Source organism: Semicossyphus pulcher, unplaced genomic scaffold, assembly GCF_022749685.1.
Source record: "Semicossyphus pulcher isolate SPU_LCO1_2020_fin unplaced genomic scaffold, fSemPul1.0.p SCAF_8, whole genome shotgun sequence".
Classification (NCBI taxonomy): domain Eukaryota; kingdom Metazoa; phylum Chordata; class Actinopteri; order Labriformes; family Labridae; genus Semicossyphus; species Semicossyphus pulcher.
The window spans coordinates 21,113,272-21,257,450 of NW_027211759.1; the positions used below are offsets into that span (position 1 = coordinate 21,113,272).

At 43.4% G+C, this 144,179-nt stretch overlaps 1 protein-coding gene across 1 annotated transcript; it reads left to right on the top strand.

The window, feature by feature from the left end:
* The first annotated feature begins 20,897 nt into the window (after positions 1-20,897).
* ldlrad3 (low density lipoprotein receptor class A domain containing 3) lies at positions 20,898-117,155 on the top strand. Its single transcript, XM_069686644.1, has 6 exons — positions 20,898-21,177; positions 59,924-60,070; positions 75,263-75,388; positions 76,632-76,766; positions 114,640-115,045; positions 116,912-117,155. Exons 1-6 carry the CDS (start codon positions 21,123-21,125, stop codon positions 117,114-117,116), a joined length of 1,074 nt encoding a protein of 357 aa, XP_069542745.1. The 5' UTR covers positions 20,898-21,122; the 3' UTR covers positions 117,117-117,155.
* Positions 117,156-144,179: the final 27,024 nt, after the last annotated feature.

Sequence of the window (144,179 nt, forward strand, 5' to 3'; positions counted from 1 at the left end):
GGATACCTCTAGAGGGCACACCAGAGAGCTCAGGCTGCATGCAACTACCGTATGTGCAGGATGTAAACAACAGACGTGGCGACACACAAGGAGGTTACTGTGATGTTAATTCTGAGATCACTGCAGAACAAGCGATCAGTGGACAGAACACACCGTCGACACCGCCCCAACTCCGCTTCCCCAACATTTTACTCCGTGCACGGACGTAACGGTCCCAGACTTGTTTCCACTTAGTCTTGCAGGATTCCCCACGACGTCTTAAATGGAACTTATCTGTCACCAGCTATTTTGTGTGTTGACCCTGTCACATCCCCTCTTCCTCTACACTGCCCCTACCGTTCATGTGCATACTGCATCTCGCGTACGTGTTAATTTTTGAGGACGTGCAAAGCCGGCGCTCCAAACAGACATAGTGGAAATCATGCACTTGCAAACATGTAGTTAAAAGCATATAAGCATAAAAGTATATCTCTGGCTTTATACTGGTTTACTTTAGTTTTAACCCCCACTAACATTTCCACATTTCATTTTACAATGACGAATTAATATGGATAATTATTATTATTATTATATGCTGTATCATGGACCAACACTCCTGCTTCCTCCCACTGTTTAAAGACATGCTTGTCAGGTTCATTGGCGACTCTAAATTCAATCAAGTACTAACTTAAATTGCACGTAGGTGTGAGTGTGAGCAGTGACAGCTGGGATAGGCTGCAGCCCCCACGCGACCCTGCACAGGATAAGTGGCATAGATAATGGATGGATGGATGGATCAGGGACCAACACAAAATTGAAGTTGGCATGAAATATTTGTTATTTACAACTAACATTTTAAATGTCAATATGTTTTGCTGTGAAACCCTGTGCTGAAATTTGGTGCAACAAACTGCCTTTAGGTAAGTACTTGTGCATCGGACTTTTGTCTGCTTTTTGGACTGCTTTTTGTTTTTTAATCCACTTTAAAAAGCTCAAATAATTCTATTCAAATTCCTCATGCAAGGCTGTATTTCTTGTTTGTAACACAACAGCTTGTTCCATTCCATTTAATCTGCTCAACAAAGGGTTAAAGCACTTCTGAGAAATGCTAAGAGAGAATAAATCAATCTCTTCCAAGTGGTCGATTTTTTGGCTCATATGAGATCCAGCCAGCGAGAAGTTGATACAGATTGTGGACCGTCCCAGACTGACTGACAGCAGGCATCTGTCAAAGGTGGCAGGTACAGACAGCTGTCTGGCAGCCTCGGCTCATGAACAATGAATGGGTGGAGACAAGACGGCCGGGGAATCCATCTCTCCTCTCGACAGCTTCCATCACTCTTACATCCCAGAGTCAGCAGAGACAACCTGAGGGCTCCTGTCTGTAACCTCTGTGCTATATGATCATCCGACTCGGACAAGTAAAGTCATTCTAGAGTAGGAAAGGAGATGGAAAAGTAGGAGGGTTAGACTGAGAGTTAGAGTTTGAAATTAAGTGTACCATAGGGAGACATTAAACGGGTCACATGCGAGGGAGCAGAGATGGGGATCCTGATGGCGTGGATGCCGTGGAAAGCAGCCGGGATGCTCCGTTTCCTCCAGCTGATAATGGAACGTGCCGGTGAATAAAATGAACATCCCGCCCAGATAACACCTACTGCTGTTCCTTCTGGGAGCTGTAACACATTATACCCTCTCTGTCACAGCTGTGATGAATCATCCTCGCAACGCGGAGGAATGTAGAATGTGGAGAAGTGGGAGGAAAAATACAGCATTTGCAGCCTCCCTTGCTAAAATCTCAGCCCGAAAGTACATGTAAGTGTAATAAATATGTGCGCTGTATCAAAACAGAATCGGAAGCTTTCGGCTGACACAAATATGTCTGCATATGTGTGACATCTGGAAAATGATGTGTTGCATTAAAATCCTCGAGATGTAAGAAATGTAAGTTTCCTTTTGCAGACTTTGACATCCGCCTACTCTCATTTTTCACAAATCCTGGCAACCAGGCGCGTGTTATCCTTCTCCATCTCCTCCTCGCTCCTCATGCCTCTCATCATTCATGCTGTGTACACAGTCTGTCCCTTTCTGGTTGCCCAGGCTCCTCCCGAGCTTGTTAATTGCGTCAGTGACACAGGTCTGTGTGTGAAGCAGCGGCAGTAATTGCTCTGGCCCGGCCTGAGGAGAGGGAGGTTGCAGCCGTTTGGCCTCCAGGTCTGCCCCAAGGCTACGAGATTAGATGCATGCTTCCGTGTTTGATGGGATGGATAGCATTAGCAGTTTTATCAGGGACAGAGTCCACCATCAAACTTGTACCCCTGTCCTCATAAGGTTTGATGGAAAACCCTTTTTAATATGGTGATGGCAAAGGTTTTTTTTTTTTTCACAGATTATTTTTTTGGCTGTTGCCTTTATTTGATAGGACAGCTGAAGAGAGACAGGAAATGTGGGGGATGACATGCACCAAATGTTCACAGGCCGGGAGTCGAAGCTGCTGCCAGTGCATCGAGTGTAGCCTCTGTACATGGGGCGCCTGCTCTACCAACTGAGCTAAACCAGAACCCTGGCTATTTTATTTATATAGCACATTTTAAGACTTAACAAAAAATGAAGCCATTTGCATGAGAACATAGGCAACATAAATGTAAGACTATAAGCATTAGTAAAGAAAATGAATCAATCACTACTGTAACAAGAAAATAGCAAACACACTCACAAAACTGTACAAAAGCAGGTGCTACCATACAAGTACATCCGCAGAGAGATCAAAGCCTTGGAGAAAGTTTGGAGGTTAGTTTTGTCAGCAGGCAGAGAGCAGGACAACTGTAACTAGGACTACATAATAATTCTTCATCATAATATGAACAAGCCAATTAACTCATTACCACCAAGGCAATCTCGGATCCCATCTACGGAAGCCCTTAGCGGACATTGATCCATACATTTTATTTACTCCATTTTCCTGTAATTACAAGTTATTTCTGGTCGTTTTCTTGAGATCTCGACTTATTTCTCATGAGATTTTGACACAGCACCACCATAACCAACGTTATAATGGGAAATTGTGAATGTATGGATGCATGTCCGCTAAGGACTTCCGTACCCATCGGCTATAGTCTGACAATGATTAGGCAAACGGTGAACATGCTGGGCGTGTAGCCAGTGGTTAGCGAAATGACTTCCAGTCGAGACTCCAAGAAACCGTTTTTCTTGTAATTTACTTTAATTAACGGGTCTTACCTTTGCCGACATTTCATCAGGTCTGTCCTCAAGAGGAGAAGAAATTAACCTTTAAAATGCTTGTTTGTTAAACTGATCTGATGCATTCGAGGAAGTTGGGAAATCTGAACACTGATTAGCTTTTGTGATTCCGCGTCAAGGGAATTTGTCTTAAGTTGAATTTTAGCTCTAGAACATGTTGTTAGCTGTTAGCATGCAGATGTCTGTTTATAGAGATTAATGAGAAGCTAAATCATCGTCAGATAGCCGCTGATGGGAGCCGGGATGTCATTACGGCGCATCAAGTTCGTCCTGCTTTTGCTCTCCACACGGACCTTTTCCTGCATACGCCGCAGCCTGCTGATACGTGATTGGTCAATATTACTCAGACTACAAGCGTACTACAAACGGAAACCAGAACACTTGCCATCCCTGAAATCCACGATCCACCATCTACAGATTCTGTATTTCCATGTAGAATCTGTAAATAGAGAGAGCGGAAAGGTTACGTTCTGTGACTAAGTTAGCCTCTTTGATGTCTAGCAGACAGCTAGCGGCACCCACCTGCCTTAATATATGTTTATTTATAGCGTGTTATATCCTCATTCCAGTAATGAAAACTGTTATCGCATATTGCAGAGTTTTCTCATATCATGCAGTCCTTACACTGAATCTAATTGTGGGTGCAGCGAGAAGACGCCGCCTGACGACCTGAGGGGCCCGATCTGTTTATAATAAGTGAGCAATTCATAAACGTGCTGTTCTCAGTGATGACCTTTAGAGTACAGCGGGGCCACTGTGTTATCCATTCACAAAATTTGTTTCCCTTCACTATCATGCAAGGAGCTCAAATGCCATCGCTTAGCATAATTTGTAGACCCGCATGCTCGAGAGTGGCGGACTTAAACGCCTGCTGTTGTACAAATAGCTTTCTCTCGGTTTGTAGCGTAGTGTCAGTGGCCCCAATTCATCAAGCTGGTCTGGTCAAGACTGCAGATTCTAGCATGGAAATAATCGAGAATAAGTGTAATGCATGATTATTAAAAGGAAAGCGTAGCACACCTTGCACAAGTTCATGTTTTTTGTGTCAGGGGTTGTTGTTGAGCGAGAACTTCCCTCGCTTGCAAAGTAAATGCAGAAAGGAGACAACTCTATGGAAGAGATTAATGAAACACTTGTCGTATTGAAAATGGTCACAGTCAAAGGAATTTAATATGATTAAGGCGAGGTCTTGAGTTTAATCAATGGTTAGCACAGTCACAGGTGGTGGGCCAGGGTCAAACCCCACCTGCTGTCAGAGGTGGAAGGCATCTGTACATTTGGCATCATATCTGTACTTTACTTAAGTATGACAATGTTTTACCATTACTCCCTACTCTTTAACAACAAATATCTCTTAGAAATCTTTATGAATTGTTTTATTTTGCATCATTTTTGCCTTGCCTTCCCAACCTCAAGACCAATTTTAACCTTAAATGATCAGACAGTAAGGGCATGTGCCAGTTACGGAGTTGTTTGCGCCAAATAAATACAGTGCAGCGCTTTCAGTGCTCAGCTTCCTCAGTGCATAAACGCCCTCGGTGTCACTGTCATCTGTCGTTGCGCTCACAGCGCTATCAGTTGAAAATAGTTAAACTTTTGTAATATCGCTGCGCTTGTCAATGTCACTTCTCCCTCACTGACTAATCAAAATCAAGAAGGGGCAGGACTTAGGATATGTCGGAGCAGGAGCTAATCCTTTGGTTTTTTCAAGGGTACAATTTCCATGACTAGAGCTGCTACTAATGCGAGGACATGATTCCTTTCCATTGTTTTTATGTTTTCTTTGTAAAATTTCCTTGAATCAAAGCAAATATTAAGCCTACTGAGCAATTTAAATCAGATTTGCCAAGGGAAGCAGCCGCCAGACAACTTTCATAACCTAGCAACAGTAAGCGCTCTGAAATTGAGGTCGTGGGCACTGCCAGCGCAAACAAACCGCATAAATTGAAATACGATTTCTTGGCGAATCCATCAATGTAAAAGCCTGTCCTGCACAACAGGAGTGACATGAGTTCATGACCAACAGGGAGGACTTGTAGCTACATGGATGAAAGTTTATCAGACAACATGGCTGACAACATCAGAGCACAGCGAAAACAGCAAAACATCCCCCATCCAACTGATTCACATATCGGGCCCGAGAATATGATCTAAGTTCACAGGTCTCCTGATATTAGCTTAGCAAAGAAACAGCCAGTAGAAATGTCCTTTTTTAATACTTTATTCTATGAGTAAGTTTCAGAACCTACACTTATTCTCTTTACTTTAGTAAAGAAGTACCTCTACTTTTACTAAAGTCTTCTTTTACACCAGTATCTGTGCCTCTACTTGGGTAAAGAATATGTGTACTTTCGCCCTCTCTGCCTGTCGTACACGTGAGGAATTGAAAGTGCACCTCACATTACCCTTGACTAACACCGGCCTGAGACCTGATTTGTTCCTCCAGGCTGTAACACAGCTGCCCACTGCAGCTAACAGGTCATATACGGAGGACACATTTCATCACAGTGATTGATGAAGTATAACATAACAGGTGTTATTTGAGTTTTCAACTTCAAGGTTGTATGAGTTTCTGCCAAGAGTAGTGTTTTCTGGCAGTCTAAGGAGAGGGCTCACAGGACTTCATAGAAATCTTTTTTGGACAGCAATGCAGGAAGCTGTTGTGTTATCTCTCAGCTAAACCACAGTTTCATTTGCCATCCTAACTATGCTCACTTCAGAAGGAAACCATCTGTTGTGTTTTACAATCTGCTGCTCATTTTCGCCACCCTTTGGTGTGGAACCGCACGTTGATTTGCATGTACTCGTTCAGCCAATCAGGATAAACCCAACAACTATCCACTATGTAATATGGGGCACTTAAATCCTTCCTGCTCACAGTCTTATACAGTATGTTAACTTGTTATAGAGTTCTATGAAACTTTTAAATCCTTCTCATTTAAGTTTGAGTAGTACAACACTGTTAAAAAACATACAGCGCTAGTGTGTACATCATAAAAACACAAAAGGGTCTTTTCCAAGGAGTGCCATACCAATGAATGGAATAGCTCTGATTAGCCAAACTGATGTACGCACTCTCTAAAGTACAGGTTAGGGTTAGGGTTGGACTTGAAATACATTTTAGTACATTCTGTTGCAGGGTCTTGCATGATTGCATGTTCGCAGTTGGTCCTCACTGGGTTCTCCGGCTTCCTCCCACAGTCCAAAGTGTTAGGTTCACTGGTGACTCTAAAGTTGCCCGTAGGTTTGCATGAGTCGGAAAGTTTGTCTGTCTCTATATGTCATCCCTGTGATTGGCTCCAGCCCCCCCAGCAACCCTGAGCAGGATAATCGATATAGATAACGGATTGAAGGATGGATGTTGCAGGCTAGCGGTGGTGCGGTGGTTAGCGCTTTTGCCTCAGAGCTAGACAGTTCCTAATTCAAATCCCGGTTTGGGGCGTAGGAGGTTTGTGGAGTTCCGGGTCTCCGGGTACTCTGGCTTCCTCTCACAGTCTAAAGACATACACGTTAAGTGCCGAAAGTGAGAGCGTGAATGGTCTGGTCTGTGTGTTGACCGGCGATAAGTCCATGGTGTACCCCGCCTCTCACCCACTGACACCTGGGATAGGCTTTCTTTGTGAGGAGCAATGGAATTCTAACGTAATCCAAGGTTTAGACAGTTAAATAGAGGAAAACTCTATGGGAAATATAGACAAGGGAATGTCAATATTTGGAATAATTTGTACAGTAAACATGATTTTATGCATTGAATCCTTCACTGACATATTGCATCACTGTCTTTCCTTGTGTTTCCCGCCTACACATACTGCATTTCTTGAGCAGACTCTCTGTTGCGACTGCTTAATCAAGATGACAAGCAACCTAAAAATCAAAACCCTAATTGAATGCAGTACTGATAAGACACCTGCTAAACATGCACTTTTTTTTAAACTATCTTTTAATTCCCTAACCAAAAACCTCTTCTCAATTTGAAGTTTGGCAGAACTGCAAATAAAAGAATTTTGTTTGAGACAGTTAATCCTCCACTCTCATAGCACCACTCACTTTGCTGTTTTCTCTTGCCGTGTCTGTCTCGTCTCTGCTGCTGCTACACTTGTACTCCCAGGCACCTACACATATAGCAGCAACACCTGCAGGTATAGCAGATGTGCTAATGACCTCTGTTCTGACAGGAGGAAGACTGAACCTTCTATATCTGCAGCATCACAAACACTTCAGCACTGCCTCTGCATAGAAATCCAGACATTGCTCATGATACTGCCGCTAAGAGACTCCGATCAATACATTACAATGTTACACAGTGTTTTGGATGGCTTGTACTGTAGCCTGCAAACTCCCAATAGACATCTGTTCAGTGCATTTGAAAAAGTATGAGCCACAAGAGGAGAAATCAAAAGTGATGAAATAGAAATAGTGATTTGTTTTCTTTTTTACCTGGGGAGTCTTGCAATTTTTGATGGATTTCTCCCAAACTGGAGCGGCAAATTGGCAGAATAGATATTTTAGTTTGTTATGTTTGTGATCTTGATTCTCGCTTTTTGAGGGAGAGAACAAAGGTGTGGTCTCGGAGGGTGATATTTTACTGCGGGAAAAGACAGAACTACAATAAAAGGCAGAGACAAACACAATAAATAGTGTGTGAAGTGTGACGCAGTCTGAAGGACATGAAGAGAAAAGGAATTTAATAGAGGGCATGAGGCAGTTTCTGCACCTGGATCGTAATTCTAATTCAGCTAGAAAATGCTTTACGATGTGTAGATAACACTCAAAGCATAAATGCAGGCGTTATTGCATTCAAAGAGCTTCTTTTTTTTTTTCAATATACCTTTCCAGTCAGGCAGATATGTTTCTGTCGGTCGCCCAGGAGTCTGTATTCAATCATCCTTTGGAATTATTGATGCATCTTTTATTTGTGGTAGAGGAAATGAGACATGGGACTTTTAACAAAGGGCAGACAATGCGGGGATGGAGCTGAATGAATCCTATTCTCTAAATTGATAGCAGTAAACTGATACATCAGGGCTTCTGTGAAACAACGGTAGAAGTGAGCTTTGCTTTCAAGGCTGAGACGAGGCTGTAGCTGAATTCAAATGTTCATGTTTAGTACACACGGTAGCACAGAGGGATTAAAGGTGTTTGCGTTTTGCACTCGTGTCCGCATACGCCACATGAGCCTGGAATCCTGTCTTTCTTCGATTTCATTGTCTCTCCGAAACAGGCTAACATCCATTAGCGCTGGCAGGCGGGGGATTGAGATGAATGTGTTCCAATTTTAACCACACCTCCGAGTGCCCTGCAAGGTCTCGCATGGATACAGGAAGACTGTGAAGTGAGAGCTGGAGCTGTCCCAAGGTAGCTTGGACTGTTTCAGAGTGATCTTTGTGATCTCTACATGTGGGTGGAATACCAAAAACACATCTATGAATGTGCTTGTACGATTTCATATGAATAGTTGCACAGACAACTTTTCCTTTTTTTCCCCAATCTGTTTTGTGCTTTAGCTGCATTTTGCACACATATAATATCCCTTAAGGAGACCACAGCTTCAAAGGTAAGTCTCTGAAAAAGTATGTATTCACTTCAAATATGGCCACTCTATCTCTGTTACCTGCAATGGCAGATAATGGGCAAAAAAGGTGGTAACAATGTGCTTGCAAACACACTTGCTGAGAATCCTCCGTATAACTCAAAGGGGGAAAGAAATTACCAGCTCATTTCTCAGAGCTGGTAACTGTTTACGCTTTCAGTGTTTACATTCTGCTTGAGTGATAGTTGCACTGTTTACAGAATCTCTCCTCATGAAAGCTTTCTGTCTGACTTGGTAAAGTAATGAGTTTAGGCAATAAGACTTTATTTGCACCCTCATATTTACACGTTCAAATTAAAGTACTCAGTAGAAACATAAAGGTTTCTTTTTTGTTCCTGGTACAATCTTTTTGGCGAGGTTCAACCTGGAAACCTTTCAGAGGTTTCTACCTAGAGGCTAACAAAAAGGTATTATCAAGAATCTTCTGTGAAAAGTTACATCCAGAACCTACAATGAAAGGTTCTTCAAAGAACCCTTTGCTGGTGTAATGTAACAACTCAGAATCCTCTCTGGGGGTTCTACCCAGAACCCTTCCACCCTCCAAGGGTGATAATGGGTCCTGGCAACCAAAAAAAAGATGTTTCAGATATAAATGATTTGTGTAGAATCTTTTTGGAGATGTTCTACTTGAATCCACTTTAGGTTTCTACCCATTACCCAACACAACGGGTAGTACCTAGATCTGTTAAAAGTTCCAACCAGAACCCTCTGTGGAAGTTAAAGAAAGAGCCGTCCTGTGGTGTTATGGTTCCACTATAGTCTCTCTGGGGGTTCCAACCAGAAACGTTTCCACCTTCTAAGAGCACTACTAAGAACCCCATCAACTGTCATCAAAAAAGGTTCTTTAGATGCAAATGGTTTAGGGTAGAATCTTTTGGCAGGGGGTTTCACCTGGAATCCTTTCAGAGGTTTTTTTTACCTAGAAGTCAAGACAAAGGGTAATATCTAGAACCGGATGTGAAAGGTTTCAACCTGAACCCCCAATGAGATGTTCTTCTTTGGTCTATTAGTTTCACTCGGAGCCCTCTCAAGGGACTATACCCAGAACCTTCTCCTGTTTCTCCTAAGGGTGCTATCAAGAACCTTCTCAACTATCTTCAAAATAGACACAAAGGGTAACACCTAGAACTGTCCGTAAAAAGTCCTACCCAGAACCCTCTGTTTAACTTCTACAAAGCCCTTCTGTGGGTAATGGTTCCACTATAACTCTCTCTGAGGATTCTACCCAGACACAATTCCACCTTCTAAGGGTGCTTTAAGAACCCTGTCAACTGATTTCGTCAGATGCAAATAGTTCAGGGTAGAACATATGGAGAGGTTCATCCATGGAACACTTTCAGAGGTTGCTAGGTAGAACCAAACACAAAGTGTAATACCAGGAACCATCTGAAAAGTTCCACCAAGAATTTCCCTAAAAGTTCCTACATAAAACCCTTCCATGGTAAGGTGTTTTGGAACCTTTTTTTCTATGAGTGCAACATCTACTTTCTGTCTACTGCGGTTGCATTGAGAAGATGTTTTCTTGCTTTATAGTGGATCAGAGTGCCCGTTTAACCCTGTGCCCACATCACCGCAGTGGAGGCCACCACTTAGGGAACAGGGTTTGACTTTAACCATGATAAATGACTCGCCATTAAGATAATGATAATAAAATGGCCGTCTGATTAAAGGAGCATCCAGTCATGTTAATTGTTCGTATGATGAAAGGTCAGACTCAGCACGTGTCGGAGCCCAGGCGCCACCAGCAATGGTATTTAATGAGACTTTCTCAATTAAATTATCCACAGGGAAACAAAGACGGAGGCCAACGCTTTCCGCTCCCAGCTGACATTTATAGGACACGCTGGGCCCTAAAGGCCCTTTGTACAGAGCCGGCAGTTTGTCGCCCCATCAAATGTTATGGAGGATGGATTATTCTCCACCTTGTTCAAAACATCATCGCTGCCAACACTTCAAACACATAAATAATCATTTCAAGTATGCATTGTTGGCTAATGTACCAGCACTGTGCAACACACAAAAACGCTCGTGCTTTTCTCTACAATCTGGATTTGGCCTTCCCCTGCCGACGTGCTGAGGTGGCCCTCTTCCTCGGAGGATTAGAAACGATCAAAGCAATGCTCATTCCACGCTCACATTTCCTCCCCCCCGCCCCCCAACACCATGCAGGAAACCCCAATCAGCCCACACACACGTCTGTATCAGCCAGTAGGGTAAGCCTTGGGCATGCTTGAGAAAGGAGGGAGATACACAACCGAATACTATTAGAAACTTTGTATTATGGCTTATAAATTGGCAGGATGTTTAAGTGTGTTTTGTGGCAAAGTCCTGTATTTGTAAGAGTAATATTTAATAGATAAATGATGTTACTTACTGAGTAGGTTAAAACATTTTCTCAATGTTTAGATTTGAATTCTCGTCCAATAAGAAGTATTGTACGTTCAGACTCTGAACGAAGTTACTTCACACTTCAAACAATCTCCTAAATTGCATCTATGTTCCACTTTTCTGCTGCCATCGTTAAGATTCCTCTGACGACCTCCTTGGCTTTCAGTCTATATGTGTTGACTGACAGGCTGGAATCACCCTATGTCGCTATGTGTCACAGCCCCATAGCTCCTCAGTGATGACTGAGGGTTCGTCCAAGGCAACAGAACAAACCAATTTATTTTCTTGTGTGTGTCTGTCAATGTGAAGGCTGTGTGTGTGCGTGTATTCCTTACAAGAAAATGAATCCGAGATGTGTGGCGAGAAAGGGGTTGGTATTTGAATATGAACATTTCCCGTGGTGCTTTGGGGTTGGGGCCCAGGAGCAGTGGGCATTGAGCTGGTAATTCTTCACCCTGTGATCAAAGAGCCAGTTCTCAGCTAGCCTCCCTACCAACCCTCTCTCCGTTCCCCTCATTTCCCCCTCCCTTCCCTCTCCTCGCTGCTCCAATCAGAGCCCAAAGCAACCAGGCGTGAGTTATAACCCTGTGGCGCTGTTGCTTATTATCCCTGAGTTTTTGCGGATTCCGCTGGTCCTGCCCGACTGGTAACCTCTCACTGCGCTGACTCTTACCCCTTCAAACCTCACTTCTTCCTCTCGTGGTCAAGCTCAGTGCTCCAGCTGCATCTAGACTCAAACAACAGTTTCAGTCCTGGCCTTTCTGGAAACCTTTCGGCAGATACATTGCTTCCACTTCTTGCTGTCCTCCCTTGTGTTTATACTCTTGAACATTTTGAACTCTAAATCCACTCTGTCACGCCCTTGACGAAACCTCTCTGAACATCCACAACTTTCAGTTTATGCTCCCTTTCCTCCATGCACGCATCTATATTTATACACTTCATTTCTGAATCTTATGTATGAACCAAATCTTTCTTCACTGCTTGTTCTAACTTCCTTTGTTCTCAATGGCTGTCTGATGCTCTTTCTATTTTAATTCTCACTTCAATTGCTCAAATGTGTCACTCATGCGCTGGGACTATGCATATTTGTTCATTCTAGCATCTCATAGTCATAAAGCGCTGCTGTAATACTCTCAAGGTTACTCTCAATGTTACCCTCTTACAAATCTGGGTCTCTTTTATCTAACACAAATATAGCCTGGAGTGCCAAGAAGTCTGATGAAAAATGCAGAATCGGGCCAAGGCATGGCAGGGAGGCCGGGAATGCTTGGCCCACTTTGGCCTGTGAAAAAACACCTGTGACAGTTGGTGGTCGTCTAAACGAAGGCAGCCTGCGGGCGTGAGTGGTGAGGCCAAGCCAAAATGATTGCTATAAAACAGGCCAAGCCTGGTGGGAGCGCTGGTGCCTCTTTTCATCTTGGCCTCACTCCATCACATGACCTTCTGGCCCTGATGCTCTCGTCTGTCCTTCTGTTTTCCTCCTTTCTCTCGCTCACTCTTTGTGATACTCCCGCTCTTCAGTATTCTGTTAGATTTTGTCAGTGCAGATTGTTGAATGTACCTGCGCCCAGACTTATGCACAATTGAATAGGCTTCTGTCATTCTGTTTAATCCCAAACCCATTTTAATGGCGCCTTTGATAACCTGGGTCATTGACTTTAATGTGGGCACCCTTTTTGATGGATGACACCAGCACCACCTGGCAGAGGCTAAGAGAGAGAGATGAAGTTGAAGAGGTCGATATATTAAGCAAAGGAGCCAGACTCCAGCAATATTTAAACAAAAGCTGATTTAAATTGATGGAATGGATGAGACGAATTGTTCTACTTTGTGTGAAGTCATTTTTCTTTTAAATATCTAGTGCTGACTTGAAGTTGTTAGGACCAAGACAGACAAGTGAGCAGAAATGTAAGTTTTTATATCCTGATTTGCCAACTTTATGATTAAGTGGGGCTAAAGACCGACGTATTGTCAGCCTGACTGATTCTTACAACATCGTGGTGCTTCCTCCCTTGCTTCTGGAGAAAGCATTCATTTTTTGCATGATAACAACACTCAGTCACATTTTTTAAGTCTTTGAATACATCAACAATACTATCTTTCTTAAACATTACTGTCAATGGGGCCTTAAGGTTGGCAGTGTTCGACAGTTGATACACCACCAGGTCTAATCTGAAATATCTTGACAAACATTGGATGGACAAGACTCTTTGTTAAGACGTTCCTTGTCGTCATTGGATGAATCCCATGCCGTCTTCACGTATAATCACTGGACAATGTCTGTAGAAGGTGGTCCAGACTTTATACGGACTTGCCCTTTCACACATTAAGTACACAGCAGGAGATTGTGCATGTCAGCCATGTTCTGAACTAATGCAATTAGTCTGTATGTTTAAGGTCAATGGTTGGCATCTGGGAAGAACGTGCAAAGGCGAGGATGTGGACTCGCCCATAATGACTGTTTTTTGAGTTGATATCAATTAAATATGTATTAGGCTGTATCTGCAGTATCAATAAGGTAGATGAAAAGAGACCAAAACAGCTAAATGAGACGTTAACAACATCGAGTGAATGCTCAGGACAACTACTACTCTGGCCCAAACGGACATGAAGCTAACTTTGGACATTTGCATTCTCACTTGCAGCTTCTCCGTGCAATGTTCACGTCAATGTGTAAAGGGGGCACTACACTTCGTTATCCTCTGACTGACATTTCTTGATATTATATATGAAATAATTTGACAATATATGGTTGCCCTTAAATAATGGTTTATAATAACTGAAGTGATCGCCAGCTTTTCATTTGGTGCCATTTTCAGGTTAGCCTTTCAGTTTGTCTGACCTTATACCTGCAGAACTAATGACATTTAGCTCAAAGCACCACTGTGCCTGAAAGGAGCCTCACAGAGGACAGCCCCAGTCTGACACACAGCCCCCGGTGTATCTGCTCTCTAATCAAACCTCATTTAAACTCATTTATAGTGACATAAAGGATAGTACCAGCTACAGTTTAGTTTATTCCTCCCTTAAAGAGAGGGACAAAATCTGAGGGGTGAAACCCTGATGAGTGCTTACAGTTAACCAATGTCCACTAATCAGGTGTAAGTGAGAGAAGATTGCCCGTTGCTAAGCCCCTCTTGACCTTGATTGATGCTGTTGTTTAGAAATGCCACTGCCTGTTGTTTGGAGACCAGATGTGATAATGGACTGATGCGGCCTTAAGAGACAACTCACCACAGAGAGAGTAAATCCAGCCGCTCCCAGCCTTGAGCACATTTGGATGTTTATTGGTTAAAAACCACTGCTGGCTAGTTGCCATTAAAAGGCAATGTGCAGTTATGCTCCCTTTGTTTACAGATAAAGACTTGTTAATGTAAATCACTACATTTAATTGATAAATTATTATGGCTATCATTGTGTTTTAACGAGGGTCCATTATTACTTTTGCAGGGTGACTTTTAATTAACAACAATGTAAACCGCCAGCTATTCACATTTACTGCAATAGCCCAGGGATTGGTCCCTCTCTTTTAACAGTCGAATGCCTCAAAATTCCCATTGCAATAATGTTATGCTAACGCTCTTTAAGTCGTATCTATTATCATCCTTGTTTTTTGCAACCCATTCCAATCTGTTAATCATTTAGTCGGGATTAATTAAGAAAGTGATTGTTGATGCTTCAGGCGTTTCTCCCTCAAATTGTTATTGGGGCCCCTGCCTGTGAAATCCCAAATCAATACCTGTTCTTCATTTGATTCTCAGCTTGGGACTTATAGATTGACACGCACACACACCCACACACACACACACACACACACACACAAACCATTTCTATCCCATGACTCAATTGTTGTTATCTGATGTCCCCGCAGCACCACCAGCACATCAGCTTTGCTTACTAATGTCAATGAAACAAGGCATTGGTCCCAAAATGGAATGATTATTCATTGCACTTGGAGGAGCATGAAAGAGACTCTGGGTGACATTATTTTTGGCCTGCAAGTATGTAAGAATGTCATGCGTGTGTTTTCATAGGATTGGTGACGTAATTCTGCTTGCGGGTGTGTTGTGTAGTTCAGTTATACTCAGTATTAGCCACTTAAATCAACTTCTTAATGATCCAGCAGAAACATTTGCTGAAATCATTAGCGCTTTGTCCCTTGATGTGTCCTCTTCCCTGTTTTCCCTCTCTCCATTACTTTGTGACTCACACAGCCACTCACAAACAAAGATGTCCTTCACATCAGTAGGCTGGTTATTAAATGTAAGATGAATGTCAAGGGACTCACACTAGCAAGTCAAACTGCCATTGCCGGTCATTGAAGGGCCTTGGCATTTCACAGCTACCTCGGAGGCAGTCTGACACGACGAGGACATGTCACCCTGAAACTCTCTTGAGGTTTATTACTGCTCTCTCACCATCATTTCACTCTCTTGTTAGATAAAGTGAAATGTTAGCAAAGCTTTTACTGACACTGGACCTTTCTACTCTTGGCAAAGTTACACTATTTTTACTTTCAGCAATGCCCTACTGCTTGTGTGTTATATAAGGTAAAATCTTAAGTATTGAGAATTTGTTCAATTAAGTGTCTCCTCTCATTTCTTTCTTTTGACTATAATCAAACAGCGCCCATTTTCCAGACAACATGTTAAGGGTGGAAAGCTAAAAGGCTGTAATACGTAGGTTTTAATACCGTATCCGGTTGAAAGGCGTATAAAATTGTTATCATTTCACTGCTTATTGGTTGATCAGCAACTGAGAGAGAATGAACAGTAAAAATCTGGAGGGAAAGCTGGCCATATTTCAAGTCTAAACAACGTATTTAATAACCCATTACATACTGTAAGGCAACAGCTAATGTTAGCATTCAGCCACTCTCGAGATAGTGTTAGCTAGGAAGTGGCTAAAAGCTAATACTACCATTTGGTAATATTACACGACAATACGATAAGAAACTACAATACTTTCCTAGCTAACATAATGCTTATTTTAGGCCTAAAAGGAGAGTTATGGTACGAGCTAACGTAAAGTTAGCTTGTGGAAGTGTTTGAATGCTGCTAGCTGTTGTCTAAACAGCAGCTAACAGGTCATTAAATATGTCGTTTTACCTTGAGAAATGTTCCCATGTAGCTCCTGATTTCTGATTTCTTTCAGTAGCTCAATAAGCGAGATGCGAGGAAGTTATATAAAGTATCACATTCCTTGAATTAATCTTACAGCCTGGAATACAGTAATACAACATGTGTGAAGATGGTGAACTGCATCGTCCCACTGGATTTTTTTCTCTCTTCTTTACTCGCACACCATCTTTCTCACCTTCCTCATCTCTTGCTTCCTTCATCCCCTCTCCTGGTACTTTTCTTGCTGCTGGCTTCATCACTTCCTCTCCTTCCCTTCTCCTCTGTAGTGCTGTTTTGTCTCCCCACACCCACACATACGCACACTCACACAGACTCCTTTTGTGCCACTCCTGTCATACATTCCCTTACCTCTTGCCATATCTCTGTCTGAATCTCTTTCTCTCAATGCCGTCACTCACCCGTAGGCAAAGTCATCCCAAGTTGTTATGTCCCCCCCTCAACCCTCCTCCCTTCACTGATCGCATCATCTCGCTACCTCAGAGTCATTTTCCAAATTTGGCCTCTAATTGGGTTTCTCCTGCGATTAAGTCAATAACAACCTTCATATTAGAGTTTAATGTCCCCTAATGAGTCCATTTGTTGGCCAGCGGCTAATTAGGTCTGATCTGTTTATAGACAGCCTAAACTAATTGATGGACGTTGCTGAAACACTATTTTTCAGTCAGTAATGTTGAATCCATGTCTGCTTTTAGCTAGCAGCCCTCTCGCGCAGAGCCCCCCACAACAGATTATACTGTTCTGGTTCATGGATCAGGCTGTATAATTTGTGAAACAGCTAAGCATTAGCGTTAATGATAACTCCAGGGGAGCAAAATAAAATCCATTAAACATTGACTGACAAATCTTCTTCCACCCCAACAAGCATTTGGTTTTATTAGCGTTGATTGTATTCTTGGCGTAGAGGAGACTTGTGTCTGCTTTTGTTAGCCGTAGAAATTATTGAAGTATTCATATCTGCCAAGTGTAAATTCTTCAAGAGTAGCTACGCAGTGCACAAGCACAACCGTCTAGCATCAGGAACCATCATAACAGTGTGATATAAATGAGGCCCTACATGCAACAATGGGGGAACATGAGGACAGCAGGCTACCACGGAAGTTATCAAGTGAGAATCTTTGACAAAGTTTTAACAGATCTGACTGACATGCCAAGACCCCCACCCCTCCCCCTGGATTTTGAGTCTGCACAAGGCTTGGGCTTGATAAGGCAGTGAGTGTATGAATATAAAGTGAGCTGGAGGAGTCTGATATTGGGACTCATCCCAATCCTATGCCTCCAGGTTAGCATGCTATCAAAAGGAGGGGTTTGTTTGAAGCGAGGTTGTCTGTCTGCACACAGCTGCAGTCCTACGATAAAGAGGAGAGGGGCTTGATAGGTGAATCCTCCTGTCCTTCCATCCCTCTCTCAGTCTCTCGCTGTAATTCAATTCTACTCAAATTGGCATGAAAACACCAAAGCGGCAGGATATTTTCTAGCATCCTGTGTATCAGTGCCTGGACAGTGCTCTGTCTGTTGTTAGATATTAAATTCCTCACTGTCACTAGAAGTTACTAGAGAGTTTATCCTGAAACACAGACAACTGAAAAGAAGAAATCTCTGTTTTTGGGTCTGTAACTCACTTGCTGTGCCAACAAAAAAGATTATTTCGTGTTTTGGTGTGTTTGCCTCTTTAAACCTCCATCAAGGCAGAAAATCTGTTTAAAGATTGCTCCAAAAAGTGTCCCCCTGTGCCATCAGTTGCCTCCAAATGTCTTAACATTTTTTAAACCTGCTCATACACATTATCGAGTAAGCAATATCAGGCTGGTTGCTGATTTTGTTTACGATGCCACATTATGCACAAGTGTCTGAGGCTAAGGTTTGGCAAACAGCTGGCAGGCTGCATCATGGATACGGATAGTATTGGTAAGTTCCAAATAAGATAAAGCACAATTGAGAGATCTAACTAAAATATAATGATTCAAAGGGAAATTGCTGATATGAGACAGAAACGATATAGTTAAAGTAATTTTGGGGGCAGGCAGTTCTCTTTATAGCGTTTTATCTTGGAATGTTCTTTAAACTTTGCATTCCCAGCTCAAGGGTTTGCAGGCAGATTCTGAAGAGGGCGGTCTGTACATTATCTTCTTCATGGTTTTAAAAAGGATTTGTCTCAGAGGATTTAATGGTTCAGCCATTTACATGCCCGAATAGCACACACAGCCAAAAGAGGAAAACTCCACATTGAAGCGAATGACTGAAGAGGATCAGCGGGAACATCCTGGGAGGCTGAACTGAGAGAAACCCCAGCACCTGGTTGTGACTCATCGAACTTCTGCTTGTGCTTGTGTCACCTCACTGCCTCCTGTCATCTAGGCATGATAGATATGATGTTAAAGCTGTGTCCCATTCCAGGGGCTGCAGCCTACGAAGGAGTGGGCCTATGGAGGCATTGCGCCATTCGAAGCCTGCGTAGACAGTTATAGACAATCTGAAACGAGATGGTGTAGTCTACGGAGGATTTCCTGTTAGCGTCACCAGCTGTTCCCGCCCTTACCCATGCATCACCAAACACCGTTCCTGACGCCTAGCAACAGGTAGCTAGCTTGCTACCTAGCTAGCTAACGTAGTAACGTAACCTATTATTAAAAAAAAAAATTGTGTAAAGAGCCCTTTCGTTTATTAAACATATGTAATTCTAGCTATTCGATTGAGTTGAAACCAATAACGTTTACATTTAAAAGTTTATTCCCTGGCTCCGCCATCTTATTTGAATTGACTCGCGATGCATCTCGGGATACGTTGGGCAGCGATGGATGCACCCGATGAATCCTTCATTGCCCCTGGAAAAGGAGGACCCATTTGTCGGCCGCATATGAAGGAGCCTTCAAATTGGGACAGCCTCCGACGCTCCGCTGCAATCATCCTTCTAATGCATCCTTCAAAGGCTGTAGTCCCTGGGTTGGAACACAGCTTATGTATACTCAAACAAAGTCATGACTCTACACGCAACAACCACTCCAACCAAAGGTGTCACAAAGTGGTACGCTGCTAGGTTAGGTAGCTAGTTCCAACATCCAATTCACATGGCTAGCCCAGCACAATACAGGGACATTTGGCATAAAATGTTTTTTTGTTGCCAATTACCAGCTGTAGGTAACGTGAACTACTATCCACGTTTAAGAGCAATCTTGTAAGCCTTCTGGAATTGCCTGACTACAATATAGCCTCTGGAACTAATGCTAACATTTTGGGCATTCCAGTGTAACCAGAGGTTAGTGATAAAAGACTTCTAGCCAAGACTTTGCAGTCAGGGAAATCTAAACGCTGACTGGCTTTTGCGACACAGCGTCAGCGTTGATCTCCCGTTAGCTGAACTTACAAATCAAAGTTCAGAACATCTCCATCTGCAGCAGCCATCTTGGATGCCTCAATGGTGCTGAAACCCATGCCATATTAGATAAACCGTTGTGATTGGCCTGAGTTGAATCAGGTTGGATGAAAAACTGTCCTGATCATGATCATGGCTGTTTTGAGATCTGGATGGTCGGTGTTGCTTCAAATTTAGCCTATAGTGACAAAACCAGTAGCCTATTACAGCAATGAATTCATTTGCAGCCCTAACATAATCTTTTTCATGACCACCATTGTAAATAGACAACTTTAAATGAGTTAACTGAAGAGGGAGGGGGGACAAACACAACTGCCTTAGAAAACAAAACATGAGCTGTCAGAGTCATCTAGTTCTCATAATAAAAGTGCAGTAGGCCTATGTGTAAAGAAATGTAGTCTCCCATAAGCAGATATTTTGTTTGCCTTTTTGTAAAGTGTCTTGAGATAACTTTGGTTATGATTTGGCACTGTACAAATAAAATTTGATTGATTGATTGATATTTCTTAAGAAAAGCATTTGTGTCACTAGCTACAATACCAGGGACCCCTGGTTGACCTGCTTTATGATGTAACAGGCCTACAATAACAGTCATGGGCGGGTATGAATTTCATAATAAGCAATCTTCATAATGGGATTTAATTTCAGACTGTGAATCTCATATTTTACATTATGTTAATGCTGTTATCTGTTGCCTCTTTGGGTTTATCTTTCACTTATTCTGTTAGAGCATTTTAGTCTTTGAAACAATTATATAATGTAATGTTTGATTAGGTTGTATAGTTCTGGGGAAATGGAAATCATCCTCTCTCATATCTTATTCATGAAGAAACCCCATATCAGTTTAGTTTTACCCTCATGCTATAGCTTGTGGTTCTTTTCTTGCTGTCCCTAATTTCATTTTTGTTTCGCCTGTGTCTCTGCTGAGTAGGCACATAGGTTAAATCACAGCACAGCTTAAAGAAAACTTTGCTGTGGACGGAGTAACGGTATCAAACAGTAATAGAGACCGTTAGCGGTCCCTCGCCCGCAGTTTGGGAACCGCTGTCCCGGACTGGCCGACCTCTGCTCTCCGGCTCTCTTCCTCCGACTCCGCCTCTCTCAGAACCAACACACGAGCGACCGACTCCCCAGCCTGCCCGCCGCCACCCCGAAGCCCCTCCAGCTCCAGACTGTGGAGACTTTCCCACTCCCCAAACCGGACTCCGTACTTCTTCCCACCTTTTTCTCACCCCAAATGTTCTCCGAGTTTTTCCGGAAGATAAACAAACTTGAAAAGTACAACCGACTGGAGTAGCTGTATCGGAGAAGTTTTTCTTCTTTGCCCCAGTTTTTTGGCCCCGCGGCGGGGCAGGACAGCACGGGCAGGCCGGGGGGAAAAGGAGACCGTATGATGTGGATCTGGTACCTTCTGCTTGGTTCGGGGTCAGGCTCAAGAACTGTTGGTAAGTTTTTAAAAGCATACGGATACTAATGTTGTTGTCACGGCGCCGACCTGCTTCAGTTCACGGGTGGGTTAGAGGAAGGGGGGAATGTAAAATCTTTTGAAGTGTTCGCTGTGTGGTTCAGCTCAAAACTACAGTTCATGTTTTCTTCTCCGACGAGTTTTAACTTCTCTGAGCAACTTCCACGATACGAACTTAGTCGACGTTTCATTTCCCTCGACTGGATGTTTTTTTCTCCTGAAGTTGGGAGCTGTTACATGTAAAAATATAACAATTTCATTTAGCAGACGCTTTTGTCCAAAGCGACGAGTTGTAGCAGCAGGACAGCAGTTTCAGAGTTTTTCATGCATGACGAATGTGCAACTGGGTGCATGTCCCCTTCACTCAGGAGTGAGAATATTTTTGCTACAGACACCCCCCCATGCCATATCCATCTACCGTGTGTGTTTTACTGAGATGGGGTTATGGTCTCATCCAGGTTAGGTTATATGACTGAGAGGTTGTTGACAGGGCAGTGTTGACAAGTCAATCTGTTCTCCAGCCCCGCCATGGCAGCTGGGGCCCGGTGGAGGACACTACAGGAGTTTATACATAGGACAGGCAGTTGGCACTTAACTTCATTTAACCATGCAGCTGTAGTTTTGAGCTGGTATTTAAATCAGTGGCATCCATCCCCTAGTTATCACATGCAATTTCAGTGATGGCCTGCAGGGAATAAATTGATGTTAAACACACTGTGATAATCAATGAAGAATAATCATGATGATAATGTAAGGAGCTGTTCTCAAAGTTGTGTAGAAAATGTATGTCTTCATCTTCTGCCCCTTAAGATAAATCTTTCACATAGTATATGGCCCTGCACTCTGCAAGTTGTAAATCAAGTTTAAGTGAGTTGTAATTCCCCCTGAAGATACTAATTTAACATTTATGTTCCCTGTAAAAAATGCACAGAAAACCTAAGTTTATAGGCCTATAATCCATCTACATGTAAAGAGTTACTTTATCATGTAGATAACCTGCCTTCATAAATTATGGACCACTTAATAGAGTACAATCAAAGCTATTTTTGTCAACAGGCTTGAGCTTAGTTACCTCTTAAGTATTTCAATGAACCTTAATGTGTGTGTGTGCAGTTGCATTGACAGCTACAATTCTATACAAATCTCCTGGTACAGTAGGTCTTGCTTATGAAGGACGTTTGTCCCTGTAGGAAAAGCACAGGTGTAAACAATAACCTTAACGATGGCTCTGTTCCTGGTATAGTGCATGGTGGCTCACTTTAATGGCTTACAGGAACACTTGAATCCATTAGTAATGTTATTAGTAACACCTGCGCCTTTTCTGCTACGCCAAGTAAATATGAATGTCTTCTGCGAAAAAAAGGCCTATTGCTACAATTTTAGTTTAAAATTCAAAAACACTGTTGACACTATTTATAGTTTGTATTTTTTCCACAAGGCTGAGGTCAAGCCTCTGCTCATGACTATGTTTCTATCAATGTCAGTGAGAGTGAAGTATAAATGTCATTATATTAGATGTGGAACAGAGATTTAGTGGGAGCTGCCAAGCCCACTTTTACTTAGCTCTGTTGGAGCAAAGGAGCGTGTAGACATGATTGATGTCCGATATTTTCTCCAAGAATATTACTGTAGTTTGTTTTCTCCTGTATTACTCATGTGTTGTCAGCTTTGAATAAACAAATTGGGCTTCAGCTTTTTATTAGCTCACAGCCTGACCAGGGTAATAATAATATCAGCTACACCGTGTTTGTGTGTTGTATTGGTTCCCAGGCTATTAAATAAACAAGAATAGAGGATAAAAATCACCAGCCAATGTTGTCCTCAGGACGGTATTGTCGGTAAATATTCCAGCTGACAAATTAACCAGTAATATTATGTCTAAATTGGGTGTCCTGCCACAGTATTTAAAACTTAATCTAAAATTTTGCCCTTACATTAATAAAGGTCTTACATATTTCAAAATCCATGTGGGTCCTGGCTCGGCAATACCTATTAAAATGATAATCACAATATTGACATTTAAAGATGTGTCAATATGGGAAATTACATGGGAAGAATTTCCTATTTCACTTAGAGTCTGTGCAAAAAATAATGAGGCAAATAAAATGTGTAAATGGAGAATGTCTACGTGCTCTGAAAAAACCCCAAATGATTTGCTACATAAACATAATTGCAAATATGCATATTGCACATCTGCAAACACACAGATGAAACGTGAGTGCAATAACATGTTGCATGTTCCTGAGTAGTCAACAAATACTGTGAAAGCCTCATGTGAAATGCATGAATCAAATCACAATATTGTTGTGCATGCTGTCAACAATGGACGTAATACAAATATTAAACCATTAATTCTTTATTTGAATACATTTATAGAACAGCTTCAAATATGAATGCAATTCACAATCATACAACCTCTTGAGACAAATCTTGTAGATGTTTTGTAGCTCTATTTTACACACAGTACTTAGCAGCCAAACAGTGTACAGAATCATGTATCAATTTCAAGACTAGAGAAACATTCACAGTCCACTAAATATTGGAAATTTGCCATAAATATCCGAGTACGCCTCAGTAAATACCCCATTTTTCATCTCAGTGAATGTTGCTTCTAGTTTCCCCTCTTTTCTAAATCAGTTATTTCTTGTTTTGGCTCAAAAAACAAATAAAAAATGCTCAAAACCTGTGTTCTGTGCAGGTACAGCATCAGTCCTGTAGTAATAAAGACATAACAAATGTAGCAAAGTGCACTCATTGTTCTCTCCTTCAGAGGATGCTTATTGCAGATTATTTGGCCTTGCACTGGAGTGGACTCAGGAGCCTTGCAGTCTTGCACTCGCCCTCGGAGCTACATGAGATAAATCAGTGCTATTATGTAATATGAGATGTAGCCACAATATCCACTGACAAAGGAATGCTGCAGCGATGCAGTTACAAACAAGGCAGGTTTATGTTATTGTGTTGTGCAGCCCGAAAACATATTTAAGCTGTTCAGCTGGTCTGCTTGGCCGTGCACCGGGGGGAATATTGATATAAATAAAATGTGGAACAATGTCAGAAAGACAAATGAGCTTCACATCAGTTATTTCCCCCCGCACCCCAGGATGATTACTGTTTGTTAAGGATGAGCATTGTAATAAACATGCCAGCTTTATGAATGTATGATTACATTGCTCGAGGAGGAAGGGCTGCCAGGCTCTTGTATCCTTTAATGTTCTACAGATGATCAAATACTATATGGACATATTTTTTAAACCTCTTATTATGTTTTAAATCTTTGTTCTAATACACTGATACCAAATATTCCCACAGACAAGAATACATGATCTCTCTCTCAGTTTGTTCTTCTATATCAGAATGAGCTTTATTGGCCAGGTATTATTACTACTATTTACATTTGACTACTATTTACAGGTCTACAGAGTATTAGAGTATTAACATATGTATACATTATAGATATACAGCTCCAGGGAAAAATAAGGGATCACTACAAAAATAAGTTTTTCTCAGCTTCAGGTATTTCAGTTACAGTATCAATGCACCTCTCACCTGGTGCATTATCAGATGTTTTAATGTTTACAATAAGAATTAACCCTAAAGAAGTTGCATCATTTACTTTTTATTTAACATGACAAACACACAGCAGTCAACACAATATAAACAATTTATGAATTTGACAGCTTTTGAACTTTTTTATTTACCCTACCTCTGTTTCAAATTTTTAGTGTGTACATCCGGCTCATGGTTTTGATTAAACGAACTGGGGGTCAACTTGTGCGAGATTTGGCCGCGAGATCTCATAGCGCGAAGAACAAAACTACAAAAAGTTATGGGGAAAGGTGTACTGTATAAACATCAGTGTAAAACTAACTTACAAACTCATGGAAGCACACACGATAAAAAGAGTCCGTCGGCGATCACTGATATTTCCACGATATCTGCGTAGTAGCTGCAGTAAACAAGTCTGGGCACGTCTCCCTCACTGCCATGTTTCGGGGAGTAGTGCTGCATTCAGGAGCGCTCAGAAACGTGAGTGATCAGACATGTTTTTACACATATTTTTAAAGATCGATCTCGGGATTTATTAATCGATATTGGGTCATTCAAATAAGAATAGATTTTTTAAACCCAGCCCTAGGTTTATTGTTTACAACATTTCTCACTGCTTCCAAATACAATCTTCTCATTTAGATCTTTTATTTGCAGAAAATGACAACTGGTCAACATAACCAAAATATGCAAAAAATATGTTTTTCAGACCTGGATTAATGCAAAGAAAACAGTATTTGGTGGAATATGCTGCTCTTAGTGCAGCTCGGCTTTGTTCGATGGCTTGTGACCACCTGTCTTCCTCTTGATCTCATTCAGGAGGTTTTCAGTGGGGATCTGGATTGGGCTGGCCATGACATGTAGAGAGAGATGCTGATTTAAGGAACATTTGGAGTGGTCTCTTATTTCTTTCAAGAGCTGTATATGAAAATAACACTCGAGACAATAGTGCAGTGTTGAGGATGGCAAAGGATGCTGAAATGAATATGATAACATAGCTTGTGTTGAGTAGATAATATTAACAGTATGTTACAGCGTGCAAAGATTGCTTTTGATACAGTCAGGATTAGACTGATGAAGAGAGTTCATACATCCTTGGTCAGACTGTATGACAGTGGGTCTGTTTCCCTTTGATTTATATGCAGCAATGAAATGCAGTTTAAGCATGTTCTCATAATTATGCTATAAAATTACCTACATCTGGGCATGGTTATCATCTTGAACAAGTTAGCATCTTGAACAAGTCTGTGTTACTGTTGAAATGTTCAGATCGGTCACATGCTTACCTGACACCTTAGCATTAGCTTACCTTTTCTGTACAACCTGCAAAAAAGATCAAATTTTTTTCCCCATGCATGTGAAGGCAACATACCACACACTCTCTTACATGGCTCAGTTAGCCAACTAAAGTACCCACACTGAAGGATCTCCTTAATCAACATAAATGTATGCTCCATTACCTGCTCTTCATTACCAGGCGTCACACACACAGGCCAGGTGGTGGGATATGTTCATTCATAACCAAAGACCTTCTATTGGGGTCATTTCTCCCTCCGAGCAGGGACACAGAATCACATTGTCCCCGTCTTATTGTGCTTTGTTTTTCTGCACCGTGGCTTCTCAGAGACGGGCTGGTGGGGCCCCAATAAACGGCTCTGTGTGTTTGTGCTTATCTTTGCGTGTCTTTGGAACAGAAAAGAGAAAGAGAAGTTGTGTTTTTTTTTCTTTTGCTCTGGCTGACATGGTTGATATGCTTCCAGCTATAGTCACACTGAGAAGGCCAGAGATTAAGGAGGGCCACTGCAGCTTTAGTTCCCAGAGTTGTTAAACAAAGCCTCATGACCGGAGTCACGTATCACACCTCGGTAGTAGTGCAACATAAACCGCTGAAAGCTCTTACTTTACGTCTTTTTTTATCAGTTTTTATCAGTTAAATATCATGTACGTGTGGACATAGTAGGATTTATGTCCATAAGGTGTAAGTCACGTTGTATTTTTCCCTGCATGTGACTTTGCTTCAGAGTCCATTCTCTTTGAGCTTTTCTGATCTATAAGTCATGATGCTAAAAGTTTCATGAACCCTGGGACGTATTGATCGAAGCAGACAGGGAGAAACAGAGGCGAGTAAAATGTACTGGAAAAAATTTAGAAGACAGCTCATTTCATATTGATTTTGAATTGATCCGAACTAATTTGCCATGCAGTGATGCAGGAGCTTTGTTAATCCCTCATGGTTGCCTTATATCGATCCGTCACGTCCTTGGATGTAGAGATCGAACCGAAGCCTCGGAGGAGTATGCTTATTTACGGTTGATTTTTTTTTATAATACTAGCCAGTAGATAAGTCACTATTGCTTTCCACCAAGTATAATATTTACTTTCACTCATTACATCACATTTATTACCAGCTGAGCTATCCACGAGCAAAGGCTGTGCAACACATTGATTGAAACCGTCTACTGTGCCAGACCTAAAGGCTAACTTGAAGTTTGTTTTTAAATGAAGTCTAAGCAGTAAAAGTGTTTTAGGCCATTTTTAAGCCTGCCGTGTTCTCATAGTGTGCAGATGTGCACATAAACACACTTACACAAACAGCTTGAGCAGCGGAGCAGAGAGAAGGACAGCCAAAGTTTTACAGTAGGCTCTTCTAAAGTAGGAAAATGTTGAACTCTCCACTGCACTTCTCTTATCAATTCAAACAGCCTCCCCCTCCTTAACTGATACCCCATTGTTTTACAGTTTAGAGTAATCCTACAGGGTAAAGACACCCTGTGGACGGCGAGATAGGAGAGCTGCAGAATCCCATTCATTGTCTTTGTAAAGCAGCAAACCACTCACGAGAAACAGCGAGTAATGATCAGGCGGAGAGAGTTCGTTCGTTTAAATTAACTGTGACTGAGAGATAGAAGAATTGCATCGCTGTATTCAATCACATCTGACATTTATTGTCTATTTAATGTAAACGATGTCATTTCACTGCTGAGATAGAATGCGGGCTCTATGCAGGTTCTGCACAGATCCATGTCATTTATATAAAATGCAGCAGCCATGGAAGCAAGCAGTGAAATGCTTGATTGATCTGCCTGTGAGTGAAGGTTTGTGGGATGCATCGGCAGCCAGACAGCCTGGCCACAATTGGCGTGTCTTCCTCATTGTGTATGTCCTCATCATGTTATATGTAGTTTATGTAACTTCCTTCACTTTCAAATACTAAAACCCACCAAACCTTTCAGTAGAAACGGTCAGCCACTTCCTACATTCGTATTTTGGCTAATTTTGTTGTCCTTTCTAGTTGTAACCCTCCAGTCCCTCCAGAATTTTGCAGTTTTTCTGTGATATTGTGGCCAAAAATACCTGATTTTGTGGCAGCTTTAAAAAAAAAAATGCAATGCAAGTTGTGATGTTTTGTCTGTGTAACATAATCACCTTAGATGCTCTGGGACAAACGCCCCAATAAAGCCATTTATTGGCTTAGCGAGCTGTTTGTCTTCTGACATCACTTCTTGTCAAGACGCCAAATTAAATGTGTAAAAGTTGAATGAAGGTAGGGCTGGGTGTTCGATCCGATATCGATTTGGTTAGGGGTATTTCAGTTACAATATCAATACCAGTATCTAACCTGGTGCATTATCAAAATCTTTAATGTTTACAATCACTATTGACCCCAAAGAAGTTTTTTTATTTAACATGACAAACACACAGGAGTCAACACAATATTAACAATTTTAGGAATTAGACAGATAATTAACTTTTTTACAGTTTCAGATTTTTAGTGTGTACATCTGACTCATGGTCTTGATTAAACGAACTGGGACTAGCACGAAGAACAAAATCACATGAGACTAAGAGTTGTGGGGAAAGGCATACTGTATAACAACACGCCGAAAATATACTCGCGACCAAGGCCGATGTTAACAGAGAGTAACATAAACATCAGCTCAAAACTAACTTACATATTCATGGACGCACACACGATAAAAAGAGTCCGTCTGTTATCACTGATGTCTCTGTAGCAGGTGCAGTAAACACGTCCGGGCACGTCTCCCTCACTGACGCGTTTCGGGGGGATGCGCTGAGTCGTGCTGCATTCAGGAGCGCTCAGAAACGTGAGTGATCATACACATTTTTACGCCTACTTTTAAAGATCGATCTCGGGATTTATGAATCGATATTGGGTCATTCAAATGAGAATCAATTAGAATCGGAAAAATCATTTTTTTCAACCCAGTCCAACTAAAATTACCATAAAATACTCATTTCGCACTGCACATGTGCATTGCAGAATCTACGTGTTATGTATTACATTTAACCTTTTCTACTCGTTCGGGTGCTGGGCTTGTGTAAAGGCGTTGAAAACCAACAGGGGGATAACTATCTCAATGTACAAACACTCTTTGAGATCAGTATTGACTCACATTTGTAACAAAGCCTTTGGTTGGTGGAAAGTTAAAGACACTGTTTCTGATTGGTCAATAGACTTAACACAAAGGCATCCAGAAGTGGCTAAGTGGACGGCTAGCAGTTTTCAGCATAGACACATGGATAAATGATCACAAAAAGACGTTGAATGTTGGATTTATTATTATGGGTTTACTGTGTAGTGCGTGGGAAATAGACTGATGGGTCAAATTTGCAGAGAGAGGCCAAAATTGCATAGTCACAAAAAAATGTGCGAGGATTGATTGAATTTGTGTGAATTTCGCTCAATAGGAACATCGTGACTTTTCTGGAAACAACAACCTAAGCTAAAAGGCTGTCTGCGTCAGTAAAGCAATGTCAATAAAATTGTGTCAGCTGCTAAAATAATGAATGCTCAATTGTAGACCAATTTAAAAAAGGATTATGCAAACAACAATATGCTAGAGCCATTCTAAAGTTGCCTGTAGGAGCTTTTTTGCCTACAATAAATAGAAGGACAAATGTATCAGTGAGTGCTGAAGTTCTGTTTGTTTGCTGTGATCTCTGCTCCTGTTCACCTGATACAGCTTTAAAGATCTGCAGCTGTTTGAGCCACTACTTTATGAATACCTTCAAAGTGTAATTAACCAGACAGACCTGACAAGTCACAGGATGTTCTGCTACTAACCTGTTACTTCTGTCACTATGGATGAAAGCTTTATTTGTGCGCAGCGACAGCACTTATTTAATATTTAATTGTTCATCTTGATTTAGCAGGAAACCTATCCAAGCTCGTTTTGCAGGTCATAGCCAAAGAGTCCCACAGGCGACTGTTATGAAAAAGAGTCTTGAGTAGGGCTGCAACTAACAAATATATTGATAATCGATTAATCTGTCAGATAAAAAGAAAAAAAGCTATATTTTAGTATCAGCATTATATTCAAAATACAAAAAATATTAAATCTTGTTTTCCTGTACATTGCAATTTTAATATATCAGTTATGTAACTCAATTTATATCTTGTTGATTTACTTAATAATTACACATGAAAAAGGAAAGTACACTACAGTGTCTGTCTGACTGAATTTTAGCGAATTAGCGTTCATAAATCTGCTGTCTCCGGGAGATTAGTGTCCATTGTGACGGACAAACGCAAGATTACATGTTAATTTAAACACAAGGTGACGGACGGAAATACGTTCCGTCAGTTTTCTCTCCGTGTTGTGAAGGTTTAATGGAGCCATGCAATAGCTTTATCAATAATTAGCGTTAAATTAGCTTTACCAGTGGTGTTGGCTTATTATAAGCTTTACTATACAGTATACTGTCCTCAGCTGCTTTATCAGCGGCCCGGCTGTGGGCCCATCGCAAAACGGAGAGGAGAGAAAATAGACGGTATTTCAGTCCGTTCAGTTGTTTTTAAATGAACGTTAGAAACTGTTTGTGTGTTTGTCTGTGTAAGCCGACACTAATCTACCGGAGGCGGACACATCATCAGCACTGCACAACAAATGGATTCTCCCCATTGAAAAATAATTCATGTTTATCCCAAAGTAGACGGGAGACGTTTTAACTTCCTGTAATTCATCACATGAGCTACACAAGCCGCGGCATCGGCTGGCTGCCCCATGTGACGTTTTCACAGAGCATGCCGTGCATCATAACAAAGACCCAACTAACCAATGATGAAATTCATTGCCAACTATTTTAATCATCGATTTTAATCGATTAGTTGTTGCAGCCCTAGTCTTGACATCTGACGTTGTTGGATTGAATATATTTAATTCTCCAGCTGTCTGTTTTATCTCACTGAGGTCAAGCTGTCAGTTGTTGAGTCTTGTCCAAAGTTCTGAGCCTTTAGAAATGTTTGACCTTGAAGATATTGATGTCTTGTGATGTAGTCAGTCTAGAAATACAGGCGTTGGTTGATTTGAACACTGCATTGAGGGACAGCTTTCGATTTATGGTTTATTTCGTTGAGCTTACACAGCACAGTTGCTCATTTCTACCCTGGCGAGTCACCTTGCTTTCCCCACTTTTATCTTCATCCCTGGCGCCCCCTCTGAGAGGAGGCTGACCCTCTGTATGCGTCCCCTGTGCAGCTCTGCCTGCTGTCACACAGGGAACGGACCTTGGCAGGCTGACAGCTGGCTCCCCTGCTGTCCCCCGTGATCAGCAGTCATTTGCTGTCCTGTGTCTCACAGCCACCGTGGCGGCCAGTGTGGACACTGACAGGCTATTTTGGACCGAAATTCCTGCTTCCCTCTGTCAAACCAAACAAACACTACCTTAAAGGTCAACAAAAACCCAGAGAGAAACACGGATAACATCAGGGCAGCTCAATCTGTGTTTGTTTGTCGACCTCTGTGAGAATACACGTGGTGGGACTGTGGGTTTATATATTTGGATCTTCATGACTTTGATTTGTCCCTTGGGATACTGAGGTAACTTTGACTCAATATTTTCTACTAAATTAAAAGAATTGCTTGGACACAGAAGATAACACACTTTGCCTTTGGGTGCTGAGGTGAATTCAAGCCATGAAAATTATTTCTCATTGATTGTCTTCAGGCGATATCAGCCACGACGGACAAGGCAACCAAGCAAGCAAGTCGGCCCAAATAATTTCTACATAAAATTACTTGTACTTTGTTTATTTTCATTACTGCCCATCACTGATTCTTCGCCCACATTTGCATATTGTAGATATCAGCTGTCAAAATCCTGTGGTGATGATTATGCTGCACTGAGCTAGTGTGAACATAACCTTTGGCCTCACAGATAATTGCTTTGTAATTGTGATACAGCTCTGGCAGCTTCATCACTCCACTGAATGACTCAACTCCATCCAGCCGCTCTCGATGCTGCAATTAGGCGCAATTTTCCAAACATCTAATCAGAAGTAAACGGGGTTATTCAGACTGGACGCTATCTTTTGATTGCAATCACACCACCATTTGTTTCTCTCTTTTGCAAGTGTGATTACGAAGCATTCAGCGTCCCGCGTGTAAATCATGCAACTTGTCATAGTAGCAATTTCGGTGAAAGCTGTTTTAGCTTTAGTGCTAATTTATTTATCTGCAGGATTCATCTTTAGGATTACAGAGACCTTTACTTAAACTGTTTCCTCCTTCTATTACACAACACAGTGATTTAGGTTTGCTTAATAGGTCAGGGGTAAACTCTGAATCCAAAACTCATGCAAGAAATGCTGGCTCATGAAACAAGCCATTAGCTGAGTGAGACTCACATTTATAATTGAGTTGCCGGAGAGTGTGAAATTCCTCTTATTATTAGACCGCACTGAATTTTCTTTCACCCTCTGGAGACAGCCGATGTATGTCTCATTAGCAGTAATCTGACAGATTCTTTACCAGGTTTAAGTGTGACGACTGGGTGCTGTGTTTGTGTGGTGGAATAACCCTTTCCCACTGATTGTCTCTTTTCCCATTGCCAGTGAAGTACACTCCTGTCGGTCTGTTTTCTGCTGCGTCACCGTCGACATCACAAACGCGCCCAAAACAGGGTTGGTAAACAGTGAAGATGTTACAGTGTTTATTAAACTCGGCGCCGTCAAATTTGGAACGATGTTTCGAGCGCTGCTCGGACGGAGACGGGCGGAATTTGTAGCTGAGATAACAAGGAGTGGCAGAAATTAGCGCCGGAGCATAGCATCGCGCCGGAAAGGGGGGTTAGAGTGTCGACCTGGGTTTTGTGTTCCCATCAATGCCGATTGGAGCCGAGGCGATACTTCCAGGGTCTACTGCAGAGTCATTTCACCCGGGTCTGAATGCCGATTTTAGCCTCTTCCATGAAGCAAAAAAAGACGGGTGTTAGCAGGTTTTTTGACCAGTGGGAAAGCGGCTTTAAAGTGTTTGTTGTGTCTCTTATTTCAGTTATTCTGATTGCTCAAGTATGTGGCAAGGCCCGGTTGGCGAGAGTAAAAAGCAGCCAAAGCCTCCCTTACTCTGATATCCACCACAATCCACGGGGAGAAGAACAATGGAGAGACGTGACCCACCAATCTCTCTGCAGCAGATTGACAGATAGTTGGCAGCACCCGTGGAATTCTCTCCACCAATTATTGCCTGCTCACCCACAGGGAGGCACGATGGTCTCTGCGAACCTCTCAGGTGAAATTCCAATCCAGGGATGTAAAAAAGCTATTATGCACTCGAGGCTACTCCTCCACGCGAGTGCATAAATGAACAAATAAGATCAATCTCAATTTGGCTGACTTGAAATAATTGCCCATTTGTCACAATTAATTTCAGGGCTTTGACTCAAGACCTCTTGATATTGATATTGAATTTCCCATTATTACATACCTGAAAACTCACTCATTAAATGCAGCTGGATCCAAAGAATTAGTCCGTGTGTTAAATGGATGATAAAAGGGTCAAGGCAGGTGGTGGGCATAATTTCCCAGCGTGTTTGAGGGAGGAGAGGTGAAGCGATGCAGAAGCTGGAAGTTAATGTGTGGAGGAGACACGACTCCACCTCTGTCTTGTCACAAACATGGCCTAGCCCCTGCAGCTGTCGAACCCTTCAAAAGTGTGCACGCTCTTTGATTCCCCTGTGCTGCTTTACTTTCTTCTCTAGTAGACATTTAACTCTCGGCGTGTGTGCTCCTAAGGTGCAGTGTGTACGTGCAATATGTATAAAGGGTAATCCCCTCTTGGACAGGGTACAGGGGAGGCGAGGCGTCATCTTCACAGGAACTAATCACCTGATCCCGCCTGCTGTTGACAGGGGAAGTCTCGGCAGCCAGAATCAAATGCAAAGCTCATGTTAATTGCCTTAATGCTGCTTCCCTGTCAACCATGGCTTGCCAGCAGCCGCAAGCGCTAGGCCACAAAATGAATTCTTTTCACATCTTCAATAAATACCAAAGACGAAAGGGGGTTCCCGCTCCTCAGGATTTAAATCCATTCTTACCGTCTGATATCCTGAGACTGGCAGAGGAGAGGTATGAGAGGGCAAGTCAAAGTGGAGGTAGGTTAGTAGTGGAGCCGGAGAGAGGGCAGGAAGTTCAGGCCTGTGTTGGGTCATTATAGGGCCAGCACCATTAGTCTTTGCAGGGTATAGTGTGTCACAGACACTAATTGAGTCCGTCTCAGTGCAGCTCGCTCTAATGAGAAGCTGCAGACACAGGATTTGACTAATTTCTTCTTTGCCCAGGATGATATGTCAGGCCGGCCATCCTGTGCCTAATGACTGCAGATACTGAATGACAGATTGGTGGGATATGCAAAGACTCGGATGGAGCTTTATATCCGTCCACTCTGGAGACTTGTGTAATGACGATCCATTGCCTTGGATGTCCAGACAGAGCACTGTGCCTCTGATTAAGAGTGGAGGGTTGTTTTTATTTGTGTTTACCAATGATTTTATAGAAGGACGACGTGTCTCTTTCTAATCTCATTGTACAAAATTGAAGACAAAATAGCCCCCGTGATGGGCGCTGACATCTTGTGACGGTGACGTCATTTGGAGCCAGAGTTGCGCAGTGGAGATCCAGCCGCCTTAGCCAATCACACATTTAAGGGTGCTTTCACACCTGAAGTCTGTTTGTTTGAACCGAATCAAAGACCAAGTTGTTACAATGTGGCATTTTGCCTAAAGTCTGGTTTGTGTTCACACGGCAGCTTTTACCAGTGGAACAAATGTTTTGATACGTGAGGAACTGCGCTCTGATTGGTCAGAATTCCCACATGGGAAAACTCCCTTTAGTAAACAAAGAGAGGGAGCAAACTCCTCAACCACATTCAACACGATTGCGGACTTTTTGTTTTTTTACTTTTAACCGACTTTGTTCCACAGCTCGATCAATTCCGTCCTCCTTTAGTTTTTCACTGAACAGTTGGAATTCCTCCGTCTTCTTGTGTGTTTCTACAAGCATTTGCACAATTGTTTGTTCAGCCCATATTTCCTTTTCCTCATCACTCCCCCACGTCTGTTCTCTACTCATCTCGCTGCCTGGCTGTGTGGCTGTCTGTGTAAGCACCCGTTAACCCGGTTTTTTGGTTTGCTTCCTGTATTTGGTCCTACTTTAAGTCCGTTTATGTCCTCGCCTGAATCGAACCGGACCGTGGTTCATTTGGAAACGGACTGAGACTCGTCTTTTTTGGCGCTCCATGATCTGATGGTTAGGTCCACAACAGAGTTCGAATGCGTGTTCTCACCTGTCCAAATGAACCGGCCTTTTAGAGTAAAGTCTGAAATACCAGACCAAAGCTGCCAGGTGTGAAAGCACCCTAACTTACAGAAAAAAACCTGGCAAAGATCCGTCATGTCGGCGTATCTAACAGCAGAACAGCTTCTTGTGTTGGTCTGAAGCAGACGTCCACAGATATGTAAACTTCAGTGACTGTGGTGATTGTTTTAGTTACGTCTCCTCTCGCCGATCCTCCTCTACTCTGCTAATCCAGAACAGATCGGCTGCAGGAGCCGTATTTGTCAACAGAGCTGTCAATCATCCTTTTTACAGCATCAAATAACTAATTAAAACTAAACTTGTCAGAAAAATTAACACTTATAATAACTAGATATAATGACAGAAACCATGTTTGAGAAAATTTTATTTGGCGTGTATTTTGATTTTATAGTTTGACTCATGTCCCATCTGTTAACATGGAGGAGGCGGGCTTTATGACCTATACTGCAGCCAGTCAGCAGGTCGAAATGTTTTTGCTTCACTTTTAGGGAGCTGTCATGTCAGATACAGAAAAGATGGACGACAGATGATAGAATATAGCCTGTCATATATGTTTGATGGCACACCAAGTAGTCTTCCACCGTGTGTTAGATGTTTCTGAAGCAAAGCCCTTCTAAATACTGTGTGCTTCTCTTTCCTCATAAAATAACTTGGTTATTTATCTTCAGTAACGACCAAGGTTATTATGCAAATATTATATGTGCCCATTTACAGCATTTGCTTCCAGCAGACGATGGCATGTCCATTACTCCATCATCAAACAGATGATCTGATTTCTCTGATGCAGCTTCAACTCCCAGCTGATGTTCACAAACTGATACATGTGCATTCATAATTCCACGTTCCCTCAATGACCACATGCTTCTGCTGATGCCTTGACCAGCTTGTGATGTCCACGCATCCCCTGGTTGAGAAAGAAACCCGTGGAGCTGGTAAACATCACATTTCACCCTCATGTGATTCACATCTCCACCGTGTCCGCCATGGGTCAGGGGCTCGTCTGTCCTCAAGGAGCAGCACAGCCGCTGATTATGATGGATTATGATAGATTCCTCCTTGACTGACCTCTGCAGCCACTCGCACATTCTTCACCGCTCCGACACACACCCACACACAAGCAGGCGCTCGGGAGATTTATGGACAGACAAGTGTAAACACATAAATGTCGATACACAAAAGTGCAGACGCTGGCATGTTCAGGATGCGGTGGGAAAGTACAGATTCAACCTAGGACAGACACCATGGTCACATATGTACACATTTACACACACTATGAGCATAAAACCATGCAGTGTCATGCAGTCTTGTTTGCAGCTGACCCCTTTTAAGGTTCGCTCAGATCAGAACCAGTGAGAGTTTGAAACCAAACACAATTAACGCAGCACAAACTCACATAAAAGCAGATAACCCCACAGGAAATGGGAAAAAAACTTCTAAAACAAAGTCCAAAGAGAGCGAGCTGCTTTCAGAGAGGGGGGCCATTTGTTTTCATTTGGTTTGGTGTCTTTAATGGTGCCGTGCCGAGCACTTTGAGCAGTGTGTCTGTCAGAACAGCCGCCTCCGCCTCCGCCCACAACCACCACCCCTCCTTCCATTACCGCAAATGCTTCTGGTGTAGCTGCAGTGAGGAGAAATGAGGTGGATGGCGCTACTCGCTGGTGCAGACTGATGCACCTTCACAGTCACCTGGTCACCAAGTGTTTCTCTTTGCATTCTGCCCCGCTTTGAAACACAGCAAAGGCCATCAGAGGCAGCAGTTAGAGGAAGAATGTCAGAGTAGATGGTGAAATTGACCCTGTGGATCCATCGTGATGTCAGCGCTGCAGCTCTGAGCGTGAGCCTGCATGTGATACGGAGCAGCAGGAAGACTGACAAGATATGCACTGGGAAGGAAATGGCCTGCTTTCATACTGTGAACCCGATGAGCGCACATATGAAGCTCTTTCTCCACACAGTGTGAGAGCACGTTTTAGCCATTTCCATGACAACATAGAGGTCTGGGGCTCTGCGTGCGAGCGGGGATAACAGAATTACGGGTCTGAGTAATGCGGCAGATCTCTCAGAGGGGAACTGAAGTCGGATGAAACAGACTCATCAGCAAACCTGAATGAAGTGGCAACCGGGAGGCACGACAGGGGACGCCGACGCTGTGAACATGTCGAGATGGATTTAGATGACCAAATACTGTGCTCACACTGGCTATGGTGCACACAGACTACATGAACTTACCATAATCGCCAAAGCAAGCTGCACTGCACTGCTCATGTGGATGTACTATATGTTTAACCAGAAACTACTTTATTAGAGCAGCAAAGAAGAACTGATTTCCAGTCATTTCTCTTGTGATGACAACAAGCATTCAGAGCTAGCAGAGAAGGTAATTTAAGTGGTGTCATGTGAAGAATTGATTCTCCCCTAGCTAATGTGAGCTCAGCCTGTTTGCAGACGCTCTGCTTGTTTCAAGGTTAGCATTCCTCTGTCGTTCATAGTTCCAGAGGTTTTTAAAGGGAGACCAATTAAACACAGAGATCTTCTCCATTATCATTCTCTGAAATGTTCTTAAGCAGACCCAAATGGGAGAGTGTCACACAAATGAGTGTTTAGTTATTCAGTTAATTATTCCACCCATCCATCCATTATCTACCTATACTGCTTATCCTTTACAGGGTCGCAGGGGGGCTAGAGCATACCCTGGTTGTCTTGCATGAGAGGTGGGGTACATCCTGGACAGGTCACTAGTCAATTATAGGGATGACATGTAAGCCCCTTTTACACTGCCAGTTCAAGGTGGGATTATCACTCCTCTGTTATGTTTCGTCTTCTATGTAAAACGCATCGAGGTGAAACGGTGGGGCGAAGTCGTTCCGCCTTTGAGTTGGCATCAGAGGTGGTAACAGAGGGGGAACGTCGCCAGTGTAAACGGCAGAGCTGGAACAGAACAGCGCCGTGTATGTGAAGCACCTTTGTAAAATGAGACGGCATGACAGCGCAGCTTCGTTACGGCACTGTGGCGGAACCCCAATGTAACAAGACAAGGTCAAAACCTAGGATGTGGCTGACCGCGTCAGGTCAATGTGCGCTTCTGTGGGCAATGTGTTACAAGGACTGTCCCTATGAGGCCGATGACAACGTGTTTGAAAGCAGGTGCGCGCTGCAGACGTAGGTGAGGACAGCTGACGAGTAGTGGAGGAGCAGCCCCGCCTACTCCCCGAACAAAGTATCCAGAGCCATATAGACAGAGAGTCGCGTCAGTGGAGGTCCAGTATGCTCCATGATCCGCCATTGCGATGTCGCAACTCTCTCTCTCTACGGCAGTAAAAGTACCGTCACTCAGTCACTCACTCAGTCAGTCAGTTACTCAGTCCAAGCCAAAGTACTGGGAGGGAACCCATGCATCCATGGGGAGAACATGCATGTACAACTCCACACAGAAAGATCGAACCAGGATTCCAACCAGGAACCTTCTAGCTGTGAGGCGACCACCAGAAAAAGAGTCGGGCACTACAAAAATTATAGCACTTATATAAACATCCATGTAGCTGTTTTTGGCACACTGGTATCAGACTGGTACTCAATCACACATTCAGGTACCTGAGTGCGAAGAGCTATATTAACACAAAGAGTGCGAGAAAGTGAGTCATACCTGTGCTGTGAACTCATTACCCTGGCTGTTATCACCAGTTACCAGCACTGATGACCTTCCTCATCACCATTCATGTCCTTTCCTGTCACGTCTCCTCCATGTCTAACTTGGCCTTTTACAGAGCGCACATAGACTGAAATCTTATTGGACTGACCTTTAGTTACAACATCCACTGGCACTGCGGGAACTATTCACGCACACTCTACCTTTTAAACTGAAGCCCTCCATTTGACTCAATACCGATTTGACTCATTACCATTCAGTTGAGTAGATATTATATTATACAGAGGAAAAGAGAGGAGACAGACGTAGCGAGCACGGGCGAGGGCCACTGGCACTCTCTCCTCCCTCATCTGCATTCTGTTGAAAGAAGCATTTCCATTGTAACGTCTCCGTCACCCCCCCTTTACCCCCTCTCCTTAATATAGTGTCTCCATCTCGCATCCCTTTATTTCTCCCCCCCGACTCACCTTGTGCTCTCCCTTTTTGTTCCTCCATCGCTCTCTTTGCCCCTGTGTTTTGGCAGATATAGCTCACTCCCACTACTTTTCAACCCCTGCAGTGACTTCATGGCCTGGCTACACAATTAGGAGCTCATTACTTGCTAATACACGGACTGGAAGACAGACAAAAGGCAGTCTGTGCCTTTTTTGTCGAGCACTTCCCCGCTTCCATCATTTTTTATCTCTCTCTCTCCCCAGGCACATTTTGAGTAAAAGGTTGCTTCTCTTCCTCCTCCCCTCTCTCACTCTCACTCGTACCCCCTGCTTCACTACGTCTCCTTCTCTGCGCATAATGAGGCTGCGTGTGCTAAGAAGAATTAATAGTTCAATTTCCATCTCTTAAGCATTGTTTTTTTATGGAATTAAAGTACTCTCAACGCATACACTTTTGGCATTTGGGCGTATGCCTGACATTTTCTGGCTCATTTAGCATCTTGAAAGCTTTAATATTGTTTGCCTTATGTAAGGAAAGTCTTTATTTCTGAGTTTTGTTCCTTTATTTCTACATAAATGTCACATCAGAGAGAAGTTGGAGCTAAAAGTAAACTCAAAAAAAGCACAAATCTCACAGGTGTGACATAAGGTCAGCGCTGGCAGCCTCCCTCTGTGCCACTGTCTGCCTCATTTCTCGCTATCTGGCCGGCTCTGCGGAAATGCCAATTTGCTCGGCAGGGGGTCTCTCGTGGCGTAGCGGTGGATGACGGGTGTGTGCGGTTTACCGGCGTGTACTGCGACAGTCGAGTGCTCGATGAAAGAGACGCAGGGGAGTGTTGACATTTAGTTTTGGGCCGACGTTGGGAATCTGAATGAATCCGATAAATGTGTTTGTTTGACAGGAAGCTTCCTCCTCGTACTGATAAGAAAATCAAGCCCATAAAATATTTGTCTAGCCAGCATTGTGTTTATTTTTGTATTTCTCTGTGTCAAACAAACTGATTTTTCTGTTTGTTCGAGCTGCTTGCCCACAGTGCCATCATCCAAATCTCATTTGAGTCATCCTGTTCCTCCTCATCCGTCCTCCCTCCTATCTCTATCAGCTCGTCCTCTCGCTGAAGGTAATCCCAAGGTGATGTTAATAGGCCGGGATGCTGTTGAAAATGCCGCTGTCATCTCTGAGAGGATTAGACGGACAATTGCTTCTCTGAAACCCAAGCCAAGCGGTTAAAAGAGAAGTGCAACAAAACAACTTTCCTGAAAGTGACTTATACTGTGACAGTGTGTCTGTTTTTGTGCCTTAAAGCCTCTGGAAACCCAAATCCACAATGGCCTTCAAACTATGTAATTCAGGGCCTCATGTGCATAAGAATTACAAATTAGTTCCAATAGGAAACAGAAATACCGTCATTTAATGTAAACTCTGATTTGAAGTCGGCGTGGTTATGCTTGGGAAATTGTGTATGATTCAGAAAGTTATGCATCTCCCAGAAACAGTCACAGGAAAGCTGTTTGCAACCACCGATAGCGACGTCCTTGGGCTAACCGATGATCTGTTTTTGGTGACGTGTTCAACGTCAGCGGGGGGAATTTACCTACATAGTTAAACGTCACAAGCTAACCCTACACAGTCACAATTTAGCATTTCATACATAGCTTTGAGGGCATTTCAGCTAATGTTGCAGGCATATGCTAACTGGTAACTATGATAAAGCTAGCAAAGCTTTTTAAGTCACCATTAAAGGAGCAATTCTCCCCTGGAAAAAGCCTGTCAGTCAAAGCTGGTGTTCTCTGTAATCGATAGATCAATAATATTTAAAATTGGCGCCACAGCTGTGGGGAAAGTTGTACAAACAGCTCGTGGTTTCGCCCATTCTACATTCCTACAACACCCAGCATGCATTGCGCCCCTCCCTCTGAAAGGAATGGCCCAGCGAGAGACGCTGGAGTGAAATAATACAGTTTCCCTGCAGGCAATGGCTCAGAGCGGGACAGAATCTGAAATACGACGAGAATATACCGGTGGATCGTCTAAAGAATCTTCAGGTCTGCAGTCTACATTTCAAACCTGACGATTTTGAACGAGACATGACATCAGAGGCGGGCGTCCTAGATTGAGGAAGTGTAGTTTAGCAAGCTTTTTTCCAGGCCAGAGTGAAATTGTATTTTTTTGTAGCATAATGGCATTAGCTCCCTATTATAGCGTGATAGGACTGAGGTGAAAATCAGCGAACTGGCCCTTTAAGTTACCAGTTAAAATAGTTTCATTTGGCAGGGCTTTGGCTTCCTTCACTTTCCTCCAATTCTGACTCAAACATACAGTTTAGGGCTCCACTACGCTGATTGTTATGTCCACCATTGTTGTGTGTGGAGCCAGGGAGATGTCGATCAACAGTCACAGAGAAACAGCAGAATGTAGAGTTGTTTTAAACGATGTTTCTAACTGTTTTGATGCTTATTTTCAATCAGTTTTTTGTGCATTCCTAATAGGATTGTATACCCTAAATATTTAGCTTGCGTTGTAAAGCAATAATGCTCTGATCTCAATTTTAATGCATCTGCAGATGGACTCACAAACAGCCAAAATAAACCAATGCCGTGGGATTATAGGCTCAGAGTGATCTGTGATCCCAGATTAATGGGAGACCAGTGTGTGATTAATAGGGCCTTGTTTAGCCAAGCCACGCTAATTTGGCCAGCGACCGTTCCAAAGATCCAAACATACAGCAATGAATTATTGTGAGGCCTCTTTGATAAAGGAGAGGCTGCTAAATGAACGCTTTATAATAAGGCAGAGGCTAATGAAACAATCAGTGTTCTGCTCATGTTGCCAAAGAGCCGCGTGTGCATGTTTGTTTGCAAAGTATGCACCTTTATGTTTCCATTAACCTTTATGTGTCCAAAGAAATAGCTGCAGGGAATTATTACTGGATCAGACGGCTACAAGTTGTTTATTACAAACATATACAGACACAGACGATTCCTTCTGCAGCTTCAGTCAGAGGAGAGAAACGCTCATTTATTTTCTTCACTGATCCACCGATCCATCCATCCTGCTCCAGTTTACATTCCAGCATGCCAAGCAACAATCTTTAGCAGAGTGTACTGTGCGTTGTGTGCGCTGTGGGGGATTTTGTAAAACATTGTTGAAGCGAAGATTTAAAGTTTAAGTATCAAACTTTAATGCACATAAAAGGTAAACATACAGATGCAGTTAACAGTACACTTTCCATAGTATATTTCCATTTAGGGCTGCAACTAACGACTATTTGATAGTTGACATCGGTGAATGAAATGATTAGTTGACTAATTGGATAGTTAATGGCACAATTACTTAATGATTGCGCATTACCGACATGCTCCGTGATAAGCAAGATCTGCTTTACAAATCATGCAGGCAATCCTTTTCTTTGCAGCGTGGAGGGTGATGGTGTTACAAAGGCTGTCGCCATTTTGCTACATGTTTTGTTTACCTGTCGCTGTTTTGCATGCACAACTCTCAGCAGAGATTGTAAGGATGTGAGATGGCTCACCACTCAGCAAACTCAGCTGAGGAAAACGATGTTATGTCCTCGCACAGCAGGAAAAACACGCGACTGAAATAAACTAAACGTTGCGCCCTTATGTCCATTTTCCCGATATATTTTAAGGCTGGGAAATTACTCTAGTACTTTTTAAGGACAATTTGTGTGCCTGTTCTGGCTGCAACAGTACTCGGGTTTCTCTACCATTGTATGAATATTGGCGTTTGTCATACAATGTACATTTTCTTATCCTGGAGCGCAAAACATGAATCTGTCAAACAATACTTTCTTGTTGTCATACAGTTAAAATATCTTCATGGATGGACTATCATGGATTCTCTGTGACACGAGTTCAACTCCAAGCTTGAATTCTCTTTCTGTCTCGTTCTATTCACTCTGGTGCTATTTCAGCCCACAGATGCTCCATCAATAATGCAGCGTCTTTAACAAGACGAAGGCTTTTAACAGAGTTTGTCTGTTCCCCCTCCCTTCTAGGTTCCTGCTAGTCGCTGGGTGGCCGCATCGTAGCAGAAAAATCTTCGATTTTGTAATGAAACCAGAAATAAACCCGCTGTAAACAGGCGTTCTCTGCTTTATGTCTATCCATATCAAGGCTTTTTTCTTCTGAACTTTGCAAAAGCCGGAAAGCACTTCATGCTGGGAGGGCAAGAGGTCACCGTCTCACCGGGGGAAGTGCAGAGCTGAGTGCCGACTGAATAGCTGTAGGCACACAAACTGAGGCGAGGAAACGCAGCTTCTTAATCACTCTCAGAAGTTCAGATTTATTATGAACATTTATTATTTGCATTTCTGTGCAGACAACAGAAGCCTGGGAAGAACTGCCAAAGCAACACAGCCTCCTGCATCCATTCAGGCAAAACCCATGTTGTGCAGCCGTGTAGTTGGAGTGTGTGTGTGCCATGAGGACTTGAGGAAATAGAAGCTGTTCTCTCCAGCTCTGAGGTCAGAAAGATGCCATTCTTTGAGGCATGTTGACTGAAAAACACGCTGTTTGATACGAGACGAGACAAGAAAACAAAAGTGACTTTTGTGTAACTTACTCCCTCTAGATAACAGCTGATGTGGTTGTTTCATAGTAACTGCGGTTCATTTATGTTGCACACAAAGAGAAAATGATGAAATATAAAAATAAATATTTGGTGTCTGCGTCTGCCGTCTCTTGAATACAATTTTTATCACAATTCAAGCAGCAAACTATAGCGAGCTGCTACGGGAGGGTATGTTTTGCAGAACAGAAAAACCAGGCTTATATTCTGTCCGCCTTTCTTGAGGAATTTACTCTGACTTTCTGCCTTGAGAGGGAGCGTCCTTATTTCAATACACAGCTGAGTCCTGAAGCCAAACAATTGCCTTGTTATCTGCTGCTTGGATGGGGACTAATCCTGCTTGAGGCTACAGAGAGGACAAGCTTGTGGTTCATTGTTTGTTCCTGTACAGATGCACACAGGGGGATTGGGCTGGTGCCCCAACTGTGAGAGCTGACCGGAGCTTTGGTCGCTCCTGTGAAGAATTAGCTCTCTCTCCCTGTGAGTTTGGTGTTTAAGACTTTGGAGATTTGGTGTGACAGTGGGTGGTTTTCGGGACGTCCTTGGACTCTTCTTTCTGCTAGTGTGGGGAAGTCATCTGGCAGCAATTAGCCTCGTTTTCTTGACAAAACCTGGTCATGATTAACCCTTGTGTACTCTTACAGTTTTACAAGTTTTCTTTTGTCTCAGTTTTATCCTTTTTTAGGGTCCAACTTGGAGTTAACACGACCGCACCACCCCCACCACCACAGTCTCACTGGTCAGATACTTTGATCTGAACACAGCTACGAGCTAACGCTAACAGTCTATAAATTCAGCATGATGCTCGGTCTAAAAAGTCCCTTGTCTATGGATGCTGGCACACGTGTACTGAAACGTTCGTGTCGTGCGTGCTGCTCGGGAAGCACAGTGCCGTTTTGTGATAAAAACAGTGAATTGGGAATGAAAAATATGACTCCACCGCCGCTGACTTTAGTGACGGAGGAGGATTCTTCAACATTATTTTTCTCTCTTCAGCAGCTACCATGCTGCTTTTGTTTGACTTTCTTGCTCAGTATGCCTCCCCCGCTCCCTCTATTTCTCTCTGAAGCTATGTGTGTTTAGCGCTTCCCGAAAGACATAAAATGTCTGAATGTTACAGACATTTCCATTTCACAAGGATTTCATTCTCTTTTGTCAAACACAGAAGAGGAAATATTAAAAACAGGTTCAAAGCCATCATTAGGTCCACCTGCAAAGTATATAGCTACACACACAAAGACTGGTCACCTAGTCCTGACCAGTCTGCTGTTTTACAGCTACAGACTGCTACTGCTAATTTTTGTCGACACTGAAAAAATAGCTATTTGAACACTAGAGACGTTAGTGGCTGGGCTGCCTTAACATTTTAAGCTGATAAGATCATTTGAGATAAATTTGTATTCATTCAAAACAAATCAACTGTGCTAGTCAAATTAACTTTTTGATGATTTGTTGGGGCTTGTTGCCTTTATTTTACAGGACAGCTGAAGAGAGACAGGAAGTGTGCGGAGTAGAGAGTGGGGGATGACATGCACCAAATGATCGGCAGACCGGTAGTCGTGCCTGCGATCAGTGCGTCGAGGACTGTGGCCTCTGTACATGGGGCGCCTGCTCTACCAACTGAGCCAAACCAGCACCCCTAGTTAACTTACAATTACAGTTTTGCTGTTTTGTCACCAGGTTGCACGGTGGAGTCGTGGTTAGCACAGCTAGAAGGTTCCTTGTTCCAGACCCGATTCGTATGTAGAGGCCTTTCTGTGTGGAGTTTGCATGTTCTCCCCGTGCAAGTGTTGGTTCCCTGCGGGTACTTCGGCTTCCTCCCACAGTCCAAAGACATGCTCGTTGGGTTAATTGGTGACTCTTACATTACCCGTAGGTGTGCATGTGAGCATTAAATGTTGTCTGTCTCTATGTGTCAGCTCTGTGATCAGTCCAGGATGTACCTTGCCGCTCGACCAATGACAGCTGGGATAGGCTCCAGCCCCCCTGCGACCCTGAACACAATAAGAGGTATAGATGATGGATGGAAGGATGCAAACCTGCGATCTTCCAGCTGTGAGGCCACAGAGCTATCTGCTGCACTGTGCAGCCGCTTTATGTTATGGCAACTTAATTAAATATTTCTCTTTAGGTTTTATTATAAGGTATATCCTTTTAACTTACTGACAATTAATTACAAGTCACCACGACTAATTTTTGCAGTGAATAAGTCAGTTAAACTGTAGAGACAGAAACAACAGGCCAACAGTAAAGTTAGAAATGACTGCAGTGCAGATTGAAGTGGGTGTTCCAAACCGAGGAAAAATTGCTAAATGAATAAAACTGTAGCTATTGTTAGCTCTCCTTATCAGCCATGTTACACTTGTATTGCATCGACACGCCCTTTTTGCACACCCATATTGTTATGAAAGCCTATCAAAGTAGTTCTGCAGAAGTCTGTCTCTGTAAATCGACAAGATAAAGCTGATGACAAAGCATAGATAACAGAGTTTAGCATTAAAAATGACATGTAACGATCGAGTTGGAACAGAGAAACAATGTTCAGTCAACAAGTTTTCGATCTTTAATGGTGGTGTGTGTCCTCTCTCTGTGAGCTTAGAATAGCTTTAACACAATCTGAGTCCTCATCAGCAGGAAAGTGAACGACACATTAACTTCGGCCTCCTGCCTGAGTTTCTTTACTTTTTCTATGACACTACAAGTGATAATGACCAGATGAGAGTTCATCACGAGTCCATTATAGAACCAATTATAGAATAAAAAAGCCTGCAGATTAGAATCGAGTAAAATGACGAATCTTCTGAGAGCTACTCTTAGGTTTAAGTTTGAGCCTGTTTGCCTACCGTAGCTGCACGAAGCAGTGCATGATATCATCAGACATTTCAGGTGTATGTGTGTTTGTTCTCACCTCTGATTATGTGCTTTGTACCACTGGGTAAATCTGGCATCTGTTTGAAACCTGTCTGGTTGGAGGATTACTCAGCTTGTTGCCTTGCTGGACTGAGAGAGCAGTGCTGCTGTTTCCCCAGCTGTGTTAGTGAAGCATGGCAGTGAAATCAAGCATGGTTGGTTAAAACGTGAAATAAATGTAAAATGTACACAGATCAGCCATAACTATAACATAATTATGAGCACTGGTGGGAAATGTTAGACAGTGAGTAAATATTAAATCCTCAAAGCTGATGTGTCGGATGCAGGAGAAACGGGCACGTTTAAGGATTTGAGCGACTTTTACAAGGTTCAAATTGTGATGGCGAGATGACTGACAGACCATTTAGGGTGCCCATGCTGACCCCTGTCCAGCCCTGAAAGCGCCTACAATGGGCATGTGAGCAGCAGAAGTGGACCACAGAGCGATGGAAGAAGGTGGCCTGGTCTGATGAATCACATTTTCTGTTGCATCATGTGGATGGCCGGCTGCGTGTGCGTTGCTTACCTGGGGAAGACATGGCACCAGGATGCACTATGGGAAGAAGGCAGGCCGGTGGAGGCAGTGTGATGCTTTGGGCAATGTTCTGCTGGGAAACCTCGGGTCCTGCCATTCACGTGGACGTTACTTTGACACGTACCACCTACCTAAACATTGTAGCAGACCAAGTACACCCGTTCATGGAAACGGTATTCCCTAATGGCAGTGGCCTCTTTCAGCAGGATGATGCGCCCTGCCACACTGCATCAATGGTTCAGGAATGGTTTGAGGAACACGAAAACGAGTTGGTGTTGACTTGGCCTCCAAATTCCCCAGATCTCAGTCCAGTCGAGTGTCTGGAGGATGTGCTGGACAAACAAGTCCGATCCATGGAGGCCCCACCTCGCAACTTACAGGACTTAAAGGATCTGCTGCTAACATCTTGGTACCAGAGCTCTAGTGGAGTCCATGCCTCGACAGGTCAGGGCTGTTTCGGTGGCAAAAGGAGAACCTACTCAATATTAGGCAGGTGGTCATAATGTTATGGCTGATCTGTGCAATGAGTAAAAATGGAATGTAAATGTACAAAATGTAACATTTCCTTCGAGGATGAAGTTTGGAGCTTGGATTGTGTTGTCATGTCAATGTCAGGAGTGCTTTAGAACGAATACGGAGCAGGGAAGGTGTCAGCTGTCTTAACCTCTCACATCCTTCTTTCTTACTACTCTGAGAACCATTAGAGGCTCTGTCAGGAAGACTGACACACAACAACACCTTCACTATTTTCCTTGTGGGGAAGATCTATTTTTGTGGTGTTTGACATATTAGAAGCTACAACAAAATATATGGCTTATATTCAGCTGTAAGTTGTTGTAGGTTGATGTCAAACCCACCACCAGAGACACAATCACATACTGTGTATTTTGCTCTCTAGCTTTTATACTGAATGTCATTCACAACCAGCAACTCCGTATCTGTTGTTTGTTTCCTTATCCTTGTGTTTCTGCACCTCCTGATGATCCAGAGTGTGAACCATAAAATCCCAGCAGAGATGATCTGACCGCCTTCATCTCTGCAGTAGATTTATGACGCATATCCATTTTCTTCATGAATAACAGTATAAGACCTTTTGATTCACCTCCCTCGGTGTCAGGGTTTCATTCTGTTCATTCCTATTTCCACTCTCTATTTTCTCCTCTTTCTTTCAAACCCAACTTCATTTGCATCTTTATGGGAGTTTTTTTTTGCCAGAGAATGAGGCATATCTAAGAAAACTGACTTCTGATCAAAAAGTTCCTTATGTTTTCTTATGAGGATCATTTCTTTGTTTATTATTGTACTCATTTTGGCTATAGTGAAACACTTGCACTGCATAGGGCCAAAACCATTCACGTTTTTCTCAATACAACATCAACAAACTGTCTACTGTATATTAGTTAAGTTATGTAACACTCGTGGCATGTATTTATTTATTTATCTATTTAAATACATTTCAAGTCAATTCACAGGAAACATAGTTTAGAAAGTTGTGCACTTGTGCCTCTTGTGGCTAAAATTAGTATTACAACTAAACTTTGAAAAATTATAGATTTATTTTGTTTTTTACATGCTACAACTTTTTTTTTAACTTCTTTTAAAAGATAACAAAAAATGTAACTGAAAAAATGTAATTAGATTTATTTTCATCAGTCCAAACTTTTGTTTTACTCCACATTTTATTTTTTTTATGAACAAAGAGGGAATATAGAATAAATATCCCATCATAAACTTTTTTAAAATACTTTTTTGTAAGTAATTAACACAAGAGCAAAATCCATTTAAATTAGACTTCAGAAATCAGAAAATGAATTACCAGAATTGGCACTTCAGGACAGTGTTGTGACCAAGTCATCTTTGCTAAAGTCCCAAGTAAGTCTAAAGTAATTTGGTTCCAAGTCTCAAGCAAGTCTCGAGTTAATTTTTAAGTCAAAGGTTATGTCAAGTCAAGTCAAGTCGAGTCCTTAGTTAAGTCAAGTCACGTCCCAAGTCAAGTCACTTTTTTTCCACCCAAGATCCAGCACTCTTACCTGTAGTATCCGGTCTTTATAAAGACAAAAGACAAGGTGTTAGCAGCCCTTCTTATAATGATGTTATTGGCCAATTTATATAACCTGTTCAAAAAGTATGACAATGAATCGTATCTGTATTATCTCGGCACAGACGCAGCCATGATGATGGTCTGCTCTGAGACCGTATTGAGTAGTAACGAGTACGACTGATGAGGCTTCTATTTGGGGGAAAAACACTGAACTATATAATTTTATATTTAACAGCTAACATTCAAAGTTAACACACGCAAGTCATCTGAGTCATCAAGCCAAGTCAAGTCTCAAGTCAATAACTTGCAAGTCCAAGTCGAGTCTCAAGTCATTTATTTTTTGTGAAGTCAAGTCGCAAGTCATCAAAACAGTGACTCGAGTCGACTCGAGTCCAAGTCACCAAGTCTCAAGTCCACATCTCTGCGTCAGGGCCTCCATAGGTACAACATGAATTCAACTGATCACCTCTTTAGATGCCCATAATCACGTAGTTTTCTGAATTAATCAAACAAAAGACCACAGGTTAAATTGCTGCGGTGACTGGATCTAGTGGTGTGAACAGTATGAATACCATATCACGTGTGTGTGAGAAATGATATTGATCACATATGTCTAATATTTGTTTCTGATACGAATGTTATCATAAAGACGTATCACCACTTAGTAATATGAGTGAGTGAACACAGCCTTTACCCTGCAGAACCCAACATAGCACAAGCTGCATATGAAAACACATTTCACGCAGTGGATTTTCAATGTATCTTCCAGAATAGCCAACTAAGGCCTCCCATTCTTTTGTTAAAGCAATTATTATTTGCCTTGTAGAGATCGGCTTAATTACTTTTGATTTTGCACTTTTTTAAAGCCTAATTGCGTTCATAATCTGCTTTTGTTTTGTATTCCCTTCATCCGGTATTAACACTACGTTGTGGATTATACGGGGATTTGGTTATTGATTTGTGTGAGCGAGCGTGGCATGCATTTGTTGATGTGAGTTTTTCTGGGATCATCATAATCTAACTTTTCCTCAGCCTCTCTGAAGAGCTCGTTCTTTTCCACTTTAGAGTAAAGTTTCTCTTAATGCTGAAGTTTAAACCACATTTTTTAAGTAAGTACAAAGTGTTCAGAGTTTCCATGTGGCTGTTACAGGCTGGAAAAGGCTGAAAGAGACACAGGCCTAAATATATCCAGTTCCATTGTATTGTTTACTCTCTTTTTCTATGCTTGATCGGCCCTTTCTCTATCCCTCCCCATTAAAAGCTTTCTCTGTGCTTATGCATCCCTGCCTGCCTGTGTGTCTGTCCGTCTGTAGGGGGTCTCTAATTGATGCAGACCAGATTCTTTACACTTGTGCTTATTTATACTGGACGCTTCAGCGAGCCGAGGGAACTGGAGGGAGAATCTTTTTCTCTCACCGTGAAGCTTCTTTTCTTTCTCTCTCCACCGTGCAAACACAATGAAAGGAACGGGCAAATCACCTCCACCCCCTCCTGCTGTGCCCCAGAGTCTGCGTGTAAAGCCAGCCCATTAGGAGTGGTGTGTAAGTGAAAAAAAAAGTTTCTCTCCTTCTACATGAAAAGGCTGCTTTTTAATTCAGCCGCCATGTTTGTATTGGCATGATCAGGCTGTTTTGCACAGAGTTCCTGTCCTGGTCCTGGTCCGAATACCGGTTTGGACGAAGTGGGCCTTTCTTTGTGGAGTTTGCATGTTCTCCCTGTGCATGCGTGGGTTCTCTCCGGGTACTCCGGCTCCCTCCCACAGTCCGGAGACATGCTCGTTAGGTTCATTTGTGACTCTTAAACTGCCCATAGGTGTGAGTGTGAGCATGAAGTGTTCTGTTTCTGTAGGTGCTTTTCGACCAAAAGTACCAGGAACTTTTGGTTAAAGGAAGTTCTCTTCAAGGAACTAAATGGTTCCCGTGGCCTATGGTTGTCTGCGTTTCCATAGCGGCCTAAAGTCCTGCAAAGATTATGCAAATCAGGCTAATGACGTATGGAGAAGCAATAAAAGTAACTGCACAACACCGCCAGTCCAGTAGGTGGTGGTAAGAAGGTAAGAAGATGAAGGCCATAAAACGCGATGAACAGGCCGGTATCATCATTTGTGCGACACCACAGTTAGCCTGTTAGCATGGAGAAGATTTAACTTGTGCTGTTTTTGATCGTGCTTTATTGCGTTGCAAATAGACACATTGAATTCATTCTTGACCAATCAGAAACAATCATCGCTGCAGGCCCCGCCCCAAAAGTGCCTGGATCGTTGGAAAGTACTACCCCTGAGCAGGGACTTTTCAGGGGGTAAATCAATTACCCCGGAACTAAATTTAGACCCTGGTTCCTGGTATCGAAACGTAAAGAGTTTCTCAAAAGGTTCTTAGTTCCTAGGGAAAGTTCCTGCTGTTGAAAAGCACCTTATGTGCCAGTCCCCCGGCGAGCCTGAACAGGACAAGCGGTATAGATCACAGATGGATGGATGTTTTGCACGGTATGGTGTGTTATCGAAGGCAAAACAACGCTGTGAAGGAATGGTTGATATATTTGTTTTGAAACTCCCCCCATAGCATTTGTATTTCTTCCATATCTTACATACACAGACACCTGCATTCACTTTTCTGATGCTGTTTCAATCCCAGGCTGAGCCTTTCACCTGGGGCTAATCCATTCAGGTCAGACACCTGAGCCTGCTGAGTAAGATAGGGTTAACGCAGTAACAGCCAAGCCAATAGTCATCTCAGATATAGATTTATACCGCTGACCTTTCATGCGCAGAGCACGGGGGAATAGAACTTGCTTAGGGCGGCCATTACTTGGAATCTGAGGACAGAAAATCACGTTACTGTCCACCTCTATGTTTCTGTTTTATTACCCCTCTACCTTTTCCCTCCATACTCCATACTTCTCCATTCTTTTCTCTTCATCCAGCTGTGTATGCATATTCCCTCCTCTCCCATTTCTTCCCCTTCATCTATTTATCTTTATCTACCTTTTCCTCAGAGAGCTGACAGTCTCTGCATGTTTCCCTGTACGCTTGTACAGAAACATACCAGCACCACACGGTGCTTTTCTCTGCCTCTGAGTTACGATTGTCTCTCATAACACATCCAGACAGACCCAGAAAGGGTCTCATAGGGGAGGCCGTCTATACTCTTTAAGGTTTATTACGTTTTCAATAGGCCCTGTTGAGACTAATATATATTTTATCACCAAATTAGCTGCCCTGTGTTGGGACGGCACGCTGACATTTCATGTTAAATATTCATTAGACCTGGGAGACACTGGCACATGTGGGTGGCTGGACTGTCGGCTGCGTTGGGTGTATTAAAGTCTCCACACTGTGGAATCATGATGTATGAAATGTACCCAAGGAAAATGCTGGAATGACGGTTGGAAGCGTGCCATATATGCATTGACTTGATGTTTGGTCAAAGATTTTAAATAATTGACAACCCTTTTAAGAGATTGTGAGTACGTGTTCCCTAAATGTTTCCAAGTGCAATTATGCTCCCTTTAAAAAATGGTAAAGATCTTATACACAGGAGAAACTTACACATCAACCAGACTCATCTTTTGATTTCATATTTTTTGAATACAGGATGAGTTTGATTTCTTCCTCGCTGAAACCCTGTTTGATGAAAGGTGCCCTGAGGAATGTTCTTGTAAGCAACCAAAATACATTTTACAGTCGGTGTTATTCAGTGGACACATGTTGAACGTGTTTCCCTCTTCATAAAACTTTTGCAAGCAATTTTCTTTTAAACATTTTAAATCCTGGACTGTTTACATGCATGTTTGATAGCTTGCAGTCCTCTTTTTCTCTTGCCTTTGCAGGCCGATATGACGTTTATTTGTACATTACCACCACCAATTATTGAGTCTTGTAATTACTTTAAATTAGCTGCAGGAATGTGCCAAGTCACTCTCGTGTGTGCTTGTGTGAGAACAAAAAACCCACTGGGAAATAACCAAGGGCCATCCTCAAGAGTTAAAAAATGAAGCCAAAGCAGACGCGCAAAAAACTGCAGTTCCTCAAATGTCCACTTGAGGCTGGCTCCAAAAGTGTATTAAAATGACGAACTTTACAGCCGTAATAAAAATGTTCACGGTTACAGCTTTTTAAACTGTATTTCTTATGTTTTCACATTGATCTGTAGAAACAGCATGTTTATTTTTATTTTTTTTACATTATTAATAGTTTGGAAGCTAATCATGGTCCAGTATAGAGATAGGTTAGTAAGTTTTCCCATCATTTAATAAACTTGTGATCACACCAGTGTCACAGATTACACAAGAAGCCCTGTGATTGACCGGGGATCAGTCCAGGGTGTAGCCCGCCTCTCGCCCAATGACAGCCAATGGTGCGCAAAATATGTAGACTGCTACTGCAATCACATGGACTCAGACAGATGGTAGACCGCAAACCAGTTATGACTTCAGTAGTAGTATACCAGCAATGTCCAAAGATAATTATTTGCACTTACAGCTTTTAGCTCACTTGCATAATGGGAAAGAAATATCGGGCTTCCTGAAGAAGTAATAATTTTGCAGTGTCTGTTTGTCCTTCTGTTCTGTCCACCTTCTGCTGAAACCACAACATGAGTTTGACCTTTATTGACAACACCAGTGCCCTCACAGTAAACTTGCCTTAATACGTCACGTGACGAGCGACCTCTGACTCGTACTTTTCTATGATGCGAGTCTGCTGCTGCGTCTGGAGAGAGCAAACACTTTTCAATGTATTATTTAAGAATTAGTTGTTGACTTAAAAACGCAAAGCAGCATCTCTTAAAAGTGATGCAATCTGTGTAGACCCGAACACCAACATTGCACACTTCAGAGACAAGCTGCCCAACTTACAGAAGTGAAAATTAGAAACCTCCACTGCAAATCCGATTGGACCTTTAGCGAAGAAGGAGAAATGTTGTGTTCTGCAGTAAGACTTTAAAAACAAGACATATTTAGGTATTGATTTATCTGAATCTCTAATGAAGTATGATTAAAAGATGAACTCTGAGAACTTTGAACAAGGCAACTGACCTCTTTGTGCAAATAACATTTCAGACCGATTAATTTTTTATGTATGAAAACATGTCTGGAAGAGCTTTTTAAACTTTGTCTAAATCTGAGAAATGTTTCCTTTCATTAATGTGCTTTTATTCTGAAAATAATCTCACACAGCCGAGCAGTCTTCCTCATACTGCAGGCCACTTGAGACAGGGAAAGATTGCATTAGGGATGACTTTCCCTGTAGAAAATGTTGCAAAAAAATATATTCCAAATTTAATTAGAGTATTATTCAAAACCACTGGGAAATTAGGCTTGTGTTTATGCTGGGAGTTCATTTTTATTTCAAATTATAATTGAGGTAAGACGAGCGTACGCTATATGCAGCTGAGCTAAAACAGAGGGAAGGAGGGAGCGGAGGATTTCACCCTGCGTGAACCACGGGAACTTCTTGCAAGTCTCGCAAACTGAAAATGTAAATGCTAATTAAAAAGTATCTAGTATTCAGTGTAGCGGAAACATTTTACCCTTTATGATTTAACAGTTTAATAGGGCCCTGGGTGGCACAGGCATGGCGGAGGGTGGGAAAGGGTGTGCAAAGCCAAGGAGAGTATAGTCAATATTTACCCTGAGTAATTGGTCTACACTTCCCCCAGCAAGATACACAGTCGTCCAGCGCCATCCCTCCCTTATCTCCTCCAGTCCCTCCTCACACACCCACCGTGTGACCACAGATGTACACAGCTTGGTTGTGGAGCTGTGCGTAACGCCCCGAGCCATCCACAACATAATGTTTGAAAGCATATGGGACGAACGTGTGAGTGACACGGCCCCGTCCATTAAAATCCTGCAGGTCACCTTGGGAGTGTTGCATAGCTCACAGAGAACTCTAGCGACTTATTATATTGTTAACAAGCACACAGAGCAGCCAGTAATGAGCGCTGGAGCCACACTTACTGTGGTAATGAGGCGGGCATGTTTGTTACCTCAACGGCATACCGCCATAAGTTTTCTGGCTTATTACTGTATCGATGGAATGACAAGGGTTCAGGAATAAGACGTGTCAGAGCTGCCAACTCACAACCCGGCTGCTAGAAGTGCTTATGTTAGCTACTGGCCCTGTTAGAGGCTCATGGGAAAAGATGAGCTGTCAGTCAACCCTTCATTCTTTATTCTTTTTGGCCTTACCTCAGACACACGCATTTTTACAACACTCAGTCCTCTCAGTCTCTTGCTCTCAAAGCAACTCTCCAATTAACCTGATGCCTCTGAAACCAGCCGCTCTTTGAAGTCATTTTACGTGCCTGCCTTCTTCTCTTGTTCTGAGTGCAACTGGGTCGACGTTGACGTGGTGTTTTGTGTGTAGGCGACATTGGCAAGAATACCTGTCAATGCACCAGTCAGATACTACAATTCATTAGAAGCCCAAAAAGACTTCATTCTTCTCCTAAACAGCAGCTTACACAGAAGTAATGTATATAATAGCTGCCTCTAGCAAATCCTTTCTTTGAGAGCAGCAAAGAAGAACATGTAACATTAGTAAAAGCTAACAAAAAGAGAGTAACTTTTTAAAATTACTATAAGTTAAAATTGGTTAAGAACACACACAAAAGAAAGTAATATCGTGTTGAATATCAGGGTTTTTCCGACACTGTTTTGTGGACATGTCATGTCAGGAGAAGTTGCCACTGAGACCTCGGCTTGTGTCCAGGTGAGGATCACTTCAGTGTTCTGAGACAGGCCGTACAACAATGATAGCAATCATATCACATACAGTAAAGAGCTGTCAAAAGTGGCCAAAAATGTTGTACGATTATTCCTTGTAAAAAAACACATGGGTTCAAACTATTTGAAAATCTATTTTTGCGCAATATGTCCAGAAAACGTCAAACCAATGCAACGAGAGACGAACTAACATGCAAAGATATGTATATCTATTTAAAAGAGCGACATAGGCTTCCTACACCCTGCACAATAAACAAATAAGATAATTAGGTTACAGTGTAACGGACATTTAGCGCTCCAAACGAGCTTTGCTGTGACAGGTCGATGGAAAAGATATCTTTTAAAATATCAACATAACTTTAGCTGTCCGTCTGGCCGGGCTGGGATTTGAATTCTCCGCCATCATCATCACACGCCTCACGGTTGTTGTATTAGTTCCTTTCGGCTTGACTAAAGTTAATCATTAACGTATCGAGAACACGCGAGAGTTCGTGACACAGCCGCGGTAGTGCTGATTTTCTTCATACCGAATATTAATTTTGATCCGTTTTTTATTACAATTCAGTTTTTATTTATCATATACTGTTAGGTATATACATGTTATGGCTTCATTATCCAGTACAAATCAGATAGAGGTAGTTAAACAGGAGTGCAGCCATATTTAACTTTTATATGTGACATAAGCCTAATCAGTCATAAGGATTCAGTGTCTCCCTTATATCAAAAATATGACATTTAATTGTCCAGGTGTCTTTGTTAGAATATATAATTTTTGTTGTAAATAAGTTTTATCGTGCACACCTCCATGCCATGTTTGCTTAATTTAGTATATTGAGTATATATTTTAGTTAAAATGTCTCATGCTGCGATGGCTTGTGAAAAAAGCAGACTTTGTTTACAACCTCTTCTAATGTTACCGTGTCACTGTTGTTCCTCTCTCCCTCTCTGTTTCTCTCCCAAGTGTGCGTGTTTGTACAGCTCCCTTTGTCAAAAAAAAGAACTGTGCAAACACAGATGGGAGTGGAAGAGGCAGAGAAGAATGTGTGAAGAAGGTGGTGTATTCTCAGATAGATAACAATAAAAAATTGACATTTGGCAGTTCTCAAAGATACCTGGATGCCTGCTTCATAACCGAGGGACTCGGCGTGGTGAAGAGCTGTCTACAAGAAACGCTCTGAAAAACCACTGGGATTGGTCTGATTCTGTTTACTGCAACATCTTAGCACAAAGGTGAAAGCTGAAGTTAGAATGCGGCACAAAAGGTCTAGAAGTGTTTTTGTTATTCCTGATGCGTAACTATTTTTAATTCATGTATTTCTTCACGTTTGCACGCGGCGGTCCCTCCCACCGGCGAACGAAAAGACGATCAGAATTCCTTCCAGCCCTTCCCTCTTTACCCTTCACTTCCCCTTTTCTGTATTGCGAGAGACAAAAGAGCCGTTTGCATCATTCCCATAGGAGATCGTAAGAATCGTGCCATCTCAGTGAAGACAGGATCTATACATGGTTTCAACACCTGCTGCTGTAGAAGAGCGGCAGGGGAGGGATGATGTAAGGACAGAGGAGTTCTGCGTGTCAGTCTCTCAGCTGTACTCTGGGAACTGACTTCATCTACTAAGTGAATATCAACTAACTTGGTAGAAGCTGGGAGCTCTGGTTATGAATTCACAAGCACCCAAAGGTCAAATCTTTCCATTTGTACCGCAGTCGACTGGATCCCTCTGTAATAAATGCTGGCTCCTGCAGAATGTGTGCCTGTAATGATTAAACAGAGGAACAAACTCAGCCTCTCTGCACAAAGTGGATGAATATGTCTGATTTATTGTTAACATTGGAAAGCTCTTATTTAAACAGCACCACCATGAAATACAAATGCTCATATTATATGTCCTGTTTGTAGAATATTAACAGAGTGTGTGTCACAAGCACTCTTACAATGAATTTTACATTTAACCACCAGATAAGGCATTACAGGAAAGTTACTCTTTGATTTGTGGCACAAAAGACACTGATTTACACCAAAAACAAAAAGCAGCTCTTGCTCAAAGTCTGTTTGTTTTTTTAGAGATCCTTTTTACACTCATGGAAAAAATCCACTCCTACATGATTATCCTGCACCGTGCTTTTGGATAGACTCTGTTCAAACTATTACTACTATTGGAATACAAAATTCATGACCCATTCCTAGTAAATAGGTGCCATAAGTTCGCTGATAACACCCTCGGCTTAGAGATCTCCAAACATTAAACACTGTACAAACTAGGGATGCACGATATTATCGGCACGTTATCGGTATCGGCTGATATTGGCTTAAAAATGAACTATCGGATATCAGCCAACACGCCGATATCCGCCGATATAATTAACCGATAAAATAATGGGCTGCTGCATACTTGATTAAATGCCCAACCTCGGCGCAATGTCCCCGGCGCGAAGAAGACCTGCTCGGCGCAGCGTGATGACATCATGTGTGTCTAACTGCAGCATGAGAGAGTTAGAAGCCAAAATGTCCGTGGTGTGGAAGTTTTTCAAAGTGTCCGAAATAGATAGCAAAACTGCTGTTTGCAATGACTGCTCAGCTTCGGTGATGTGAGGAGGAGCCAAGGCAAAGTCTTTCAACACTACAAACTTGATTAACCATCTCAAGACCCGTCAACCCGACCGTTGTAACAAATGTGATAAGAGTATCACCATTATGCTGTACGCTAATTCCAATACAGAAGAGAGTTGATGATCTCTGCAATTAGGTGTGCGGGAAAAAAATATCGGTATCGGCTAAATGAGTTGTAGAATATCGGCATATTGGATATCGGCAAAAAATCTAATATCGTGCATCCCTAGTACAAACTTTCAGATCAACGCCCGGCTGCCTTAAATGTTCTGATTCGCTGTGCAACCTGACTTACAGTTGATGAGCTTCCTGTTTGCATTTGCACCTTGCCTCGTTGTCGTGTTCTTTGTTGAAGTGAAGCCACACTTTTTGACTTTTTACAGCGGCCCATCTTTCACACAGTTCTGACAGTAGCCTTGCATGCTAGCTTTGCATGTAAACAAATCAACACACTGTTGCGACAGGTGATTGTGTTTAGAAACCTTAAAGCCAAACCTACATTCTGTTCTAATTTAAGACGAAGTTTGGTTCCCAACCTTCTGTCGCTTTGGGCTTTAAGGTCTACCTCTTGGCAGCAGGTACACCTCCTACGTCCCACCTTTAAGTGTGATAAAGTGACCCACCACATGAACCCAGCTTGAGCTCTGCAGCATTAAAATGTTCCCTGGCCTGCACAGAGCTCCTCATTACCGCCCTATAGTTTCGTTAGGAGATAAACTGCTCACCGCAAAGTGTCAAACCTCCGCCAAGAGGCCATGTCTCACATTCCAGCTCATTTTACTGCAGGTCTGTGTTTATGTCCATTACAGAAATATGTGCTTTGTTTGTGTGCGACACTTTTAGGGTGTTTGCATCGCCCGCAATACTTTCACCACTGTCTGACCTGCGGTGCTTTTTAAACAGAGCCACAGCCTTTAATGTTGTTCTGTCTCCAGAAAATGGAGATAACACCGGTCTTCCATTTTCGGCTGTGATGATGCATATCGCTGTAATGCAACATCCCCCTACCTGTCTGTACGGTAGTAGCCTCATGTCCTCCTCTCACCTTCTCTTCCTGTGTCATTACAGAGAGCCAGCTGCTCCCAGGGAACAACTTCACCACCGAGTGCAACATCCCTGGAAACTTCATGTGCGGAGATGGGAAGTGCGTCCCAGGTGGGTGGCAGTGTGACGGATTGCCCGACTGCTTTGACAAGAGCGACGAGAAAGGCTGCCGTAAGTCCAGTTTAGATTTCATTATTAAACCTTCTTTTTTTTTAGCCTTAAAGAAAAGAAGCCAATTTAGAGTCACGTCGTGTCCTCTCGACTCCTCTCGCTATCCAACCTTGTGGTTTAATTTCTTCTCCAGTCTCTACGCATAGAGCCAAAAGGGCCATTTAAACCTAATTCTCTGCCAACCTAAATTAACTGCCCTCCTCAATCCTCAGCTCCGTCTCCCCCCCCACAGAGCGCAGTCACCCTCCCCCCGCCCCTTCCAGACCCTCGGCCCCAGTTTAGCGCCAGGGCAGAACTTAATACCATCAAAGCAAAGGCCGATTACTACTGTGCGCAGGAATAGTAGCGCATGCATAATTCTACTGTAAGGCTACAGTAATAGTTCAGTTTTGATCCTCACTTTTAGTCGGCTTTGATCTTTCTGGTCTGCTGCTCCTCCTCCTCTCCCTCCCGCCTCAGCCGGAGCGCCGCTCAAAGATGGGATTGCTGATGAAGTTTGACTCCGAAGGCCGAGCAACACTGAACGGAAGCCCCTCATCTCCCGAAATATTTATCTCTCTAACTGTCTCGCACTCCCGTTTTCATCCCTCTCTGCATTCGTCTTCTTTATCTCATCTGATGATTTGTGGCTCTCGGCTTGTAATTGCTTTAAAGGGGCTTGTTTTTTGAATTAGAAAAGTTACACCCTCTTTTTTTGCAGAGCTTTTTCTTTACACGGCCGATTCCCTGACATAAAAAATGACATTTAGTTTGTCCTCCAATCTGTCAGCTCTGTCTAATTCTCTAGCTCTTCTTTGTTGCTGGCAGCTAAGGGAACAGGCTCACTGCTCCTGACAAAGCTGCCTCCCATGGCATGCCGGAAAAAAGCCACATACATAAGACTAACCTAGATATATATTCATATAGAGGACAATTTCAAGAGACTTTAATGGCCTTAAACTGTCAACAACTGTCAGACCTGGAAACATGCTTTTGGACTAATTGCATCATCATTACATGCATTAAATACTCCTGAATATATAAGCAGCTCATCCTCAATCAAACCAAGTAATTTCGCTTTGAACCTACGGAGTCTTCCTTTGTCTGTGTCTGACACTACATGCTTTACTGCTTAAGATAAAAGCAAGTTATCATACAGCATCACGCTCAGCCTGCCTCCCCGCTTGTCAGAGCACTGTTTGCGTTTGCTGTCGACGTCTACATTATCTGCTCTGGCATAAGTGGGCCTTATTATCCTCAAATAGAGGGCTAGTTGTCAGTCGATATCTCCGGCGACTGCTTCACGAAAAAATCCCCAGACGGACCCTCTGGCTCCATTAGAGGCTCTGCAGGGACAGACAGACAGGGAGGGAGAGGAAGCGAGGGGGTAAGGGAAGGAGAGGAGGACTCATTACGAGCTCTGTCTGTATGTCTATTATCTGAGGAGAACACAATGCCTGGAAACTTTAACACTGCAGCGCTGGGTGCTCTGCGAGTAGAATCATAATTAGGCGCCCCCCTCTAAGAAAACACACGCACAAATATACTCACAGCTATATTTATATATATTTAACAGAGGGAGGTGGTTGATTTGCTAACTTGAAAGACAGTTTGTTGACTTAGCTTTTTCTCCTTCAGCCATTGAGCTGCATGAAATGTGCGCTCAATGCAGACTCCTCAGAAAATGATCAAATTCCCCGTCTTTTAGCGATGTATTGTTTTCAGATGAACTAAGAATGAAATCAGTATATCAGATGATCGTTGGGAACCGTATCCTCAATCAGTCATTACTTTGGAGGCAGAGCCACGTTGACCACCACAGGATATTAAATATCCTCCCATCTGTAATATGAGGGGTTGGCTTCAGTTATGAGGTTTCTAAGAACATGTTTTCTTTAATTGTCCATCAACGTGGAAGCTTTTTTGAACACTTTTCCTTACCACTTTTTGGCCGACCGCCGGGGTCAGCCCTACACATGAGTCTGTATGTGACTGACTGACTGACTGACTGACGATACTTTCATAGCCATAGAGAGCGTTGCGACCACAATGGCGGCTCATGGAGCATATTGGACCTCCACTGACGCGACTCTCTGTCTATACGGCTCTGGATACTTTGCTCGGGGAGTAGGCGGGGCTGCTCCTCCGCTGCTCGTCTGCTGTCCTCACCTACATCCGCAGCAAAAAGCGTTCATTGACCTGATGCGGTCAGCCACATACTAAGTTTTGACCTTGTCTTGTTAACTTAATGAGTCTGTTTATATTGGCCCTGTTTCTCTCTGCCTCTGTTTGGCACAGACACTGTGTCAGTGTTCATTTCGTTAACGAAAGTTATGATGATAAATGTTTCTCAAAAAACTTGACAAAGACAAGATAATAAAAACTCAAACAACACGTATGTTTTGTTTTCGCTGACGAGACGAGACAGGACTGATATGTTAGTGGTGGGCTGGTGGACATTTAAAATCCATATTTCCCCCCACTGTGCGTCTAATCTGTCAAAATACAAGCAATGCATTCTTGTAGCTGACTAAGGGGCGTGTGCAGATTGCCCTGAATCCAACCCTGCCATACAGGCGGTGATGTCCCAAAGCGGCAGCTTGACAGCAACACATGCAAAACGAACAGGTATCACAAAGGTAGTTATGAACTTTCCCTGTTAACCCAGGCTTTCTGCTTCACAGAAAGACAGTATCACGCTGGTCACTTACTGGAACACAATGAAATCAACACTCCACACAGTTTATTTACTAAATAGTACATCATCGTTTTCTTTAAATGCATGATTGTGACATAATGAGGGAGAAAAGCTGTTAAAAAAGTGACGCTGCTTGCCTGGAGCTTGTTGCTAGGCATCCCAGCATGCTTTGAGCAGTGAATAAGCTGCTTGCAATAAACAATGAATGGGGGCGAATTTTCAGCCGCATGAGTGTACGTTCAGGGTGTCCACACCGTCAGCCTCTGAGCGCACTCACAGGAAAAGGGGGCGTTTACACGTCATCTGAAGCATCTTCCGCACAAAAAGGAGTGATCACCAGCTGCTTCAATCAGACTGTTTAAATGAGAAGTGATGATAAATATATCAAAGTTATTACGTTATTGTACGGTATGTATGTGTACAATAACTGTATCTAAACGTTTGCTCTAAGACCAGTCTCTATTTTTACCACACACATTTGCACCAGGAGACAGCTGTAGTTAGCGAGCAGATCCCCTGTAAGCCCCCCGCTGTTTATCCGGCAGATTGTGCTGATGTGTGTGTCTCTGATCCAAAGGAATTCTTCTGTGCAGCCCGAGGTGAAGGTCATCCGTGGCGACTTCTCCCCGGTGTCTCATTAATGAGAGTTTTGTTTTTGGAAATCACGTAGCTAACGGGGAATCGCAGAGGAGAACAAATCAATTTCGGACTTGCAAATTACTTGTTTGGACACGCAAAGATCAATTTTCTTTGAATAAGGGTGAAGTTTGCACAGAATGGGGCGCATCGACCAAGCAGAACAAAAGTGTTTTTCAAGACAGAGCCACCCCCGCGTGAACTTCTGATGAAACTTCCAGGCAGATTTTCATTCTTTAATAGTTGCTTCGCCTCACAAATAAACTTCCCTCCACCTTTTTTGTTGACTTTAAATTATTCCGTGGGTGAAGTTCAGAACAGAATAATGCAAACCTCGCTGCATTTGTTCGCCTCTGTCCTTTACTTATTTATTTATTGAAGTTGTGTTCAAGCCTGCTGGTGGATTTGTCTCTCAAATGTTGTTTCACTTAGAGGAGGCAGACTTCTTCTTTCCTCCCAAACCTCGCTGCTCCTCTCTTGTTTGTTTGCTCTTCCGGTCCCCTCTAGCACAAGGGTCAACTTGAGTCATGTAAATACTTTTTGCTGGCTCAAAAACAACCGTCCGGGCTCAGAGAAGAGAGGCAATATCTCCAGCCTGAGTCTTATTGCATTAAAGGCGCAGTTTATTATATTACTGTCATGCTGAGTCGGGCCAAGACCCCCCTATGGATCCTTTTTTCCAAGTCCAGCTTTTTGCAGAGTGCAACCTCTGCTTTTAACAGAATCTAAGATGGAGACACATGAGTCGGCTCTCCCATCTGCTCTATGTGGGTCTGCTTTAATGTATACGTGTTGCCAGGTCTGAGGGGTATCTGTGCCATGATTCAAAGACAAGCTGCTGACTAATTCCTCACACAAAGAGGTCAAAAGTACCACCCTGCTCTCTGGTGTCCATAACGACAGCCTGTGAGTGTGTTAGACGAAATGGATACTGACAGAGGAGAGAGGGCGGGGAGCTGACTGAGCTCGCTGGGCCTCAGAGCCAGGATTAGCCTCTTTGCCCTTGTCCGGGCAGGGCATGAGCAGGCGGGATGCGTGGTGGGGTCGAAAGCGTGAGTAGACATGATTTATAAAGCAAGAAGAGGGGAATAATAAAAAAAAGGAAATGAAGTTGGGAGACAGAGAAAAGACAGAGAAGCAAGTTTGAAAGAAATGTTTTTTTCAGAACTGGCAGTCCTGCAGGCCGAGGCTGTGGCCTCTCTGAGTGGAGGAATATATTTATTCAGAATTCTGCACCAACTAAACTTCTCTGCAGAAGTCCAGTCCTAAAGAACAAAGACCAGACCACAGCAACTACACATCAGCTGCTTATCTCCTCATGTTCTGCATGAAATCTAATTTCATGTCTTAAAGTAACAATCTTGAATATTTCAGTTTCGTGCTCTTGAGCGCCACCTACTGGTGATAATTGGAAATTATGGGAGCAAACTTCCCAATTTAACCAGACGTCTATGGCTGGGTCCCTTTGTCACGATTCTAACTCTTGATATTTGCCTTCATCTGAGCATCAAATTAGTTTCTTTTTCTTTGGATTTTCACTTATTTTTGAAGTTGTATCTGTAGTCATCGATCTTTTCCTTGTTTGTTCAGCCATAGTAGATTACCGTTTCCTCGCAATGCTTACGGAAACTGGAAGTGCAACCACTTAGCTCCGCCTACCCTCTCTGACAGACCAACCTAACAGGGAGCCGCTTGTGATTTTTTCCGCGAATGTCGCCACAGACACCCAGTCCATAAAAATATGATTTACTGCAAATGCAAAGGCTTTCATCAGTGGGCCATAGACTCAATCACCATTGTGTTCCCTCATTCGGTGACAGATAGATAAAAGACGTTTATTTAAATGAAAAAGTTTGAGATTGTTCGAGACTTTAAATAAAAGATGTGCCCGTCTTGTAGGGGTGGGAATCACATGGTAACTCATAATGCGATATGATACGCGATACGTGGCCCACGATAACGATAATATCACGGGACAGCGACTCTGCAATAAAGGATATATTATATATAATAATACATCATATCTGATTAACTGAAGAATACAAAATGCCCTTTTAGCTTCTTCATCTCAACTTCTTTTCACCGCTGTGCGACGTTATCCTGCTGTCGTCTTCTTCTTTTATCCTGCTGTCAACTTCTTTTCAGCCAAAAATTGCAGGGAAATCTGTTTAGAGCGTGAAATATTAAATTAAAATATTGATACTTGGCTCCAGCCTATCGATAAATTTATTGCATGAGTCAGGATGATGATATATTGCTGTATTAACATTTTGTCCCACCCCTGCTGTCTTGCCAGTTATAATACATAATACATACAGATAAGTATTGTCTGTCTTGACTGTTGCACACTAAATGACAACAATGAAATAACACTAAAAGACCTTTTCTTGAAAATAAATCTTGGGTTTCCAGTTAGAAGCAGGTGACATTTTGGTGTTTTCTTCAGAGCAATAGTTCCCAACGTAGGGCTCATTCACACCTAAGGTCTGTTTGTTTGAATCAAAGACCAAATTATTACAATGTTGCATTTTGCCTGAAGTTTGGTTTGTGTTCACTCGGCAGCTTTTATCAGCGGGACAGAGCACACTTATCAATCACACTCAACATGATCGCTGACTTTAATGTTTTGTTGTCGTAGTAGACTTTGTTCCACAGCTCCATCAGTTCCATTCTCCTTTAGTTTTTCACTCAACAGTTTGAACACCTCCGTATTCTTGTGCATTTTCACAAGCATTTGTGAAAGTATTTGGTCAGCCCATGTTTCTATTTCCTCGTCGCTACCCAACGTCTGTCCTCTACTCATGCGTTTCTGCAAGTGTAAGCACCTGTTAACAACCCACAATGCACTGTTTTTTGGTTCACTTCCTATATTGGTTTGGATCGCTTTCTTATCTACCGTGAACCAAATTCTGCACCACTTGGAAGCAAACCGAGACCCTCTGTTATGGCCAGGTTCTGTTTAGACCCCAAAGCAGAGACGGGACTGTGGTAAAAAGTAAAAAGGATTTATTTACAAAAGAATGTTCAGAAACAAGCTGCGGTGACGGGAGGCTGGCTGGCTTGCAGAGACTCGCCAGTCCGATGTAACACCACAAGGATCAGACAAATGGAAATGCTCAGGCTCAGAGCAGGCCAAAAATGCAGGCAGGCAGGCAACTCACCAGACCTGCGAACACGGAAAAACACGGGTTTAGAAGAGCACAATCAGGAAATACGAAAGAGAAAAAATGCTTCACGATGTCAGCAACTACCAAAGGAATTGGAATTATCTGGCGTCGAAGAGAGGTTGAAGCCAAACTTAAGTAGAGGAAGGTCTGATGAGTGATAAGGATCAGATGTGTCTAGTCTGCCTGCTGCAGGTGAAGCCAGCCACGCCCCCCGTCACACACCAGCCCTGCAGGAGAGGAGAAGAGAAAAGGGAGGGGGGAAAAAAGAGCAGAGCAACCAAAAACCAAACAGTCCAACAAAAACACAACCCTAACACCCCCGTTTTGAGGCGCACCAGAGTTTGTTTGTTTGGTCCGCACCAAAGTTTGAGATTGCTTTCACACCACCCCGAACCAACCGGACTAGGGGTTCGGTTCAAACTGACCAAACAGCTCGGGTGTGAAAGCCCTTAGGGTCAAGACCCCAAAAGGAAGCGCGGGATAAATCTGATGCTTGGGTGACGAGTGAGATTCCAGAACATTTTACCTGTACACACTTTACCTGTCAAAAGACAGAAACAGAGAAGAAACAACACAATCTTTCATTCCAAATGAGATGTAGATTTTCTAAGCAATATGAAAAAACAGCATCAATCTAAAACATCCAGGGCTTTAATTGCTATGGCCTTGTTTGGTGGAGTATAAACAGATGTTGTATGAGTGCTAGCTTATTTTTGATTAATATTTCTCTGTAAGTGACACTGCTGAGTCAATTATCTCACCTGATGACTGTGATTAAGGTAATTACACATTTAAGCAATTAGCATTATTCTTAGATTACCGTGTGCTGTGGTGCTGCTCAGCAAACATTGCATCATCTGGCTTTACACAAAGGAAGTTGTAAAGGGGAAATCACTTTGTTTGAGCTGCTCCTGAGTCACAGGCCGGTCGCAGCTCTCACTTCTGCCCTGCTTTATTCAATCAGTGGGAGACACACAGGAAGAATAGCAAACTGCTGCTATTGTCAGTTAATTTAAAAGTCTATTAATACTTCATAACAATAACGGATATAACGTCTGGAGTTTCATTACCTGATGCACTGTCTATTGATCCTGTTAGCTCTTCAATACAATCAGTCGCAAAATAAATTCACTTCATTGGATTTACTCGAATATTATCACATTATTGCTTTCTGCAGTCATAACGCTGCCAAAGCTGCCTGGAGCAACATCAATGCTGCTTTTATTTTGTTGTTTTATTTTTGTGTTCTGACCTCCAAAACATGCCCATGAGGTGTATAGTTCAAAAGAGCTGCTAAATGCTTATCAGCAACAAAGTTCCCCTTGACAGCGGGGGAGGAAACAGCTGAAAAGACGCCTGAGACTGATTGGTTATGATCTAGATATCGAGGTTTGCACACTGCCAGTTCTTCACCGAACAAACACTTTGAGGAGGGCAGAAGTCGCTCAGATTAGCAGTGTGTTTTTACGCGATAAGAGCAGTGACCAATGACTGACTCTTAACACAAAGAGCCATATACAGCTGACGGATGCTTGTTTCCGCTTCATTGTGCATAGGTGTTCTTTGCTCTGAGAGTGTGTTTGTTTCTGCGTGTGTGTTGCATCAGAGGACATCTTGGAAGAAAAAGCAGGTGTGATTGAAGGCGTTTGGAGCGCTTTGAAATGGTGCATTTATCTTGGTTTGTGTGCCTGGTTTAAAGGAGCAGTTCTCCCCTGGAAAAAGCCAGTCAAAGCTGGTGTTCTTTGTAAACAATAGAAGCACTAACATTTGAAATTGGCGCCATAGCTGTGGAGAAAGTTGTACAAACAGCTCGTGGTTTCACCCATTCTACATTCCTACAACACCCAGTGTGCATTGCGCCCCTCCCTCTGAAAGGAACGGCCCCGCGAGAGACGCTGGAATGAAATACTACTGTTTTCCAATCAAGGACATTGATCGCTGCAGGCAATGGCTCAGAGCGGTACACAATCTGAAATACGACGCAAATATACCGGTGGATCGTCTAAAAAATCTGCAGTCTACATTTTCGTTCTGACATCGGCATGACATCGGAGGCGGGCTTCCGATTGAGGAAGTGTAGTTTGGCAAGCTCCCTGACTACGTTAAAGGCATCCTCTGGCGGAGGTTTTCCAGGACCCATTGGAGAAGCAGATATCGTCCTCCAAAGGCACAGAGCCAAATTGCATTTTTTTCCTACTTTAATGGCATTAGCTCCCCATAATAGCACGATAGGACTGAGGTTGAAAATCGGCGAGCTGGCCCTTTAAGCCCAGCAGGAAAGAAACCCGTCGAGAGAGTGCAAAGCGGAAAGCAGAAAGAAAGTGACGAGATGTGGAGCAACGATGGTGGGAGAAGTTAGGAAAGCAGAGATTGGTTTAATAGGACTGAGTCTGTTGCTTCCCATGTGCTTAACGGTTGACTGATCCGTGAGCTGGTGTAATTAATACGAAGGAACAGGGATGAAATATTGATTAGGGACTCACACGCTGTCTCCTGCTCTCTCTCTCTCTATCTCTCTCTCTCTCTCTCTCAGAGTGAATGCTATCCTTGTCCGGTCGATGGTCACAAATTAGGCAAAATGATTGCTGTGAAATCTTCAAAGGAATAAGAAATGCTGCCTTGTCATTTTACAATACAATGTTGGGCGCTACCAGTTCAAACAAGGCAATTTTAGCAGCATGAAGCTTCCTGTGATGAATATTGCAGCAGGGTTATTATCAGACAGATCACTCACTGCTTTTTCACTACATGCCCTTGCCTTCCTTTCCTTTTTGTCTGAAGGTGTTGAAATATTTCTGATATTTTGCACATAGGCGCACTTGCTTCCTCATCTAGCATGAAGTTTGATGGCTCTCTGGAACACCACTGGCCCGTAAACACCCGGCCCCTTGAGATGAAGCCAAGCCTTTTATTTTGCAATGCCTCCTCCAGCACACATAAGGTTATTGTCCTTTTCGGCTACCGTGAAACATACAGACTGATTATTCCGATCCCCAAGCCCTCTACACTGAAACTCCCTTTGCCCTCCTTGCTTACACCCCGACTCCATTACCTATTGATTTCCTCCTCTCAGAAGTGCTCAGCAAGGTCAGAGGAACCTTTTGAAGTCGTCAGCTGTCTCTACTCCTCCTTGGCCTTTGCTCATTCTCCGCTGTTTTCTTTCTTATTAGTCTCTTCCTCCAGTGTTTCTCCTCGCTCCGTCAATCATGCATGCCCGTCACGACCGAGCGTACCTGTGTATCGAACAAGTTATTCTGATCTCCTGGGAACCGAGGAGAGGGAGAAAAGGGGAGAAGTGTGGAGAGGTGCTTACAGGGGGAAGAGAAAAGCACGCTGGATCTGCTACAGGAGTCATGCTGTCTGCTGACATGAACACTAAAGCCACGGGGGAGACAGACGTGGGAAAGAACTTCATGTTAGATTATCAAGCGATTTACTCATAAAGCCAAAATATGCCATGGTGATGCATTCCCTGCCCTGGATTTGAACTTAGAGAGAAATATTGCTTCAAAAGTTGTTATTTTAAATCTATAAAAATAAATCAACAAATAAAGTCTTGATGTTTGGAGGAAAGCACCGCACAGTATTTTCAATTAAAGCTGTTCTGGAGGGAGAAGTTTTAGGGAGATGTCAGAAAAAGCACCACAGTGTTGTGTGGGTGCCTGTAATTACAAAGTAGACAGTAAACAGAGAGAGAGGGCATGTTTATGTGCGAGCTCGCGTTCGTGCCTTTGTTTGTGTGTCCTCCAACTGTGCGCTTCAGCGTGATCTTGGCCGTGTTTTTCTGCTACTGATAGTCTTACCTGAAGGAATCAGCCCGAATGCTAACCCCATTCCTTTTCATTTGTGCTGCTCAGCTGAACACTGCAGCTACGTTTGGAAGCCATCCAACTGCCTGTCTGCTTTTTTTTTTGTTAAACAACTTTTATAAAGGCTTCGAGAAGAGAAAGAAAATTTGGCATGGAGCTGTACAATTCAAAAACCGAGACTGAAGAGTGATAAGAGAATGATAGGTTGTGTAGGGAGTGGGTGATGCAGTGGTTGTGTTACCTAGACCAACAGCAGTATTTACATTTTAAAGGTAGAAGTCCAGGAACTTAAAAATAACAACACAACACTGACCTCATTCAGACAGCCGCCATTTTCCTCTCATTCTCAGGGTGGGGCGCTCAAATACTGTTATAATGTGTTCAAGGCTTCAAGTCGTTTAAATTTAGGGTCTCACAAATTATTTCACTGCTTCTTAGTGTCTAAGCAACTGAGAAGACATTACCTACGAAAAAATGTGGCCTTATTACAAGATGAAACAACATATTTGATACACCATTAGCTATCCTCAGACAATAGCTAACGTTAGCATCCAGCCACTTACTAGCTAACCGCAAGCTAGGGACTGCTAAAAGGTACTGTTAAATCCAGAATATAAGACGCAGTCTGTTTTTGATGGTACCCCAGAGGGTTTAAGGTTCTATAGCTTTGTTTAAATCAAAAAAACATGTATGCAAGTTATTCCAACACTATTTCTATGTATTTTCTTTTGAAACACATTCAAAACACACAAATTACAGCCTAACATTTGTTTTTGCCATGTTGAGTTTGTAACCATGCTAGCTGCAGATGTGGTAGTTGAGCACAACCACTGGTAACGTTCATTTTTGTGAGGATGGCGGATGCACTGGCGATCATGACTGTGCATGTCTGTGACGAAGCTTTAGCTAGATTATTAGCGCACCGGTATAAAGGATGCAGCCCACTGAATGAGATGAATGAAAAAGATGTATTAAAAGTGCGTCTTATACACAGACTTTACAATATACTAATATTAGTGTTACACAATAAAATAGTAGAGGTGTAAATTGCTAGCTAATGTTAGCTAAGAATAGCTAGCTAACAAAATGTCGACTAGGCAGCGGTTAAATGCTAGCATTAGCTGTTGCCTAAGGGTAGCTTATGTGTTATGAAATAGGTTTTTTATTATAAAATATAGGCCTAGCTCCCTCCAGATTTTCACAGCAAATTGTCTTTTAATTAATCAAGAAAAAGTTCAATTATAAAGATAGCAAGGTAGCCTGCATTGCACAACCAGGAACACGGCAGTGCAATATTCAAACAGCATTTGAGTGTGGAGTGAGAGGAAAATGGCTGCCATGTTAATATGCTAAACAGCTCACCAAGAACTGTCATTTTTTAATTGATTTTAAACCTTTTCACTTCTTTTTAAACACGTCACGGTTTTGCGCTGGCATACACTGTGAGTCTCATAAGCTTACAACGTATTAACCAGTTAGCCCTCAGGTTCTCCAGCACAAGTCTGCTAGTCTTTCCAGTACACAGCACTTAAAGCTTTAGTGAGGCAGTGTTTAGCTTCACCCTCTCTTCCACCCTCAATTTGCGCCTTCTAATTAAATTTTCATCTTCTCGCTCTGAAACTGCAGCTCAAACTATAAAGGGCCGTGCATCCCCCCGAAAATACAGCTAAGCACATTAGCTCTATCCTTCCAACCAGCGCTGTCTCTCCCACCCACAAATTCCCCTTCATGAGCCTGCCCTTCATGTGACTTTTGAGCTAATTTGGAACACAAACACTGGGTCAGATGAATCCTGCCAGCAGTAGAAGTGGTAATGAGGATTTGGGCGAGGGAGGAAGTGATTGAGGAATATCAGAGCTGTCCTTCTGTCCAAGCCTGCCTTAAAACAGTCCGGATTCACGTCAAAGCAAGATTTAGTTTCCAAGAAGAAACTTTATAATTTATTCAAGACCAGAAAATGTTTCCTTTTTTTCCCAAAACATGTACAAAAAAAAGAATCTAAATAGAAGAATAATCCTAGACATGTAAATAAATAAAAACAGAGAATAAAGGATGATGTTGCCTTTGTTTGTGGCCCGATAAATTTTTTAACGTACCCCTACACAGCAGCGTGTTTTTGTATCTTCTCTTTCATGTGTCGCTACAGCTCAAAGCCATGTCTCTGCTTTCCCCAGGACTCTAATGAGCGTGATATACCATGCTGAATGAGCTTTTGGGTGGTACGGGGCCTCTGCTGTCCAGGTAAACAAAGGCTTTCCAGACTATAGACACAGAGATCGGGCTCTATCCCAGCTTCCTCCCTCGTTCAGCGGATTACATTTCATCCTGGAGACGGGCGCTCCAAACCCTCGTGGTTGTTATGCCGAGCCCTCACCCCCCTCGCTACACATAATCGCCACAGCTTGAAAGAACTCATAAATCAGCCTACCACAATATATTGAAGAGGGAAAAATGTGCGCCCCTGGCATTTGAGACGGCACAATGCCAACCTATGAGCAGGCCAATTCTACCCTTTGTATTCAGCAGAGGGAGAAAAAACAGAAAGACGGTTTGGTGGCTGGCTGATGCCCACTCCCTCTCTTTTCTCGCCCTCGCTGTGTGTGTGTGTGTGTGCGTGTGTGGGTTGTTCCATCCTTTTGTTCTGCTGTGTTTAAAATTTTTATAATGCTCCTCTCTCACTGGCACCAACTTGTAGTCTTATTTAACAAGTATTGTAACAACATCTCAGCTGTAATTGGTAGCTTTGGCTTCCTCTGTTTGCAGCGAGTATGATCGCAACCGCAGTAGATCTCACACAAAGACATATTTACAAGTTTAAGCTTTTGTATTATTATGCAAATGAGTTCAAGGGAATAATCCAATGGGTGGTTTTACAAAGGCCAGAGGTCTGAGAGGATACTGTATTTCACACAGTTGTGGCTCATTCCAATGAACTGTAAATAACAATGTTTTTTTATGCTGTGTGGTTTTAAAATTCTGTCTCGGCCGGGATCGACCTAAAGCAAGGTCCTTTATTTTCTGATGTCTTTGCTTGCATCTACCTGCTATCTTCTTTTTCTCCCTCTGCTGGGAGAGATCAATGTGTTTGAGTTAAAACTAAGGGTAAAGTGCTAAACGGAGGATAGCGAGCATTGATGTTCTGCGCGCTCGTCACTCAGTCTCAGGCCTGTCCTGTGAGATAAGACCCGTGGCCTGCTTAAGGCTGATCAATGGCGGAATCCATACAAACGCTCTCCCACACGATTTGCTCTCTTTGTCTCTGTCATTAACTGGGTTTCTTCTCCTATCACGACTTTGTGCTCGGGATCATACCCTTTACTTGTCATACTTCAGAGACTGTGAATGTTCAAAGCATTACAGAGCAAAATGAGCAACGTGATTAATGGAAAATGAGCAGTAAATGGTTGTCTGGTTTGCTGTTTAGAGAGAGTTGTGTCTGTTAAACTCCTTTTCCTCCGACATTAGTGCTTTGACTCAGGTTTTTCAGACCCAGGAAGACACGCTAATAAATGTCGATTGTCTCTTTTCCCAATGCCAGTGGAGTATATTCCTTTTGGTCTCTTTTCTGCTGCGTCACCGGAGACAGGGTTAGTGAACAGTGAAGATGTTACGGTGGTTAGGTCTTTATTGTATCTATTACCAGAGATATGTGGACTTGAGACTTGGTGACTTGGCCTGGAGTCGACTTGAGTCACCGTTTTGATGACTTTCGACTTGAATTGACAAAAAATAAATTACTTGAGACTCGACTTGGACTTGCAAGTTAACTTGAGGCATGATGACTCGGATGACTTGTGTGTGTTCATAAGTTGAATGTTAGCTTTTAAATATAAAATGATGAAATTCAATGTTGTCAAGTTTCTGTCTAACTATCAAGTATGTACGCAGCACAAACTGGGAATCATCAAAAAGCTCCCCGGTTGTGATTGTCAGGATTGGATGACTGGCTGTCAGTCACTCCTCACTATGGCAACATGCAACATCAAAGACCCCCGCTACCTGATGTTTTTCCCCAAAGAGAAGCTTCATCAGTCGTACTCATACAGTCTCAGAGCAGACCATCATCATGGCTGCGTCTGTGCCAAGATAATACAGATACAATTCATTGTCATACTTTTTGACCAGGTTATATAAATTGGCCAATAATATCATTATTAGACGAGCTACTAATACCTTGTCTTTTCCCTTTATAAAGACTGGATACTACAGGTAAGAGTGCTGGATCTTGGGTGGAAAAAAAAGTGACTTGACTTGGGACTTGACTTGCCTTAAGTAAGGACTCGACTTGACATAACCTGTGACTTGACTTGCCTTGACGTGCCCAAGAAAAAATGACTCGAGACTTGCTTGAGACTTGGACCAAATGACTTGAGACTTACTTGGGACTTGAGCAAAGATGACTTGGTTACAACACTGTCTATTACTCATTCAGTCTATTTATCAAACTCGGCCGGCGATACATTTGGAACAATGTTCGAGCGCCGCTTGGACGGAGACGGGAAGAATTTGTAGCTGTGCGCTTCATAGCATTGCGCCTGAAAGGGGGCAGAGATTAGTGTGTCAACCCGGGGTTTGTGATCCCATCATTGCCGGTTGGAGCCGAGACGATAATTACCCAGGTCTACAGTCATTTGACCCGGGTCTGAATGTCGATTGTAACCTTTTCCACTAAGCAAAAAAGCCGGGTGTTAGCGGGTGTTAGTGGGTGTTAGGGGGGTTTTTGACCAGTGGGAAAGGGGCTTTTAAAAAGACTCACAGACCTTATCATTGGGTCTATCACAGCCAAGGCTAATTCTGCCATAAAACATGATGTAATGCATTGAAACTGCTGCAACACCTGCACATAGACTAATACTTTGTTCTTCTGTTCACCACTTCCCCCCAACCCTCCATCCGTCTTCAGCCAAGGTCAAGTCAAAATGCGCCCCCACCTTCTTCGCCTGCGCCAACGGTGTCCACTGCATCATCGGACGCTTCCGCTGTAACGGCTTCAGCGACTGTCCTGACGGGAGTGACGAGGAGAACTGCAGTGAGTCTCGTCCAACAAGCAATTCTTTTAAGAGCTATCTGTCTCATGTCACCAGAAGTCAGGGTCTTTCCAATGATGTACTGCCCTCCAGTCATGTTTATACTGCAGGTACTGCACAGCTTATACAGCCAGGGGTAGATTAAGCGCTAAGTATGGACTTTACTCAAGCACAATTATTCTTGTATGAGCCAAGTGTTAAAGGGTCAGTCCAGCAATTTTACATATACAAGTCAGTTGACTTATTATGTGCTACACATCCTGTAAAAAAATGATATATAGTAGGTAAATAACTCAGAGAGCAGAGACCTCAGGCCCTATAAGGAACCCAACATACATACAGGAAACACCAGGATCCAAGTACGCAGAGAAATGTGTGCTTTGGCTCTGGAGGTGCTTATTCTCCTCTGATGATGTCATCGTGAGGTAATTGGTATTATCTCAGCTCGGGTTTGGAGACCATAAATTTCTCGCACAAAGGCTCAATTACAATCTAAGGGTGTGGAGTGAATTATGTCTGTGTTTATCAGGCAGGGAGAGGTCAGACAAACAGATGCTCTTGGAGCTGTTGTTATATCCTCCACTCCCTGTCCAAGCTGCATTTAGAGGAGATTATAGCAGAAGTGACAAGTAATAAATAGCCAACCAAGCATTTTTAAGTTAAATACCGTGTTATAAGGACAGGGAGGCCACCATGATCCAGGTGTGGTCTATTATCATGCATGCAGTTTGTCCTCACATGATCCCATCCCTGCTTACCCAGTGGGGATTTGTGCACCAAGCCAGTCACCCACCATTGTCAGAGGCAGTGTTCCTAGCCTGCGGGGCCGCACACTCACAAATCTAATCTAGGCATTTAAATGGAGCTTTGCTCGCCGCTCCCAGCACAGACTGCGTCACTACTGTGTAATTGTCTGGATCTTCTCACAAGATAATTCTGCCTCATTTTGCAGAAGCGAGGACAAAGGCAGAACCACCACGTGTGCTGAAAAATGAGCGGTGGTGCTGGGCAGGATTTTTTTTTCTTCTCTTCCTGTTGAGTTCCAGTTTGATTTTTATCAGACTCACACGATCAAATCTGAGTCACACTGTTTTTAATTTCTCCTTTATCTCTATAAATCACCATGGCGATGCTCCAACGATGTATTCCTTTTATATTTATTCTGTTGTTGTGACTTTTAATAAAGACCTCTCACTGTAACCTTGTTTGAACTTACCCCTGACCTCTGCCCTGACTCAACCCCAGCAGGCAACCCTTTGGTGTGCTCGGAGGCTCGCTTCAAGTGTCGAAACGGCCACTGTGTAGACCGCAGCTTCCTGTGTAACGGCCAGGACAACTGTCAGGACAACAGTGACGAGGAGCTCTGCCTCACTACTGCAGGTAGGTCAGAAAGACGAATAAATTAGACGATCATACGTGCAGAGAAGAAAGAGGAAGTTACTTTTTAAACTGGGAATGGAACATCTGCCCTGTGAGGCGGAGGATGACTCAGTTATAATGAAAGTGACATACCTCTGATTAGCCTTCAACTCACACAGTACAAACTGTTTTTAATGGCTTTTGCTTTGTTAACTGGCCCGACCTGACTTTCCTCCACCAGAATTAAAGCACAGAAAAGGCAACAGGCAATAAAATACTTAGTAATTTTAATTACTCCTGTGAGCACATTGAACCGCTGCAGCAGCAAATTATCAAACGATAAAACAAAATCAATCACAAAGTTACAACCATAAAAATGTAAAGTAGCGGCTTTGTGATTAACAAGGCGTGCTAAAGAGAGGCGTAAGAAGAGGCAAAACTTTGAACTAAAATTAATCACTGCCAAATACGCCATAAGAAAACTCACATTAATGCAAAAACTGCAATATACACCTATCAGCCATTACATTATGACCACTGAGATGACGTGAATTACATTGATTATAGCATTTACAGTCAGTGGGTGGGATGTGTTAGGCAGCAAGTGAACATTTTGTCTTCAAAGTTGACGTGCTGGAAGCAGGGTAAATGGGCAAGTGTAAGGATGTGAGCCACTTTAAATGGTAAATTGATTGTACTTATAAAGCGCTTTTCTAGTCTTTGCGAACACTCAAAGCTGCTTTTACACTACCTGTCACATTCACACATTCACACACTGATGGCAGAGGCTGCTACCTAAAGTGCCCAATTGTCAATCAGTAATATCATAGTCATACCCGATGGCTATTCCACCAGGAGCAGTTTGGGGTTCAGTGTCTTGCCCAAGGACACTTCAACATGTAGACTGAGGGAGCTGGAGATCGAACCTCCGACCTTCGGACTGAAAGGCGACCGACTCTCCCACTTATCCACAGCCGACCCACCAGCCGACTTTGACAATGGCCAAATTGTGATGGCTAGATGACGGGTCAGAGTATCTGCAAAACTGCAGCTCTCAGTTAGTACCTACAGTACCTAGCAAAAGTGGTCCAAGGAAGGAAAACTGGTTAACCAGTGACAGGGTCATGGGCAACCAAGGTTCATTGATGTATGAGGGGATTGAAGGCTACTGTAGCTCACATTGCTGAAAAAGTTGCTGGTTCTGATAGAAAGGTGTCAGAACACACTGTGTATCACAGTTTGTTGTTAACGGGGCCCCACCTTGCATCCTACAGGACCTAAAGGATCTGCTGCTAATGTCTTGGTGCCCTAACCTCAGCACACCTTCAGAGGTCTAGATGAGTCCGTGCCTCGACGGGTCAGGGCTGTTTTGGCGGCAAAAGTTGGACCTACAAAATATTAGGCAGGTGTTCATAATGTTATGGCTGTTTGGTGTATGTATGCAACAAGTAGCAAATTAGAAAGATATAAAAATATGAAACAGTTTTACAGTTTATATACATGTATAAAATATATATATATACTATAACACAAAGCTGGTACTAGACTCATATTCTACAAAGATCTTAATAGTGACAAATGTGAAGAAAAATGTAAATTAAACTTGACTTTATTGAAGTTAAATTGTGTGCAAGATGTGCAGATTTAGTGATGTGAAAGAGAGAATGTCTGCTTCATCACAAACTCTAGATGGAGTGAACAAAAAACGCTGACAAAAGTTGGAAAAACATCCTGAGACAGGATTTGCTTCAGCACATGTGCTGCCTTTCAGCACTGGCAGAATTGAACGACTGACTGCAAAAATGCTTTAAGATTCAACATCTACAAAAAAGTAAGAACACACTAACAATTACTTAATGTGGAGATAACATTTAGCAGTCCCCTCACATGCAGTGTAATTACATAGTTATCTTTTATATAGAAGAATGTTAAAAACATACACAGTAGAAACTTACTGTGATTCAGTCTGTCAGAAATAGCGACAGAAACACCAATTATGCTGAATGAGTTGGATCAGTTTTCTCTCGCAATCAAAAGAGGAAGTCTCTAAATAGTCGCTCTTATCTTCCTTCACTTCGTTAGCTTCGTTTAGACTTTCACAACAGCACACATTTAGAGATGAAACTGGGTGCCAACTGCTGTCACTTTGATCTGTTGTGACAAATTACCGTAATTGTTAGAATTATTGGCAGCAGAACTTTGCAGCAGATTACAGAGCGGGTGGAAGCTGGTGGATACAGTATTGAGCTTTTTTTTATTACACCGAATCGAGATGATAGAGGTGTTGGGAGATACTGTCACTCAGTAAGTCACATTTCTAATATTTCTGAAAACATCCAGTAAAGGAAATCAATCCTGCAGTTTGTGCTTCATAAAGATACAGCTAAGCCTCTGACAGATTCAACGTCAGCCAAATAAGATGCTGTGATTCCCCGCTATGCCAATTTAACACACAAAAACGCACTTTGGCATCATTAGTGTAGTGTAAAATTGTGATATATAATGACATTGATGTGATTGTCACGACTCTTCAGGAGTAGTAGTAGTAGTAGCACATCCCTGACAGTTAGTCGGATGTCTTCCTCACTGGCATGTACCACTTTACATCTGGCATACCGTTCTTATTCCACTGGGAACTTCACTTCTCTCAGGCAGCTATGACACAACAGTCGGCTTCTGTCAACACTTCAGCTGTACTTCCACAGGCGAGACAACATGATTCCTGCCAGCAGTCCAACCCTGATGTGCATGTAACCCCAGGCTCTGGACGTGGACCACTGTCTGTGTTTGCTTTTGTTAGTAAAGCCTGGGAATCCCTTTCTTTCAGCTGCTGTCACATTGATTCATTTTAAAAAGACCTCTGTCAAATATGAAGTCTGAACATGCAACGAAAAACCATGACAGTAATGCTATAACCAATACTCATACAGGCACAGTCTGGAAATTCAAGCGGAAAAGTATGTATTATAGTGACTATAATGGTAAAGTGCCACTAAGGGGCTAAGTGGGCTCGTTACTGTGATGCATATGTACCAATGACTGTATATATAGATGGACAATGCGTCTCATCTGCTCTCATTGTACGAAATTGAAGCCAAAATACCCAAAATAAGGCGCTGCCGTCTTGCGATGGTGACATCATTTGGAGCCAGAGCTGTGCAGTAGAGATCGGTGGGTGGAGCCGCTGTAGCCACTTCCGCTAACCAAAACACACTTAAATTATCAAAAAAAACCCAGCAAAGATCCTGCACATCGGCGTGGTTAACAGCAGAACAGCTCCTTGTGTTGGTCTGCAGCAGACGTTCACAAATATGTAAACTTCAGTGACTTCAGTGTAGTGATTGTTTTAGTTACGTCTCCTCTCACTGTTCCTCCTCTACTCTGCTAATCTGGAACAGATCGGCTGCAGGAGCCGTATTTGTCAACAGAGCTGTCAATCATCCTTTTTACAGCATCAAATTACAGCATAATTAAAAGTAATCTTCTCAGAAAAATGAACACTTGGACATAAATCAGCATGATAAGAACTAACTTTAATGACAGAAACCATGTTTGACACAAATGTATTTGGCGTGTATTTTGATTTTATAGTTTGACTCATGTCCCATCTGTTAACATGGAGGAGGCGGGCTTTATGACCTATACTGCAGCCAGTCAGCAGGGGGCGCTCGAAATGTTTTGGCTTCACTTTTAGGGAGCTGTCATGTTGTCCATCTTTTATGGCAGTGGTTCCCAACCTGGGGTCCTGAGGCTTTGTCTGCACTGAGAACGTCAAGATTAGATTTGCACGTTAAATAAAATCATTAAAAAAGCACTTAATTAATAATCAAAAGTCTGTTAACTATTAAAAAGTATAGATTTTTTGGTCCTCAGCCTTTCTTAGATACGAGCAGGGGGGCTCCAAGGAAAAAAGGTTGGGAACCACTAGTCTATGGTGTGTACACAGACAACAATCCAAACATCCAGATGAGTTAAACTGTTTATTAAACTAATCTTACGACCGAATTCCAATACAAAAAGCAAAATGTAACGTGGCGTGACGGTCAACAGAAAATGTCTGAGCCTAACTCACCCTCTTTGTCTGAACATCCGCCACCCAACTCATCAGGGAAATAAAGGTGATACCACACCCAAGTGCCAATTACCAGAAGTGATTAAACCATTAAAGGAATGCAACACAACAAATGATAATCAACAGAGGCATAAAGCACGTTATCGCTCCTACGGTGTATGTGATAAATGGGGAAGGAGCTGTGCAGCAGCAGCAGAGTACGTCCTGCTTTCAGCTGCATAAACTCTCTAAAATAGAAAGAAACAGTTCAGCCTTTCCTGAGCTGTGAGAAATAGCTCTGATCTGACACCATTAACTAACTAAAAATCAGTTAATGGTTCAGATAATTATTCCCCTTATTATAATTTAGCCCGCTAATGAATTTCCTCACAAATCAAAAACTGAATATGCCAACCAAAGTCAATCTATTATTTTTTTTTTTTCATTTTGCTTAATTGGAGAAGCAGAAATTCTTATTATATCAGCCAGAGAGAGAGAGAGACGGAGAGAGAGTCCATCCATCATCACACGCTCGTCCTTTTCAGACTGCGCAGCTCGATGCAGAGCCACGGAATGCTGAATAGAATTGTAGAGTGATGCAGAAATATTGATGGATATCTGTGTCCTCTGCACTCCATTTCCTTGTTGACAAGTGAACAATAGCAACCGCGGAGCCGGCGGGCAGAATGAAGCTGAGCGCCGTCATGGCGTCTGAGGCATTAGATCTCAGAGCGCAGCCTTTAGGACAAATAATGGATCCTGTATGAGGAGTCGAAACAATCAGACAGATCGCTGCGAGACAAAATTTTGAATAGAATTTACAATCAAGACATGCATTCAGTAGTCATAATCTACAACAACTCACAAACATTATATACAATGTTTATGCACCTCAAAAGGGGCCCTTTGCTTTATGGTACATAACATTTCCAGCCCTGAATGAAGTGATTATACTTCATTTCCTCCCAAAAGAAAGTGTTCTGCCTTGCAGCATTTTTATTAAAAGGCCTGCTATGGTTGACTGAAATCTTTCTCCGACTTCTTCCATCTCTAAAATGTTTTCAGGTATCAGATAAAGCCCCAACTTTTATCTTTCTCTTATCACAAAAGCGTCTGAATTTTCAACTAACCAGCCGAGTACTTTGCATGTTTTCAATTCAGCTCCCACGGAGACGTACCAGCGCACCAACTTCTCATCTGAGTGAGCTGTTTTATTCCCAAAGACTCCCTGCAGGCACTGATTTTATAGTGATATTTGTATGTATGAAGCGTAAATGACCCAAATGTTCTCCTGCTTATTTTTGCTGCTGGTAGCTTGTGTAGCGCTGCGTAAAGTACAAGTGTTGGGAAGTTGTGGGCTGCGTGTTGTTGTGACCTTCAGGAAAGATCAATGAAGGGAAGCTCGGCTTTTTCAGTCTTTGTTTTCTTGAATATTTTTTTTTTTTATCACCCTGTGTGCTTCAGAGGCAGTGAAGGCATCACAGCGGTTTGGCTCTCTGCTTTTCTTCACACACATCTCTACCTAACATGCTGCTCTGACTTTGCCTCTCTCTATAATAAGCACAGACCTGCAGGTGACAGATAAGGCGTACAATATCCGCTCTGAGCCACCTGAGCACAGCATCGCCTTCCTCACTTTCTCCCCTGCCCCTCTTTCTCTGTTCTGCTCCTCTTCCTCCTTACCCATAATTACCTGCTTCAGTCTCTCCACATTTGGTTCCTTGATTTGACTAGCCTTGTGAGAGATCAGCACGCAGCCTGTCAGTGGACGTATCATCCTCGTGGCACATATAGAGAAGTGTTAGTGGAGGTGTCTGCTAATTAGATCTCCAGAAGCAGCACCATCCGTCTTGTTTTTTTATGCCTTCCGATTTTTTATTTCCCATCAGAGAGATTTAAAACAATCTGGCACAGTTTGACAAAAACAGCAGCACAGAGCTGCTTTTACTGTTTATCACTTTATTTGATGGGTAATTGATTTTTGAAATAGCAGAGAGGTGGCAAAGTGGCAAACAGTGCAATGTTGCAATACACAATCTTCTTTAAATGCACTGGTGCAATCAGAGCACCGTCTGATAGTAGGATGGGGAGCCTGTAACACATAGCAGAGATAAAGAAATGGAAAGCACGCCGCATAAACATAATATAGTGAAGCAGAGAGGGAGTCGCAGGGAGCAATGAATAGCAATGGGCAGGAAGATGGAGGTAAGCAAAGGGAGACAGGTGATTTGGTAGAGAAAAGGCAGGGATTTGGATATCACTGAGCGAGGGGTAGCGATAAGCCGCAGAGGATGAGAGCAGCATCCATCTCCAGTCGAGCCCCGAGGCCACGAGCTGTAACTCCAGAGACAGAAATGACATGAAAGCTAGTTTTGCAGAGCTGAGCTTCTTTTTGCTCTCCCTGGTCTTCTTGTCTGCTTACAGCGGGGGGATGGAGAGAGTGCTGTGATGGAGCGAGTGTTTGCCCCTGCGATGCATTGTTGTTGAAACAGCGCCGCGGGGCTCCCAGGACTTGGCCAGATGCTGGGGGAGGCCTCGCTGAGAACAAGAGAGGCACTCTGCATATCCAAAGAAGCGCATGCAGGAGCTCATGAGGCGCCGTGCAACCTAAAGTGGCCGCTCTGCATATTTAATTGTTAAAAAATCACTCTGCAACCTCCAGAAGGAACTCTCTGAAGGTCATGACACTGACAAGTTTAAGGACTCTGTATAAAAGTGATGAGCACCAAAGTGAGCGTGTTTTAAAAAGCGTGTGAGAGAATCCCTCAGAGCCGTTTAAGAAAAGTAATTGATTTAAAATGCACACATCAGCGTCTCTCATTACGCATTAATTAACAGAGGCTGACAAAGAGTATCTGATGGCGCGGTGACTGTGGGAGAGTGCGATAGTGATTCACTCTCACATCACCTCGATCTCAAAGCAGCTTCATCTTCGGCCCTTTTTTCCTCACTGAAGTTGTTCACAGAGGAAAAAGTAGCAGAGTGAGGGAGGTGTAATTGATGTGAAGGTAGGAACAGACGGACCGGCCGATTCAAAAGCTCTTTGTGTGTTTCTGAAGATAAGGTGTGCTTTGTGTGGTCAGAGGCATCAAAGGCATTTGGTCTGACTATGTATGTGTCAGTGTGTTCATTTATGGTCAGTGTGTGTTGGTCTTTCAGTGCAGCCATACTGCACGTACAAATTTCGTTCATAAATCTAAATTAACTCGTGAAGGTGAAGCCCTAAAATCCTGTATTAAGTTACCACTTTGACAAGGGCCAGTTGTGATGGCTAGACAACCGGGTCAGAGCATCTCCAAAGCGGCAGCTCTTGTGGGGTGTTCCCGGTCTGCAGCGGTCAGTACCTACCAGAAGTGATCCAAGGAAGGAAAACCAGTGAACTGGCGACAGGGTCATGGGCGTCCAAGGCTCATTGATGCATGTGGAGAGCGAAGACTGGCCTGTGTGGTCCGATCCAACAGAAGAGTTACTGTAGCTCAAACTGCTGGAAAAGTTAATGTTGGTTCTGATAGAAAGGTGTCAGAACACACAGTGCATCGCAGTTTGTTGTGTATGGGGCTGCGTGGCTGCAGACCGGTCAGGGTGCCCATGCTGACCCCTGTCTACCCCTGAAAGCGCCAACAATGGGCACAAGATCATCAGAAATGGACCACAGAGCAATGGAGGAAGTTGGCCTGGTCTGATTGTTCACGTTACCTGGGGAAGACATGGCACCAGGATGCACTATGGGAAGAATGCAAGCCAGCGGCAGTGTGATGCTTTCGGTAATGTTCTGCTGGGAAACCTTGGGTCCTGCCATTCATGTGGATGTTACTTTGACACGTACCACCTACCTAAACATTGTTGCAGAGCAAGGACACCCCTTCATAGAAACAGTGTTCCCTAATGGCTGTGGCCTCTTTCAGTAGGATAATGCGCCCTGCCACTCTGCAAACATGCTTCAGGAATGGTTTGAGGAACACAAGTTCAAGGTGTTGACTTGGCCTCCAAATTCCCCAGATCTCAATCCAATCGAGCATCTGTGGGATGTGCTGGAAAACAAGTCAGATCCATTGAGACCCCGACTCGCAAGTCACAGGACCATATTATCTTTTCAACGGGTCAAGGCTGCTTTGGCCCTACACAATATTAGGCAGTCATAATGTTATGGCTGATAGGTGTATACTTTCACTAAAGCTCCTCTTTGAGACTATTTGTTTAAATACAAGTGCAATAACTGGGCAACTAAAAGGGGATTATATTCTTTAACTTGTAAAGACTGCACCTCTTTGCCTTTCATTCACTTTGACAACATCAAAACATCAGTAAGTGTCTTTGAACAGAAAGTTCAACATCCATTCTGCAGACCACAATGGTTCAGAAAACATCTTTGAATACATTTACACTGTTTGCTGGATAAACCATTTACATAGGACTTAAATTACAGTGCGTCGAAAACAAAATTATTTATAGACTTTCTATTCCAGGGTATCGTTTATCACTCTTACGCTAAAGGAATCTCACCCCAGGGTGGGCCTTTGTTTACACTCTAATGTGTATATGCATGTTTTAAAATGTCGAGGCTCCTATAGAGAGGAGCTAAGTCCCTCAGCAAACAAAAGAATGCTCATGCATACTATCAAAGGATATCTGCCATAGCTTGTTTTTTGCATTAAAATTACGGGGCGGCTGTGGCTCAAGTGGTAGAGTCAGTCATCTCTCAATCAGAAGGTTGGGGTTCGATCCCTGACTGCTACAGTCACATGTCTAATTGTTTTGGGCAAGACACCCTGAACTGCTCCTGATGGCATGAATGGGCATAGATCTGATTGGAGATTGGCACTAAGGCCTTTGCCATCAGTGTTTAAATGTGTAAAAAAGCAGCTTATAGTGGTCGCAAGACTAGAAAAGATAAATACAGTCCATTTACCATTATAGTTTTTACCAGTGACCCCATCAGAGTAATCATTGGCCTGCAGGTCCTTAGAGAACTGCCTGTCAAAGTGAGATGTTGGGGCAGCAAACTGACGATTAACACTCATCTCCTACATGAGTACACTGTCAGAACACTTGCAGCCAGCGTCGCCCTCGACCCTGATTTGGTTGATGAAAATGAAACCACAGTTCAGCGTCTACAGAATGAAGTGGCAGCCAGACTTTTTTGGAGCACACGTCTGCGTGTAATTTAACTTGCCAGTTGCTTTTGTACATTTTGATAAGCCTTGCAGCGAGACTCACTTGTCAATGGCGTTTTGGTAATAACAATGTCTGTCCAACTGAAACATTAATCTGATCATAAGCTCGATTTTGGCGGCCATCGCCACAAACACACTCTATTCCCTCTGACAGTACAGACAGCATTTTTAACCTTCTTGTTTGTGCGTGGCGCTCTGCTTCTCAGGAGTCAAATCCTTCATTTTAAAACTCCAGGGATGCCCCCCCCTCCCTTCCACAGAGAGTAATCTGCAGCTTTTCTATTTGTTATATCCTCCTAAGGCTGTGTAAGAACTACTCGATAGATCCACTAGCAATACATCTGCTGTTTTGCATAAGCACTATGTATTCAACAACCTCTCTTCACAGCCCTGCCATTTACAGGGCCAATAAACAGCCGTATTTCAAACCGGGGCTGTATATGCGGTGACGGTGTGCTGACATGTAGCAGTAACTCCTGCCTCTCCATTAGCCCTGCCAGTAAACTAGACATTAATTTACCATGTCAGTCTGATAAATAAAGAACAAAGAATGTCAGAGTGATTAAAAGTCCCCCGGTCTGTATTGGTATCCTTTTCGCTTGCTAATAGCTTCTCTCACTGCCTTGTCCTCCCCCATTGATTGCTGCCAGACTTGGGGCCCAAAAAATACAGGTGCAATAGATTTAAAAGACAAGTTAATTCATGTGCAATTTTTGTAGCAGAGACGTGTGCGCGCGCCGAGATGTTGGTCTGTTTTTGGCCTTTTGTCAGTCGCACTGGCAGTGAGAGAAAAGGTGTGGGAGGGAGCGTGAAATAGCGTAGGGGAATATAATGGCGGTAGACTGAGGTGTAGGAGTGGAATGTAATAATGGCAGTTCATCAGAGCCAACGCACACTTGACAGGCACAAATGGGGAAGGTTGCATGCGTCGCCACCCGTGGTTTTGAACTCTGGAAGAGGCTCAGGTTTTTGCTTTTGTTAGCTTAGAGCGTGTGCACAAAAGCAGCGCTGAGGGGGCTCTCGGCTGTCGGCCTGCAGGAGAGGAAGGCCGAGCTGCTGCTGGCGGAGGAGGTAGCTTCCTATTTCTGTAATTAAAATGAAGATAGAATTTTTTTTTCAGTAAAGAAGACAGTAAATTGTACATTAGGAGTTCTGGCAGTTGCACTTTACTGTTATTATCCCTGTGTTTGCGTGCGAATGAATACTATAGATGATGTTCATCCACCCATCTGTTGCGTGCATTCTGCCACAGTAAAAAGTGTCTTTTCTGCTCTTTCTCTGCGTGTAAATCCACTCTTGTTTCATCTTTCATCTCTTGTCATCCCTCCGCTCCCTCTCTCCCACTCACCAAGGCTAAGTGTCAGTGCTTTCAGGGCTCCTGTTGTTTAAGAACGGCGTTGCCATTGGCCGTGGCCACACACAGAGGAGGGGGCAACTCGGAGAGTCTGCATGAATCATCCCCGTCCTTGAATCATTTCCAGTCAGCCGTTGCTGTTCGGGCTCTTGTAAATTAACAACCTTTCCCTCCTAAACCTATCCTCATTCCGTCGCCATGGTGATGGTGGTCAAGTGACGACCTGCACCCACAGACTGGTGGAGGAATTTCACTCTGAACAAAAGCTGCACTGTTGCTGTTGAGTTGTAGTTTGTGTGAGGGTGCTTCTCTGCCTCTGTGTGTTCGCGTATGTGAGTTTATTCTCCAACACTTCTTGTTGCCAGTCGCACTACACTCCTACTTTACTGTCTGGATGGATGAGTTCAGGTTTGCCGTTAAGAGATGACATAGCACAAGTGTCAATCTCTGGCTTGCTTCATTATAGCAATGCAGCAGCCAACAATCTTTGCGCCAAAGCTGAATGATCTGATTTTGAACCATTAAATTACTTTAGCAACACTATAAAATGTAAAACCCCAGAAGAGGACCAAAACAAGCTCATTATCTCGCTGATTTCTGCCTCTACGAGCATCACATTTGCATTAGAGTGTGTTAAGCCTGGCCTCTACGGCAACATCTCCCTGCCCCGTCGACACTTGGCTTGAAAGACGTGCCCCTCTCCGGCCCCCTCGGTGCACACTCGCTGGTTGGCTGACAGCAGAAAGGAGGTGAGATCACGGTGTAAAGTGTGCTTAAAAGGGGCTCTTTGTTTCTGCTTCCTAATCATCTCAGTCTTTTACAATTCTCCCACTCTTTCACAATGATTTAGCTGTTTTAGAAAATTGTGCCCGCCTCGTCTGCATTGTGCAAACTCTAATGAGGCTCACAGGGCCATTATCCGTCTCGAACAATATCGCATTTAAGACAGGCGAAGAGGTGTTGAGGCTGCACCAATACCAGATATTGTCATCTCATTAGTCACCCTCAATAGCTGTAAAGTGCTGGTGGATACTTTGACTATTCTTTGCAGAAGTTTAGAGATTATTAATGAAGTCCTTAATTGGTTCAGCGTGCCGTAAAAAGGACTTGAAAGGAAAATTTTATCACTCCTTGTTTTTGGTTTTGCATAGAAGTGTTTCCATAAGTTGTACAAGAGACACTTTTTTATCTGTGTTGGCTCTTCGTGGTTTAACAGAAGGAGAAAAAAAACTGCTGTTTTTGCATTTTTAAATTACACTGAGTTAGAAATGGAGAAAATTATGAAAGCAGAGCGAGGAGGTGCTCGGTAAAGGGTTCCAGTCTCCTGCAAAGCTTTGATGAATGTTGGGAGAAACTTAGATGCAGCACTTTTAGGAGATGGTTATGTGCCCAGAGCTCAATTTAATTTCTCCCTCCATGCAATTTTTGTGACCATATTATCTTTTCTTCAGGCATGTCTAATGCACCCATCTATATGTAGCGGAGTCACTTAGCGGCATTACGACTCTGGTCTGCTGGAGTAAATCACAGTGTGAGCTGGATTTGGAGTCGCAATTTTTCATGGGGAAAATACACACTGCATCTTGTTAAAAAGCGCACCCTGTAAATGCTGCTCCTGTAGGCTACAAGGTGTCACTGACTGGCTGTCACGTTGGATCCTGTTCATTCATAATTTCTCCATGTTAATTTATGCATCGGTTACCTTCCTGTAACTAATCCCGTAATAATTAATGCTTAGAGGAAACATTATCCCCACATGCATCTGCTAAATGGCGTGCAGCTATTAGGAGTAAACAGACAGACGCTCCTGAGTGATGCATTGGGTTTCAGCTCTCGCTATAATGGGCCGCTTTCTGCCAGCACTCCAAACGCCGATCATGCATGATATGGGTGAGCTTAAGGTGCTGCTTGACAGACTTATACCTCTTTCCCAAGGAAATTAGCGCGTTGACGCAGGTTTTTCAGACCCAGGAAGACACGCTTATAGATGCCGATTGTCTCTGTTCCCATTGCCAGTGAAGTATACTCCTGTCTGTCTCTTTTCTGCTGCTGCGTTTTGACCAGTGGGAAAGCGGCTATAGAGACACAGATGTGAGTTTGTAGGTGATAAAAGAGAGGGTGCTATTGTGTGTTTTTACATGTGTGTTTTTAAGGTTCGCGCATCCACTATGTGTTTTGTGTGTGTGTGTATCCATCAGAGAGATGTAAGAGGAAGGAAACCGGGAAAGAAGGGAAAAAGGAAGAGTGCCCTGGAGAGAGAGACGGGGGATTGCATGTCAGAGTGTGAGAGATAGAAATGTGAGAGGACGGTGGCGGTGGTGGTGGTGGGGGGGCCGGAATATGGGATTAAAAAAAAAAGCAGCAAAATGTGAGTGCAGAGACGATGGAGCGGGAAGAGAGAAGGAAAGCACAAGGGAGAGAGTGATGGAGAGGGAGAGGCAGGCTGATGGAGATGAGGGATTACGGAGAGTGGTGAAGCCATTGAGGAAAAAAAAAAAAAGATAAAACCCTCTGTCTGGATTCATTGTGTGGAAAAGACAGGGAATCAAGAAGGGGGACAAAGAAGCAGAGGGAGATGGCAGCAGTAGCTGGGGAAGGGGTCATGGGTGCCAGCAGAGAGAGAGAGAAACCACAAAGAGAGGCAGAGAGAGAGGAAGCGAGGTGATGTAAAGATGAGAAGGTAAGAAGGAGGTTTACCTGAGAGAGAGGTAGAGGAAGGTAAGAGTAGAACAGGAAGCATGAAGTGAGTGATCAGGAGTGGACTGAAGTCGAGCCAGAGAAGTTAGGACCAAAAAAGGAAGGATGAAAGTGATGACAGGAGGGTGGAGGGAGGAGAAAACTACAGTGTCTGACATTTTGAAGGGGGTCGTATTTGATGCTCAGAGATTTAGTACAAGGCCGAGATTAGTCCCTGCATGCAACACTGCTCTCATTCACAGTAATTACTGGATCCTGCGCCGTCTTTTTCAATTTCTCCCTTTCTTTCTTATCGCTCTCTCCCTCCTTTGTCTCTCTGACTCGCTCAGCTCATGTACCATTAACCTCCCGTCAACTTTTCTCCGTTTTGACGTTTGACTCCCGTCTCAACCCTTTTCTCATCACTTCTCTTTACCATTTCACCTCCTCTTTCCCCCACTGTCTTGTCTCCTCTCATCACGGCCTCTCTGCTCTCGCCTCTGTTCTCCGTTCGTGCTTCCTCTGGCAGTCTGCGCTCTCTTTGTTCAGATGGGCAAGGCTTAAACTCAACGCTTGACATGATAAGACCATTCTGTTGCTGCAGTGCTGGTTTTGTGGTGTGTTTTTATCATCCACTCTAACACCCTCCTCATCCTCTTCCCCCCTCCCTCGCCCATTCTTTCTCTTTTTTGTCGTTCCCATTGTTTGATGCTGTCCTATGGACACCCACATGCTATAGGCATGTTTATCCATTCTGCAGATAGAGAGAGCCTGGGGATAGAGAGAGCAAGGGAGAGATAGAGCGAACAATAGAGAGATTTTAGTGGTGTGTTTCACCTTTGGTCCATCTCCTGAGCAGCTTTGAGAGGATGTACAAAAAGCAGGGACAAGCGTTCCTGTAGGATAAATGTGCATACAGCTCTGTGGTGTATGTGAGCAGCTGCAGGTCAGATTACTGTATGTTGTGACAGAATTTCTCTGAAAGCTCCAGGAAAGACTTTAATCAGTGTAAAAGTCATCAGCAGCTCTTGACTTGGACTGTGTACTTTATCCAACACAAATCTTTAGGCGTTGATCTAGCAGTGTTACACTGATGCCCCCTATGGAGGACTCACACTGTTCTGACTGTCAGTGTTTTCCATCAATTATTATACAGCTTCAATTATTTTGCATATTCACTTATTTCCCTGCTAATGGCTCTGCAGTGAACAGAAGCAACCAGCCTGTGCAGCCTGTTACTGACATTCTTGTAATTACCGCCTGTGACTCATGTTCTATTTTTAGGTTTCAGCTGCTGATCAGATGTGTACCATTGACAGCACTGATTAATAGTGATTGCTTATCAATGATCAGTGTGGACTGACAGGTTTATTTTGGTCTGCTGTTTTAATCATCTTCTTTACTGCTCGAGTTTCTTATCTGAAAATTACATCACAAGCTGTTCTCGGTCTAAGATGAGCTCGAGCTCTCCGCCCATGTAGGAAAGCATGTAGTGCTGATTCCAATCTGCTGCCCTGTGTGGAGTACTGTAACCTGGGTTAACAAAGAGATTATTATTAAGAGTTAAGATGTAGACACTTTTTTAAACAGAGAGTGCTGATGATAGTTTTTGCATTTACATGTACAACATGTTGGATGAATTCCTAAAAAGCTATAAATGTAATCTGAAACACTTTTCAGCTGTTATTCGCCGAGTCTGCAGTTCCATACCCGATCAATTAAACATATAGATGTTGCTAAGCTGATGTGCAAATCAGCTGTGACCTTTCCAAACATCCTGGTTTTTAAAAGGAGCAATGCCTGCAAGCTAGTTCAGGCCGGCAACTTGAGCCGCCCTGATTTACACTTGACGTGCATCATTCTCCACGATCACCTGACAAACACTCTGTCTTTGCCACCGCTGCCCAGCACCAGTACTGCGCTCTTACTTTCAGCCCCACCACCACCCCTAGCATCCACCTGCAGGCTCTGGCTGGGAGGTTTAAGATATTGGGCCCTATCGTACACCCAGCACAAAGCGCCGCATTGCTCATTGCTATTTTCCACCGTCGTCATTTTCACGCCCAGCGCCCTAAAGTCTGAAGTCTATGGCGCAGTCTGTTCCTGGTATTTAGAGGGCGCATTATGGGCATATATCAGGGAGTTCACAACACGCGAGTCTCTGCTTGTCACTCACACGGGGACGCACAGCAGCACTTTGACTCATGAGGAAAAAGGAGTGTATTTGCAGATACAGTGATATAACGTTGTTTATGGGAGGGCATAAACATATTAGAGAGGACTCTGAGACTGCAAGCTTTAGTTTCCCTCGTCTCCTTAAATCTTGATACTGCTTTCGGTTTGTTACCGATCTGGTGAGAAGTGCCAGAAGACGAGGACAAGCTCCCCGCTGCTTCACACACCTGCTTTGCCTCAGGTAGATTCCTGCAGAACTTTGATAAACACAAGATCCTGTCCAATCATCATCAATGCCGTGTAAATAGCAACACGCCTGGCTCTTATAAAGAGAATGAGAGCTGACACTCTGATTGGTTTGATTCATGCTATGCCGGAAACACACCTATGAAAAATTCAGGGACTCAAGCCAACCTCTGTGCGCCCTGCGCCTAGATTTAACAAGCAAAAGTGGGTCGGACACGCCTTAAATCACACTCAGACTGTGAGCCTTCTGCCATTTACACAGGGCCCATTATCTCGTCTCTCCTCAAATTTCTGCATGTAAAATAAATCTGCGAGGAGTGATGAGGTGGGAGCCGAGACGCCAAACACAAGCTGTGTTCTGCTGCTGCAATAAACCTTTCAAACGATTACAAATGTGAGTTGTCTGACTGAGCAAACATTTGTAACTGTCAGTGAAGCAGAGACATAACCATTTTATATTGTGTTTAAAGCGTTTTACATGTTTTATAGCTGCATATTAGTTGTTTTATACACCCATTCTCTCTTTTTCTTTATTACTTTATTCATACACACAAATATAAATGCTCTTTACTTCCTCTCAGCATCATGGTTTGTGAGTGCTTTGAAATAATATTGATGGGGCAACAAACGGTGTGTATCTGTGTGTGGACGATGACTGTGTGTTATGGGAAAGTGTAAGGTGCTCTGATCGACATTATTGTGAATCTAAAGGTGCATTTGAGCAACTGATGCTCCAGACTTTAGTCAGACTGATTGATTTTCAGCAGGGTTTGAAAACAGTTTCACACGGTATAAAACGCTGAGCAATAAGAGCTTACAAGTGGCCACATCTGCGAGGGAATAACAAAACAGAGCGAAATGTCTGCCCTCTGTGAGAGATTCTTACCTAGCTGTCACACAGACGTGTGGGTCCAGAGCCGGCCGATAGCCTGCAAGATTTAAGACAGATGCCTGCCTTTTTTTTCCTCAAACTGCAGGATTATTGCATTTGGAGAACAAGCTGTTTAAATAAGACAGAAAGCCACACACACACACTGTAGTTCCTTAATTCTTTAGAGACTGTTCTTTCATCTGGGTTTTCTGCCATGCTGCAAATGCTTTACTCTCATTGCCTGTTTAAGCACCTCACACAGGCTTTAATGTGCGTCTTCTAATTGTGAATTATTTCTTTATGTGCCTTTTCTTTGTTGGGGCTGTGCTATAGGCGATTTCCTTGCAGACCGGCTGGGTATATTCCAGAGGGACGGCTTTCAAGTAATGTTTGATAGTCGCTAGCCTAGTTTCTCAAAGCGGCATCTTCCAGCTCTGCAGGTCCACCGGGAAACCTTTTAGCTGTTTGCACTCGCAAATATCATCAATACTCACGCCTGTGATTTTCTTCCACTTGTCTCTGTTTTTTCTTCTATTAAGTTTTAATTTCTTTCCTGGAAGGTCTCTCGTACCACTTCTAAAAACAGAGGTTATTTTGCATAGAGCACCACATATGTATATACACAGATTATATATTCATATCACCCCATTCGCTTGTAATGACTGTATTGTTTTCTTCTTGCTGTTTAGGCCACGCAAACAGTGTAGCTCTGGGAATTGCAGTGTTTTGGTGTCGATGGTTTATGCAGCGAGAATAGTTCATATGGATAAATATAACATTTGAAATGGATGTCACTTTATGTACTTATTTAACCCAAACTGATTTGATGCACCTGCATTTTGATTGAACATCTCAATTCAAGAAGAGTTAGCTTGTTAGCATCTTAGCATGGAAACAGAAATCTATTCTCCATTTACCATTAAAACTTCTTTAAATTTACCAAAGTAAACTCCAGAATGTTTCGTGCTGATATATTTAAGCTTTTATTCATCTAGATATTTTCTTAATGGGAGCATTACAGCCTCATTTGGCCATTTATCAAGTCTAATTTTATTCATATAGCTACAAAGCACAAATCTGAATTCGCCTCAGGAGGCTTTGCCTTCTATGGCCTGCTGTATTTTAGGTTTACTGTACTAATTCCTCATGATTTTAGAGTTTTGTGTGTTCTTTGGGATCTACACTCTCAGAAAAGAAAGCCCTATGTTTGTACCTACAATCGCTCGTCACTGTGGCAACACCCTCAAAGGTAGGGCTGCTGTACGCTTGACATCGGGTACTTAAAGTAATAATCTCAAAGATTTTCATGTAAATAAATATTTGTTAAGTCAATATCGCCGAATGAGGTAACACAGTGGTGACTGAGCTTATGGCCCACTGATGAATCCCTTTGCATTTGTAGTTTTATGGACTGGGTGTCGCAAAAATCACAAGCGGCGCCCAGTTAGTGACGCATTTTCCATCAGCCAGCAGTGGTTGGTCTGCCAGAGAGGGTAGGCGGAGCTAAGCAACTGCTTCTCCGGTCTCTGCAAGTGTTGCGAGTAAACAGTAATCTATTATGGCTGAACAAACAAAGAAAAGATCGATGACTACAGATACAACTTCAAAAATAAGTGAAAATCCAAAGTAAAAGACACTCAGATGAAGGCAAAAACCGGAGTCAACCGTGGACGTCACACATGCAACACTGTCTGGATATCTAGGAAGTGTGCTCTCGCAATTACCGTTTATCGCCACAGGTGCCGCCAAAGAGAACGACACTGAGATCGTCAAGATTACCTCTTTAATTGTACCGTCATGATTTAGTTTAGTTATGTTTTTTGATTTGTATTTCGGTGTTCAGATTTCACTTTGTGTCTCGTGTTGATCCACTTCCTGCCTTTGTGTGTTTCCTGCTTGTTTGATTGTGTCTCCTGCCCTTATTGTTTTCACCTGCTCCTTGATTGCCTCACCTGTTTCTGATTATCCTCACCTCCCAAGCGTATTCAGTCCTCGTGTTCCCCTGTCTCAGTGCCAGTTTGTCGTCCGTCAAACCCTTGCTCCCTGTGGATTTGTTCCTTGTGAGTTTTCATATGTTTGACTGTGTTTTGGACCTTTGGATTTTTGGTATTCTTCTGTCGCCAGTGGACTATGTAAACTTTTTGTTCTGCTTTATGTTTGCCTTCTGTTAGAGTTTGAATAAAGTCTGCATCTTTGGTTTAAACCACAGACCTGACATACCCTTGTGGTTCGTACCCTCAGAGACCAAACTTGCAGCTCTAGTAAGGATAGTCGGTCTCTGGCTGAGTAGCAGCCCGGGACTGACTCGATGACACACCCATGGTCATGTTCCTTCTTTCTGTGTCTGTAATTACATCTGTGAAAGCTGTGGCTCCACATACAATCCCTGCACTACATGCTGCATGATCCCAGTCCCTTACACAGCATCATAGGCCTCCCTCAGGCTGCCCACGGTGCATAGCTTGAAGCTGCATTATTAATTAGCTGGGCATAAAGTTGACTCGCTTGCCCTGTGTGCTACAGCTTGATGTGTGGGCTGCCTCATCTGCAGCTACGTGGGGGAGATTGTGTTGCTGTGTTTCAGAGGATGTGCTTGCCTGAGCCTGATGTGATGGAAGGCATCGTGCGTAAATGTGCATATTTTCAAAAGCATTAATTACAGAGATGAAACAAGTGTGTGCGTGTGAGCGCGTGGACTTGGGATCAATTACGTTGGAGATGATGCAGTAGAAGTGTATGTTAACATACACTACGGCTGGCGGTTATTGATTTGGAGGAAGCCATTAATGTGGCTGTCTCGTCCATTAAAAGGAGCTCCTGCTGAGAGTATGATGTTTAAAGGCGTACTGGCAGAATTGTTTGATATGAGTTGAGGAAAAAAGAAGACATGTGGGAGGGGGGAAGCAAAACAAACATCATTGAGCTTTTAGTGATCAAATGAAGAAAAGAATGCTGTCGATAAAGATGCACAAAAAAATAAAAGCTGTCTGGATGAGAGAGCGAGGGAAGGAACGAGCAAAGATACTGAGGAAGCTGTGCAGCAAGGGGAGGAAGAGATCTGCCTTTATGTTGAGCACAAGGTTAAACACACACTGAGCCCCACTGCCAATAAGCCACAGGGCTCTTGTGCATGGAGCCCATATACAATACAGTACATGCATAATTGATTCTACAACTATTGATCCTAATTGGCTTTGTTGGGATAACGTCGTGCCCTTCAGTGACAGGAGGAGTTTCTATTCTACGGGTTAATTAAGCCATAAATTATCAGGGGAATGGGCTCTGAGGCTGCTCGCCGTCACATCTTCCCAATTCATCATCTTTTTTGGTCTTCAGGAAGATGTCAGCCACCTATTTCCAGCTTCTCTCCGTGTGCAGGAAGATGCAAATGGATGTGCAGGAAGAGAAAAAGAGGACAGGAGACAAGAGAGAGACTGAGATCAAATAATAACTCGGGAGTTTGCACAAGACCACACGGAGATGGTGACATACTTAGCGTACCTTCTGGTAAGGCAAACCAAGATTCCTGCTGGGATGCTTTCCTCTCTCCTTCCTCAGCAGAGCGACTAGTTGTTCATTCAGTCTGCAGAGCAATGCATGACCAGCGTTCTGCTCTGATTGTCTCCACCTCGTCTTTTCATTCTTGAAGGGGTCATGACTACGAGCACTTATCTCTGAGGCCGGCCTTATCTCTGACCTCCAGGTACAAACCTCCCCTCAGGCACCGATTCACAGTCTTTCCGTGCTTTTCTCAACACCGGCCGTCTCATTCAGGGAGAGAGCATGTTTGGGCTGCACAGCTAACCATCATGCCTCGCCTCTTATCACTCAGACAGACGCCATTGATTCCTCTCTAGCTGAACGCAGATAGGTGCGGGAGCCATAGACCTTCTGCAACGGGCTGTGTTGTTCTGTTGTTTGCCTCTGATAAAAGGCGCAGGGGCTCCTCGCGCTTCCACCAGCCTGACCAGGCCTTTTGTTACAGGAGGGGGGATTAGATGGTGGAGTGGGCATCAGGGGTCTTGCTCTATTTCTTAACCGGGGAGAGCATGAAGGGAATGGCGCTGTATGTGGGCACTGATATTTCATATAACAAAGTCTTTGCAGACACTTTTTGTGTGTTTATTATTGTGTTATGTGTGTGTGTGTGTATGTAGTATGTGTGTGAATGCATGCGTCTTCGCAGGGTTTATCCCACTTGATCTGAAGCCAGATCCCGGCCTGACATTCCTGCACCCCTCTGCTCTCTGAGCTCAGACTTATCGTAGCGTGGCCTGCCAGGATAAAGTGGGCTGCTGCTCACTGTACCTTTAACTGATAAGCCTGGAGCAGGCTGTCCATGCTGGCCTATGGCCTTTCTGCATACTAATGCATGCACACGGAAATAGACATACAAAGTGTGTACACAGAGTGCTAACACAGTGGTTTGTATGTGTGTGTTTTATAACCACTTGTGTCTCTTTTTCCTTCCTGAGCAGACCAGATTATGCAGCTACAAATATAACTTATGTTGTCGGCTGGTTTGATTCATGGTAATCGCTTTAGTTATTGATACAGCTTTATACATTTTGCAAATATATCAAGGTAGAAAATAACTGCAATTATTCTGCAACTGTCCATATTTTGCATCGTGATTAAGCAGCAGGTCTCTCACGGCTTAATTAGCCCTGTCTGTGGAACTATGATCTATGCTCCGAGAACTAAATCAAACGCTTTCACTCACTGAAACACGCCTCATGTTGCCACCACGTCTCAGTAGATAAGGTTACCAAGAGGAATGCATTGCATGTGTGCTCATGCATGTTCCCGTGTGTGTGTGTTTTTTGGTGCACAGTTTGAGTCAGAGTAAAAACCGAGCCTGCTGCAGCATTGACTTGCAGTTCTATGGAAATCCAACCTAAAAATTCAGCCTGACAGTTAATCCTCAGCGTTGCTTCTGCTTGTGTTTAGATGTAATTTATTTCATCATATTACATTATCTTCTGTTTTTGGAAAGGGAACATTAAGTGCTCTGCTTTTGACATAAGCTAAAACTTTGATGTATTAATTTCCCCAGAACAATATAAAATAATTGCTTTTCAGCTCTCTGTTCAAAGTATTGCAACTTTCTACGCAAACAGAAAAAGATGTCAAACAGTGCTCACTGGAAGATTTTTTCACTGAATCCAATACTGCATGGAAGAGGACAGACGCTGCATCTTTATGTGCCATAATGTCAGCAGTGATACAATAACCTGCACCACAGCAACCTTTAAAACCGCCTTTAATCTCATCTGTGGAACTGCCAACCACCAAAGGCACTCTGGGACGTAGTCAGCAGGTGAAAACGCGAGTGGCAGCCCGAGACTGACTGATGGCTTAACTGCCACTTATGTGATCAATAAAAGCGACATCTACACAGGCAGCTTTACCACTTAAGTTAAAAAAAGGCGCAATAACCACGCACTAATCGGATCACAGAACGTGTGGATGTGGGCATTAGTCTCCTCTGAGCCTGTATAGGTGGTTTTATCCTTTTAATGCCATCTATGGTATACAGGCTCCTTCCAGGGTGAGTGGCCCAAAAACACTTCCCCCATATAGCATGCCTCTACAGTCGAGTCTTTATGAGTGCATCGACGAGGAATAGGTTTTAAACATACCCGAAGCACAATTAGGTGTCATTATGATGGATAAATGCTGTTCATTCTACGACGCTGCATCCTCTCCAGCAGCTCGCGTGTTAGCGGCAGGCTGTTGCCCCAGTCCTGCTCCACCGACGGACTCAGGAGCTCTTTCGTGTCCCTGGCCGTACGACTGTATAACTCCTCTCAGCGATGGAAGCGGGGACACAAACAAGCTGGGGGAATTACTCCTGGACTAAAAGCATCCATTGCACATATGGTTCACAGAGACTGCTCTTGATTTCATAACAGCTTTCTCTCTGATACTAGCATTACCTTGTTTGGTGATTGCATACACACATTTGTACCTTGCACCTACTACACATTTAGATTGCACTATCCATCCATCCACCCATAGAGCGATGGCTCGAACTAAACCTCCCCAAAGAAAAGGGACGTGTTTTAAAGTTTTGGGAAATATTTTATGCTCAATTTGTGTCAGCACCACAAGAGATACGTTTCAAAGTCTGGGAAAAGGTACTCACTTTGTTTTTAGTCTAGGACAGAAGTGCATTTTTCATTGAGTTCAAGCACCTGATATGACACAGACCTCTGAATGCTTTGAAGATCTTTGAAGCAAAAGGTTTTGTTTGATGGTAAAACTTAAAAAGGTTTTAGCAGAGCAAAGAAACATACAATATGAGAAACAATGTTAGACTGAAGATAAGATAGCAATAATCTCACTGCTGTACGACATGAGGAGGTTATCAGAAGAGCTGCTAAAACCCTCAACTGTTGACAGACTTATAGCTGTGACGTACTTTGAAATAGTCTTTCTCCATACTGTGTGCGTCTCAGGCTTTTCCTCCTCCGCATCTAACACTGTTATTACTTGGTCAGCTTTACCTTTTCTGTTGACCTTGTATCTGGCTTCTGAAGAAATCCAGTCGGTACAAAGAAATACAGCCATTTCCTCAGATTTTATGCTGCTCATCCACAGTCCTTACATTATATTTGTCTTGCTCTATTCTGTCCTCCAGAACACACCGCAAATAAATGTGTAAATAACCTCCATAAGTCTATATCTGTGTCCCAATTCAGATTGCGTCACAGCGGCGCGTCAAAGGCTGTCCCATTTCAAAATCTCCTTCAGATGTGGCCGACACATGCATCCTCCTTGGGGTGCGTCCTTCCCAAGACGGACTCTCAAGCGGCTGAGGAAAACACTTCAAATTTGGTTTCAACTCAATCGATTAGCTGCGTTACATATGTTTAAAAAACACAAAAGGGCCCTTGAAACAAATTGTCTTTAACGGAATAGGTTAAGTTACGTGACATTAGTTATGTTAGCTAGTTAGCCAGCTAGCTACATGTTGCTAGGCGACAGGAACGGAGCTATGTGACACAGGGGAAGGGGAGGAACAACTGGTGACGCAAACTCCAGACCACCGTAGACCAGACCGTCTTAGTGGTCCTTGGAAGGATTCAGCCCCTGAATTGAAACATTCAATAAGTTACCATCATAATATGGCTTAATTTACTGTGTTTCATCATCCTCATGGCAGGAAGATATTTCAGACAAGATGAAAAACAGCCATTAATATTAGTAGATAATCGTATTTTGATCTATATGATCATCCTTATTCTCTGTGAATGTCATCCAGAGCTCTCTTCAACACCCAGCCTGACCACAGTCACTTTTGTACTAAAGTTTTAAAAGTCCCTAAAACCAATTTTCCCCCAACAGTCAGTCGTCCCATGTCGGCCTCCCGTCACTGAGGCTGTCAGAGGAGCCTGTTTCTCCTCTGTGACTCCTGCTTGTCATCCTGCCTGCTGTTTTGTGGGTATTGCTGCAGGCTACAGTTTATAAAAGTCTCCTGTCGTTTCCTGAGGAGGCTGGTCCAATCCCATCCCTGCTAATGCTCACAGGGCTGAACAGGACTCTTAATCTCCTCAGTCTTATCAGTCGTCTCCATCACATCTTGGCTTTGGTTATGTGTTTGGGCGCATGCGTCATATGTGAGCTCTGTTTGTGTCCGCTCTCAGGCCAGCCTCCACCCCTTCCTCACTCACCTTTCAGCCCCAAAGAACAGTTGCCATGGCGATTGAGTCCGTCAGGTTTGGTGGGACGGGCTTTTAGTTAAAGCCTCTCAGCGATCCTGAGCAACCTCTCCCCCATTCTGCCTTTTCCTCCAGGAGAAAAATAACAACCACTGAGAGAGTTTCTGTGCCTCTAAGTGTACAAAATGTTACAAATAGAAAGATGAGTGATGCATCAAGCAACACTTATATTCATAGCACATCTTTTCACCAACATTCAAAGCAGTTTATTCATATAACCATAACATTATGACCACCTGCCTAATATTGTGTAGGTTCTCCTTTTGCCACCAATACAGCCCTGATCCGTTGAGGCATGGACTCCACTAGACCTCTGAAGGTGTGCTGAGGTATCTGGCACCAAGACGTCAACAGCAGCTCCTTTTAGCCCTGTAAGTTGCGAGGTGGGGCCTCCATGGATCGGACTTGTTTGTCCAGCACATCTCACAGATGCTCGATTGGATTGAGATCTGGGGAATCTGGAGGCCAAGTCAACACCAACTCGTTGTCATGTTCCTCAAACCATTCCTTTACTATTTTTGGCAGTGTGGCAGGGCGCATTATCCTGCTGAAAGAGGCCACTGCCATTAGGGAATGCTGTTTCCATGAAGGGGTGTACTTGGTCTGCTACAATGTTTAGGTAGGGGGTACGTGTCAAAGTAACATCCACGTGAATGGCAGGACCCAAGGTTTCCCAGCAGATCATTGCCCAAAGCATCACACTGCCTCTGCCGGCTTGCCTTCCTCCCGTAGTGCATCCTGGTGCTATGTCTTCCCCAGGTGAGCGACTGACACCTTTCTGTCAGAACCGGCATTAACTTTTTCAGCTATTTGAGCTACAGTAGCTCTTCTGTTGGATTGGACCAACTGGGCCAGCCTTCAGTGAACCTTGGCTGCCTATGACCCAGTCGCTGGTTCGCCGGTTTTGCTTCCTTGGAGCAGACCGGGAACACCCCACAAGAGCTGCAGTTTTAGAGATGCTCTGACCCAGTTGTGTAACCATCACACTTTGGCCCTTGTCAAAGTCGCTCACAGGTCCCTTATGTTTGCCCATTTTTCCTGCTTCCAACACATCGACATCGAGGACGAAATGGTCACTTGCTGCCTAACTTATCCCACCCACAGGGGCCATTGTAACGACATATTATTCACTCGACCTGTCAGTGGTCATAATGTTAAGGCTGACTGGTGTAATTACTACTATCACCATAGGTGCTGCCAGAGTCAACTAAACTGAATGACATAAATAAAACAATAGTCTTTAATATTAGCATAGCATACATGTGTATGTAGCCCTTATTTGACTGTCCCAATCTTACCAATATCACCATTAAGGTAACACAGGAGCAGATCTGCATTATAAGTATGATACCTTGTTATTAGAAATACTTGTTATAGTAGTACTCTATATATCAGCTGTAGTAATTGTTTAACCCCATCCTTGCTCTCTTATCATATCACAATCAACATGTAACCATTCTGCAATAGCTGCTCCATCAGTCGTCGTCCTTTTACCTGCCCTTCAACCCCTCCTGTCCCATCTATCCCCCCACTCTCCTCCTCTCCTGCTCTGTGGATGTTCTCCAGATGCTGAAGTCATCCATTTACTCTAACCCACCTCCCCTCCCCTCTTTTAGCGGGCCACAGTAAGCTGTGACTGAGTGTTATGGGGGGGTCTGATAGTGGCAAGCAATGGAGCGGACAAGTTATTACAGGACAGGCAAATAGAGGCCCGACCAAGCATGAAAACCTCCCTTCCCCAAAGCGCCTCTCTCACACACACTAGGTGATATATAGGCAGACAGAAGGACAGTATTAAAGGGAAAAATATAGGCTAACACACACGTATATATGGAGGCACTTTCTCGGCTCTCTTCCATGAAACCGTAAAGACATGCCAAAGTTCGTAATGAGAAAAAAACGATATGCAGGCTTATAGGATACTACGCACACAGCCTGCCCATTAATTCCTTCTTCCTCTGCGCATGCTAACGAGAACAGACGTACAGTACATGACAGGGCACAGCAAAAGGAACAGGGTGACAGCCAGGGACATGAATATTAATACCAGAATGCCGAAGGGATCTGAAAGCGCCCTGTCACCGAGCAGTTTACATGCTGTGTTTCCCAACGTGGCTGAGCAGAGCAGCTTCAATCAATCAATGTTTTATGTAGCACCAGGGGGGAAGTTTGTTGGCAGGGAAGGATGATACAAACAATAATACATAACATGGGGCAACAAGGGTGATCACAGAGTAAAGGAAGGGTTAAAAACCTTTAGAATAGACGGTAAGGGTAGTCCTGGTGTTTTCAGGTCTCTGCTGGGTAAAATAAACATTGTTGATTCACAGTTTGCTAGCAAGGAGGCCTGCATCCAAAGCTATTCATCTGTGTTTTCTTCTGTAAGGTACAGAACACAAGCAGAAACTACACCTCTCGAGTGCAATGGTGAAACTATTATGCAGGTGAGGCATGAACCCCATTTTTGCTGGGAATTAAAGTTTGATCTCTATCTGGAGGTCTTATCTGGGTAAAGAAAATAGCTTGTTAATGGAAGAACACTATCAGCATGTGACTGGATCAGCCGGACCACCTCTGGAGTTAATCTGGCTCGCAGAGTGATTGGATCGCATTAGCCGGTGTCCACTCATGAATTAGAAATAGAATCAGGCTCTGCTCTGCTACTATACAAGATGAGGTACAAAAATAACCAAATCATACCCAAGCTGCAACCTCGAGCTGTTGAAAAATGAAGCCATTGCATAGTGCAAAAAAACTGCAGTTCCTCGAGTGGCCACTGGAGGCTGGCTCCAGAAAACAAGAAATAACATTACGGCAGATGGGAAAATGGCCATTTTTACAGCAGAAATAAATATGTTTACAGCCTGGTATAAAAACGGTTTTGTTATAATAGCTAATTTTACTGTTCAATTCAATATAATAGTCTTTTTATAACACACCCGTTTTAATTATATGAAGCCTTGAATCATAGGGGCTGGGTCACATGAGTGACAAGTGGATCCTGCTGGCTGTCTGCTAGACGTCAACACAGACACACTGAACTAACTTCGCCTGTTTGTGTTGTTGGAGCCTTTTGGGGATTTTTTCATTCAAAGTTTGGACAAATAATCCGTCTCTCTCTGTGGGATATTCTGTGCAAGAAGTCTGAGCTCCAGCTTTTCGGTGAGTTAAATGCGAGTATTATTGTATTGAAATATTTTTAGCACTAAGTAGCAGGTATACTGTGCTTCCCATATCTGGTTGTTAGCCAATTCAGTGTTTATCAAACATTTATTTAATCGTCGGCCAGTCAGGAGTCGTTGGCTTTTCCCTGGAGAGATTACAGCGGGCTGCAGTGATGAGAAGATCGGTTATTTTAAGTTTCCCATTACATATTGTTCACCCGCGGCTATCTCACCAGGCGAGCGAGTCTGCTTCTTCTTTAGTCTGATAAATAAACACTTTCAGTCAGTCACGCCACAAACAGAATCTGCTCTGTGGGAAACTGGAAGTTAAACTAGCTCATTCATGAGCTAATGACTCAGCCGCAGACTGCTTAGCTTTGATAACTTGGCATTTTTCAACCGCTCGCTTTTCTGCAGCGCCACCCGCTCGTGCGGATTTGGTCACTTGAGGCTCCAGTACACCAACATGGCGGCGGCCATATTTCGGCTTCATTTTCACAGTCAAGAAACAAAAGGGTGACGTCACGGAGGCTTCGTCCATTAATTATACAGTGTATGATCCTACCTCAAAGGCCAAGTCTACAAGAAAGCATTGAAACAATCGATGTTTCTGCAAAAGCTTCCTGTTTATGGAAAGCAAAGTCTTTACAGTCACCACATGTATTTTTTTTGTCCTCCCTTCCTTCCACCAGTGAAGCACAGGCTGCATAAGAAATGTGACCAAATCACAATGCAGAAAGAGTGCAGGCCAGGAAAAAGAAGGATTGCTGCGAGTAAAAGCAGTGGAGTGACTGTGTTATATTCCACATGCAGCCTGGAGTTTAATAGCAGGTGTAAATTTGGTCAGAAAGACAGTAAAAGCGGAATAGTTTCCGTTTTATCATCCTTTTTAGCAGAGTTTATAGCGACCATAGCCACCACCGTCACTTTTAAGAGTTTGTTTTTCCCCCTCTCTGCTGCTCATGAAGTCAGACTGGAATAAAGACACGAGTGCACCAAACAGCCCACAAGTTGCTGTTTGTAGTTTCCCCCCTATTTTTTTCCACTTTCTTCCAGCATGTGGCCTGGGTCTAGTTACCTCGCTCTGGACCAGGATGAAAGGCTCTCTGCGTTTTTTTGTTTGTATTCCTGTTTCAGCTCATATGTGCATCTGAAAGCAGTCTGAGTGAGAATGTGTGGGTGCGTGGAAGTGTTTGAACTTTACTTTCTGATGAACTCACTGTAAGGTTTTCTCACTAACGTGTATGTGGTTGGCGTAATTGCATGTGTGTGTTGCGGGGGTTTTTTCAGCCAGATGGCACGCCCCCTCCTGAACCCACCAGTCGACCCAAAGCTCGCCCTCCCCCTGCTTTGGATGCCCGCCCAATGCTAAAGGTTTAAGTGTGAATGTGTGTGTGTGTGGATGTGTGTGTGTTCCCAAGGAAGCATGAGAACTGTCTGCCCCCTAGTGGTGTGATTCTCCTCTCCTCTCTCGGTCTCTTCACTCACACTGGACTTCATGCTTTGAGCTGGCCAAGCTTGTCACAAGTTCAGTCCCTCATTTTATTACTCTGTCGATGTGGGCGTAACTGTTATAACAGAGCTGCCAAATGAGCCCCACACCTGTAATTAGCGTCACACACAGTGACTCTGCAGTTAGGGAAATTACTGCTGTGACCATACTCGACACGTAGCAGCAAACCCAGGAATGCTGACGTCAGAGGATGATTACTTTTCCCCCTCCACTTTGGACTCTTTCAGAGGTGGCACTTTGTGAATGTGAAATGAGTCTTCAGTGCATCGGGAAAGTACCGCACATCTGTGCAGGTCCTATCCTTTCCCTCAGGAATGAGCCGGGGGGGGGGAATATCTCTATTCCCTTTATTCAGAGGCTTTTAAGTGCTGCAATTAAGATATGTGGAGTCTTTTATTAGAACGATTTCTTTTCATTTCTTTTTGCTCGTTCATCTTCAAAAAGAGACGGTTTTTAGTCTGAGCATCTAGTGGCAGGTAGCCAATGTGGATAAAGGAATGTGCTCCATTTAAAAGAAACGCTTGTATCGCAGCAACCCAACAGCATGTCTGCGGTTGATCTGCAGCGTAGTTTGATTAAAGACAGACAAAAGAAGGCTTCAGAGCTTGTTTTAATCACTGCATGCTCAATAGACCATTGTGCACTTACATTGGTCCTCACTTTGCTTCAGTAGCTGCACACAAGTTTCTGTTTGTGGGCGTGTTCGTGTGCTGCACTCTTCTTTCACATCTTTTTCTGTCACATCTCTCAATGGATTTCTGTTTTTGCTTGCTCATGAATTGGTTACAATATAATGTGTCTTTCAAAAGTGTTTTTTTCTGTCAAAATAGTCTGCAGTTAAACACAAAGACATAGCTGCACAGAGACGTGTTCTTACAGACAATGGTTAAGATTTTTTATCATTAAACAGTTTCACTTTGTACAGTTTGCAATTGATTTGTTTTTCAATTGATTCAATTCAAGAAGATGCCGCCTGAATTTTTAACATCACCAAATAGTAGCAGCCAAAGGAAACTTTATTTTTGAGGCCAAATCCAATAAAAACATTTCACAGAATGAAATTTATCACATATCCTGTCAATGATAATGAATGATGTTGATATCTTCATTTGGTGACATTAGATTGTAAAAATAAACCAACTATGGCTCCTCCAAGTCACATGTCAAAGTGTTCTGGGGCAAGATGATGACCTCCAAATGTTCCTCGAAGCGATGCCATTAATATGTGAGTGTGTGTCTGAATGTGTATTAGAATTAGAACCTGATGAGCCCCTGCCATTTCTGTATGCAGCATACTGACTCGCTTATTTAGTTCACACTTGTCACTTAAAGGGCCAGTTCGCTGATTTTCAGCCTCAGTCCTATCATGCATTATGGTAGAACAAAAATGCAATTTTGCTCAGTGCCTTTGGAGGACGCTATCCGCTTCTCCAATGGGCCCTGGAAAACCTTCGCCAACGTGTCATCTGACAGAGGCAAGGAAGCTTCCTAACTAAACTTCCTTAATCTAGGACGCCCGCCTCGGATGTCATGTCTCATTTTAAATCGTCAGGTTTGAAATGTAGACTGCAGACCTGAAGATTTTTTAGACGATCAGCCGGTATATTCTCGTTGTATTTCAGATTCTGTAACGCTCTGATCTATTGCCTGCAGCAAAACGGTAGTATTTCACTCCAGCGTCTCTCGCTGGGCCATTCCTTTCAGAGGGAGGGGCGCAATGCATGCTGGGTGTTTTAGGAATGTAGAATGGGCAAAACCACGAGCTGTTTGTACAACTTTCTCCACAGCTATGGCGCCCATTTCTAATATTGTTGTTTCTAACGATTACAGAGAACACCAGCTCTGACTGACAGCAGCTTTTTTTTCGAGGGGTGAACTGCTCCTTTAAGGGTCGTTACAGACTACAAAATACAGGTATATGTATCTGCGGTTTATTAAGCTGAAATTGGCCAATAAGATCATCCGTACCAATGCGTCAGTACATCTCAAACTTTCACCTGGTATGACCTCACTGGGACAAGCCAGTACTAGTTCCCTTTATTTCAAACAAAAGTAATGGAAAAAGGAAACTATATTACAGAAGATGAAGGTGTGTTTTTTCTCCCGGTTATAAATGGATGGCACAAAGTAACACAAAATGGGATTTAGCTACGCTGAGTATGTTCTTGGTTCTGAAGGCACACAGCAGGGGTTTGTATTACTGTCTCTTGTAGTAGATTTAAGACTAGTTTGAAGCATCTGTGAAGTTCAGCTTTCTTTTTCTTACATAGATGAGATGAGATATTTGCGCATGATACTGTTAAATACAGTGTGCTTATCATTCCTTCCTCTCCCCTTGGACGTGTCCTCCTCTTTCTCTGTCTGCCCTATTTCATCTCTTCTGGTCCACTGTTGTGCTCTCCATGACCTCCCTATGTCCCTATAATTCTCTCCTCTCATGCAGGGGTAATAAGATTGATGCACAGAGGAGATAATGAAATGCAAAAAAGAAAAGTGGTGGACTATTGAGAAATAAAAGCAGTGAAAGAGGGAAGGAGGAGAAAGGAAGTGAAAGAGAGAGAAAGAGAGGCTTGATAGGTTTTTACTGTTGATAAGCATTTTCATGGAGTGTATAATCCAGGCTGAGTGCAGTTGTTGTATATCATATAGGCAGGGTACATGTCGTCTCCATGACAGTAAATTACCAACAAGAGGGGAGCAGAGTGGGATAGCGGCGGTAGAAGAGAAGAGGGAACTATCTGAGGGGGACGAAGAGGGAGGCATAAGAGGAGGAGGAAACAAAAGGCACAGGAGTGGTGGAGAAGGGGAGAGAGGGGGGAGAAGGCACTCTGATGTAATTAAAGTGGCTGAGTTGAAAGGCTGCACATAACCCCCCTCCCCAAGCCTCCACATATGGAAGGTTTATGAGTTTGTGAATACGGTATAGAAGCACAGTTAGCGGTGCCAATGTCACTGCGAGCTGCACTGTGTGGTTATTAATTGTAAACATACAGCATCGCCCAGCAACGCTCCAAAATGTCCCTGTGGTGAGGTAATGTTTACCCCCTTTAAGAGGATGAGGAAGACTATGTAGAACTTAAGCAGACTTGTTTTGAAAAGTATTCGTATATAAGACTTATCCTTCCAGACATTGTGTTTCAAAAAGAGAGTAAACAATTTCAACCATAAAAATTGGTGTCTCTTCTTTCTTCAAAGCAACCTTGAAGTCCAACAAAGAAAAATAAATCCATGACAACTTTTATGTTGAAATTCAAAGCAAGAGTTTAGCCATCAAAAGACTTGTACACCTACTGTATGTTCAAAGGCTACAATATGCCGAGGCTCAATATCCCCAACATGACACACAGCTTATGGCTAACTGATGAAATACTCCTTCAAACCTCGTGCCCTCGAATTTGGCTTGACTTTAGACATAGGGCGGCTGCGGCTCAGTCAGTCGTCTTTCAATCGGAAGGTTGGTGGTTTGATCCCCAGCTCCCTCACTCTACATGTCGTAGTTTCCTTGGGCAAGACACTTGACCCGCAATTGCTCCCGGTGTGTGAATCTGATGACTGGCATCATCATCTCTTTGTTGTTTTTCAGTGTTAACTGCAAAGACACCTGGGAAATATAGGGATGCGCCCATCAAAAGTAGTCTGTTTATTTTTTTATTTGACAGACCATGCTCAAAATGGTTACATGATGATATTCTAACTACATATCAAAGACTGTATAAGAAGTGGAAGTAGCCAATATGATGTCACCCATTCATTGGTGGGTTAGCTTTTTGAAGCCCAAATTTAGGCAATTTTGACATCACCATGTTGGGTTTTTAGAGCAAGAAGTGACCATATTTTGATGACAGTTTGGACACGCATTGGTATGTCTCTATCCTGTCGGGCAGCTTGCTGTGTTAACAACAGGTAGCCACAAGGTAGCCCTTGATACTATCAATTGGGATCTGGTTGCTTAAAAGTGTACTATACTGTATGTAGAGAGTACAGTCCATTAGAAAGTATGTAGGACTTTCGCATTGGCCTCCCTTTTGAATCCAAGAGGCTACACCTTAACGTTTCCATTACTTTTGGGATGGAAGAGGCTGAATGTTTCAATGTGTCTGTCACTTTAAGCTTACTATTTTAACTGTGCATTGGTTAGCAATTATAACTATTTATCTAAAGGTCTAGCTATTTTACCATTTAACCAAGTAACCATTTATGTATTACCCTGTTCCAATCCTGTTTCAAACTTACATCAATTTTAGGCATTTATTCCAACCACCTGTCTATTTCCATAATGTTAAGACTCTTCTGCTTGCTTGCCCCCAAGTAACCCCTTGGCAACTCTACCCTGAGGCATACAAGTACCCCTGTTTGGGAATTCACTGATCTTGTTAAACATGTATTCTGACAGAGCCATGCAGCAGAGGTTTATAAAATATCAATTTCAGCAGCAATCCATTTCAATTTTTGTAATGTCACTCAAGACCTGAATGAAATTGAACGGGCTAACGGGAAAGATTCCTTCACTTCTGAGGTCAGCGGGGTCCAGGCCGCTTTGGTATTGGACGACAGCATAAGTCTACTTGAGCCTTTCATGTCAAGTTTAACGAGACAGGACAGCCTTTGATGTTCAGCTTTGATCATGACGTTCAATCAGATAAATTTGGTACAAAGTAACATTGTCAGAGATGTTAGCAGGAGCAGGCACAATGAGTACATAGAGCGTGGTAAAAGTTTGAAAGCAGGCAAAATAGAATGATGATGTGAATCTCCTGATGTTATATTAATCCATGTTTTTATCTAAAAGGAGGAAATATGTGCAGACCTGTTTATGCATAAAACAAAAAAAAAGTGTGCTTAAGAGTTTTCAGAGTGTTTTTTCTCTTTCTTCTTTGATGTACCTTAAACACAACATCTGGCTTTGGTCTTAGGACTTTGATGTGTGAATGCATTCTTCAAAGAAAGTACACTTACACACACTCTCTAACAGTGCGACAGAAACTAATAGTAACATCCCGAATACTTCTATCAGAGGAGATCAAGTATGCATGTGTCCGTAAGGTACTGCTGTGTGATGAGGACTTTTTTCTTTTGAATCAGAAACCATTGTTATCGTGCGACCCCCCCTCACCTTTCTTTGCATGCGATGATCACACCTTCCTTTGTGCCGTAACCATAACTAAGATCTCAAAATGTGCTGCAACACGAATGCGGCGCTCAATCACACACACAGCAGGGGGGGCCGACACTCACAGGACCTCTCTCCTTTGACAGAAAAAGAGCCTGCTTCATTCTCTTTCTGTTTTTTTTCTCCCCGTCTTTTCATCTCCTGTGTGATTTGAAACAGCCTTTCAGGACTCTATCGCTAATGTAGCGAGTAGGCTGCCATTGTTAATGTTACAGCATTATGAGCTCCTTTTGTGTGTGTTTTTTCTGCTCCCGGAGGACCGCACTGAAACCTGATAGGCCGCATAGGGTGGCAGCGGTGGGATCTCTTTATTTGAGTTTTCTTTACTAGGTAATTATGGAAATAATTCCTCTTTGTTTTGGTCGTTCTCTGCCGAGAGTCCAGTTCATAATTAATTGGTAGCGTGAAGGACCGGCCAATTTTAAATCACAAGGGAGGGGTCGTGGGGGCTTGTTTTATTGGCTGGTGGCTGGTTGGGGCAGCGGGCGGGTGGAGCATCTGAATTAGATTAGCTTTAATTAAGCTATGGGGCCCCTGACTACACACTGGTACATCAATAGGCTGTATGCCAGGTTGCTTGTTGTTAGAGAATTCAACAGTATGTATGCTTACACAAACACACACACCCACACACACACACACACTGCTGAAGACTCCCACCGGCCTTCAAGGTCAGCTTGACAGGAAGCATGCAGCATGGTGTCTAGAAAAATGGAGAAAACAAACTCAGAAAAACAGCTCCTCTATGATTAGCTAACTGCTTTGTCCACAGATACTCTGACAAATACTGAACTTTGATCCTCAGGACACTTCTCTTAAAGGAATAGTTTGGTATTTTACACTTACTTGCTTGCTTTCTAAGAGTTAGATAAGAAGATTAGTACCACACATGAACTCCCGACATTTTCTTGACATTTTCAGGTTCTGAAAATTTACAGCATTGACTTTCACACACGCACCTTACAGCGGGAGATTGTTGGTTTCAGACCAGTCTCACAACTCAAAATGCTCTGTTTAGTCCAGGTGAAGGGGGGGCGCTTAAAGTCAGCTTAAAGTTGGGTAATTCTCTGGAGTGCAGTGCATGTGAGGAAGGGGATTCAGTTCAAATGAAGACAGCAGCTGTGCCTAGCTATGGACAAAGAGGGGAAACAGCTAGCCTAGATCTGACAAAATATAACAGAATTTACTTATAACCACCTTTAAAGCTCACTACTTGAGGCAGTAGTTTGTTTAATCTGTACATAAAAGAAATGACACATTGCAGTCATACAGAAGTTATGTGCCAGACTATTTTCTCAAGGCACACTCCCCTCCCGGAGTCTTGTTCTTGCCATAAGGTTGCCAACAAGCAGAGACTTAAAGGCCGCTGTCAGTCAAAGCTGGTGTTCCCTGTTTGAATATTTGAAATTGGCGCCATAGCTGTGGAGAAAGTTGTACAAACAGCTTGTGGTTTCGCCCATACTACATTCCTACAACACCCAGCATGCATTGCGCCCCTCCCTCTGAAAGGAACGGCCCGGCGAGAGACGCTGGAGTGAAATATTACCGTTTTCCAGTCAAGGACATTGATTGCTGCAGGCGATGGCTCAGAGCGATACAGAATCCGAAATACAACGAGAATACACCAGTGGATCGTCTAAAAAATCTTCAGTTCTACATTTCAAACCTGATGATTTTGAACGAGACATGACATCGGAGGCGGGTGTCCTAGATTGAGGAAGTGTAGTTTAGCGAGCTCCCTGGCCTCCGCAAAATGATGCATTTTACGTAGTCTGGCGGAGGTTTTCCAGGGCCCATTGGAGAAGCGGATAGCGTCCTCCAAAGGCACAGAGCCAAATTGCAATTTTTTCCTACCAAAATTGGCTTTAGCTCCCCACAATAGCATGATAGGACTGAAGTTGAAAATCAGCGAAGTGGCCCTTTAAGGGAAAGTCACCGCACCCCGACTGGAAATATCCAGGTGCATAACCCATTGACATATTACATAAACAGAGCCAGGTTAGCTGTTGTCCCCTGTCCTGTTTACAGTACAAATGCAGCTATGCTAGCTAGTTGCTCATCTTCTCACCTAGCTCCTGGCATGGAAGCACTACAGGGCGCTCGGGTTAGCTCAGTGGTTAAATCGTGAGTCACGTATATAGAGGCTACAGTCTTCGATGCAGCGGCCCCAGGTTCCACTCCCACCCTCGACCCGTTGCTGGGAATCTGCCCCACTCTCTCTTGCCCTGTTTCTGACACTGTCCACTATGCATGATTTGAATCCCAGTACATATAAACAGTATATTAATCTCTGTGGAATCAGAAAGTGGAGTTCCCTTTCACAGGTGTAGTACTTTGTGGATCAGACATGTAACTCAATATAACAGGGTCACTTCAGCTGACTTTTTGTGGAGCTGTGCACGTTTCATTGAATCCTCTGAGGCCCTGTTGCTCCATCTTGTACATGTGGGGGGAATATCTGCTCTGTGCTAAACGCAATATCCCCCGAGAGCCTGTAAGTCTGTGTAAGTCTGGAAGACTTCAAAAAGCTCCAAAAGGCTGGCCTGCTTTGCAGTTTCAGAGGATCTAATCCTTACAGATGGAAGCATTTTCAAACTATCGATTCCACCTTAAGATATTTTGTAATGGCCGTTTTCTGGCAGGCTTTCTGGGCAATATCCTCGACTGTCTGCATGATGGCTAGTGAACAGAGACGTGGGTCCTTTAAAGTGTATATAGGAGTTAATACGCAGTCTGTTTAGCAGCAACGCAGAAGCACACAGAAAGTATTCCAATGAGTGTTTGAACTTTTTATGAGGCAAACAGAGGTTTGATGTTTACAGCCCCCTGGGGCATTTGTGTAATTTAAACGGAAACAGCAACTGTAAAATACTTTTATGTTGCACATTTCTCATTAGCACAGCCCTGCTGCAGCTAGCTCCGTAATAAATAGGATTCCTTCCCTCTCTCTCGCTCCCTCTCTCCTGAGTGCAACAGTACCGTGTGCCGGTAAGAAGCAGAAACACCATTTACATGAGGCTCAACCCGAGTGCCTGATTGAAATTCTCACTCTGTGATATCAGTCAGCGGAAATGTTTAAGTGCTATTCCCTTATCCCATCTGGAATAATAAGCCGCAGTGCTCTTTGGAATTACAGTAGTCCCTTTCCTCATTTCAGGCAGTGAGTTGGCTGCTTTGCATTTTTTTACTGCTGGCCACGGCTCTCTAAGTAGTTTGCAGACACCCCCTTTCCCCCTGCGACAAACACGGTAATCTGTGACGGCCCCTGGTCTTCCTCTGCCTCCTCTCATCTTCAGCGCTCAGCAACCCAAGTCGAGTTTTATCTGAAAGCTCTGTGAGCTGTTACGTCCTCACAAAGAATTATTCAGCCTCTCTGTTCTTTCGCTTGTGTTTCAAATAAAGAGTGAGGTCGCTAAGTTTGAGCTAACGGCTCAAAACTAGCCGCTGCATTGTTCACGGTTCTCTATTTGTTGTTCTGTCCCTGGATGCTCTGAGGAGAGTCTGACTGCTGTTTTGCTTATTATGTTGGCTGCTATTGAATCACACATATCAGAAAACAATTGAATCATATTCATGTCTCCTCTCCCTCTCTCCTCTCTTCCCTTGGCTCCACATCTTATCCTTTTTCCATAACCTTCCCATTCCTTCTTCCTCCTCATGTTCTTCCTTCTTTCCTCTAACCTCCTCCTTTTCATCCCCACCAAAACTCATCCCCCGGTTTCCCCCACCTCATACATCCTCCTTCCTAAAATTCCTCTTCATCTCCTTCCACACAGAAGCTCCTGGGCAGGACTTTGTGACACTGGACTACCGCCTCCGCTACTACCCCAGCATCACCTACGCCGTCATTGGCAGCGCTGTCATCTTCGTGCTGGTGGTGGCGTTGCTGGCCCTGGTGCTCCATCACCAGAGGAAGCGGAGCGTCCTGCTGCCCAGAGGAGTAAGAGGGAGCTCGCATCACCACCACCACCATCAGCCGCTGCTGCTGTCCCGTCTGGTCATCTTGGATCGGGGCCACGTTCACTCGGGAGGTCCAGGTCTCTCCCCGGACTCCCCTAACGCAGTGGGGCAGTACCGCTCCACTCCTCAGGCGCTGCAGCTGCTGTCTGGGACCCTGTATCCCTCCGGACTCTCCTCCATGGACTCACCTCCGTCGTACTCACAAGCTGTGCTGGATGTCAGGTGAGAGGACAACGTTTGAAATCTTTTATCTGCATCCATAAAACGAGCTTTGGAGTGTTAGTCAGGACTAAATGATAAATCTCAAGCAGATATCAGCAGAAACTGGTACTATAGCTGCAGTGAAAGTTGTCTCTCAAGCAAAGTATAATCTAATTCAGGGGTTTTTAAAGTGTGGGAAAGTGAGCCTCCCCTGAAAGACCACAAAAGCAGCTACCAGATCGGCACCAAACCGAAAGCAGTGTTGTGATGTGAGGACACAAGGGGAACCGCAGCTTGCAGTCCCCCAGTCCTCTGTCCCATAAACAGCTTAAATTCACTGTCAGCAAATGCATAGACTCAGTTTTACTAATCGTACTAATGTGCTCTTTAAATAGCAGAGACAGACAGCATAGACTTTAGGTTCAGGTTTTTCTTGGTCTTTGGCGCAGTCGCTTTCTGCGTCCTTCACATCACAATGCACCACTTGTTTGCCTGACCACACCTCATTCAGGACCAAAAAATCACCACTGCGTCAGGTGGAAAAGCAATGACTGATCTGTTGAACGGAATAAACGCAGATAATCCTCCACTTGCAGCCTTGATGGTACTTGCTTTTGATCACTGTCAGTGCAGAAAACCGACATGCGTTTTCTCTTTGTAGTTACAAAAAAGATCGATCCATTTTGCCCCACACATCGCAGAAGTTAGCTTACCAGATGCGTACAGATATGTTTCTAATAATTTTTTTTCACGCTGCGCCTCCCCTGAAATCCTTTGCCGCCCCCCAGGGGAGGCACACCTCACACTTTGGAAACCAGCTGATCTAATTTATTACACGGCGGTATGAAATATTTGATTCAGATTGGTTAATTACGGCATTCCAAGGTCGGCTATTTCTCGATAGCAGACCGTTGTTATGAAGAACAGACTGTTGCTAGGGATGCGGCTCTGATCCGCCGAAAGAAGTCCAGTAAATTTGACGTTGGTCTGTTTACAGAGGGGAAAAAAAGAAAATAGATGAAAACAGCAGGGGAAAGAAAATGTAGGCTACGACAGAGAGATCTACAAAACAGAAGAGTGCAACATTAAACCGAACTCAGTGCGGGATATAGCGGCGTTTAAAGACGGTGAATGGAAAATAAAATGTCAACAGACTGACAGTGACGAGACAGAAAACCTTAATCAGGTGCTGCAGTCCAGTTTAACCTGTCTTACTTCACCATCAGTGAAAATGTTTCTATTTAATGAGAGTAATAACAGCTAGGTTAGCTCATGTTAATGTGAGAAAAACGATTAACTCTGTAGCCCTCTCATTTTAAGAAGGCTACAGAGTTAACCGTTGCTATGGACACAGCTCTCACTGTGAGTGTAACAGACTATTTTTAAACGCAAAGACAATCATTTTTAGTAAAAGTAAAATCATTTCTAAATCAATATTTTGTCTTTCATTCATACAGATCACATCTGTTGTAAAGGATGCTAAGTATCAGACAAATCAGTCATCGTTTGTCTCAGTGGTGCTTTTATGTGATTTATAGATTTGAGCTCAATTCATTCTCTGATCAGCTGGGAGCTCATTCATTATTAAACAAAGGAGAATGTCACTGTTTGAAAGGCTGATCATAAACTAGAGGGGAAAAAAACAAAGAAAGATGGTGAATATTTGGTTAAAACACCCACTTATATTGATGTGGAAGAGGGTATTCTGATTAAAAAACAACACTAGGACAACATTTTTAAACATCGTGTGCATCCTAGTTGCTCCAAAGCATCTCTGCTAGCTGCTGGTTCCAGTCAATAGACATTAATCATACAGTTCTTATGTAATAGCTCCTGGCCCTGACATCATGCTCTTCCTCTCTCTGTTTCCTCTGTTTTCTCCCCAAGTCGGCCTCCCTGGTTTGATCTCCCTCCTCCCCCGTACCTCCCAGATGGGGAGCTTCCATCAGAGGGCGAGCTGCCTCAGTACGAGGGCCCACAAGACCCTCTGAGCCGCCCCGCAGCACATCCCTCTGCACCCTCCACACCCAGAACTGTGGCCTCGGGCACGCAGGCGAGCGCGAGCCCCCAAGAGGAGTCGGACCAGCTGTAGCTGCTCTCTTGTAGACTGAGGATAGTTTGAATCAGAGGCTGCAGGACTGAAGGACCAGGCTGCAGAGCCACATGAGGCCAGAGCGGTCCAGAACAAAGACCTGCTGAGGAGAATCAACAGGGACTAAGACTGAAGGCTAAGCAGCGCTGTGCCAGTGCTGGACTGACACAAGCAAGACTGATCATGTTTAGGGGCTCCCTCTGCTGGTGTCATGGCTGCACTACACCTCAGTCAGTCATTCATTTTAATTCATCAGTTCAGTTGAATCACACTGCCCTTGAAGAAATCATGTGTATGATGCCTATCAGTGACCACAACCTGCATCACCTACTGCCATTTATTAACATTTTCACTGCAACTCAAATAGTCAATGTGTTGTATAACTCTGACCACAACAGAGTTAATCTCTCTGTTCGGCAGCGCTTGGAGTCAAAATCATCATTTTGACAGTTCTCACTCTCTTACTTCACATTTCATAAACAGTGTTCCCCACAGTGGGTTTATAAGAGATTATAACAGTGTTTAAATTGTAAATTACCTAAATGCTAGGTACAAAAAATGTACTATCCTGCAATATTTGATGACGTAGTGTACTGAGAACTTTTAGCAATGACGTTTGATACACACTTAAGTCAGTAGTATTGTCTTTAAGCAAGAGCATCTGACTCAGAGGTACGCTTGTGCAAACAGTGACCTGAGAGCATTTTATAACTGCTTTAGTGGTACTTCAAACTAAAACCATAGATGTTTCCACTGAAAAGATTAAGTCATAATGTGCTTTTTTCATAATTATTTTGACAGTATTTCTTGTTATTTGGTCCAATTCAGGGTCAAATGTTTGAAGAGGACCATCGATTTTTCTCTGAGTATATATCCATACCAATGATTGTATCTATAGATAGACGACACGTCTCCATCAGCTCTCACTGTATGAAATTGAAGCTAAAATAGCCCTGTGATAGGTGCTGCCATCATGAAAGAACGTAAGGATACTGCGCGTCGGCGTGTTTAACAGCAGAACAGCTTCTTGTGTTGGTCTGAAGCAGACGTTCAGATATGTAAACTTCAATGACTGTAGTGATTCTTTTAGTTACGTCTCCCCTCGCCGATCCTCCTCTACTCTGCTAATCCAGAACAGATCGGCTGCAGGAGCCGTATTTGTCCACAGAGCTGTCAGTCATCATTTTTACAGCATCAAATAACTAATTAAAACTAAACTTGTCTGAAAAATAAACACTTCGACTTAAATCAGCATGATAAGAACTAACTATAATGACAGAAACCATGTTTGAGAAACATTTATTTGACGTGTGTTTTGGTTTTATAGTTTGACTCATGTCCCATCTGTTAACATGGAGGAGGCGGGCTTTATGACCTATACTGCAGCCAGTCAGCAGGGGGCGATAGAGAGGGTTTGGCTTCACTTTTAGGGAGCTGTCATGTCGTCCATCTTTTTATACAGTCTATGGTCCATACCAAGTGAGCTTCATAAATCATTCCTCTAAGCAAAAGAACCGCCTCTGTTGACAAAGATAACTTTTTATTACATTTCTATTAGAAGACCATTCATGTTTATACATAGACAAAACATTTGCAATGTTTTTGAGGCCTTTTTCTGTGCCAGTTTGGTCGTTGGTGCCTTTGTAAAACATTTGTTTAGTAGCACAAACTACTCATTTAATATGTCTAAAAGCAGCAGCCTGCTCTGACGTGACAACAAGCATCTAAGGATAACTTTTTTCATCATCATTTTTAATGTATATAACTCTGATTGTGTATCATTTTGGAACATCCTCCTCCGTAGTATTAGACAATGACTGATGAAACATATCTGAAGGATCTGTGTTTATAAAAGTACTACCTGTATTGTATTTGACCTGTGTTCGTTCATTTCAAAGCGGTTTGTGCGACACTGTACATAGGAGACAGGGGAAGTAAAGAAATCTATTTAAGTGTAGAGTTTAAAGTGAGAGGTGAATGTGTAAGTGTAATTGTGCTTCGTATCTCCGGAGCCGGCGGTGATAAAGCCGGCACGAGAAAAACAATCAAACCAAAGAAAATCATCATTAACCTTAACGCGAGCATATTACCCTCCAAAGGAATGATCATGTGTCCCGACTGTTTGTACCTTTATTATATTAAAATGTGCAAAGGTTTATGGAGTAGAAAGAATTGATGTTGTTTGCTGTAAAACTGGAAACATTTCTCAGGATACATTTATACCATTCTGTCTCTTCTGTTGTTTATAATTACTTTTAAGGAACGTTCAAGATCATATTCCTGTTTTCTGATCTCATGAGGTTAGTTTTTGTGACGCTGCCCATCTTGATCTTTATATCCCTTGTATTCTGTATATTGAAAGTAATATAAAATTCTCACTCAGATCTTGTTTGTGTGTGTGTGTGTGTGTCTTCCTGGAGATCTAATATTGCATTTTCTCAGCAGCCTAATATTCCGTCATATTTATTGCAGGGTCTGGAGCTGTACTGTCAGGCACACACATCTCAGATCACAGATCCCTGAATAATAAAGATTTATGAGCAGTAAAGCTGTCTGAGTCAACACTGTGGAAAGAGAGGATGAAACAAAGAATTATACAGATCTATTACCAGGGAAAAACCACCATGTAAAACTGCTGCACTGCAAGCAAAGTATTACTTGAGTAAAAGTACAGAAGTCAGCTAAGTGTACTTTTGCAGGTTTATCAATGGGCATCCATCTTTATTCTGTTTAGGGTCGCGAGGGGCTGCAGCCTATCCCAGCTATCATTGGGCGAGAGCGGGGTACACCCTGGAATGATCGCCAGTCAATCACAGGACAGACACACAGAGACAGACAACCATTCACACTCACAGCTACGGGCAGTTTTAGAGTCACCAATTTATTTATTTAGGATCCCCATTAGCTATCACCGAAGTAACAACTATTCCTCCTGGGGTCCATACAAAACAAAACACAACAAAACAATGATTTTACACATTAAACAACCTTCAACAACAACAAAAAGATAAAGGCATGTCATAATAATGTCTGTTATTTTTGTGTGTCAGCTGTGAGTGGAGGTATGCCGGTTTTCTTGAGCTCTGTTTTGGGTGAGCTGGATCTTATTTAGCTCTTGTTTTGAAGCACTGGACCAGATTGCTGGACAGTAATAGAGATGTGATAAGACTAAAGATTGCATAACTTGTTCTATTGTTTTTTCTGTTAAAAAGGAAGCACTCCTGATGATGGAAATGCCTCCTCACGAGCATGAGTACCTGGAGAGAACCCATGAACGGGGAGAACATGCAAACTCCACACAGAAAGTACCTCTACATCCGAGTTGGGATTTCGATCCAGGAGCTTCTAGCTGCATGGCAACACTGCTAACCACAGCACCACCGTGCAGACCATTTTTAAAGATTTTTATTTAAATTTTTTGGCCTTTTATGTATTATTTGAGAGAGGGAGGACAGTGGATGGTGTCAGAAACAGGTGAAGAGAGAGTGGGGACAACACGCGTAGAGGGGCCGAGGGTGAGAGTCGCCGCATGGAGGATTGAGCCTCTGTACATGGGACGTGTGATTTAACGGCTGAGCTTAACCGCCGCCCCGTGCTGTCGCTTTTAAATAATGTCATAAATATTATTATGATGTGCAGGCAGCATTTTACTGTGGAAGACAATCAAGTGGAACTATGTTCCGCTTCTTCATATACAGGTGGTTTAATTCAATGGTTCCCAGCCTGCAGTTCAGGGCTCTCCAAATATCTCAAGGGCCTGTGAGATAAATATTGGACAAGGAAAAAATACAAAGCCTCTGTGTAACTTTATTTTATTTTTTATTTTTTTCTGATGTTTTTACTTTTGGAGGTCAATTAGATGATTTTAACTCTTTTGGACTCAAACTGTTAAATCTAAGTAGGCTATGAGAAAATGTTCTGGAGAAGTTTTTCTTGTAAAGGATGCAAAGTCAAAAATAAATAGTATCTATGATTGTCAAATAAAAGTAATGGAGCAAAAAGAATCATAAATAATTTATCCAAAAATTAAGATAATTACTATTTAGCCTAGAAGCACCTGTTTTATGTTGTAAGTGGCAGCTGCACAGAGCCCTGCAGTTCCACGTTTCCACCAGTAGATGTCACCGTGTCACCATAAAGAACAAAACTCTGAGCACAATCTTCTAATGTTCAAAAATTATTCTCTCAACTTCAGTCCTGCTATATTGTTGTATAGAACATGTCAAGTTTAGGTTATGTCAACGTAGCTATTTGTACTGACATGCCGTTTAATATTCAGGCTCAGATCTGCACGTATCTTAAATTCATAGCAACTATCTACATCTGCTCTGACACATAGGATACATAAATGAATATAATGTCACAAGTCGCCCCCTATTTTCATTGTAATATCCCACAAAACCCTGCATCTCATCTCGCCCCTCCCACCCCAATATCCGCACGACATTATGATACATCAGATAACATGTGATAGCATCTCTGACAGCAGAGGCCCGTCCCCTCTACCTGCCCCTCGCTTCCTTACACTCCTTTATCTTCCAACACTCGCGCATCTCTCATTTTTACTCCCGTCGCCCCTCCTCCCTCATCCAACATGCGGTCCTTTCCCTCATCTTAAACTCTGATGCTGGAGGCCCGTGTTTGCTTAGCCCGAGCCCTTAACTACACAGAGTTTAATTAAAAGCCTGCACGCTTCTCTTTCTGCTGTCTGTCCCGGTCCCTGTCTGCGCGGCAGCTGGTGAATTGGCTGAAGGAAAATTGTACATATGCCGCAAAATCATTTGTTGCTTGATCAGAGGATGCTGCCACGTCAGTTATGCCTCGCAGGAGATTTGTAGATGATGCAAACTGTGACAGTAAAGCAGAGGAGTAATGGTGTTTGTTGGCTGTCATGGTAGCTGTGAGGAAAGCGGTGACGCTAATGTTCATGTAGATGAGGATCATTGTTAACAGACACCATGGCAATATTCCAGTATGACGCCTCCGAGAGACTCGTTTTCCTCTCTTGGGGGTCTTTCTTTCGGCATTAGCGTAGCCGTTAGCTATTGGATACAGTGCAAGTGAGATAAAGCTGGCTAATATCCCGCTGACAATAAAGACCATAATTCTTTCAACTAGTGCTGAATGAGGCTCTTGAGGTTTTTCTATATTTAATGTGCTCATGTAGTTAGAGATAATATTTCTCGACAGGAAAAAGGAAGAGATATAAAGCTCCATGAGGGATGTTAATATAGATTTAGCTTCATATGAGATCATGTTCATTGCTCATGCAACTCTCTATGAAGGCCACTCTTGCTTACACTCGCACGAACGTGCACGCTCGCTTGGCTGTGGTGCCATAGCTCCAGTGAACTGGAGATAAGACCCTGTGTTTTCACATGTAAATGCTGTGAGCGTGGAGGGGAAGGAGGGTGTATTGTTAGCACGGCGCAGCTCTGAAGGGCTGTGAGGAGCTCTGCTGAGGGTTTGGCCAACGCGGCCCTTATCAGATGAAGAGCAGGCCTCCGAGGGAGGGAGGGGTCGGCGAGGGACAGGGGCTGGGCAGGGTTGCGGGGGCCAACAGGAGAATGGAACAGCTGGCGGAGTCACGCGTGCAACCCCAAAAACACACAGAGCCCAGACACGCTGAGCACGGTGGGAATCTCCTCGGCTAAGAGATCCACAAACACACGGCCTCTTGTGTTATTATCAGCCACCAGCCAGCGAGTCTGAGCACATAATCACACACACTGCAGCACCGAGAGAGGAGCGCTTCACACAATCATGCATACACACAGAGACACAATCACAGAGGAAAATCACAAATACACATTTCCATACAGGCGTCTTTGCACATCATTAGGCGAACACACACTGGGTAAAAGGAAAACACCCCAATACACAGATAGCAGAATCACTGAGTGAATACATATGCAGTAATGCTTTTTAACATCCGTGTATTGCTGCTGTTCAAACTTTACCGTGCGTCACAGACTTTGACAGATAACACATGCATTCATCTTGCCTTTCTTTCATGCTATAAAGGCTCGAATCAGTTTCTGCACATCTGACAGCAAACAATATGTATTTTTGCTCCTGAATCAATGGAAGTCACAGTCTGATAACCACCAAAGAACCAGCGCAAGTTCAAAAGGCCAGCTCGCCACATTGTGAGGAGGAAGTCAAGGAAAAATGCTTTAATTGCAGGCTTCAGATATGACAAAAAAACGTCATTTTTCCAGTGAATAAATGAAGAAATGATCTGGTTTTACAATGCTACGTTTTCCGCATCAAATGTCCCCTCAAACCGTACATCTTTCATCGGGTCATTGGGCATACCGATGGAAGCAAAAATCCCTCTCATATATATGCATGTATGCGTATATATGCATAAGTCAGGTCGGCATTAGCAGCTGAAACAGTAACACTTCCCTGCTTAAGAATAGAGCAGGGTGCTGGCTCTTGTCCTTTCCATTCAGGCCAGTGTTAAACACACAGACTAGCATGCTAATGGGTAATCCCTGAGGACCGGCCACCTTTGTCCCAACCCCTCAGAGGATGTCTCTCTCTGGGCACTGGGTGACAGCCACCAGGCTGCCGGCTACTGGACAAGCAGCATGTTGCCAGATACTGATCTCAGTCCTCCAGAGGGGATGCCAGCAGGTTGCTTGGTATCTGATGGGCGGAAGATTGGCGTCTGTCCTGGTTTCCCTTTTTGTTTGTTTTTGTTTTTCCTGTCTGTGATGCACCAGGAGGAGGTGTGCTATCTTACTTGATGAGGGGAAAGTGAAAGTGTGGCGTAGGGGCATTTTGTCATGCAGCAGGTGGTCTGTATGTGTCGACAAAGACCTCCAGTTAATCTGATGGACTTACAGTGGGACTGGTATGTGAGAGGTATCATACGTAATGTCTTTAAAACCTATTTAAGGACAATGACAACAATGTGAAGCATTTCAAACACACTTTAAACAATACAATTGGTTAACAGGATAAAGAACCAGCGACAGCAGATTGTGCTATTAACAGAAAGATCACATGATGTTAATGCAATTATGGGGGTTTAATTTTTATCCATGCAAATTGCTAAAAGGTGTTCCTGGGGTTAAAGGCACTTGTGCATGTATCTCTATGGATAAGGACATTCCATGTTGCAAGGTGGTCAGCAGGAGAGGGAAGCGGGTCGAGAGGCCGCCTGTCATTGATTTGCTGAGAGGACATTCCTCAGTGCAAGGTGCACATGCAGCCCATAGGAGGAGGGTAATCCCCTGAGAATACTAGTGTGTGTGATGCAGTGAAATAAAGAGTGTTCAGAGTGAAGGCTCAAAATTGATGACAGCTTCACATGCCGTGTGTGTGGTATTATATCTAAGGAGGAGAGCCTTATCATGATTATTTGAAACAATTTATCCAGCCCTGGTTCTATACTGTCTGTGATGAAATATTGTTGCCTTATTCCAACTCTGTACCCTCATCTGTCTTTTCACCCCAAGAGGACTGAGCTCCACATACAGCAGCACCCACTATACAAGCACACGCACAATTTCAGGCAATGCAATACCCAAGCCTTTTCTCTCTCCTGTTTAGGAATATCACCGACTGAATTAAGATATTTGATCTTTAAGTGCATTATATGCAATATTTTTGCAACAGTGGACAATATTTTTCATTTTCAGAACAGATCTGCTTGTTGTGAACTTTTCGTGCAGATTCATCAGGGATGCTGGATCCCCCACGATGCTAAAAAAAAGCGATCCGTTTTCCTCATGTACCCTCACCTTCTGCAAATCCCCCACCCGCTGCAACATCCTTCTTCTTCTTCTGCGCTTGTATGTCCTCATCCATAGATACTGCACGAACCCCCACGTCCCTTACACACTTATTCTCTATAGGACCTGCGCCCTCCCCCCCGGTTCCATCCACGCTCCTTCAAAACGAAGCACACACACAACATAGAAACCATACCCCCTCCCCAGGCCCGATTCCGCCTACCACCCAAGGCCACCCCATGCCTCGCACGTTCCTCTCAGACAGGCAGCACGACACTGGGCCCCTGCATCCCCGTCTCCCCCCGCAGCCCCCCTCCCAAACTGGTCCATGCCCTCCAGTCCCAGTTCCATCCATCATATCTGCCCCCCGGCCTCCATCGCGTCCCCACAAAGGCAGCAAAGCCAAAGAAAAGAAAAGGCAAAAAAAAAAGAGGGGAGAAGAATACAGCCGCTACCATGCAGAACAGTGCTGGCCGGAGTACGGTCTTTTGTCCCGGGCCCTGCCTCTCCTCGCCTGGTCTCTCCCTCAAACACACCCTCTTCTCCTGGGGAACAACAGCGCGGAGGCTGGGGGGATGAACCCGGGGTGTGGTGCTATCTAAAGCCGTATAGTTTGGCCCCCTTCATGGCCCCCTGGTCACCAGCAGACCCTGTGTGTTGAGCTGTCAAACAGGGCCGCCCTTTCCCTCCCCTTGCGTCCACGGGCACTCCCTCTGGGGGGCAGTAAGGGCCCCTGAACTCCTGACTCGGGGGCCTCACTGTGCTCTGCTGACCTGACCACTGATGCTCTTTGAGGTGGAACTGTAAAGCCCAGGTGAGGAGGGGGGAGCTGGGCGCACATCTGCAGGCCACTTTTACAGAGAGATGGATAAAGTGGAAGATTTAAGTTGACATCAAAGACACCTTTGACTTTTGTGTGATATGTGCACTCAACTGTAAGGCCGCTGGAGCCCCGATTTTATTTCTGATAGCAAAGAAAGAAAAGAAGAAGAAAAAGCTTTTATAGCATCGCTTCTGTGTTAGAAAAGGAGACAGAAACCAGAAGTAAAAAGGCAGAGAAAGGGAGCGTTTAAGTGAATGGGCAGCATCCATTAAGTGCAAACAAAAGCGGGTGCCTTTCTGTCGGTGCTGATGTCCTGTTTTCAGGCCACCCTGCCTTTGTGGCACAAGTAAAGGAGGGAAGTCCCCGCTTGGTCACGTCCACACCCTCTGCTGATAGAGCACCTCTCACTGCCGGTCATGGGTGTTAGAAAAGTCCTGCAGCTGCTTGGGCACGAATGGATCCGACAGGAGAGAGACGGACAGAGAGAGATGGGACTGAGGCAGACGTAAAGAGGGAGTGATGTCTTAAAAGATGGCTAAAATCACTCCAAATATCCTTCATTTCCACGTTGAATGCAGAGGTAGGAATAAAGGAAAGAAGTGGAAGAAAAAGAGGGAAAGTTAGACTATATATAAAGAACAAATGCAGCAAGCAAACTGTTGAGCAAAGGTTTGTGCAGCAAAGGTTAGAGAGACAGGCAAATTATTAATGAGGAGAAAGCCCAGGTCGGGAGAAATAAAGCACATGTTGGATTGTCCAAATTCAGTGTGCTAGTTTATGGGACCCCAGAGACTTGTGAGGCAGATAGTGGACTGGTGGAATAGGCGGGGGCAGGAGGGGTGGAGAAAGGGAACGAATGGGGTTATATGTGGCACTGCTATTGTTAATTAGCGGCGAGCACCAGCATGAAGAGCGGTGGGGGCCACAGCGTCTTATATATATATACTATGCATTCCGTTATAAGCACTATTAAAATGATAAAATACAGAATTTATTCTTTGAAGAAGTTAGACAGAGAGGGTTTCATAAGGAACAACCACAAGACTGGAGAAGAAGAGCACAAAATTAGTCATAGTAACACAAAAAAACACACACACAAACATCAGGCCCCAAACACACAGCACCCTAATGGAACCGTGACTGACCACGTTCCAGTCCTATTCACCTAAAGGACAATAGTGTGCTGAGGCTGCAAAAAGCCAGTTGAATGTGTGCGTGTGTGTGTGTGTGTGTGTGTGACATGTATATGTGTGTGTGTATACGCAGGCCAGTGTCCGGACCTCGGCTGCACAGATTGTGATTTTCCCAGGTGAACGACGCCATACGGCGCGCTGCATCTTTAAGCTCATTAAAGAGCATTGGGAGAACATTAGAAAGCATTCAGCAGGGTGTGCATTCCCCCAGACTGAGCTGTCAGGGCACACAGCCATGCCCGAAGGCCCCGGGGTGGGGACCTATGCTAAACGGGCCGAGGGAACACACCAGAAGGAGATGATCCTCTTTCTTCACTGAGCACTGGTTGCTGCGTGGAGTGATACGAAGGCGAGGGAGGGGGCGGTGTGTGTGTGTGTAACAGCTTGTTGAGTTCCCTCACTTGGGGAATTCAAAATTCATGCAACTGTTGAATAGAGAGAGGGATGCATTTCCAAAATAATATGTAATTTAGCCTCATTTTCATAAAGAGAATTCTTAAGAAAAATCATGTCAAAGATTATTAATTATGCAACTTGTTAATTTTGCTCTGAATCACAGCATCCGAATGAATAGAAGATGACATAATGCTGCTGTGATTGTGACGATAGATCAGCAAAGACAAACAGTCCCCCTTGTGGACAGCAGCCAGATCCTCAAACATCAGCCGTCCATTGATTCCGCTGACTATAGAGTCTGACCACGGAGCAGTGTGATGCCATTCAGTGCAGAGCGTTGCTAGGTAGAGTGCACTAGTCCATAGTGTGTGTTTGTGTGTGTGTGTCTCCAAGAGAGAGAGAGAGAGAGTGAAGGAGAGATGCAAGGGTGCAGCATCCACCCCTGATGGTTATAAATGAGAGTCATGTCAGCAAAAGGACCCCGGGCCATCTGTGATACTCACAGATGATCTCATAGTGTGCATACATAACACACTCACACACTCACACAGAGACTTGCACTCAATAGAAAGCTATCCTCTTGGGATGCATATTGCAAAAAGGAGTTATAATCCACAGATCTCCCACAGGTCTGTGACAGAGGTACCAATTCATCAGAATATATGACAACCTACTTCTTTTAAAGCTATAGTTAGGAACTTCTTTTTCAAGTGAACTTAACGACCCCTGTGCAAAAAGTGGTACGTCTTATCTCTTTCCAGATCTTGTCCTCTACATGCATAAGTTATGTTTTCTGACGGACCTGCTATCTTCTAACAGTCAAGCATATCGCTCACTGTTAATCTTTTCCACAGGAAATGTAAATAGGTACTTTTAGTCTGTTAGCTGGAAATTCCTAAATTGCGTTTGCTTTTGTCACTCATATGGAAAAACTCACAGCAGCTTTCATTTGTCTTATTTAGGTGGACACTGTCGTGTTTTTACGATGTGAGTACATAAAATGGGGATCACGATGTGATGTACATGAGCTTGTTGTTAAATTACTTGCTTGACAGAATCATGCAGCTTGGCGAAATCAAAAGGCTCCGGTGGCTGAATGCTAAACGTAGTGTAGCGCTAGGGGTGTTAGCCACTCTGCTAGCGCCTTCTCCACTCTTCTCATCTCTGTTTTCGCTCATTTCCTGCTCACTGTATCTCACCCTCTTTTTCACTTTAAGGTTCTGTGGGAGCTCGGCCCACCTACGATCCCACTTCTGACACCATATGAACAAATAAAACGGGGGATCACCATGCGATGTAGAAAATAATCAATCTTGTTGCTGATGGTCTGGTTTGCTTTTGTAGGTCATACAGAGTAATGAGAATTCATTTCAGTCTGTTTCATAACCAGCAAAAAACTCCTCACAGGAGCTTTAAATTGAGAGAGAGCGTTTGTCATGTGTACACACCTGTTGTACATGTTTTGTAACATATTGTTTTTTAAATTGACATTCTTATTGTCTATTTTATATCCTGTTCCCTGACAATTCTAAGAATTCCTTGTAAGTGTAGACCTACTTTTCAATAAACCCCTCATCTGATTCTAATGTTAATGTGTTAATGAGACATATCAAGTGTTTATCACAGTGCAGCTCGACTTGGCTGCCTGAAGTAGCTCGCAGGCGTCGCTCCATTAACTTTACTTAGTCATTGTCATTGTCAACTTTTTTCCTTTCTTTTTATTTATATATACATACATATATTTAACTGTACTTTGTTTTTCACTGTCTGAACTTTTACAGTCTTTGTTATTGTTTTTATCATGTAAAGTGCCTTTGAGTACCTTTTTAAAGCGTTATACAAATAAAATGTATTAATATTAGTTATTTTTAGATCTAACTGTATCGTTAAAGATATTTCCATTGATGATTTATTTTTACAGTACCCATCATGAGTGATTGGTTCATATTACACAGTAATGTCAGTCCAGTTGTTTCTATCATCTATTAATCTGAAACAAGGTGGCTCAAATTACATTTTGGAATTTCTATTACCAATCCATCACTTTTATTTAGTTGTTAGAAGTCACATATTTCTTTCATGTTTTTTTCAAGAATTTTTAATTTGAACTCATTTTAGATTTTTGTTTGGAACAAACCTCAAAATATTCTTAATAACTGAAATGTAAAACAATTTTATACCACAGAATACAACCATGTACAAAGGAATATTATTTCATATTTTATTCTAATAAAAAAAAAAAAAATTATTAACAATGAAGTGACAATTTAGAGTAGCCGATTTACCTATGCTGCATGTCTTTGGATGTGTGGGAGAAAACCGGAGCATCCCGGGGGAAAACCCAGGAAGGCATGGGGAGAACATACAAACTCCACACTGAAAGTTACCCGCTGGTCGGCAGGTTCTTCCTGTGAGGTCGCAGTGCTAACCACTGCAACCGCCATGCCCCCTTAATGAAATAAACCCTTTCCTCAGCAGACACCTTGACTTGAAACTACAGCAAGTCAACATGTCTGCCGTGAGAAAGGTCTATTGGTTGGTGATTTTGGGGGGGTAGGGGTTAGGAAAGGAGGGGGGAGAGGAGAAGGGAGGAGGTTGGGAGAAGGGAGGAGATGAGTGGGGGAAGGAGAAGGAGAAGGAGAAGGGAGGAGAGGAGAGGGGAAGATGTTACTACTTCTTCCGCCTCTCAGGCTTCTTCAACCCAAGAAAGTGTCTGGTTTGCTTCCATTGAGAGGGCTGCCTTGGCGTTCCCTTCTGAGGCTGCACTCCAGACACTCCGGCCTTCTCCTCAGTGAGTTGGACCTGCATTGGTTCCTCAGTTCCTGGAGTTCCAGCAGTTTCACAGGAGTTGGTCTCCATGGGCTGCTGCTCTTCCTGAGTTTCCTCACGCCTCGCTGTCTTCCGTTTTGGAGGCTGGTGGGCCTCCCTGTCCGCCTGCAGTTTGTTCCGAAGGTCCGTATTGCGCGAGAGCTGGATGCCGAGCTGGGTTTTCAGCTCCTCCTGCTCTCTACAATTCCTGGAATCCTTGTCGATGATGTTCTGCTTCAGGGCCTTGATCTCCTCTGTCATCTGCTGCATCATGACGCCCTTATCAGCTTCCAATTTCCAGATGAAAACCTGGTCATCTGCCGCCTTGGTCATGAGAGACTTGATTTGCGTCTCAAGTTCTCGCTGATGGCACTCAGCCTGTTGTCTCACATTGAGCACATCAGTTTTGTGTCGCTGGCTGCGTTCGTGCTGTGAAACTCTCAAGCTCTCCAGTTGTTCTTGGAGAAGCTTGGTATTGTTCCTCTCCTCCTGCAGCTGAGCTGTAAAGTTCTCCCGGCAGATTCTATGCGCCGATTGAAGCTCCTCGTAATCTTTTTCAACGAGTTTCAGAACATTGAGCGGAGTTTTTGAATCCTCAAGGCTGATCAAGGAGTCCGCAGCCATCTTCTGCCGGAGGGCCTTCTGTTCAGCTCTCAAGGTCATTATCAAATGCTGGTCCTGTGAAACCCTGTCAGCATGAGCCTCCGCTTGCTGTAGAAGCTCACACTTCAGGGTCTCCACCATCTGCCTGGAACTGAGGACGTCAGTTTTGTACCTGAGGCTGAGCTCATGGTGCAAAACTTTCATCTCCTCCAGTTCTTCTAGGAGAACCTTGTTTTTCTCCCTCTCCCCCTGGAGTTCTGCGGTGGACTTATCCGTGCTTACCACGTGTGCCACTTGCAACTCCTCGTGGTTAGCATGAAGATGCTTCTTTCGCTGAGTGATGTTACTTACCTGTGTGGCAATTTTAGGAACACTTTCCAGCAGTTCAGTGAGCTGGCAAGCAACCCGAGGGAGGGTTTCAAGCTCCCTCGAGTTGTCCTGCGCTCCACCTGAGGCCTGCTGTCTCCAGATCCTCCTCTTCCTGTTCTTGTTTGTTGGTTGCGGCATCTTTTGGCTGATTTTAGTCAGGCTCAAATAAATGCTGCTCAAGTTTGCAGAATGTCTCTGATTAGATGTTTCTTCTAAATCTGAGGCCTCGCTTTGTTATCAACTCAGTAGCTCTTTCTCAAAGTGGTGCGACTTATTGAAAGGTCTGAAGTGATATGACTGCCTGCACAGCTGCTGTCCTGATATAGACTTAGATAGATGTCATCAAAGGCATAAAATTGAATTCTTCCTTTAATGTTCACTTGGGTTCTATATGGCTTTGAGGAGTTCCAAAGTTCCATTTCAATTTAAATCAAAACAATTCCATAAACTTTATTGACATTAATGTAACACACAATATTATCCAAGCATGAATGAATTAATCAGATAGAAATGAAAAGAAAACAAACAAACAAACAAACATATGGAAAAAGGTGTAATTTATTGATCTACTGTATATGTGTGTTTATGAAAGTCTTATAGTTTGTGTGTGTGTCTGTACACAGCCAGGACTTATCTTAATGTACAGCTTCCACTGTAGGGCTGTCAACCAACATACATTTGAATATGTAACCAAAATAATAAAAAAAATGGATATTTGCTTATTAAAATTAATATTCCAAGTGAAAAAAATGAACAGGCTGTCGTCGTGTACACTCTCTTGGTTACAGTCCGGGCTCCAGACTAACTTTTTTCACCACCTTTTTTCAGATTTAAAGGAATGGTGAGAAACATTTTCGTAAAGAGGGGGTATTATACTGTTTCACATTTTAAGACATCTAATTTTACAATGTTGGATGTCCAGAATAAACATGGGTAAAGTTTCAAATCTGTAGGTAAAAGTATGTTGGAGTAATCCCCAGGCTTCTCAGCTCTGTGAACGCCAGGTTTCACACAGTTTTTTTCTCCTGAGGAACTTTCAGTTTGTGTTGATTTTTAGCGCCCCCTGTGGACAAAGTTGTACCTCCTATCTCTTTGTCCTGTACATGCTAAAGTTGTGATTTTTTACAAAAACTCTTATCCTGCTTTCTTTAAAATTTGCACGTATCACTCACTTTAACTTTCTGCCCTGGAAAATGTAAACAAAGGCAGGGTGTTGTTAATCGCTTCGTCTGACACCTACCCCTCGCCAGCAATATCAGGCAGAGCTTGTTTATTAGCCTTGACTCTGACCCCTTATGCCTCACTTTGTACACACAGGCTCCAATTGGTCAATATGTCTCAGTCTTGTTACTGCTATTTTCTCTTATCGATTATCTATTATCTTTTGTCACTCATATAGAAAAACTCACAGAAGCTTTAATTTGTTTGTTTCTTAAGGTTAACCTCAGAGGATATCTGTGTCTTAATCTCATGGGTCATGCTAAATCTGCATTCCACCTCAGTTGTTCAGATATTGCTACGCTGCTCCTAGTTTGGGTAGCTATCGAGTTGTCATGTGAGCAGACTCCATGAAGCTATCTACAACTGCTAATCTAAAGGCTAACTTTCTGTCTTTACTTTTAGTCGTACTATAGGAAAGAGTTGGAAATACCTACGTTTATTTTTACAAAGCTATGGCAAGGTCATACTTTTCCTGAATCACAATGTTTTGTTTAGACAGTATTTACAACACAGAGCTAAAAGTTAGTTTGTTAGCTTTAGTAGCTAGCAGCCAAGTCAGCTAACTCTAGCACAGCTTTTTGGCTAGCCATAAGCTTTTACCCAAGACTTTTGAATGGTGCTGACTAGTGCAAAGCTAGCTTGACCCACAGTCAGGACAAATGAGACCAAATTTGAACCTGTAGCTAGAAACAAAACAACAGACACAGCGTTGGGGATATTAGGTGCTAACAGAAACTGTGTTTCTACAGCCATACACGGCTCAGTTCAAAGACGAGACTGTGAAGGAATGTAGGAAGAAGCAGGGCAAGCTTAGTGGTGTAATGTTTCACAGATAACAAGCTCAAATTTACTGCTGAATAAGATGTTCTGTAGGATACAGAGGATGGGCCCAAACTTTTTCTAGGTCTCCCAAAAAACATGATCTATGTTCTCTTTAAGACGATTAATCAGGCGCCTTGCCACCCTGTTCCCTCTGGTAAGGAGAGCAGGAATAAGCAGAGCCTCCTCTCAGGGTGAGGGCTCGAGGAAGGAGAGTCAAATATTTATAGAGCTACACACCAGGATTCATTTCTCTCTCGTGACATTCACTAACTCCTGCTTCAGCAAATAGCCTTTTGGCAGCCATCTCCAGGTAGATAAATGGCTGAGCGTCCAATCACATCTCAATTAATTTTAGCTCCTTTAGAAGTCAAATATAAACATCAACCGGCCCATATAAGAGCGAACCATGAATCATACCCAGAGGAGAGAAATTAAAAGTCAAAGTGACCTTTCGAGGAGTCACTGGAGAGAACTGGCTGGAGGAGGAATGCTGCCATTTCCTCCAAACTACAGTAGGGTGGTTAAAAGGAAAGCCAGTTGCTGGGGTAACTTGTGGCGGTATGTTTTGGTGAAGGCCGAGACAAAGCAACACGTGACAGGCTCGCCGTCCCCCTACAGCTGTGACCTGTCTCCCACCCTGGAGGGAGAAAGAAGAACAGGAAGGGAGAAGAGATGGATTGAAAGAGGGAAAGAAGCATGGAGAACTGGCCTGTAGGAAAAAATTAAAAGTGGAGGAGATAAGAAAAAAAGGACTGGATTATAAGGTTATAGAAAAAATAAGGATGATGTAAAACAAAGAAAGAGAAGTCATTTTCAGTAACACAAATGTCTGTGGCAATACATTTCCCCACCAGCTCCCTCCGCCCTGCCCACTGCTACTTCTACCCCTCCCAACAATGAGGAAACAAAGAGGTCGTAAAATAGCACAAAGTTGTAAAAGACAAAGAAATATAAAAGAGCCGCGCCACACAAAAAAAGATGCTGTAACTGTGAGGGGTCAAAGTGGCAGGGCACCGAACTCTTGACCTCCTCTGTGACCGCGAGCTGCCACCCAGTTAAAACAATACGTTCATAATCTCTCCCTCTCTCTCGCTGTGTGGCTGTGCTTGAGATGCCTCCTGGTAGGCGTCGTTTAAAAACGTCTTCTTCATCAATAATCATGCCTCCCATCCTCCCTCTGTCTGCTACTCACCCAACCCCCCAAAACCTCCTCCATCGCGGGCCCTCTCCAGCTCGACTCGAGTGGGTTGTCGTCCCTCCAACAAAGGACATCTTCTTCTCATCCTCCTCGGAGGAGACAGAGAGACGGATGAGGAGATAGAGGAGTATCAGCTCATCCCTTTAATCCAGGGTAGACAGAGGGACTCTTCAGTGAAGAGGTGGGAAATCCACTGATCAGGGGCTTAAGATGCAAACTCTACAATAGACCTGTGGGGTCATCGCAGCAGGACGGGAAACCAATCTCTGCCTGTGCATTGTGGAGCACACACACTTACTGCAAGCACACAACACAGTTGGTTTATAGTGATAATACTATGCAAATGCACACCTCCACATAGCAGCATGGACTATAATTATGCACATGCACACAAATACAAGCATGACATTAGGGGTCACTATAATGTTGTTTTAAACCTGACTGCGCATAAGCTACAACTTGCATTTGTGGCTACGCTGATATGTGTATCAGTATGAGCATGCGTGTCACTATGTGCGTGTGCGTCATTGTGTTCCTTGTCTGTGTGTAAGGCAGTGAGTGTGCGCCTGCATTCAGCTTCTCCCTGCAGCTAATGAGTGGCGGCCCACCTCTCCAGCAGGCCTGGCAGTCCTTGGCTGTGGGGCTGGAGCTGCCTGTTTTCTCATGGTAATCACACACTTTGTCCCGGGGTGGATAATCCTGCACTGGCATTGTCTGGGCCCCGGAGGAGAGCCCCACAAGGTCGACCCCGCTTCACAGAGAGCCACAAAGACCCAAATGCAGTAGCAGCACCCCACTCCAGGCCTGCGCTCCTCAACACACACCCGTACACGCAGACACACACAAAGATGCATGCTTGCACAGAACTGCACGCACGCCCACTGGAACACACTCATTAGTTATTCTCGATTTCAACAGCAGGGCCTGGAGTCATTAAAACGGGCTGCTTGTGCACAGACATTCTCATACACACATGCATCTACACAAGCATTTTGTAGGATATTGCAAGCTAGCTAATGTTAGCTTCACTTGTGTAACAAAGCAACACTCCCCTACAGCTCCCTGAAAACAAGCAAGTGTATTATATGAACCGTACTAGTGCAGGAAGCCTCTCCTCAGTCGTTCAGTAGCATCAGATGACTGTATATTAAAGGTATAAACGATCAAAACATCCATATTTTAATCAAACTTATTTTCCCAGCACTTAGCTTCTCCCATGGTTGGCAATGTTCCACTCTCTATAAACCTGATATAAATAGGTTGTATCGCTGGGAGCAGAGTAACATGCTTAGGGCTTGGCTTGGCATCGGGGAGCATCAGCTCAGTTGAATATCTGGAGGGGCAGAGAGAGAAGATGAAGCAAAGGAGAGAGGAAGACAGGCTCCCACAGGTCTGTCTTACACTCCATCTACTCGCAAATCATTAATGAGGAGGGTGGGAGGAACAAGGCAAACAGTAGCAAAAACTTGTTGGTCTCTTAAAGCGTCGGATGCACAGGATGTTGCACAGCAAGTTTTGCCTCTGACACCTTCAGACTTCAGGATCAATATGAGCCTGCAAGCCATCAAATTCCAGAGAAGATGAGTAAACAACATGGAAGGAGGAGCACAAAAATGCAAGGATGTAGTTTTGGAGTTGATTTTGTTGAAGTCAGTCTCAGGTATTTAAATGTCTCATGTAGAGGAGAAGAACTCAGGTCTGAGGTCTATTTCAAGGCATGAATGTGTCTCACTGGGTCATTAGCCAGGGGGAGTGCAGCACTGTGGGCCAGTGTGAAGAGGCAAAGAGAGGGTTTGTAATCCTCTATGGCCAATGGGGCACAGCCAAATGTCTGTCTAGCGACACACTAGGACATTTTTGTTCCACAAACAAGTACGACACACACACATGGCCACACATACATACATAAACGCACACAGACACACACAACCCTAGAAATCCCACTGCTTCCAGTCTGGTAATCCTCATTGGGTATTCCGACAGAGTTCTGCTGTGGACACTAAGTTGACAGACAAAGTTAGAGAGTAAAAGAGGAACAGAGGGAGGGAGGAAAACACACACAAAAAAACGTCCCCCTTCTCCGCTCCCCCAGCCGTCATTGGTTGATGGCACCGGGTCTTTTCTTTCCTTTTTGCTAATTGGCCACCCAGGCATTGACTCTGGCGTGATTCTACCCCAAAACACGTGCACGTCCCTTGGTCCCATGAAACACCCCCTGGCTATTCTCCACTCACCTTGCCATTTAAATGACAGAGGTGGAAGCTTGTTACCTTGGAAAAAAGGAAGCAACTCCCTGAGGACTTTGTCGCTGGTGAAAGAACAGTCATCCTGCATATTAGCTAAAAATCTGTTAGCAATTGTAGCTTAAAACATTTATAGAGAGTGAAACTTTTCGCTTGATCCAACGCAGAAAAAAGCTTCAGTTAAGTTGAATGTTTGGTTCCCCAAGAAGTGGAGAAGTGATAAACTTCTATATCTATGTTTGTCATTGTCTAAAAAAATGGCAAATTTCTCTATGCGGTCTGCAAAAGTTTTCACCTTCAGAGCAAAACATTTACCAGAGAGTCCCAAAGGCCGTGATGGACAGGGGATGATCTCGTTATTTCATTAAGTTATTAGGAGCGGTGGAATTTGGCCCCATCTTCCACTTATGCCAACCCGGCCTTTGGGTGTTAACGCAAAGGTCTGCGATAATTTCTTTAAGAGATTGAAAGAGAAAAAGACGAAATGGGAGGGGAAGAAGAAAGGAGAAAAAACGTAATTTGATTGTCTGGAGGCTCCATATGGTTCCATAGATTTCTGGTTCACCCCGGCTGGCTGCTAGCAGACTGAGGCCTTTCACTGTTTCAAAACCGATGACAAACTTCCCTATCCTCCCTTCATCCACCTCTCAATATCCCCCCCATCCCCACCCTGAATCTGGTTAGGGGAATAATAGAAGAGGCAAACAATGAGGGGGCATTGGGGGAGAAAGGAGGGGGGTGTCAAGTGACCCGCAGAAAACACTATCAAACAAGACTGGAACTCTAAGGGGCTGACAATGGAGCGGCCTGCTCTTTTCTGTGCTACGCCACTGGTGGGGCAAGATAAGGGAATTCCTCAATACAGCAAAAAGGAAAAGAAAGGGGAGCTCTGCTTTTGAGAGATTCAGACCTCAAATCCAAACACTCCCCCCGCAGATTATAGCTTGTGTGTTTTAAAGGGTGGCTGAAAATAAAGCAGCACTTTGTTGGACAAGTTAGCCTTGTTGGTGTTGATCTGTGCTGCCATTGTGAGCGGTAGTTTTATGCAGTTCTATGCAGATGACGCCAGATTAGGAAGGGCCTTTAAAGTTGTGATACAGAGATCTATCAGAGTAATTCAAAAGGTAGCACAATGGCACTAACTGCTGCAGCTGTCTAAATTTATTAAGCCTTAAAATGAATCTGAATAAACAGCGGATTGAGCTGCTGGTCTCGTACTCCTTATCAAACCTCTCAGTGCACTCTGTTTGACTTTTGTGCTCCAAGCCAGAACGTCGGCACCGTTTGAAAACCAATCCTATGGTAATGTAATAGATTGACTGATCTGAAAGTCAAATAGTGGGCAAGATAGTGAAGTCGGCCTCGGGCCATGTGAAAGGAAACGTGAAGTTGTGCAGAAGGCGGTGAGTCACAACATTTAGATTTACACTGACACATCGTCAAAACACTCCACATGCAGCCCGAGGCCACGGTGCAAGCCTGGATCCTCCACGTCAAACAAGGTGAAGCGTCTCACCGAGGCCTGACCATGCCAACTAACTGTCACACACGCAAACACATGGCAGTCCCAATCATACACACACATGCAGGGTGCAGAGGTCACTCTCACCCTTGTGTTGTTTTTGCTGTCAGAGAACAAACCACTGTGTCCGTCTGGCAGAGCCTCACGAAGGAGCATGGTAAAAGGGAAAATGCATCATTAATAAAGGGTAGAGGTGTCTCGCCCTGACCTCCCTGCCCAGAGTGAAACTGGTGGAGCTGGACCTCATCCAACCAGCAGACTGACTGCAGAGTGCAATGTTTTGTTCTGGCCTCTGAAGATAGAAGATAATAAAACTCATGGATCTTTTGCGCAGAGCGTCCTCCCTTAAACATATTTCACATCTCACCGTTGGAAACCTTCCCCAAACCTAACCGATTGGTTGGTTGCCCAATATACAGGCTGCTTTTTTAATGCATTTTTTTGTCCTTGTTATGCCTTTCTTTAGAGAGAGGGGACAGTGGAAAGTGTCGGAAACAGTGAGAGAGTGGGGATGACATGCGGCAAAGGTTGGGAGTCGAGCCCGGAGCTGCCACATCAAGGACTGTAGCACATATGGGACATGCAATTTAGCCGCTAAACCAGCGCCCCAACCTAATAGCTTTAAAGCAAAGACGGAACGATGGAAAGAAAGATGGATGCATGACAACTTGCTGTTGTCTTTGCATTTATGAATTTACTCATAAAGTGAAGCACTCCACATCTAAAAATACAGGACATTTTGGGGACACAAAATCAATCAGATGGACAGTTTTCTGAACTTTTATCTGAAAGTTTTCTCTAAGATGAAGCTTGGAAAGTAGGGGGTTTAAAGAGAGGAAGAGACAAGAGAGAAACAGCTCAAAGAGAGAGGGGGCTTATTGGAAAACTAGAGGGCACACCTTTTTTTCTGCTAAATTTGAATCCTGCAGCTTCAGTATCTCTTCTGAAGTCACAGCTTTTCCCAATTGATCTCCCTGTAGATACAGGCAGAGATGATGATGCCACGTTATGCAGCCCTTTTGAAAAACAAAACGGCATCAGAGAGCGAGCCAAAAAAAATAAAATTGACCGTTAAGACGTCGCACGCAGAATAAAACCCAGCCCAATGCTTATCTCAACGTTTGGGGCAGAAGGGGCTTTACTCTGGAGCAGAGCTGCTCAAATATGCGCTATTTGCACAGCGTACAACTTCCCAGTCACTGCGGATTAGGCAAACAATACGGCTCCCCCATACTGCCCCCTCCACCAAAAAAAAAAAACCTCCACCCAAATTAGTCTTTCTTTGGCCAGTTATAAAGACCTGAGTATGAATGAGGGCCTCTGTTAGTCTAGGGAAGATAACACACACTCACTCACAGTAAGGGGGAACTAACGTTGTGTTTTCCAGCCGTCCGACACATCTGATTGGCAAGACATGATTTATCTTGCCGGACTCCGTGCTCTGATTGGCTAACGGGCATAACTGACCGGGGCATGTTTCACACCTGTCCAACAGTTGGCTTGTATTGTTTGTTTATGTGTGCACAGAGCCCTTGTACGTACATGTATACATCTTCTATTAATGTATGAGTGTGGCACACATGGAAAGCCTTCCTGCTGCGTCCTGATTAGCTTTCTAGCTCTGGGAGTTTGGCAGACCTGCACCAGACCTGCAGAAACAGGAGTCCGAGCCAAACCACCACACAAACAACGTTTAGTTTAATAGCAACAAAAAATGAGACTCCGCAGAGAGCAACTTTCCATCACTGGAGAGAAGAGACATGCATGCACACAGCAGTGTTGTGCTTGCATAGGTGTTTTTTTGTAGCGCACAATACATGAAGTAGTGAGTTGAGTTGTGATTTGATTTATGGAGCTCAGGCTTTATCAGCCACATGCGGTTGCAGAGTCCCCCCGAGCAAATTCCTCGCAGTCAAATAAACTGTAACATGCCCACCTCTAATCACTAAGTGGAGGAATAACACGACCAGTTTGCACTGCTTCATCTCCTCATGATAGAATCTCTTCCAATTGCACCTGTAAGCTGTCACTCAGAGACGAGCAAGATAAACATTCGAGCCGCTCAGAGGATGACTCACACGTGTTCAGATGACCTGATCTTTGGCAGGTATTTGATTGTGTATTATATTTTCTTATATGAACGCTGAAATAGTTGAAGTGTGATAGATGACAGTCATTGCCAGGTTAAAAGGTAAAAAATAATGTGCATTAATTCCAGCAGTTGGCGGTGGGGGTAAAGAGTCCACGCTGACACGGGAGAGACCTGAAGTAGTCGAGCTCGCCTGGATTCCAAATAAAGTTCTTTTTTTTTGTGTGTGTGTGTGTATAGGTGTGAGTATGTGTATGCGTGCGTGTGCATGTCTTAAAGGGAGAAAAAGAGCGAGCGCAAGGTAACACAACGACACCAAGAATGTTTAATTAAATTCTGGAACAGGCTCTGGGTGCTTGTGCTCTAAATGGCCCTCCAGCTGAAAGGAAGGATTAACACTGAGCACGGACAGGCCTGCAGCTACGGCACGCTCATTACTGCAGAACGGAGAGGTAAGTCTGAGGAAGGAGGAGCAGAGAGAGAGAGAGGCAGAAGGTGAGAGAGACAGAGAGGAGAGGGAGCAGAGAGACAGTTGAGAGATGATGGGTGTACAAGTGCAGAGGATGGGTACCAATGATCTCAGAGCACAACAGCAACCCTGTCTCTTACAGATTGGGTTTATGTATTACAGTTTTTGCTTTTTTGAATACATATTTTCTTTTGTTTTGTCCTTTTTATGATGAGTTAAGAACGTATCTAATGAATAAAATGTGTGTTCAAAATACTGAAATGTTCAGGTGCACTGACGACAGCAGGATTGGATGGTTGGTAAATTTTAATTCTTACATGTTGGCCACTTTTGTATCTAGAACCTCGAAGAAAAATGGTTTATTTCTTTAATGTTATTACTTTAATCTATGTGTCTTTTTTCTTAATAATGGTGTAAGCCTGTCTTGGGCTGGGCATATTGTTTATGCATGACACAATTATAATAAGTCAAATCAAATCGTATTTTTTGGAGGAAAAAATGAACCACTGCCTATCCCTATCTAGCCTGTACTATAGAAGTGGCTACATATACCGTAAGCTATAGTTGTAATAGCTATAGTCCCATCAGCTCAACAGTTAAGCTCGTACCACATACCCCAATGCCCCCCCTCTCAATTGCAGCCGAGGACCTTTGTTGCATGTGAAGCCCGTCTTCCCCCATCGTTTCCTGTCGAACTTACAACTGTCATATAACCAAAGCGTATCTTGTGCGTCAAGTCATCATGCATCAACTCAATATTTAACCATGATCCAAAGCGTTTACTGAGTGCTGTGAGTACCTAAACATCAGGTTTAAAAGTTATTCATCAGGATTCCAAGCGCAAAACTTGTATGCAAAGCCGCGCTATCAGCGTTTACCTCATGCATTGATCAATTTTCTGTGACTTGGCAAATATTCACTGACAACCTTTCATCACTACATGGATAGAAAACATAATCCAGGCAGCATCAGGTTTTACCCCAACCCGTCTGATTATCTAATCTGTCTCTGCCATCGTTTACTGGCAACTTGTTGAAACTTAGCTAGCTTGGAAAGTAGTAATTAGTAGTATCGTAAACGTTAGCAGTCAGTAGTGAGTTTGCAAAAATTACAATGACGGTTACAGTGGTCATAGCATAGCGTCACCCCATCCATTAACGGGACTGGCTCCTTAGGTTTGTGACGTCTCAAACCTGCCAATCTGAAAGCGTCTTGTTCAGCCTGTCCTTCGTACACTGCAGTTTAAAAGCAGACAGGCCCAGCCATGGAGATAACTGCTTATGTTGTCCTGATATGTCTTGTAGCACATGAGAAACACCACATGGAGATGTTTACAAGGTTAAACACTTGATTTTCACTGGAGGGGGTCTTTAACTTATGTTGTTGATGATGGCCGAACTACAACAATAAGTTACATCCACCGCTGTAATAGACCGGAATTATCCTTAAATACCGTCTGTATATTATGAATGCACAATTGCAGTGACAGCCGTTCTAGTAGGGTTACTTTTATAGGGAAGTTTAAGTAAAATTATTTTGTAATAAATGTTTTGGAAAATGACTTTTTTGCCTGGCTGAATCTGTGTAGACCAAATATCAAAGAAATTATTTTTTAAATCAATACCTGCATATTCTCACATAGCGCAGCCTCTAAGGAGAAAGCAAACAAACAAACTTTAAGATTCCAGCAGAAAGCATCCAGAGAAACAAAAATGTGCGAGACAAAGACTTGAATTTGCCATCATATTAGAACATGGTCTTTTCTGAGAGTGGGCCCTGGCGTCCGCCAGAGCTACAAGGATTAGCACTCTTCAGCTCAGACACGCTGACAGCCTCTCTCCGGGGCGTCTGGACGAGTGGGCAGAGGAGAGTTCGACCCCGAGCCAAGCCCCCTGAGCCCCGGCCATGTCTGCATTATAGCCACAGCCAATCTAACTGTGCTCAGTGTCAACGGCTCACACACTGGATTCACAGGGGGCAGTTTGCTCAACCTGCAGGCTTATACCCTCAGACGTCCTGTTGACCAGGCTGCTCCAGCTGGCAGGCAAATACACACATTTACACTCTGGCCCACAAACAGCACTTCATTAAGCTTCTTGAAACACTGCAGTTTGTTGAGGAAGTGCATCACAATTAAAAACACATATGTGCTTTAGGTCTATTCAGCTTGTGCTGGGATTTCTGTAAGGCTTTAGTCAACATACAGGAGTAACGTACGTGCATACTGATAAACATAAGTGTTACACAAATACATTCCTTGTTACGGGACTCATTTAGGTACTGGAATGTGATGGCAGTAAGTATGTGAAAGTATGTTTGAGAGAGATCAACATTCCTGTGCAGAGCAAAGTGCAATGTCAACAGGCAGGGATAATTTGATTAAGTGGCTGCTTTGCTGTTTTTGCACTTCGACGAGTAAACCAAATAAAGCTCCTTTCACAGGTTAATTCTCCCCGTCTTATAATGGAGGGAACTGAAACGGCAGAGAAGCATGCATGTCTGAGACAGGACGCGGCATGAGGTTTATGTAATAATGTACACACACAATTTTTAAGATATAGTAGTAGAAAGTAACATAATGGATAAATGCACTTGCAGGATTTTATTGTTTAATGTGATTTAAATGAGTCTCATTTCTCTTTAGGTATGACAAGTCAATCTTTATATGTCTGTCTCACGTTAAAACAAAAGATATCGGCTTTGAAAAACTGCTGAAAACTGGTTTTGTTTTTTTGTTGTAATGTTGGTGCACTCATCCTTCTATGGATCTTGATACCCTGCAAATTAGTTTCTCAGTTTGGAATAAAGAAGAATTTGCCAAAGCCAGTATCCCCAATACACATGCACCTACACTGACTTCTGGTGCAGTAACAGTATCCAACTACCCTTCTCTGCTGGTGTTGTGCGAGTAGCTCACTAGCTTTCACTTGTGGTGTAGTCTGCTCATGCACAATGCAGCGAGACTTTATTTATCCCAGAGGGGAAATTCAATGTTTTCACTCTGTTTTTTTACAAACATAGGCCTGAAATACACACATGCACAAACAGGACTCCATGGACATGCACTAATGGAGAGATGTCAGAGTGAGGGCACATGGACATGCACGTGGGGGAATCAGTGCCTTGCTCAAGGACACCTCGACGGAGCCCAGGGAAGGAGCTGGCACCTCTTCAGCTACCAGCCCCATTCCACGCTTGGTCCATAATGGGACCCTCCGGTTCCCAAGCCAAGACCCAACAGACTGAGCTACCGTCTACCTCCATGTTATCGGGCAGGACACGTCTCAGAAAGACAGGCAGTGACGTTATCACACTTTCACTCTTGTTTTTAAAGGTGCTATATAAATAAAATTATTATTATTATCATCCTATAATGTACGGTGGTGCAGTGGTTAACACTATCGCCTCACAGCTAGAGGGTTTCTCATTCGAATCCCAGTTTAGACATAGGGGGCCTTTATCTCTCTCTGGATGCATGGGTTCTCTCCGGGTACTCCGGCTTCCTCCCACTGTCCAAAGACATGCTCCTTAGGTTAACTGGTGACTGAAATTGCCTCGGTGT

Excerpts from the sequence above, each read along its gene's own strand:
- ldlrad3 (XM_069686644.1), top strand. The coding sequence starts at position 21,123 with ATGATGTGGATCTGGTACCTTCTGCTTGGTTCGGGGTCAGGCTCAAGA. Across the intron at positions 60,071-75,262 it reads GAGCGACGAGAAAGGCTGCC|CCAAGGTCAAGTCAAAATGC; the intron begins GTAAGTCCAGTT and ends ATCCGTCTTCAG. Across the intron at positions 115,046-116,911 it reads CAAGCTGTGCTGGATGTCAG|TCGGCCTCCCTGGTTTGATC; the intron begins GTGAGAGGACAA and ends TTTCTCCCCAAG.